Source organism: Dryobates pubescens, chromosome 39, assembly GCF_014839835.1.
Source record: "Dryobates pubescens isolate bDryPub1 chromosome 39, bDryPub1.pri, whole genome shotgun sequence".
NCBI lineage: Eukaryota > Metazoa > Chordata > Aves > Piciformes > Picidae > Dryobates > Dryobates pubescens.
The window spans coordinates 3,443,830-3,585,821 of record NC_071650.1 but is presented as its reverse complement, the minus strand read 5'-3'; the positions used below and the strand labels follow the sequence as shown (position 1 = coordinate 3,585,821).

Genomic DNA, 141,992 nt, shown 5'->3' with positions numbered 1-141,992 from the left:
TCCTGCCTAGATGTAACTCCTGCTGGGTGAAATATCCTGGGACAACCCACGATGTCAGAACTCCTTATTTAGGTTTTTCACAGGATGTTAGGGGTTGGAATGGACCTCTGGAGATCTTCAAATCCAACCTCCCTGCCAGAACAGGACCATAGAATCTAGCACAGGTGTCACAGGAATGTATCCAGGTGGGTCTTGAAAGTCTCCAGAGAAGGAGACTCCACAACCTCTCTGGGGAGCCTGTTCCAGTACTCCATGACCCTCACAGTAAAGAAGTTCCTCCTCATGTTGAGGTGGAACCTCCTGTGCTGTAGTTTATATTCATCACCCCTTGTCCTATCACAGTGTGAAATGGAGCAGAGCCTGTCCCCTCCCTCTTGACACCCAGTCCTCTGATATTTATAGACATTTACTAAATCCCCTCTCAGTCTTCTCTTTCCCAGGGCTCAGCCTCTCCTCACAAGGCAGTGTTCCAGTCCCTTACTCATCCTCATAGCCCTCTGTTGGACCCTTTCAAGTAGATTCCTGTCCTTCTTGATCTGGGGACCCCAAAAACTGGATGCAATATTTCAGGTGAGGGCAGAGGTTAACGGAGTTCACTGCACATGTTAGGTAAGATGAGCACTGGAGTTACTTCTCTTACTTCAGCGGACAGCTAAAGCTGGGTGAGGCAAACGGAAAGCAGTAGTGAAGTGTGTGTGTGTGGGGGGAAAGTCAGCAAATCTTTGTGTAGCACAGAATATAAACCTCTGACGAGGAAAGAAGAGACCACTATAAATGGCAGAAGTGGTTAGGCCTGAGGCTAGCAAAAAAGTCAAGCCGAGAAACTGTCAGGGCTCGTTAAGCGCCCCCTCCCCGCTGCAAGCCCCGAGGACGTCTCCCAGGCCGCCGCACAAACGGTCCTGCCGCTCACAAGCGCCGCGGAAGTCGGCAAGCCCACGGCCCCCCTAACCTCCCGCCGGCCGGTCCCGCGAACCCCAAAACAATCGCACTGGCACCTAGAAATGCCTCACCGCATCCTCGTCGCCACTTACGTTCAAGTGAGCTCATTTCGATGAGGAATTAATTACACGTACCGCAGGTGCCGATAGGTACGGCTTTATTCAAGATAAAAGGCGGACGAGGCGGCGCCGTAGGCATGAACCCCAAAGCAAGGCACAACTCCGTGAGTTACCCACGAAACCCGAAAGCAGAGCCCGATCCCAAGTAAAGTGTGGCATAACCCCACAAGCGACTCAGCAAACCCAAAAGCAGAGCCCGGTCCCCGGTAAAGCGCAACTAACTTACCCCAAGCACCCCACGGCGGTGTATGAAAATCGCGCAGTGGCGGAGCTGACCGTCTCTCATCCAGCCAGGCGTCCCCGCGAAACCAAATCTTGTCTTGTTGGATCAGAAAAGCGGCAGCCCCCGCCAGCAGCGATCATCAAGTATTTCACGGCTCCCGCGTCCTGTGACGCCGGCCCAGGGCATCACAGGAGGCTGAGTTTTGGAGCAAAAGCCCCACCTGTATTTCGCAACTGTGTTATGTAACTCCTCACCCCATTGCTCATGCGCACAGCCCGCTCGGGGGGTCGCACGCCCCCTGCTCACCACTGGCCTTCCTCAGCTTCATCTCCCTCGGGTCCATTAGTGGTCAAGCAAGAGCTTAGAGGTTTCTCGCGGTCATCTTAGGATGCCAACACATTCAATACTTTCCTATTCCCCTTCAGTTTCATAAACAAAGGGGCCTACAGGTATGTGTTATCTGTTACCCTTGTGCATGTGGGAGCTTCTGATCAAACACTAAGCCGTCCCAGACACCCCCAGGCAGCTGGGCACAAACACCAATTATTCCCAGGCAGCCCTTGGCAGCTGGCTATTTCTAATCAAACTCCAATTCTCCCCTGCTACAGAAACAAGGACAATATAGATAAGCTGAGAAGCTTTCAAGAAATCAGGTCTTCTGAGCAAAGCAACTAGCCTTCTACCTTCAAAAGTCACCTGAAGACTGAAGAAGGTGCCTGGAAGAGCAAGATTATACTGCCAGCTCACATACAACCTCATGGTACAACCGAAAGCAACACTAGAGAGAGCGGTTGGCATGATGGTCTGTTGAGTTTGTCAAGGAGCCAGATGTTCCTTGCCACAGGGAAATGATCCTCTGGACCCTGGCATCTGGTTTCCCTAGCTGCCAGCAAAAAAAGGGGATGGGAATGTTGTGTAGAGGGGCAGGTGGCACACTGCAACAGCTTTTTCAAATCATTACCAAGAAGCAGCATGATGACCATTTTTGGCTGAAGTGATGCAGAAAAATGCTGTGAACAAGCTCTGTGAGTGTGGCTTGGGGAATCACTGAAATCAGCCTTTAGCTCTGAGTATTTCAGAGTGCTGGGGTAGGAGGTTTCAGAATGAAGAGTCCTTCAATCAATTAATTATAAACCTATTCCTGGTCTACCCCAGCAAGCAGAGCTTTCAGTGAACAGCCAGGCATGCAGCTTATGTGTCCTGGGCCCAGTTTTGGGGCCATCACCCCAAGAATGACATTGAGATTCTGGAGAAGGTCCAGAAAAGGGCAACAAAACTGGCAAGGGATATGGAGAACAGGTCTGGTGAAGAGCAGGTAAGAGAACTGGGGTTGTTTAGCCCAGAGAAAAGGAGCTGAGGGGAAACCTTCTGGCTCTCTACAACTCCTTGAAAGGAGGTTAAAGTGAGGTGGGTGTCTTCTCCCTAGTAACAACTGATAGGATGAGAGAAAATGGCCTCGAGTTGCACCAGGAGAGGTTTAAGTTGGATATGAGAAGAAACTTCTTGACTGAAAGGGTTCTCAAAGACTGCAACAGGATCCCCAGGGAAGTGGTTGAACCTCCATCCCTGGAAGTGTTTCAAAGCGGCAGAAATGTGGTGCTGAGGGACAAGGTTTAGCCCCAGACTTGGTAGAGTTAGATACTGGTTGGACAAAATGATCTTAAAGATCTTGTCCAACTACAATGATTCTATGAGTTATCACGAGCCTACACACACCAACTTGTACTCAAAGGGGTGAACACCAATCTTATGGTGACCTTCCTGCAGGGCTGGTTATTTTGGAAACTAATCTAAGAGACAGCAAAGGGCTTGAAAAAGAAGACAAAGAAATAGCAATTCTCAAAGAAATCCTGCACAATGTTGTATAAGTTTTTGTGACTCTAGCTTCTCAGTTATCCACCAGCACCAAACTATCACATTCATAAAGCTCTGTGAAGTCCTTCTCTCAAAGATGGTATTTCCAGGTGAGAAAACCACTTATGAGCACAGGAGTAACAGCTCCAGGAGCAAATCACCTGCTCCTGGGAGATCCCATTGCAGATCCCCAGGGGGCAGAAGTTACACCAGCCTCGACACTCCTCACTGTGGCTCCAGCCAGGGCCTCCTACCTTCCTCTGGCTGCCACTCCACCACAATCCCATTTTGGCCCTTGCTGATCTCCATGAGGCTAAAAAAAAGTCATGGAAATGTCTTAACAAGTATGGAAAAATCAGGAATGCTTTCTAAAACCTTGGCTTGTGTAACACCCTGCTCAGAGCACACATCAGCAAGTTTTTAGCTGCCTGTATGCATTCCTGTGTGGACTACCCTAGGTTATCCTGCTTTTGGCAGGGGGGTTGGATTCACAGCATCACAGGATGTTAGGAGTTGGAAGGGACCTCCAGAGATTGTCAAGTCCAACCCCCCTGCCAGAGCAGGACCATAGAATCTAGCACAGGTCGCACAGAACACATACAGATGGGTCTTGAAAGTGTCCAGAGAAGGAGACTCCACAACTTCTCTGGGCAGCCTGTTCCAGTGCTCCGTGACCCTTACAGTGAAGAAGTTCCTCCTCATGTTGAGGTGGAACCTCCTGTGCTGTAGCTTATGTCTATTGCCCCTTGTCCTATCACAGGGTGCAACTGAGATGATCCTGTCCCCTTCCTCTTGACATTCAGCCCTCAGATATTTGTAGCCATTTATTAAATCCCCTCTTAGTCTTCTCTTCTCCAGACTGGGCTTCTCCAGGGCTCTTAGCCTCGATGATCTCTGGAGGTCCCTTCCAACCTCAAACATTCTGTGATTCTGTGTTAAACTTCCCACCTCTCATTTCTGTACAATTTATATCCTTCAGAGTCAATTTGCTGGAATGGAAGGGACTTTTCCTACCTCCTGGATAATTACTGGCCCAAGTTGACCTTTTCCCAGAGCTGCTCATGAATCAGGGAGGGGGAGGCAAGTACCAGGCAACCTCAGGATGCAACTTGGACCAGGCACAGTGGACCTGCTCAGCTCCTGAACCTTGTTGCTGTCATCACTGTGGAGCCTGGCAGACTCCTGAGCCACCAACACTAGCAATTAAGTGTAATTATTTAAGGGTGTGTTATGCCACAGAGGGATGAGGATCTGCAGAATTATCCCAGCAAATCCTACCCATGGGGGGAATTGGTGAGATGTCACCACAAGGGAGCTCTTGACACCATGAGAAATGAGATGGAGAAGGTGAGGTGGGCATCCAAAGGACTGGGCGAAGGTGATCCTGCTCTGGCCCAGGGGTTGGACTGGAAGATCTTTCAAGGTCCCTTCCAACCTGAACATTCTGTGATTCTGTGACGCTGTGAAGGTGGACCCTGCAAAGTAAGAGCTCCCAGTGCTATGCTTTACATAGGGTTTTTTGGATTACCCTGAGTGGAGCTGAGCAGGAAAGGAGACAAAGTATGATAAGGGGGATAAATATGAAAAAAAGAAGCAGAAGAAGAGCTGGTATTTTCAACTCAGCAATCAGGAAACCCAGTCAGGACAGCTATTCAATAATAAACACAATGGATTTTGATACCTCTCCTTGCCTGTGCTGCTGGAGCAGCCTGTGCCTCTGGGGGTCAAAAACAATGCCTGGGGAGCCAGGGTAATGATTGGACAGCCAGCTGTGTCCTGTCTTGATCAGAAAGGGTTTGACAAAACGCTGCAAAACTGGAGGTGCTGTGTTCTAACCCAAATGAATTGCACATATGCTCTGCTTAGTAACCATACAGGTGTCTCCTGCCTTATGTCCTCTAGCAATTCAACCGGTAAAACTCAACTCACAGAATCACAGAATCGGATGGAAAGCACCTTCGAGATCATCAAGCCCAACCATTACCTGACTCTACCAAGTCTGGTGCTCAACCATGTCTCTCAGCACCACATCTCTGCCTCTTTGAAATGCCTCCAGGGATGGAGATTCAGCCACCTCCCTGGGGAGCCTGTTCCAGTCTTTGAGAACCCTTTCAGTCTCGTTACTTCTCATATCCAACATAGGCCTCCCCTGGTGCACGTTGAGGCTGTCGCCTCTGTTCCTATCACTTGTTACTAGGGAGAAGACACTGCCCACACCTCACTCCAACCTCCCTTCAGGGAGCTGTAGAGAGCAATGAAGTCTCCCTGAAGCCTTCTCTTCTTCAGACCAAACACCCCCATTTCCCTCAGCTCTCCTCACCAGACCTGTTCTCCAGACCCTTCTGCCTCTCTTTGAGTATCAGTCTCTGCTTTCACCCAGTGCTGCTCATGAGAGGCTGTGTCTGAAGGAGGAGCATATAAATAAGGCTTAGGGTGATGCTCAGATGCTTTCCTGATCTCCACTCCCACTGATTCTTCTCAAAGGACACTGATGGGGTTTTGTGAAGAGGCTGAAGATGGCATTTATTTTTTTTTGACTGTGGCAAGGGTTGTGGATCATGAAAGCGCCTGGAAAAAAGGCAAAGCCCTGTAAACCATGGGGTCTTGCAAAAAACAGAAGGCATAACACCCTCAAAGGATCAGACATGTCCCCCTACCATGCAGAAAACTGCTTTGCATAATGCTGAATCCACCTTTAGTTCATAGTCAGGCTATCCAAAGCCTGAGAATTCACTGCAAATGAGACTTTTTGACTCCTAACCCACCCCTGAAAATGATGTTTCCCTTCTTCTTGGCATCACAACATTTCCAGCGGTGCTGTGTCAGGGAGCAGAGAAAAGCCATTCATCCCCTTCCTTAACACTCAGTTTTTGCTCAACATGTGCTCATCTACCATTTTCTGGTGAATCACAAGCCAGAAAAAGATCCTGGCTGCTTCAGAGGAGAGATGCACCAAGCCCTCAGTCTCTGTGAGTCACTTCTCTGCCACATGCTAATTTTGCATCAGAAGCATGTTTTACTTGTATTTTGAGAGGACTTTTTTTTCTTTCTTTCTTCTTAATTTTGCCATTTGAGGACATGCCCTGCCCAGGAGCTGGTGAGCACCCAAAAATCCTGTGAAACTTGTGGCTGCCAGAGCTTCTTAAGTGGCCTTTGTGACTAGAGCTTCCTAAGGTGTAGATCTCCTGATATTGCAATCATAGAGTCACATAATTGTTTTGGTTGGAAAAGACCTTAAAGATAATCAAGTTCAACCATTATTTAATTCTACTAGAGAGAAGAGGCCAACACCCACCACACTCCAACCTCTTTTCAGGGAGTTTCAGTGGCTGAAAAGGTCTCCCTTCAACCTCATTTTTTCCAGGCTGAACAACCCCAGTTCCCTCACCAGACCTGTTCTCCAGACCCTTCACCAACTGCACTCCCACTCTCTGGACCTGCTGCAGCACCTCAGTGTCCTTCTAGTAGTGAAAAGCCCAAAACTGAACCCAGGACTCAAGGTGTGGCCTCACCAGTGCTGAGTCCAGGGGGACAACTATTTGTCCCTTCGTCCTTTAGTTCTGTCCTTCTCCCTTTCTATTCCTTAATTTGATCATGCTAAATCCCATGATTATTAGCTGCCACAGTAAGGACAGGTTGATGATCCCAAATTTAGAGGAAAGAAAGCAGTTAATACCATTGCAAGTTTCCCTTCTCCTTGGTATGGTTTGCTGGATCCACATGTGCTGTCATGTTTGAATGATTAAACACTGGCCCTCAGTGGCCAAAGCCTCAGTATTATACAGTGAGGATGAAGCTCACAGAGGACATCCCTCCCCAGTAATGAAGTCAGGGAGATTTAAGTCCCTGTTCCCCAGCAAACATGGTACAGGCTGCTCCACCAGCAACCACATGGGAAGGATGGGCAAGGGCTCTTAAGTCGTTTAGCCTCTCCCCTCAAGTGCTTGCCGTGTGCGCCCAGGCTGATAGAAACCAATGCTGCTGTTGACCTCTGTCAGCAGCGCTGCGAACACTGAGTGTCTGTCTCTTTATCTCATGGTTTCCTTAAAATGTCACACCCTTGGGCTCTGCTGTTAGCTCAGCAGAAAAAGAGAGTTGTGAGGGGAGATGGTGCTTAATCAACCTGGCTGCCTTTTGCTGTGAGGTGACTGGGTGCATGTGAGGGAAGCAGGGGATAATGTTTACCTTGACTTTGGTAAGGCTTTTGGCACTATCTTCCACAACATCCTCATAGACCAGGTGACAAAGTACAGGTTAGATCACTGGATAGTGGGAGCAGACCATTCCAATGTTTGAGAACCTTTCCAGTGAAGAAATGTTTCCTAACATCCAGCCTGACGCAGCTTGAAACCACTTCTGCTAGTCCAATAACAAGGGAAGCCGTTCATGTCCTGCCACTTCCTGAGTTGGCCAAACATCCAGCAGCCTATTTCTAACCTCCTTTCTCTAATGAACACATCAATTCCTAGCAGCATTAGTTGTCATTAAATCAATCAGACACATAACCCATTCTTCTGATGCTTCACACAAACACTTGAGCAGCTTGTTAACAAGATTTGCTACTGCTGAGGTCCCACCATCCAGAAGTTTCACAGAATCACAGAACTATTGAGGCTGGAAAAGACCTCTAAGATCATCAAGTCCAGCTTATGACCTAAGACCATGCCATCAGCTAAACCATGCCACCAAGTGCCACATCCAATCTTTTCTTAAAGACCTCCAGTGATGGTGACTCCACCACCTTGCAGGGTAGTCCATCCCAGTGCCTCATCAGCCTTTCTGTGAGGAAGTGCTTCCTAATAACCAGCCTAAACCTCCGCGGCACAGCTTCATACCATGCCCTCGTGTCCTCTCACTAGTTGCCTGGGAGAAGAGCCCAATCCCCACCTGACTACAACTTGCTTTTAGGTAGTTGTAGAGAGTGATAAGGTCCCCTCTAAGTCTCCTTTTCTCCAGGATGAACACACCCAGCTCCCTCAGCCTTTCCTCATATGACTTTCCTTCCAGCCCCCTCACCAGTCTTGTTGTTAAATGATGTTGCAAGACATGATGGCATTTGGCTTATGGAAGAACTTTCCCAGTTTGCTTTCTTCTAAATATTTTAACCCTGTTTTTCCTCTGCTTTTTCAGCATTTGAAACTTCAGGAGCAACTTGGTTCAGATGGAAGCAGGTTTGAATGAAGGACTGACAGCAAACGTCAGACATCTGCAGGTAGTCAAGCATAGACAGTCAGGACTTGGTTTGCCCAGCAATTTATTTTTCCCCCAGGGAAGCACTAAACTAACTCCTAGTCATCCCTAGAGGTGTTTCTTTCTTTCCCTGGGATCTATTCCTGATAGTTTCTTTAACCACTTGAGAGTAAAACCGTGGCTTTTTATAGTCTTCCAACACTCTTCTGGCCTGCAAAAACTCTGTTCATAGAAATCTGGAGGCCAGCTAACATTGTGAGGACAAGGAGATGACCCCAAGGTTGGCAGCTTTGCCTCCAGAGTATTTCCTGGTGTTAAAGTGCATTTGACATGACTTTCCTCTTGAGCACCAAAGGCTGGCTGTGCTGCCAAGGGAGTGCTTTGATAGTGTGAACCAGCCTTTTTTTACTGGTTTATTTTTTGGTGGCTGGGTAGGACCACCTCCCTGAAAGAGACGATCTTCATGCACATTTGTGCGTGCTTTGACACAGTGCAATCAAGGGCTGCAAAAAGAATGCTCATACTGCTGACCTGCTGGCTTCTAGAGTGTAATTAGTTTGTGCATGAAAAGCACAGCACCAGCAAAATGTTTCATGTGTGCCTGTTCAGAGGCAGGCAGGGATGTAAGGAGGGTAATGATGCTAGAGGAAGAGGAGGAGAGATACAGAAGTGTAAAACAAGCTGACAAAGAGAAGAAAGCCAGAGGTGCTCAAGGACAGAGGCACAAGGAGTCAAGCTGATTACGGAGGAGAAGAGGCTGCGCTTCAAAAGATAAAGGGGAGCAGCACAGAGAGATGTGGGAGTGCAGTAATGGCAGGGAGGTGGAGTGGGCGGGCAAGCTGTGGATTGAAGGCAAAGGCACAAAAGGGCAAGGACAGATACATACGACTTTGCAATTAGGGGCTGTGATTTATGTTTGCTTCTTTGTTTTATCATCCTTCCCTGACAGATGTCCTGTAAGCCATGGTGGTCAGGGGGCTGTTTAGAGAGAGGGGATTTTGACTAGTCAGACTATCTGTGAGGGACTTTCTGGTAGTCTGTACAAGCTACCCAGGCCATTCTCATTAGAAATATATTCTAGATTAAGTAGTAGTTGACCTTTTAAAAATAATTTTAAGAGATCCCTTCTCCCTTTATTTGAACATTTGTGCTTCTCACAGCAGGTTTCTATTCCTTTGGACAGAGCACTCAAAGCTGGTTTGGGTTTCAGTGACAAGCTGGCAAAGAGCTGGGAGGAGAGAGGCAAGAATGAAGGTGGTGCAGAGGGGAAACTTTCTTTGTTGGGACAAATCTGCTGCACAGCTCCCTGATCTTTCCTCCTCATCCTGATCATCCCTTTCCCACATACACACACACACACATGTTTCTATCCCATCTGTTGCACCAAAGCTCAATGCAACACAATTAAGCTGGCAAGACTGTGAAGCTAAGAGAGAAGATCAAAACAGGGAGGGGACTTAAATATTTAACTTTTATTGATTTTCAATGATTTTTTTCCCACCTCTGCTCACATGGCAGGATTAACACTGTGAGTAGGGAGCAAGGGACTAATATTAACCCAGGGCTAGCCCAGAGGGAGCTCCATCACATCTGGTCCCCACTGTGAAGAAGGTGGCACCCACAAGAGGAACTGAGGCTGTATGGAAGAAGAGGCAGGAGGTAAATGGGGTAAATTTGAGAAAGGAGGAGTGCACTCCCTTGGAAGCGAAGGCTGGAGAGGTTTGGCTGTTTGGAGGGGACCAGCTGCAGCCACAGCAAAGACAAGTGCTGGGACAGGAGGGATGTGCGGTGACCACAAGCTCCTCTCCTGGCTGTCCCTTAGGGAGTGAGTCAGGGCTTGTGGGCTCACCCTTTCCTATAATAGTTGGGGCCAAGGGTGTTTACTCTGTCTGCTCAGGCAGCCTGAGCACTAGTACCCTTTGTAGTCCTCTCACCTCCGTGAGAGCTCACCTGCATCTCCAGCCTGATGGCCTTTGTGTGTGGGACACCTCAGGACTCAGTGTCCCTCTCAAGGGAGTCAAGAAATAATGCTCCTGGGATTGGCAGTGCTACTGATGACACCGTAGAGCCATATATAGATGGAACTACATAAATATATGAACTTTGCTTCACTCTTCAATAGCTCCAGGTTAGCTTCTGTGTGCAGTGAGCACACCTCAGCAAATCACTCCCAAACACCACATTTGTTGGCCCAGCAGGGCTCACACCATGACAACTTGGAAGTGAGACTGTACAAGCTCATTTTGTTTCTTCTCCCTTACTCTTCTTTTGGAATTATTTTTGCTGTTTTTCTCTTACCCATAAATCCTCTGGATGAGCCTCTGGTACCCTCTTGCACAGCTCAGCTTCTTTTTCTTGATTTTCCGGCCTCTTCCCAGTTTTCCTTGGAGCCTACAGCAGCTTCTCTGTTCTTAGAGGAGCTCAGAAGAAACCTTGCCTGGAAAATGGGGATGTGCTGCCTCTTAGGCCGAGCGAGAGCACACACTCGTGGTAGCAAAGTGTTAAATCTCCTCTGGCTTTTATGTGTGAGAGACATAAATCCCTGGGTTTCTATCTGATCTGGGATGGGCATTCCTGATCATCTCTAAGGGAATCTGTGCGCAGCAACTGAGAAACACAAGTTAGGTAAAATACAGGGATCCTCACTTCCACTAAAAGCAATTCAAGGAGTCCCTATACCCTAAAACCGCTGGAAACAGCTGCAGGGGACAGCGTCCTCCGATTGCTGCTGGCCAGAACTCATCCCTGTGCTTGGAGGTTACTTCTCCCATTTGTCTCCTGCTTCTCTCTGGACTGAAGAGCCTGCAGCAGGCTTTTGTGAAAGACACCTTGTTAAAGATGGCTGCTGAGCAACTGTGGATTCCACATGAAGAAATAAAAGGAAAAAGGTGAATCCATTTTTATCCTAGAAAGCAAAGGTCATCCACCCAGCCTGGCTCAGGGGGCTGCCTCAGGGTCTCAGGAGGAGAGACACCCCTTTCTTGGTTGGAGGCACTGTCACGAGCTCAGGAGGGAGACGAGCTGAAGGAAATTATGGAAATGAATAGGATCAACCCAAGGAGAGAGAACCTTCTTACATTAATATTCACTTCTCAGCTGCAGAAATAGGAAAAAAATATTTGGATGCTTGTCATTCTTCCAAAACATATGGAAGTGAAAGTACATTCCTTGCCTGGGGGGGTGGGGGGGAGGTGTTACACAGTATTTACCTGCCAAAACTGAAGGGGGAAATAAAGAAAAGAAGACATCAATCGGAGGGAGAGTGGAAAGTGATTTGATAGAAAAATGCCAACAAGCTCTCCCAGAAGCAACAACAAACGGCAGTGATTGTGTTTGTAAACAGGGAGCCTACCAGAAAGCTGGGGAGGGACATTTTACAAAGGCTTGTTGTGATAGGACAAGAGGGTAGATTTAGACTGGAGATTAAGAAGAAATTATTTACAGTGAAGGTGGTGAGATGCCGGAACTGGTTGCCCAGGGAGACTGTGGATGCCCCCTCCCTGGAGGTGCTCAGGGCCAGGCTGGACAGGGCCTTGAGCAACCTGGGCTGGAGGGAGGTGTCCCTGTCCATGGTAGGGTGGTTGTCACTAGATGAGCTTTAAGGTCCCTTCCAACCCAAACCATTCTATGCTCCTATGAAAACAAGCCCTTCCTCCCTATGTAAAGATTAGTTTTATTTTTCTAGTGTCAGATCACTTACCTTTCCCACAAGAAAGCCAAATAAAAGCCCCCACACATCCCAACTGCCCTTGCCAAGCTCTCCAAAACACTTCAGGTAACAGAGAGGGGAAAATAATTTTAAAACATTCTAATCAAAACATAACATAACAGTAAGGTCCAGATCCTTAAGTCCTGAAAATCACTCTGAGGGCTGGGGCTTGTGTTGTTGATGACCTTCCTGTGAAGAAACTCTTCCTGCACATCATGGCTCCTAGCTGAAACCCAGGCATGGAAAGGGATTTTCTAGGTGTTTGGGTTGTTGCAGGTTTAGTGGCTTGCTGATGACTTCTAGGTTTTTTATACTTCCTAATCCTGCATGAGTGTTGTAGGCTAAGAGAGACATAATCCAGGCTCCTTGAATGAATCACACAGAGTTTTGTTCATAGACAGAAAATGAATTAGGTTAAGCAGGGATTAGAGAAGACACACCACATGCCTGCTTGGCCTCATGCAACTGCAATTGTTTATCTATAAGCTGGGGGGGGAGGGGGAATTATTGGAGAAAAAAATTGGTTTAAGAAATTAATTGATTTTAAAAGAAAACAACAAAACCAAACCAACCAACCAAGACCAAAGAAACCCCAATGAAACAAACAAAAAAAACCACAATAATAAAAAGGAACTTGGATATGTTAAGGAGACTTTCTGAAAATGGTAATCCCATGGTTTGAACAGCTCTGGAGGTCCAGCGAAAAATAGCCCTAGGATGTATGGAAGATGGAGGTTCAACAGCTGTGGGTGGGTCTGAGAATACTGAGCAAAGCTTTGCTGAGCAATGAAGGGCTGAAAGGGAGAGGAAGCCTTTAGGCCACAAGAGATTATGAAGATTCAGGAGACGTTTTAAAAGCTGTAGTCACAGCAGGTGGTGATGGCCCACAGGTCATCCTCCTTAGCTCCACCACTTCTTTGGCCACAAAAGGCCAGATCCTTCTCTGCCTACCACCCTGGAGCTGATCTTGTCAAGCACAGAGCAGTGTGCTGGCTTTCTGAATTCTCTATTTTAAGCAGCTTCCGTCAGAGGTGAGGAGTTGAAAGTTGCCATGCCGACAGTGAGATTTCGGGCCCTAAAATAGTCAAAACTTGCTCCTGCATCATGCAAGCATGCTTCCTGCAAGGGAGGCAGGGACCCAGCTAGGAGGGTGCAGGGAGGCTGTGAATATCGAAGGAGACAGTGGGGAAATCACTTCCTCAATAAAACATCTTCAGACACCTTCCCTACAGGTATTGAGGTAAATAAAGCAGCAGCTGGCAACAGACAGCAGCAGCAATGAGAGGACCCTAATGATCACAGCATGAAAAGGCCATGGTTATTCCTGGATTTACTGCTGCTGTCACTGGCAGAGATCAGCCCCTGGCCTCTTAAAAGAAATCTAGCCTTCCATGTGAGATGTGGAGAGCAGAGGAAAAGAAACCAGATGGTTTAGGAGGACATGTGCACTTCTCAAGGAGGTCTTGCTCTATGCTCATGGGCAACAGTGGCCCATCATGACTTCAAAGGTTTGCAGCTATGTGCTGGAGATACCCAAGGGCTCAAGATACCAAATATCAAGCTGTATCCTGCCAGTCATGGACATGAAGACTCCTATCATGTAGGACTAAATGGGCTTGGTTTCCAATTTTCTCCTAGTGCTCAATCCCATTTGACCTAAAAATGTAGATTTTAAAAATATTATTTGAAATTAGGCTACCTGTTGCAGTGGTGCCCAAACCACTCAGGCCAAACCACCCAGACCTGCAGATGGTTAGGGGACAGTTTTGCCTCTTGTGCATACTCAGATATGGTTATTCTCCAGCCTCAGAGAAGCACAAATGCAAATGCTGCTTAGCCATCCCTGAGCAAAGAGAAAATCAATTTTCTTGAAGTGCTTGGAGCCAGCCACACTCTCGACCCTAACTGGTGCTGAAGCATCCCTGCAGCCACCAGAAATGAATCCCGGTAGCACCCAGCAGGCTTCTCACCATGGTGAGACTCCCCGTGCTCCTTGGCAGGGGAGGGATCACAGATCACCTTTCTTTTCCCTCATTTTGCCTCTTTTTTAACCTCTGTCCCTCAGTCCCACTGTTTTTCCCCTGCTCTCCCCTCCAGCCAGTTGCTACTCCACAGTCCAGGCTTGCCAGTGTAATTGCTTCTGATGTATGAATATTTCACGAGTGCTGGCTCCCTGGGGACAGTGCCTGCTGAGGAGGAGGCAGCCTCTGTGGGCATGGCAACGGTAGCAAATGGCAATGGTGAGGAACAATCTCTTCTCCAGGGGCATCTCTGCAGAAGGCTACACCACAGAATCACAGAATCATAGAATAGTTTGGGCTGGAAAAGACCTTTAGGATCATCAAGGCCAACCAGCATCTAACTCAACCATGTCTGGAGCTAAAACTTGTCCCTCAGCACCACATCTCTGCCACTCTGAAACACCTCCAGAGATGGAGATGCAGCCATCTCCCTGGGGAGCCTGTTCCAGTTTTTGAGAACTTTCTTCTAACATCCAGCCTAACCCTCCACTAGTGCAACCTGAGGCCATTTCCTCTTGTCCTATCACTTATCACTAGAGAGAAGTGACCAGATCCCAGCTGGCTCCAACCTCCTTTCAGGGAGTAGTAGAGAGTGAGAAGGTTGGCCTTCAGCCTTCTTTAGTCTATACAATGCCAGTTCCTTCAGCCATTCCTCACCAGACCTGTTCTCCAGACCCTTCACCAGCTTTGTTGACCTTCTCTGCTGCAGCACCTCCATGTTTTTGTTCTAGTGAGGGGCCCGAAACTGAACCCAGTGCTCAAGATGTGGCCTCACCAATGCTGAAGTCCAGGGGGATAATCACTTCTCTGGTCCTGCTGGCCACATTGTTCCTGATACAGGCCAGGATGCTATTGGCCATGTTACCAGAGTACATTTTGCTCTCCAGCTGCTTGAGTTACCTTTGGCCACAGGTGGTGGCTGTACAGAGAAATATAGCTCAGTCTTTTACTTGGCATATGTTATTTCATAGGTTTGGAGATGGTCAGAGAGCTGGAACACCTCACCTTTAAGGACAGGCTAAGCAAGTTGAGGTTGTTCAGCCTGGAGAAGACAAGGATCTTATAGTGGTCTCTACAGGAATGGGAACTACAGGAGCAATGGAGGAAGGACATTTTATCAGGGAGTGTAGTGATAGGATAAGGGGTAATGGTTTCAAATAGAAAGATTAACATATCAAGAAATTCTTTACTGTGAAATACTTTACTCATCCTGACCAGCTGGCCTGTAATAGACACCCACAACAGTATCACCCATGCTGGCCTGCCCCTTAATTCACACCCACAAACTTCTAACTCATCTACCCCTGAACAGAACTCAGTGCATTCTAGGTGCTCTCTCACATAAAGAGCAACTGCACCACCTTACCTTGCTGACTTGTCTGTCCTAAAAAGGACATAGCCATCCATGACCACATTCCAGTCGTGTGAGCTGTCCCACCATGTCTCTGTAATTGCCACCAGATCATAACCCCTTGACGGCACACAGATTTCTGACTCCTCCCATTTACTCCCCATGCTGCTTGCATCGGTGTGCAGGCAGTGCAGAGAGGGAGCTGAGCATGATAAGCCCACTCTAGGTGGGTGGGAGGCCTTCTGGTCTTCATCAACGCCAGAACACTGCCTCACTGGTGCAAACCCAGCTATGACCCCATCCCTCTTTGAATCCATTGCGCAGAGAAGTTGTGGGTGCACCTTCTCTGCAAGCGTTTATGTCCAGGATGGGTGATGCTTTGAGGAACTTAGTCTAGTGGAAGATGTCCCAGCCCATGGCAGGGGGGCTGGAACTGGATGTTCTTTAAGGCCCTTTCCAAGCCAAACCTTTGTGTGATTCTAGGATTGCCGTGCCTGAGCGGCGGCCACGGTGCCGTCTGTCTCTCGGACAGTGGGTGGCGCTGCACAATCAGAAGAGCTTTGCTTCCCCTTTACTCGCTATCGGTGCTTTTAAGCCTGGTGTGGTTTGAGCCGCGGGGTTTAGGAGGGGCCAGGAGCCTGCCTTTCACATCGACAGCATCTTGAAGCCGAGGTTCGTCACAGGGGAACTGCAGGCGACCTGGAGGGTGTTTCCCTAAGAAAACCAGAAATGGCAAAGTTAGTCTGGAGGCTGAGCCTGGTTTGAGTTGTGCTCTTCGTCAATTTTTTGTTTAATTTAAGGAGCAAGAAGAGTCTATTAGGAAACCTCAAATATGGTTGATACCTCATTGCCTCTTTTCTTGTAAAATGCAGACACTACAATTGCTAATCAGTTTCTCAGGATGGTGTTCATCTGTGACCATGTCTCTCCCACATACAGCTTTAAAATACTGGGACTCGGTGCTGTGCCTTGCACTTGATAACAAGATATGTGGAACTTGATTTGCATCTGTGGCAATATTTCTTCTTTGTGTTTTCTGTTAGAGAAGTGCCAGAGCACTGTTCCAGGGTTTGAGAATCCTTTCTGTGGAAAAGTTTCTTCTTTCTTCTGATCTCCAACCTAAACCTCCCCTGGGGCAACTTGAGGCCATTTTCTCCCATCCTATCACTTGTTACTGACCAACACCCACCTCACTCCAACCTCCTTTCAGGTAGTTGTAGAGAGTAGTAAACCAACCACATATCCAGAATTTCCTGACACTTCAAAGGAAACCCAGCTGGAAGGTGGCTCCTGCAGCACAGTAAAATCCACTGTGTTGTGTTGGGCATATCCCTAACCAGACTTTCGCAGGTGATGCCTGGTGAATCATTCCCAAGTTGTCTCCAGGTACCCCTATGTCCACCTCAAAGGATGACAGCTCCTATAATGCCAGTCCATGAGCAGTCCTAAGCACCTTGTGCAAACAGTGAGTGTATATTTCCTTTCAGAGCTGTGTCACAGTCATACCCTGCTCTTCTTTATTTTAAAGCAAATGACTCCATGAACTTCAGACTCTCTCTAGTGTCTGTACATCAGCCTAGCTTCAGAGACTGGTGGGTCTTCCCCAGTTCATACTAGCTAGGGGCTGGCTCAGCATCCTTGCTGATAGCAGTGGCATATGTTTCAGCCTAGCTCCAGCAAGGTTCATGTTACTGGTACCAGATGGGTAAACAAGGGGCTCTTGTGCCAGGGCAGATGTGTGAGTGTGAGCAGGAAGTGTTTCCCTGAGGCACGCTGACTTTGTGCACCTTGGCATCCCAAACAGCAAAGATCTCAATGCAACATTAGCCTCCCTGCTCCTGATTGTAGAGGCCCTGGGGCTCAGAGGTGCCAACCAAAAAGGCCAGACCTCCACCTTCTCCTTCACAGCATCTGCTCCACTTGGCTGGGTGGTGTTCACTAGCAGAGGAGCACCAAGTGACAATGTCCACTGCTGTGTGAGCTGCTGTTACTGTGATGTGATTTCTACATATGCTTGTGGAAAAGCCCAATTCTGCCCTCAAAGTGAAAAGCAGGCAAGGCAGACATGATCCTGTCACCTATTCCAGAGCCTGGGGGGGCAGTTTCTCCTGAGATCATCCCAAGTCTCCTGTCTTTCTTGCTCCAACAGGAACAGAAGCTTACTGCCTGAGGGCTCTCTTTATTATACCATTTATGCCCCAGTTCCTCATCCTTTGAGTGGCAAAATTAAATTCTCCCTGTACAGTGGGAAATGTCAAGCTTTGCCTAGGCTTGTGTCTATGCTCTGCCCATGCAGACTGCAATGTTTAGAAAGCCCCAAGGCTTGAAGCCCTTGGCTCAGACTTGTCCACCTGGCTTTTCTCTCCATCATTCCTCTTCATGCTGAGTGTAGGTGTATGGTTAATGTGGTGGGTTCACAGCCCTGCTCTGAAGGGCTTACCATCAACAGGATAACCTTTATGAACCAATTTCTGCCAGCATTTATTGAGAAAGACTTTGCCATGTGTTATCTCGGTTGGAAGCTTTGCTGGGACTGGCAGGAGATTTGCTCCAGTGGGGCCAGAGTCTCATCAGAGATTCTCAGAAGTGGCTTTGGCTTTTCTCAAACTGGGCTGCTTGTGACTCACAAACTTGTGTCTTGCTCTCAGATGAGAGAGAGAGACAGATGAAAGATGGGTAGACAGGCAGACTGGTGCGGGTTTCATCCTGGGCTCTGCAAATGCTTTAGCTGTATCAGAGATGTTGATAGTGGGCTTTTGTTATGCAATTCCTGCCTGCTTCTCAGTTAACCCTTTCCTTGGAAGAAAAATTGAGGGGATTTAATTTCCTCACCAGGACCAAAGCACAGTGCTAAGAAAGTGAAATGACCCCTCCTGCTTATGTGCCGTGGGTCCTGACAAGCAGCACGATCGTGAGATTGAGTACAGGGCTTCATCGTGGCTTTCCATGTGACTGAAGGACCTTAGGGTTTGTCCAGAAAGCCTTCCTCAAAATCAGTGTAGCATTTCACATCAGCCTTCCCACCTGCCTGAGATCTGGAGGAAGAAACTCTACGTGAGGTGACCAGCCTCAGTGAGGGCTGCAACAAGGAACTGGGGGAAATCGCCCCACGTCCCCTTCCTGCTGGCTACCTGCTGTTTTGGTTGAATATTAGGAACAGATTCTTCACCTCATGTCTTTTCCCTTGTCAAAAGGGTTGTCCAACCCTGGAACAGCCTGCCCAGGGAAGTGGTACAGTCACCATCACTGGATATATTTAAGAGATCTGATGGTGACCATGATTGTGACCTTGCAGTACTGGCCTCAATGATCTTAAGGGTCTTTTCCAACCATAATGACACTAGGATTGACATCCAGGGTCACCTAGAGCAAGTTGTACAGGACTGGAATGACTCCAGAGATGGAGAACCTACCACTTCTCTAGGCAGCCTGTTTCAGAGCTCCACCACCTTCAATGTCAAGAAATTTCTCCTCATCTTTAGACAGAACTTCTATGTTCAAGTTTGTGTCCATTACCTCTTGCCCTGTCACTGGGAACCACTCAAAAAAGCCTGGCCACATTCTCCTGATACTCACCCTTGAAGTTTTTATAAGTATTGATAACTTCCCCCCCCTCCTCCTCCAGGCTAAAAAGCCCTAAGACCCTCAGTCTCTCTTCCCAAAAGAGATGTTCTAGTCCTCTCAGCATTTTCATATCCCAAATTTTACTAAATAAAAGAAATAAAAGTTGTGTTTGCCATTGAGGCTTTTGATACAATGACAAGAGAAACTCCTGAGGTATTTATAGTTTTTTCTGGAATGGGTTTATCTGGTGATAATGAAAGTTTAGGCATATAGCTAGATCTTCCCCCACTGCCAGTCAGAATTGCTTTCCAGCCCAGGTCCCATGGAAGAGCTCAGGCTCCTGAGTACAGTAATTGGCTGTTTGGAATTTGTGTACACAATGTGTGTGCATGTACCCTCACATGAGCCAACCCACCCCTGCCCTTTTATCTGCTTCAGGCTCTTGTGAAATACTTCTACCAGAACCTGTGCATTTTCAGCCCAATTGCTCCAAATGCAATTACCCAATCTTGATAAAACTGTTTAAATGTGGTTAGCCAATGCAATTATCCAGTAACAGAGCTGGTCCAACAGTAGAAAGGAAAAGAGGAGAGGAAAGAAAGCAAACAGAGGCATATGCATCAGGGCTTTTTTAAATTACTTTTCCTGTTTGACAGTATGGAGGGAACAATCCTCTGAAGCCAGAGAAAAGATTGGTTTCAAAATGGAAAAAACCCCAACCCTGCCTTATATCAGAGTTCACCCCTTGAAAACAGTTTTCTGTCTGAAAATTCTCTCTGTCCTCCCTGCAGTCCTCTTCAATCTGGAGGCACTGGAGGAGGGGGGTTGGACTTGATGATCTCCTGAGGTCCCTTCTAGCCCCTAACATCCTGTGATCCTGTGAGGCACAGGAGTGGTGGTGTCACCTGGTTCCACATGGACAGGGTCAACAGTCGTCAGTGGCCCATGAAGAAAAACAAACCCAGAACCTGCTGGAGCTGGCTGACGATGCTCTCCTGTGAGCGATGATCTTGGTGATCTCCTTGTGTTCCTGTGGGAATCATTTGCAGATGGAGTGAGAATGAACCTTGCTCCAGGTCTTTGGGTAAGCATCTCAAAGGCTTGCATGTTTCTTTACCCCAAATAGTCCCTCCAAGAACAACACATAGGCACTGCCTTGGTCTTCACTGGCAGGCTCTGAGGCTGAGAGCTATTGAAAAACTCAGTCCCTTCCTTGGCATTTGATTCTTCACCCTTTTCTGCACTGTGTGTACAGGCACATTAAACCTTCAGACATCAAATCCAGCTCAGTAATGGAGGTCATAAGCCAGATGAACAAGTCTAGGCTTACTGCCATGCATTCCCTTTTAATTCTTCATTAGAGTAACTAGATAAGAAACCTGGGTAGTAAATTAATATAATTAAAACAAATGAAGCAGTGCAGAGTACACTATTTACTGTGCAGATCATAGGTCACTTCACAGCTGTAGGTGTTTGATTAGCCCACTCTGGACAAAGTCCTAGCAGGTTTTGAGCATTTAATTGTCAACTCTTCATTTTACAGTTCACTGCTTGTAAACCCACAGATTGTGCAGACATGGAGAGGCAAAGGGGCGAGTCCTGCCACATCCTGCCCCATTGGGAATTAACTCAATCACTGTGAGAGGTGAGCACATTGCCAGGGTCAGGGCATGGCTGTGCCTGGACACTTGTGCTGCACATTGGATTGAGCAGACGTAGGAGGCAGCAATATCTTACCATAGCAAAGAGGAATCTGAGGGGACACCTAATTGTCCTCCACAACTCCCTGCAACGAGGTTGCATTGAGGTGGAGATTGGTCCCATCTCCCTAGTATCAGGTGATAGAATGAGAGGAAATGGCCTGAAATTGTGCCAGGGGAGGGTTAGGTTGGAAATTATTAAAAATTTCTTTGCTGCAAGAGTGGTCAGGAATTGGGCTGGGCTGCCCAGGGAGGTGGTGGTGTCACCATCCCTGGAGGTGTTGAAAAAACGTATGGACGTGGCACTTTGGGACATGCTTTAATGGCCATGGTAGTCTTGGGTTGAGGGTTGGTCTCGATGATCTGAGAGGTCTTTTCCAACCAGGACAATTCTGTCATTCTAAGACCCACTGCACTGACCTCCTGCTCCCATCAACTTCAACCATTCAGCTCAGGTTGGATCTCACAATTTGCTCTGTATCCTTTCTCTGGCTGTTTTCAGCTGGGAGCAAGGGACAGACTGTCTCTGGTCACAGGTCTCATGGCCATACTTCATCACTGTACAGATTCTTGGGTACCAGAGCTGTTCCTCTTCCTTTCTGCTCAGTAGCAGATCATCTGGGGCTGAGTACCATGCAGCCACCACTTGCATAAATGCTCTGCAGCACTGAAGGCATCTGAGCTCCTGCTGGCAGTACGCATGGTCCTCTGCTGGAGAATCAGTAAGAACCCAGTTTTGGGGAGAGAAACCAGAGAGATCAAAGTGACCTGTCCTCCTGTCTGAGCTGCATTTCTCCTAGGGAGAAAATGTCACAAGACTTTTCCAGATAGATCTCAGACCCTTTTGTTATCCGAGCCCAGCTGACCATCTCCTTTTGTGTTCCCCTGGCAGCTGTGGCCCCAGCACAGGTAAGTCAGTGTTCAGGACAGATGCAGGGAAGGGCAAACTCCAAACACTGGTGTTTTTCTGTGCCCCAAGGGTCTAGGTGAGACAGTGCATCTGCTGGCTTGAAGTGGATATTGTTAGTGGGATTTGGGATGCCTTTCAGATTAAGCATCGGGCAGCTCTCACAAGGCTCCATGTAGCCAACATGTCTGAGCTCTGCCTGAAAATCTGATTTCCCTGTCATTACTTCTTAAGCTGCCTTTGCCTCCCCTTCTTTCTTTTTTGATTCTTTTTATCCTGACTGGTTGTAACACGCACCTCCCTGTTATGTTCTTCAGACATACTGCTCTGTTCTCACTTGAACTGAATAATTCTCTGTGCTCTTTTCTCCCCCTCTTTCCCAGGATTGGCCCTTTCCCCAACTTCCTGGTGCAGGCAGTTTGTTTTCTATGGTTTTGCTTCAGCTGAGCTTGGTGATTGAATGTGCTTTCTTCTTACCAGAGAGACTCCTGGTCCAGTCCCTGCACAGTTGGGTTTTTTTCCAAAGCATTAAGTGTTTCTGTGTCTTTCCTCTAATCCACTCCAAAAAGATTTGGTTTAAACCTTTAAAAGAATAGCAGTAATCTTTTGCATCTCTACTTCTGGCTTGTTTTCTAAGGAGACAAGGTGTGTTTCATGGTGCTGTGTGTGGATATGTGCATGCCTGCCTGCTGATTCCCTCACAGCTCGAACCCACTGGCCAAATTTAATGCAGGTGGACAGAGAGTTAGGGGGCTCAAAGACGTCAATGAATATGTGTGAATGAGTAGACAAGGAAGATATTCTGTGTTTCCTAACCAAAGGGCAGGATAGATACTGTGGGGTTTGGGGAAAAAAGCTCAAAGATCTGACCCAAGGGCTCCATATCCAAAGGCAAACGAAGAACCATAAAGCCACATGATTTTGGAGAGACCAGACTCATGACTTTTAAACCCTTGGGTATGAAAGCAGGAATGTTTGGGTCTCCTTGCAGCCAAGAGTAGCCTGTAGCCCATCACAACCCCATGAGGGTACTGCCTCCTTCGTGTTGGGTCCCTGCCAGGGAGGGAACAGCATGGGGAAAGGCAGATTAAAGAGCTGGACATACTGGGTAACTGTGGGCAAGCAGCTTCTCTTGATGGCAGGACTCTTCCCTGCCATGTCTTTACAGCACCTGCCAATACTGGGTTGTGCCCTGTGGGTAGGGAATGCATTGAATCCTAATAAGACATAGTTATGGACACAGCAATCTCAGTCCAGAGCCACAGGATGAGCATCACTCTGGAGAGCAAAGGGGATTGTCTGGCTTGTAGGAAGCATTTCTTGGGGGCTTTGGTCCTTGGAAGGATATCCTTTGGCTAGGGTCTGTCTCACAGGCAATCCTCACAAACAGCTTTGAGGAGATAAGAATCTGAGGTGGGAAAAGGGAAAGAAATGGAAAAGCAGGTGGGAAAGGAAGATGGAAGCTGGGAGACAGAAAGCAGGAGACATCTCTCTTGTCTGTCAAAACATGAAGCTTCTGACTCAGGACAAAATATTTCCATATGAATATGACAAAGATTCCCTAGCCATAGCCTCCTGTGAGCACAGACGTGGCCAGCATGGAGAAGGTCAACACAGCTCCTTGCTGAGGAGCACAACTTAAACCAGCCACATTTGCTTCCTTTAGGAGTTCAAATCCAATAATTCAGGGATAGCTTCTCCAGGATGTGCATTTGCCTCCCTTCCTAACTGCATTTGGCTGTCTTTATGGGCGTTTTACCTACAGTTCCCACACGAAGAAACCCCCTTAGCTGGCACCCAGCTTCTCCCTCCCTGCAGACAGCTATTTACAGGATTTCAATGGGTAGGTCTGAAATGGCTCCATGTCCAGAATGGCCACTGCCAAAGGAAGGGGACGGGGGTCTTTGCAAAGGGCTTTAATAATCTTCCTGTTGCTCTGGCTGGTGGTTTTCGGCATGCATCCCACATTCTTCAGTAGCCCTTTCCTTAGCAATGAATGGGCTTTCAGCTTGGTCTCATAATGGTTTCTTTTCCTGTGGCACTCAGAAAAAGCTTTCAGCCTGCTCCAGCTGCCTACTCTGCTGCCTCCTTATCCACCAGAAAGATGCAGTGGCTCTGCTCAGTGTATCCTCTGCCACTAACAGAGCCACTACTGCCCCTCTGAGAAGGGCAACAAAGCTAGGGAAGGGTCCAGAGAACAGGGCTTATGGGGAGCAGCTGAGGGAACTGGGGTTGTTCAGTGTGAAGAAGAGGAGGCTGAGGAGAGACCTCGTTGCTCTCTACAACTCCCTGAAAGGAGTTTGGAGTAAGGTAGAGGTGAGTCTTCTCTCCCTTGTATCAGGTGATAGAACAAGAGGAAATGGCCTGAAATTGTGTCAGGGGAGCTTTAGGTTGGATATTAGGAAAACTTGTGGTGGTCAGGCATTAACACAGGCTGCCCAGAGAGGTAGTAAGAGTCGCCATCCCTGGAGTTATTTAAAAGACAGACAAATGTGGTGCTTTGGGACATGGTTTAAAGGCCATGGTAGTATTAGGTTGATAGTTGGACTTGATCTTAGAGGTCTTTTCCAACTGAAACAATTCTGTGATAAGAAGTGGCCTGTGAGAAAGAAGTGGAGGACGGTTTTGCCTGTTTATTTTTCCTAAAGCTCCTTAGCAAGCCTGGGTTTACACGTCTGAGGAAGTTCTTTACAATGAGAGTGGTGAGATACAGGAACAGGTTGCCCAGAGAGGTGGTGGAGGCCCCATTCCTGGAGACATTCAAGGTCAAGCTTGGGGGGGGCTCAGAGCAACCTGCTCTAGTTGATGTCCCTGCTTGCTGCAGCAGGGCTGAACAAGGTGACCTTTGAAAGTCCCTTCCAACCTGAAGTATTCTGTGATTCTCAAAGGCTTTGAGATCAATGAGAAGCATAACTCCCAGAAAAACATTACTTACCTACGTACCTTGCCAAGTCTGGCTAAGAAATGCACCTGAAACTGTGAGAAGAGGGCGAGAGTGGCAATGCAACACAGTGCTGTGACTTCCCAAGGTTCTTTTCATACTAACCTGCAATCTCATTACTGAGTTTCTGTGTTTCCCTTTCTCTTATTATTTATTTAAGTAATTTATTTTGTGGCTCAGGGAAGCACTGAGTACATGTTTACAATTTTCTTTATGTCTAAGTGACTTGCCCACATTTTCACATACTTGCATGTATCTTTGCAGAATTAAAGACAAAATCTACACACCTTGCTGCAATCTCAGGACAGCTACTTCACACAAAGAGTTGGGACAACAGTACACACAAGGTAAGTTTTAGCCTGACTTCTAAAACATTGCACATTGGAATGTGTACTGGGAGATGTGTCTCAGTGTTGGTTAAGGACCAAGATTCCCCTTGCAGCTTCCAGCCACAGAATCACAACCAATTCAGCAACTGCTCAGGCATTTTTCTCTCCCTAATGTAGCTTTTTAGATCATATTCCATACAGCTGATGTAAACCAAGGCATGCTCTGCTTGTGTAGTAATCCTTTAATGCCAGGCAGATCCTTCTGCACCAATGAGGCACTTCATCAACCCACAGCCGCTGGAAGAAATCGGTAGACATTTATACTTGGAATATTTGCAAGGTCTTCAGTCATGTTTCCCATCAATGAAATCCTCTGATCATTTCCCTTGCTTCCTAGGTAGCAAAGCTTCACCATGGGAGGAGATCACACAGCTTGTTTTCAGATCAGCCCAGCTTGTTTTGAAAAGCCTGACCCTGCATGTTTCCCACCAGCTAGAGGCAATGTCCCCTGCTAGGACAGAATGTCACAGGTCCAAGATCTCGAATATCTAGACTCTTCCCTCCCCACCCCCCCCTTTTTTTTTTAAACTTCCCCCCCCTGCTTTACCCTCAAAGGAAAAAAACTTCTCAGGAAGACTCTACAAAGAAGAAAAAGCCATTATTCCTGGGAAGAGAGGCAGGGCCCTTCTTTTCCAGCATGTACCAATTTGTTTTTCTTCATACTCGCATATTACTATAGCTTTGGAAAAGGAGGTAACACACCCAGTTCTAAACTGAATCCTGTCTCAGTTCAGCTTTGCTTCCAGAATCACTCAAAGGAGCTTTAGCATAAACAAGGTGTTTGGAGGGGTATTATTTTATATTTTTCATCTTCTTTCTGGTAAAACTGCATGTGCCTTTGGAGGAGAAAGTTAAATATTTACCCTGGGTCAACCATCCCTGTCTGCACAGTTTATATTTTGTCAGAATTTGGGCAAACTGGAGGTATTTGCAAAATTCCTTGCCTGCCTGTGCTCTTAGAAAATGCACTCAAAAGACCTTTTTTCCTCATCCTCAGAATTTTTTTGATCGGGTGTGAGAATTCACCTGCCCTGGAGACATGATGAGGCTGTGTGTGACACTGTGGCAGGATTATGTTTGGAACTGGATTGTTTTGGTTGATAGCCAGGAACCTAAATGCAGCAGGACCTGAGCAATATTCTTGGGATCTGGCATCGCTGAAGGCCAAGGGGTTTCGTTTCTATGGTTTCAGATATCATGAAACCAGGCTCATTCCAGTAAGTCCCAGTGGTTGCATGTGAGTGGCTGGTCCTGCACCCATCTTGCAATGGGCTGAGCAGGTCAGTGGCACCAGGAAGAGCTGAGGAGCACACTATGAAGTTTATCCTAGATGCAGGCAGGGACCATTTCTGCAATGCAGCTGGAGTCTGTCCAAATTGCTTGGCACCCCAGGCCCAACAAAGTCTTGCCAAGCTAAAGTCTGCATACCAAGAAAGTGCTCTAGGCCTTCCTGCCTCAGCCAGCATGCTGTGGCTCTTCTGAATACTTCACTTTCCATGGTGGAAAACAAGTTCTCTCCCGCATGCTTTTCATGTATTCCCCTCAATTAAAGGCCATCCTGTCACACGGCCCCTTGGGACACTGCAGGCTGCTGAGAACATGGAGATTACGATGTTTGGGAGCATCTTCATTGAAGCTTCTCTTGAGAAACACATATCTAAACCCCAATCCCTTCCTGCCTTCTTCCCTTTCATCTTACTCCTCCTTCTCCCACCATGCTTTTAGGTGCCAGTCTTTACTTAAAATCAAAGCAGTCATGGCAGATGGGCTGAGGGGTGATATCTTTCTAAGCCTACAGAAGTTTCTGTTAGGTCTCTCAAGAGCAGAGGGTCAACAGCAGCCTGTACCAAGGAAGATCCTGAAAGCTGCAGATAACCTTGCCAGTCTTACAAATAGGGAGATAGCAGCAGGAAGACAGAAGGTAGTGGAGATGAGAGCTCCCTGTAGTCCTGCTTCCCACAGCTGTGGTTTTGTAGGAAACGTGGTGGCCTAAGGGCTAATGTCACCTGTGGCAAGGGGGCATGTATGACCTGTGAGCCTGAATGAGCTGCAAACAGCTCTTTGGAAGCCTTCCTCTCCTGCTTTAGCAAAGAAACTCATTCTGATTGATTTCAGACGTTTTGTTGGCCTTCCTGAGATATGGACAGCCTTCTCTACTGTTCCTTCTGGCCTTTCCCATCCTCTGAAAACAACGTCACTGGAGCACTTGTGTGGCAGCAACGTAATACACATTGATGTGACTCTAAGAGCAATGCAATGAACACCCAACAGATGGATGCATTGCCCTTACAAGATGATCAAAAGCTAAGGGTGTAGCAATTACTACTTTATTTCATGGGCTTTGCTCTTTCAGAGGTATTTGTTACATATGGTCTGTTATGCTTGTGCTCTGTACCTGCTAACACCTACATCTCCTCTGAGGAACCTGGGTTTGTAACTGCTTTGATTCGGACTGAATCAGCGAGGCGGGGATGATAGAAGTACAGTTATCTTTATTTTTCCCAGAAACCCCTCCCCAAAGCTATGTTCAAAACTGATTAAATTGATTACAGGTTCTATTCAGTTGCGAATTCTACCATGGGGTAACTTTAGTACAATTTAGAGAATTCAGAAAATGGAAAAGTCTAAGCCACGAAATAGCTTCACCCCAGTTATAAAACCAGAGGCAAAGCCAGGACCTCAGAGAAAGCCAATGAGAACGCCAGGTTGTACTCACTGGGACGGAGCAGGGACTTGGAGATGGTCTCTAAGTCCTTCTTCGGTGGCAGGCTCCAGAACTACAGGTTTTATAATCCGATTCGTGGGTAAGGCGGCACAAGTCAAAAGGAAAAGGGACCCGCCAGAATCCGAGTGTCCGCAGACAGGGCTGCCATGAGGGAAGATTCCTGCAGCAGCACTGTCTGAGCAGAACAAGGGAAGCCGCAGGTTTATGACAGGCGGCATCACTCCAGCGGCAGGCAAGGAGCAGGACGCCAGGGTAGGCAGGTCCGGGAACAAGACAGGTCCGAGCGCTGGTTCATCCAATTTCGCCACAAACCCAGAGCGAGAGAAGAGCGAGCCCAAAATGAGAGCGCCAAAACTGAGCAAGCCCCGACCGCTTCGCGGTCACTTTGTTCAGACCGTCCTAGACGATGTGTCCAGCGCGGGGTACGCAGGGCGCGAAGAGCCCAGCCAATCACAGCTCCACGTCCCAGGGCGGGCTTCCCCCGCGGGTCCCGGTGAGGGACCTCCGCCCTGGCGGGAAGAAGGGGTGCCTTTCACCTGCCCCGGCGGGGCGGCAAGGCAATTTCACACTTTGCAAGGCAATTTTGCGCCTTTGTCTTCCCCCGTTCAAACCTTCGCTGATGGAGGTGGGGGAAGGGGGGCTTGGGGCACCCTGTAACAGTAACGTTGTGGGAGTGTAATATACGCAGGATTCACAGAGGGAGAGAACTAATGATCTTCTGTGGTCATCTCGTACATCTGGATTCGGTGAGACCTGCACTGTAAGTCAGGGATGGGAATGGGGATAGGGATGGGGACGGGTTGTAGTCACACAACAGCAATTACCTGAAACCTCAGGATCCTAAACCACTGGGCTAGGTCTTCTCTGTGCTGAGAGGAGTACTGTAGATACTTTCATGTGGCTATCATCTTCCCTGCCTTAGACACGTCTTTTCGAAGGAGATGACCTTTCCCATGTCTCCACCGACTATGGAAAAAACAAGAATTAGACATTACAGTTTGGAGAACAGGTGGCTTCGTTAGTCTTTGTAAGTATGTGAAGGGCAGTGTCAGAGCCAGGCTCTGCTCAGTGATGTCCAGTGACAGGACAAGGGGCAATGGGTGCAAGCTGGAGCATAGAAGGTTCCACGTGAACATATGGAAAAACTTTTTTACTGTGAGTGTGACAGCATGCTGGAACAGGCTGCACAGAGAGGTTGTGGAGTCTCCTTTGAGACGTTCAAAACCCACCTGGACATCTTCCTGTGTGACCTACTCTAGATGATCCTGCTCTGGCAGGGGGCTTGGACTGGATGATCTTTCGAGATCACTTCCAATCCCTAACATTCTGTGATTTCTAGGAGGTGACAGCCAGATTACATAGCTTTCATCCTATGTATCCACCTCACAAGACTGTGGTAAAGGTTAACAATTGGAGTGGATGAGCAGTAGGAAAAAATATTTGTAAGCCTTTCTTTTCTCAGAGAGGTTTCAATATCAACTTCCCTCAACAACACAGCACATTTTCTGAGGGAAACGCTTCAAAACAAGTCCTGTACACGGCTTGCTTGGTGCTGAAGCACAGAGGAGAAGAACCTGAGTCTCTTACAGCTGTTGAGATTTTTTAATTCCCTTCACTGAGGCTGGAATTTCAAACACCCACCATAAGAAAGTTTTATCAGTCAGAATTTGCCTAGAAATCAGCAGAACCTCTTCCTTCCTGGGCCAGTGGTGAAAACTATGTTGGCTGTCTCCTCATTGAAAATAAAAGGAACTAAAAAAAAAGATTTAAAAGGAACTGGATGGTTTTGGATTCTGGTTTGGGGTTTTTGTATGGGATGGGGGAGAGAGGATGGCTCTCTTTAAGTTATTTTTTTTTATATTACTTGTTGCCTGTTTCTGATCCCTCTGCTGATTTTTGGAGTGCACAGGACAGGAAGCACTCTAGCCCTGTGCAGGTGAAAGCTATGAAAGAGAAAAACACTTTTTTAAGTCACTATAGGGAAATTCAACTCCCCTAATTTAGCAGCACCAGCAAGGCTGGACATTGGAAACATACAGCCTCACTCACTGGAAAGCTCCCAAGATCTGCAAGTGCTGAAATGAAAACATGACAAAATGGATCAGTCAACAATTACCATTGAATAAGTCATTGGGCTTTAGAGTTAATCATTGCAGCCATCCATGAATTTTCTCAGGGTATAGAGAAACAGTTAGCTTTGCCTAGGATGTCTTTGGGACAAGATCCATTTGTATAGTGAGAGGCTTCCATGCTTTGCAATAGCCTTGTCATCTGAAGATACACTAGGAGATGAAGGGAATGTTAGGAAGAAGGATATGTTAGGAGAAGAAGGGTCAGTGTTTAAAGTCAAGATGGAGGAAAAAAAAGGGGTGGAGGGAGGGGAAATTGAGAATCTGAATTCTCGTGGTGTCATTGACCAGGAAGTTTGACAGAAGCATCATTACATCAAGGGCTGACTACCACCTTCTAGTCTTAGGTGAAAAAACACACAGTGGGATCTATAATTTTGGAGGTGTGTTCCTGCAGGTCACCTGGCTGATTCCATGGCACTGCTCTGAGCAAAGTAAACCCTGCAAGGATATGGGGAGATCCTCCAGGGAAGAAGCAGTCTACTACTGGTTCATCTGGTGGAGTTTTCCAATTTAGTAAGTTCTGAATTTCTCCCCTTGCTTTTCAGTTTGCATTTGGAAACAGCCTTTCTGCTCATGGTTTGGGTTTTTGAATCTTTTCTCAACTGAAACAAGAGAACAAAGTCCTCTTGGTTTTTGCATTTGTTTTATAATTTGAAGTTGTTATTAATTTTCCTCTTTTCTTTTTTCCTTTTCATGGCTAGATGGAAATAGAAAAAAGGTGAACCAGGGAAAAAAGAAGCATAACATTTTCACAAGGAATATTAATTAAAAATCCATGTTAGAAGTGCTTCTGATGTGGAAAGAAACAATTATTTTGGAGGGTTAATTGTTTACTATTCACAGACCTATTTGTGAAACGTATTCAAAATCAATTTAAAAGACCCATGTAAGGTCTTTTGAGGGTGGTGGAATTTAACATCTTGGAAAGTGTCTGCAGATACTTGCTTTCCTTATTAATTTATTCTCTGTTTCCTTTCTCTGCTTACCCTAATGTGGCAGAACACTCGTGCCCAGACTTTCACAAACCAAGTGTTCCTCAAAAGGAAAGTTATCAAGAAAAATCAAGATGCCTGGCATCTTGAATCAAATTTTGGTGTAAGAGCAAGCTTCAACTCACTGAGCTTAGAGGTGGTGGGTGGGGTAGATGTGGTTGGTCGTTCACTGGTAGCGTAATTACCTGTTTAGGAAACAGTTCCCTAGGAGCTCCATCCATGATGTAGGGAAGCTTGGGTCTATTCATGAGGCTGGAAAACAGAATAGATTCTTATTAAACAGGGATTATTGCCTTATCATGCCCTGTCAGTCTCTTCAAAACCTGCATGCACAGCTGGTTGTTTTCACAGCACATTTTCTGCTAGGCTGTGCTTTGCTGATGGCAAGGCAGCAAACTGAAATCAAGCCCCTCCTAAAATCCCAACATCAGCTGAAGCTCCTGCAGCTGGCTCTGTGAGCAAACATGACAGCACTGATACTTTTAAGACCCTTGCCGATTTGAAAGCCTCAGGTGGCCTTTACTTGTCCCTAGAGAAGCTGTTTGTGTGATCAGATATAGGTTCAGCCAGGTTCTTCAGGGAAGGATGCGCCAGACTGTGTACCCTGCCTCTGACTAGCCCGCGGGCCTGTTGGACAGCTTTCACTGTGGGGACAAGGGACACAGCCACAACCTGTCCTGGTGCAGAGAATGGCTCCTGCCTCTCTAAGGGAGAGGAGAGGAGCACTGAGGAGGTGTGTGTGAACTATGGGGACACTGAGGACACAAGGAGGGTGTCTGTGAGCCACAGGGACGACTGATGACGACACTGAGAATACCGTGGACATCACTGAGGGAACGTGTGTCACCTCGGGGACACGGTGGGAGAGGTGTGTGAGCCATGGGGACGCTGGGAGGGAGTGAGCGGGACAGTGAGGAGACCACGGGGGGGACATGTGTCAGCTCTGTGACACATCAGGGGACGCTGCGGGGACACGCATTCACCACGAGGGCACGGCGGGGCCGTGCGCGGCCCGTGGATACGGGAGAGGCCTGTGCGTAGGGCGCGGGCGGCCCGGCAGGGGCGCGAATGGGACGTGCGACCCCCGACAGCAGCCATGGAGCTCAACCTACACCGGCACTCGGCGCGCTTGGCGGCGGAGCCGGGGTAGGCTCGGGGCAGGGCCGGGGCAGGGCGGGCCGGGCCGGGGCAGGGCGGGCCGGGCCGGGCCCTTCCCCCGGGGCGGGGCGGGGGCGGCGGCGGCGGGCAGGGCTCGCCAGTCGCGCGGCGGGCGCCAGCGGCACGCAGGCGGCTTCGTAGCGGGAAGCGTGCGGCCGCTAGTCGAGGCGGGCAGCATGGAGGCGGCGGATGGGGAGAAGGCGGGCGGCGGCCGCAACGGCCACGCCGAGGGCCCGGCGGCGGAGCGGGGCGGCGGCGGGCGGCTGCGGGGCTGCCGGGGCTTCCTGCGGCGCAACGCGCTGGTGCTGCTGACGGTTTCGGGGGTGGTGGCCGGCGTGGCGCTGGGCGCCGCCGTGCGCGGCGCGGCTCTGGGCCCGGCGCAGGTGACCTATCTGGCCTTTCCCGGGGAGCTGCTGCTGCGGATGCTGCGGATGGTGATCCTGCCGCTGGTGGTGTGCAGCCTGGTGTCGGGAGCCGCCAGCCTGGACACCCGCTCGCTCGGCCGTCTCGGCGGCATCGCCATCGCTTATTTCCTTGGCACCACGTTGCTGGCCTCCGGCCTCGCCGTCGCCCTCGGCTTCATCGTTCGGCCCGGCGCCGGAGCTTCTGCTCTCAACGCCCCTGGCTTGGGGCTTCCCGGCGCCGTGCCCACCAGCAAGGAGACCGTGGACTCCTTCCTCGACCTCGTCAGGTGAGGCCACTCCGCTCCCCCACCCCGTTCGCCTCCTCCTTAGTCCCGCCCTCCTTGCCGCCGCCTAAGGATGATGACAGACCCGGCGATGTTGCACGCTGCAGCTGGCGCCCGGGGGCCATCCCCCTTCCAACTTCCCCCCCTTCTTTTACACCTTCTTCATCTTCTCATCACCCTCCTCCATCTTCTCATCATCTTCCTTCTCCTTCATCGGTCTCTTCTCCCAAGGAACAAGCCATGGGGCAAGAGGAAGCGGCCTTCAGTTGCCCCAGGGGAGGTTTAGGTTGAACAAGAGGAAATTTCCGCTTGAGTGTTGTCAAGCCCGGGAACAGACTGCCCAGGGCAGTGGTGGAGCCTTCATTCCTGAAGGGGTTTAAAAGTCGTGTACGTGTGGTGTTCAGGACCATGGTTTAGTTGTGACCTGGCAGTGCTGCCTGAAGTGGTTGGACTCGGTTTTAAATCTCTCTTCCAACCAAAATCATTCTGTGGTGGTTCTCCTCCTCCTCCTTTTTCTCTTCCTGGCTGCTCCTGAAGCGCTGCTTTCTGCCTTGGAGCCTGCAGCTGAGTCAGGTGTAGGGCTGCCTAGTGCTCTACCTCTCCTCCCTTTATTTGAAATGTTGGCTGGGTGGCTGTGAGGGTGAGTCGAGGCTTGCTGGGAGCTCTGAGTGCCTGGGCCCGTTTTAGGTCCTGCCTGGAGGCAGAGCTGTTCCTGGGTGCTCGATGTGGCCTTGCCTGGCTCCATCCTCTGAACTGCTGCCTGTCTTTACCTGTCTCCTGCAGGCAGGCAGGGCAGCTCTCCCCATTCCTCACGCACCTTTTGCTTTTATTCCCCCCACCCTTCACTCAGTCTCCTCACATGAACACCAGTCTGCCCCTTACAGGGCCAGTCTGTAGGTGCAGGCATGGAAATGCAACCCTGTATTTCCATGGAGGATATACCCTAACCATAGTCTGGCATGAGGACACCCTGTGTGTTCACAAACTTCCCATGCCACGCCTGCATCTTGCAAAGAGAAGACTTGCATTCTGCAAAACTAACTGGAAGCAAAGTTTCCACTTCTAACCAGATCATAGGCTTCTTGGTTTATTCTTCTTCCTCCTTGTAAGCTTGCAGGCTTCACCTTTTCTTTTTTTGTCTCTCAGCCCATAACTTGTTGAGATCTCTCCAGGCCTAAACAGAAGGGGAACACATCCATAGGCCTAGCAAAAATCCAGCCAGCTTTTTGAGTGTCAGACTTCCAACTGCAGTTGATGAATCTGGGTGCATAACCCCAGATGTGAACACCTGGTATGCTTTGTTATCATTGGTCTGGCCCTGTCATGCTTCCACACCTGAGTTATTTTGGGCAGTCACAGGGAGGTGCATCACAGGTGCCTGGGAAGAGTGGTGGAATAAAGGAAAATGAGGACGTGGCAGCTGGGTCTCTTCCAGTGACCATAGTGGAGGGAGTGATAGGAAGATCACATTGGAAGGTGAACAGTTTGGGAGATAGTAGAGGTTGTTACCAAGATGAAACTGAGGAGGTAACCTAGGTACCAGCAAAGTGGCTGGAGAGTCGTGCTTGCCACTTGTCTTGGTAATTAAAAACCTGGGTGAGGGGGGTGGGGTGGGACACGTGACATGTTTGTGCAGTTGTGAGTTCAGTTTTGCACCTGAGAAGCATTTTCACTGTGTCTCAGCAAATGAAGGTGGCAACAAAGATAAGAATAGTTTCTAGGAGGGAAAAAAAATAGCACCAAAACTGCTTTTATGAGTCCACATTAACGTCCTTTTCACTCCCAGGGAGAAATATGTTCCCCTTGGACATAAAAGTAATTGTTCTGTTGACAACCACATACTTTGTATCCTCAGCCCACCTCCTGAGGACCAACAATTAAGGACTTCTCTCAAGGAGCTGCAGTTCCTCACAGGGCATGTTAAGTTATAACACAGCAGTGGGAGTAGGTGGGCTGTCTGAAGGTGACTGGAGGATCTTTCTATAAGGAGAGACTGAGAGACGTGGAGCTCTTTAGCCTGCAGAAGAGCAGACTGAGTGGGGATCTTCTCAATGCTTGTCAGTATCTTCAGGGTTGAGGTCAAGATGATGGGCTGGGCTTGGCTTTTTTCAGTGGTGCCCAGTGAGTGGTAGGACAAGAGGCAGTGGGCACAAACTAGAGTACAGGTTTCACTTAAACATAAGGAAAAACTTCTTTACTCTGAGGGTGGCAGAGCACTGAACCAGGCTGCCCAGAGAGGTTGTGGAGTCTCTTTCTCTTGAGACTTTCAAAACCCATCTGGACATGTTCCTGTCCAACCTGATCTAAGCAAACCTAGTTTAGCAGGAGGGTTAGACTAGGTGATCTTCAGAGGTCTCTTCCAACCTCTACCATGCTGTAATTCTGTGACATGGAGTTGAATGGAAACCTAGATGGGTGAAGTAAAAAAAAGAGTTAGCAGAACCAGGTTCATCGGGAAGGTGACTCTAGCTGTGGCTGTCCTGGGTGCATCCTGGCTGGTGTTTCATTTCTGTGTTGCCATGCAGCAGGGAGTAGGATGTAGCCGAGAAACAGCAAGGATGCTCCAGTGAACTTCAGGCTGTGGGTGACATCAGTGAAGCTGGGAGCAGAAAACTGCTGCTTGCTCTTGTCTGTATTTGCATGTGGGGAGTTTGTCTTCAAAGAGGTTATAAAGTGGTGGGATCGAGTCCTTAACTCCAAAGCAATGCTGATAGTGATGAGACTTTGGTAAAGCACGCAGGTTGCAGAATGGGTTCCTTGTGGGAAATGATAGGCCAGAGGCTTTTTCCCAGTACATGTACTGGGGCTGTGAATTCAGCTTTTTCTTGGAGGAGCTGTTGCAGCCAATGTTATTGGGCAGTCCCATTGTCACAGCAGTGATAGCAAAATCCAGTCCAGAAAAGATAGATTTGGACATGGCCAGCACTGGAACTCCTAATCTTAGTACAAATCCCTGATAGTCCCCAGGCTGGAGTCCCTCTGGTTTTTTATTTGATACATAAAAATATATGGGGACTGTTATTTGAAAGCGTGAGCATTCTGGTTTGAGCATTGATCTTGGTCCCTGCTGTGGTGGAAGGTACCAGCTAATGAGACCTTGACTCCATAGAAGCTGAAACAGTTGGCCTTTTGTGCAGGCAGGTCTCACAACATCCTACTCTTTGCTTTTCCTTTTCTCTCTTTTGGCCATGAAACTTTCTGTTGGACACAAGATTTGGTTTTCCAGTGTGTCTTGATACTGGCTGTGTCAGATAAAAGGCAAAAACAAGGCACAAATGGGTAAAGTCATCCTACAGCACTAAAGCAGATGTAAAACATGGCCCAAGGAAGAAGCAGTGAGGAGGAAAATCACAGCTTGTGAGTCAGTATTACCATGGCATCTGCAGGGATGACATGGGGTGTCCATTCCCAGGATGCAGACCTCTTCTGCTTTTGGGAAGTGCATTGGTTAATGACCAAAGATGTCTCTTTCCATTGTCACAGCAGTGTCTGAGGCAAGCTTGATTCTTGGTTGGGGTTTTCTGTTTCCAGGTCTGAAGCTCCCACACAAACATGCAGACACAGCCTCTGGAAAAAAAAAACCACCACATTTATTTTGGGCTTTGGTAGCAAATGAACGATGACTTGCTGGTAAACCAGAATGCTGTCTCATTTTTCTGTTTTGTCCATTGGCCATTAACCTCCAGGTCTGTTTTTCTGCCTTCTTCTGACTGGAGGTGCTGGAGCAACCTCCTGGTTTCCCTTCTGGAAAGTGCAGGAGGCAAACTGCCTGGCCAGGGTTTAAGCACAATGTCCTCTGCTTCAGGAGATGTTGTAAGAATAGCAAAGCTGTCCTGAGGGTGTCTTTGGGCCCCACAGCAGTGATGCTGATGGCTTATCTCAGCTCAATCATGTAGGCAGTTCTTTGAAGCTCCCCAAAAGATGGGCACGGCTAAGCATAGGGAGAGGCTGCAACTCGGCGTTAGGGCCCAGAAAGAGGTCTTTAGGTGCTTCTGCAAGGCTGATGACTTACAAAGCAATGGCTGTAAGTGGGGTGTGTTCTGAACTCAAAAGTGGGGACCTCAGATTTCCTTAACTCTCTCCTGTATCCAATGAAGAAAGACAGGCTCCTCCAGAGCACCCAGTTCAGGCTCTTGAGCACTCTCTTCACACGGTCTTAGCTGAAGCTGGACCTTGTGAATACCTCCAGCTCTCGTATATCAAATTGGTGACCACTGAGTGCCAGCAGATGATGTGAGAGAGGGAAAAAAACTGCAGAATTTGGGGGTTTGTTCCTTACAGGTTTGTTTGGTGGAGAAGGCCAAGCAAGAGGATGAAGAGCTCTTGCCATCTTGGCTGTGAAGTGGTAGTGAGTGGAGGAAGAGGCTAGATGTGATACATGGTGGGCTGCAGGGCTCAGTGCCGACCTGGGTCGGTGACATTGTGGAGAGCCAGCTTGGCTCACTGTAAGGGGGATCTAAGAAGGGAGAAAGTGGTGAGGAGAGTGATGGCGACAAGGAGATTCCAGCCAGCAGCTAACACAGCCCACCTGTGGGAAAGCAGTTGAAACAGCAGGATCAGGAGTTTTGCAAGAATCTATTGATTTGTTAACACTTTTGATGGGCAATTGTCAGGAGAGTGTGTGTTTTGATAAGGTCAGAGTTTTGGTTTAGCTCTGATTTATATTTGCTGATTCAACCAAAATTAAACAGTTCCACAGGAACCTATTGATCCTGTCAGAATTTCCAGTAGTGGGTGATCCTGGCATTGCATTTCAGTGAGGTCAGTGTTTTGCTGTGATTTTATACAGAAGACTTCAGTAGAGAGGAACATTTCAACAAAGTACTTTACAATGTTTTTTGTGGGGTTTTGTTTTGGTTTGGGTTTTGTTTTTTGTTAGTCTGGAACAGGTTTTCTTTGCCCAGTTATGGGATGAAAACATGTTTTGAAACTGCAGAATTGACTTTGGGAAGGGAATTCTGTCCTTAATCCAGCTCTAGCTGTAACAGTCTGGGAAGGGAAGAAGGTAGTAGCATCATCTGTTTGTTATAGGAAGAGTATGCAGAAGTCTGGGTGCTTGCCCTGAGCAGTAGGGTCAGGGTTTCTCAAGCTGCCAGGCAAGTCTGCAAAAGTAGTTTAAATTGTATTGTTCCACATTGCTCCTGTCTGTGCCAGAGGTTACCAGATGTGTGGCCAAAGGGAGTATCCATAGTGCCATTGGCAAGCCTGCACATTGGCTCTGAGCACCTTTGGAGCCAGAGGGCATGCAGGCATGAGCTTTGGTGTCAGTCCTGTTTTTCTGACTAGGCTGCAGAGCAGATAACCAAGGTGGACTATGGAGTTGGGAGCACTCATGCAGTGATCCTCACTTGGGCACCATTTGTTTTGCTTGCACTTGTTTCTTAAAGCCTTGGTCTTCCCAGTGAGTCACCTAAAAGCAGTGGCCATGAAGGCTTGTCTCTGAAATCCCAAAGTGAAAAGAGAGCAAAACTCAAGTTAGGAGAGGAGGGGGAGGTGCCATCTTTGTGATGATATAAATAGAGTAAGAATTGGCTGTGGGAACAGCTGCAGTCACACCAACAGCACGTCCTCAGGCTAACCAGTGGGTGTCATAGCTGCATGGCTAGCTCTTAAGTCTAGGATAGCCTCAGAAAAGGGAAGTAGTGAATCACAGAATGGTAGGGGTTGGAAGGGACCTCTGGAGGCCATTGAGTCCAAGCCCCTGTGCCAAGGTGGGTCCACCTAAAGAAGGTTACACAGGAACACATCCAGGCAGCTTTTGAATGTCTCCAGAGATGGCGACTCCACCACCTCTCTGGGCAGCCTGCTCCAGTGCTCCATCAGCCTTACACTGAAGATGTTCCTTCTCAAGAAGTTCCATCTAACATATTTTCAAGTTTGTGCTCATTACTCCTTGTCCTGTCACTGGGCACCACTGAAAACAGCCTGGCCCCATCCTCCTGACACCCACCCTGTAAGTATTTATAAGCATTGATGAGATTCCCCCTCAGTCTTCTGTTTTCCAGACGGAAAAGACCCAATCCTGGCATTGTTTTTTGAACCTAGATCCTCTTTTGGTGTATAGGGTCTGCTAACTGTTTTTTGTAGGAACAATTTAGCATCTTGTGAACTCTGGGATACATCTCATTGACTCCCACAGATTTATGTATATTGAGGTTCCTCAATAGAAGACAACTGTATTCAGAAGGCAGATGACAAAAATTGATATTGGGTGCAAATCTTGGGACAGAAGGATAATTGGAGGTACTGGGGCAATCCAAACTGGGCTTTGGCAGGTTGGCACAGATGGCAGTGAGGTTGCTGTTGGTGGACTCCTGCCACTGAAAATGCTTCATTGAAAAAAAAACAGGAGATAACACAGAATACTTCCTCACGAGAATATGTTTTCCAGCAGCAAGTTTTTTGGCCTCAGAAGTGGAACTTTTTGTAAGAAGAAATGCAAGAAGAATGTGTAGTATTGTAGGGCTTTGTTCTACTTGCCTTTTTCCTTTGCATGGTTTTGCTGCCAGAGCAAAGTTGTTTGCAGAGCTCTGGCCGAAGCGCAGAATATATCTGGTTGGAAGAGACCTTTGAGATCATCCAGCCCAAATAGTTTATTAATAACCATCCCTTACATGTGCAGTGAAGGAGTTCCTGTGCCATTCTTACCCTGCTGGTGGAAGGATATGGGGTGGGGAAGAGATGAATTTTCCTGTAATAGCAAAACTAAGAAACATGGGAACTGCATCCTCTTTCAGATCCAGGTTTCTTTAGTCGCCTAGGATTCCTGGTAGTGGATGCTGCTGCTAAACTAAGATTTCTATCACAGCAAAAAAAAGTAGTGAGGCCTTCCTGCAAAATTCAGTTATCTAATAGTATCTCTTTACTTGATGTGAGCAGCTTTTCACTGGAGGAGTGGAAGAAAGCTGCATACATGGGGCTGTGCTTGGGGGGGACAGTATTCAAACAGCAAATATTCAGACACAGAAACTCCTGCCCCTGGTTCTGCTGCTTTTGGGTTCCTATTTTAAGAGGATCTGATGGGGTGCTTTTCTCACACTGTGTGGTGTAGATACGTGGAGGTTTCCTGACTTGGCCCACCTGCTGCTCCAGACTCAGGATCTTTAACAGCTTGTCAGATGGATTTCTCTTGTTTTTTGGAGGAGGTTTGTCTGTGTGACTTGCAGCAGACAGAGAGGCACTTTCCTGCCTGATGCTTGGCAAAGTGAGTAAAAATCTTGGTACCACCTACTGGTGAGGCCACAGCTTGAATGCTGGATTGGGTTCTGGCTGCCAGAGTATAGGAAAGACATTGAGGTCCTGGAGGATATCCAGAGAAGGGCAATGAGGTTGGTGAGGGGTTTGAAGGACATATTGTACGAGAGTGGCTGAGGGAGCTGGGGTTATTTAGCTGGGAGAAGGCTTAGGGGAGATCTTACTGCTCTCTACAGCTACCTGAAAGGAGGTTGTAGTGCGGCTGGTGTTGGTTTCTTCTCCCAAGTAATCAGTGATAGGATGAGAGGATATGGGCTTAAGTTGTGTCAGGGGAGGTTTACATTGAATATTAGGAAAAATTTGTTTACTGAGTGGTCAGACATTGGAACAGGCTGCCCAGGGAGGTGCTGGAGTCGCCACCCCTGGAGGTGTTGAAGCATCTAGATGTGGTGCTCCAGGATATAATTTAGTGGCCATGGTAGTTGGGTTATGGTTTGACTTTGTGATCTTAAAGGTGTTTTCCAACCTTAATGATTCTGTAATTCTGCTTTGACTTGACACCACAAAGATGGTTGGGTCCATGCATGGGTAATCCATCCCTTTCCATGGAGCGAGGTCTTGGCATCAGTGGGGCACTTGAGGGTACATTCAGCACCTGGCAGTGCCATGGCTGGCTCAGCTTGTTCTTGCCATGTACAGCAAGTTCCATCTCTGTATTACCTAGGCTGCCTGGTCCCACACCCTTGTGTTGGGCTCCTTATCACCCAGACTCAGGGTTTTCTCAGTGGTGTGCTTTTGAGATAGCCCTCATCTGCTTGAGAGAGGTGACCGTGTTCTCTGGCACAGGGCTGGCAGCAGCAGGGCTGTAGCCATAAGAACCAGCAGCAACAGTCATGATTATAACCATGGTGGTTTGGAACAGGCTGCCCAGAGAGGTTGTAGAGTCTCCCCTGGAGGCATTCAAAACCATAATGTATAACCATGGTGGTTTAGAATAGGCTGCCCAGAGAGGCTGTGGAGCCTCCGTCTCTGGAGGCATTCAAAACCTGCCTGGACGTGTTCCTGCGTGAGCTTGCTCTAACAGGGGATTGGACTGGATGGTCTTCAGAGGTCCCTTTCAACCCTTACCATTCTGTCACTCTGTGATTATTTGTTTTTCAAACTCTATGTTCACATCTGGTAAGGGCTTTTCGAAGCAGGAAGACATTTGGTCCCTACAGCAAAACCAGCAGGGAGGCCCCCACATTCAATTTGCATACCCAGCTCTTCAGGGTTCCTGTTTGTTAGCTTACCCAAAGAGGAGAGATGTTCATACTTCCTTGTGCAACTCCTCTCCTTGGGCTTGGGGACGTGCAGCAGGGACAGAGCTGGGTCTGGATTTCTCTGGTGGGTGAACTTTGCCTCACCATGCATGATGTGCCAAACCTGCAGGCTCATGCACATAAATCCAAGCAGGTCACCAAACAGCTTTTGGCTCTCCTGGAGCATGTAGCATCCTGACTTGTATTTTTTAGGCACCATTGTGGTGTTCTTGCACAAATCCCTCTTCAGGTGAAAACCTGTGGCCAGACCCACCTGTAATTAAAGCTTAATCTAATTCACATGCTGACTGATGTTAGGTGAGCAGTGAGGGTATTCTGTGCAGAGCTGGTGCCTCTGAGATGAGCCATTTATTTCCTGGTTGCTTTTTATGACCTGATGCTTTTTGTTCTTAAATTCCAGGATTTGAAACAGAGGAACAAAAATATGATTTTACACACTGTTGTACTTGGATGTACATAGAAGTTGGATTGAACAAAACAAAACAGCTCCTTCTGAGCTGAGATCCAAATTTTTCACTTGGTGGATTGTCAGAAACGCTCTTTGCTGTCTTGAGAGTTGACTCCTCCAACCACTGCTCCAGTGATAAAAAGGAGTGACTGCTATATTCCCCCTGTATGCAGCACTGGTGAGGCCACACCTTGAACACAGGGTCCAGCTTTGGGGCTCTTGCTACAAGAAAGATACTGAGATGCTGTAGTGTGTCCAGAGAAGGGCAATGAAGCTGGTGAGGAGCTGGCATCACCCAACCACATGCTTGGAGTTAAGTTAGTGTTTAATTACTGAGGCCCATGTCTGGCATACTGTGTAAATTATGGAGGGCTTGGTTTCTTGGCTGCATTTAAACATTGGAGAACCTTATTATTTAGGCTTTAAGATTGCTTCTTTGGGCTTTACTTCATCAAGATGGTTGATTTTCAGTCTTTATTCATCTCTTCTTCAAAATCCAGTCTCTTTACAATCATCCTGCTATTACAACTTGAAAAGAAATGTCCTTGTTTTCCCACCAGCATGTTTTCTCTTTTTTAATTGAAACTGTACTGATCTGGCCCCTTTGTATATGTGATGTTTTGCTCCTGATAAAGTAGGTTTGCTTTTTTCTTTACATGAGGTTTTTATCCACCAGAGAGTTCCAGCTGTGCAGGAACTGGAGAACAGTAGCTGTTCCATTGATCTTATTTGCCCAGTTCTTAAGCATCTTTGCAGAGTTAGAGCTCACTGTTCCCCTTTCAGACAGCTCTTTTGTTGGATTTTGAGGAGGAAAAGGTTGTGGCTTGGAAGAGTAAGGTAATGGTTAGACTTGCTGATCTTAAAGGTCTTTTGCAACTGAAACAATTCTATGGTTCTGTGACTAAAAATCAGTGGAACATAGGCTCCAGAAGCCAGATTAGTCTTACAGTGACTTGGCTTTTGCAGCTGCCTCCTAGTACTCATAATGCAACAGAGAAAGAGGCTGAGGTAGTTCACACAGCACCACTTGTTTGATAAGGTCCATGAACTTTATTTACACTGCTGTCAAGGCTGTGGGAAAAGTCTGTGTGGCAGGATAACGGAGCTGTGCTCTGGAAAAGACCAAAGTCCTTTACTGTGCTGCATTGTAACCTCCCTCTTGCTTTCAAAGGTTTGACTTTGCTGCTCTGTTTTCTGCTTTCCATGCTATTCATGGAATGATCCCAGCTGAAAAAGCCTGGTTTAAAGTTGTGCTGGCCAGGGTAACTATGGCAAAATCTGGGGGGTGAGGGGAGGGTTGCAGGGCAGTGTGGAGTTGGCTGCAGCTTCCTGGGAGTGGTGCAAGGAGCAGAGGGTGGGGAGCAGCTACCCACATGGTTTCTGACACAGTTGACTGGCTCTGAGTAGGGTATTTTCTTTCTTTACCATAGGAGTTGCCATGCCTCCTTGATGCATTTGGCTGGCAGTGCATTCAGTTTGTACCCCTAGCCTTCCTGCCTTCGCCAGCTAGGGCCCTGTCATGACCCCAGAGATTGCCTTGTATTCCTGTTTTGCCTTCTGACAGTGCAAAAAATAAGCTGCCATTTAGTATGGGAAGCACATTGCTGCTTGCCTGTCATAAGGGGAGAACAGAAGTGTAGCATTAAAAATAGCTATAAAATACATCTTTTTCCTTACATGGTCCAGTTCACCCTCACTTTTCCTATCCTTGTTGTTCCATAGATTCACATATATGCTTTGCATGATATCCTGTCTGCACAAACCTGATGCTGGATTTACATCTCTATCTGAAGACACCACCAAAGTCAGATGCTGCAGCTTTCCCCATGGGATGCCCCTACTTCCATCTGTGCTGTTAAACCACTTGTGGACAGCTCTGGCTCTTGACATTGTTCTGCTTCACCTTGGTATTGAGGGAAGCTGGCCTTGTTGTGTTGAAGGGTTAAGCTCTCCTCTTAAGTGGATTTGCTGATTGGATTTTCCTTCATGTTGATGCTGTGAGCAAAGCATAGACACATGAGTAATGTAAAAATTTTGCCTGACCCTGAAGGCCAAAATCTGTTGCTGCAGCTGGTGTGGCTAAACCAGCTTCTGTAGCCACTGGCTGATGGGTGTGGATAACTGGCATCATATCTGATTGCCTCTGGTGTCCCAAATGGTTAGATGTGGTAGACAAGCAGGGACAAGCCAGCATTCAGCCCTCTGCAGACATAACAAGACGTCTGTTGTGTGGTGCCAGGCTGTCTTCTGTAGCATGTACCTCACAGGTGGCTACATGCATGCCTTTGCAAAAGCAATTCTGGTGCTGAGAGTCACAGAATTATTGAGGCTGGAAAAGACCTCTGGGATCATCAGATCCAGCCTATGACCTAAGACCATGCCATCAGCTAAACCGTGCCACCAAGTGCCACATCCAGTCTTTTCTTAAAGACTTCCAGTGATGGCAACTCCACCACCTTGCAGGGTAGTCCATCCCAGTGCCTCATCAGCCTTTCTGTGAGGAAGTGCTTCCTAATATCCAACCTAAACCTCGCCTGGCACAGCCTCATACCATGCCCTCATGTCCTGTCACTAGTTGCCTGGGAGAAGAGCTCAACCTCCACCTGACTGCAACTTGCTTTTAGGTAATTGTAGAGTGATAAGGTCCCCCCTAAGTCTCCTCCAGGCTGAACACCCCCAGCTGTCTCAGCCTTTCCTCATATGACTTTCCCTCCGACCTCCTCACCAGTCCCATTGCTCTCCTCTGGGCCCTCTCCAGCACCTCAATATCCTTCCTGAATTGTGGGCCCCAGAACTGCACACAGTGCTCAAGGTGAGGCCTCACCAGTGCTGAGTACAGGGGCAGAATTCCATCTCTAGTCCTGCTGGCCACACTGTTCCTGATACAGGCCAAGATGTCATTGGCATCTTGCTGCATTCCTTGTAGAAGCTGTGCAGTAAATCTTTCTTGTCTGTATTTTACAGGAACCTGTTTCCTTCCAACCTCGTGGCTGCAGCTTTCCGAACGGTAAGAGATGCGTGAGCTCTTCTCTGTGCTAGTCTGCTTGTCCCTATCAGGAGCTAGCTGGGAAGCCCTGGGCTACATAGCTTGAACCTGGCATAAGAACAGATGAGGCTAAAGACTTTTACAATAGACTCACAGAATTGTTTTGGTTGGACCTGACCTTTAAGATATCGAGTCCAACCTCAAACCTAAAAACCCCATGGTCATTGACCTGTGTCCCAAAGTGTCATGTCCACATGTTTCTTGAACACTTGCAGGAATGGTGACTTAACCCTTCCATGTTGCAAGCATTGCTTGATGGTTTTATTCAGTGTTTCGCATTGTGTTCCTTGCTGGATTAATTGCTCAGCCTGGCTTCTGTTGCAGCAGAGGACTCTAAGTGTGGTAGGGTACCAGAATATACTGTGGTTTCAACTCATGGAAAGGAGCTGTGGGGCTCCAAGAAGATTTAGATTTAGTGATTATTGCTAATTTTGGGTAGATACTGTTAAGACAGGTGATAAACACCTCTCTATGGCTCCCTGAAAGGAGGTTGGAGTGAGGTGGGTGTTGGTCTCTTCTCCTTAGTAACAAGTGATAGGAGGAGAGGTAATGGCATCAGGATGCACCAGTGGAGGTTTAGGTTGGAGATTAAAAGAACCTTCTTGACTGAGAGAGTTCTCAACCACTGGAATAGTCTCCAACCAAAATGATTCTGAGAATATTGCCACAGGGCATAGTGATTCTTTATGTCACAGGAGCAGAATAATAGTTTTTGCCTTCGTGGTCTTCTGTGGGTTTGCTTTTGTATCAAAACCAAGGTCAAACTCTTCAAATCAAAAGCCATTTTCAGTGTGTATATAATATAGTACAAGTCAATATGCCATTAACAAAAATAGAAGCAGTCCAAAAATACTATAAATTGTCAGGGCTCTGTACATTCAGATGAGATGGAGAAGTTCTCCTTTGCCTCTGCACTGCTGTTGTCAAAGGTAATTGGCAAATACACAAACTTCCCTTTTGTCTGTTTTTGTATCTATAAAAACCAAGCCCAGAGAAGTGCCCTGCTTTTCTGAGGTGTCTAGCTTATTTACCAAAGCGAGCTGTTGCCCTAGATTGGCAATTTTAATGCCAGCCTCAACTTGTGCTGATGCTTTGATCAGCAAACATTGTGACTTTGTCTGTTCTGCTTGTTTTCTCACCTGCAGTACGCAACAGAATATAAGATACTGCTCAGAAACACTACCTCTGGAAATGTCACATTGGAAAAGGTAAGGCCACTTCTTCAGTTTTTACACAGACCTTTGTCAACTGTCATATTTGACTACTTGATATCTTTAATCCTTTCCAGAAGTAAGTGGAAAGAAGCAAGTAATTTTCTTTGCCTGCAGCTGAGGCACATGCTACCCACGTGAGTTACCTACAGCCGCACAAGAAAGCCATGATGGACAGGAGACCTCTGACTGAAACCTTACTCTTCATTAGCAGTTTGGAGAGAATGAGCTTTTCTCCACTGCTCAAGCTTCTTTCTTTAAAAAGCAAAGAGGTTATTTGGGATTTTTTTTTTCATCTTGTTACCATCTTGCAAGCAGTAAGAAGTGATCTGAAGGAGTAAAAATTAGAGACAGAACATTACAAATAAGCTTCTATTGCAATGATGTCAGAAAGAAAATTAGTTTGGAGTTGTAGCTAAGGTTCTGTTTGTAGTTTGGAGGACTTCTAGAGGTGCTCTATGTATCCTGTTGAGTGGCAATTCTGCAGGGGCTGTCAAACATTTGTGTAATTGGAGAGAGCCAGCAGGCTGCAGGTCCAGCAGTGAATACAAGTGTCTTACAGGCAGTGTGCTATGTAACAAAGCCAGCATGTGATGTGTCTCCTCACTCCAGATGAAGCCCCTTGTGCTTTTTTGGGGTTCTGAGATTGGAAATTAATGCTTAGAAATATCTAAAGGACAAGTGCCCAGAGAGGTTGTGTAGCCTGCTTCTCTAGAGACTTTAAGACCCATCTGGATGTGTTCCTGTGTGACCTGCCCTATACAATGCTGCTTTGGTAGGGATGTTGGACTTAATCTCCTTGGGTCCTTTCCAACCCCTACTGTTCTACGAGTCTGTGATGGAGCTAGTCTCTTCTTGGTGTCCAGTGGCAGGACAAGGGGCAATGGACCCAAATTGGAACGCAGGAGGTTCCATGGAAACATAAGGAAAACATTCTTCCCTTTAAGGGTGGCAGAGCACTGGGACAGGCTGCCCAGAGAGGTTGTGGAGTCTCTTCTCTCTGGTGGCATTCCAAAGCCGCCTGGGCATGTTCCTGTGTGATTTACTCTGGGTGATCCTGTTCTAGCAGGACGGTTGGACTAGAGGGTCTTCACAGGTCCCTTCCAGCCCTACCTTGCTGTCATTCTGTGAAATGACTTTTCTATTTCTCAAACTTGTTCTGACTATCTGAGATCAGTATTGGGTGTTGGGCTTTTAATGATTTAAATGCCTGCAGGGCAAGAGACTTTTAATGTTTGTTTGTTGTGGAAGGGCTCAGGTGGGGCTTGCTCACCAGTTTGCAAAACTATTGAGGAAAAAGCAGTTTGTGCTCCCCCAGAGGGACTCTGAAGCATGTCCCTGAGCACAGGAAGTGCTGGCCTCATTGCTTTCTCCTTGCCACACATGATGCACAAGCAGATGATGCAGAACAGTGTTTCTGAACTCAGCTTTGGGCTGAACTTTCACCAGCCCTGCAGGCAGGGTGACAGGTGACTTCGGCACAAGAACTGAGCAGGGGAGAAGTCATCCCTTGCCTTAGAAGCCTGCTGTCCCAGGGTGAGTGGTTTCACTGGGGAAGAGGGCAGCCCTATCTGCCTGGGCTCTGCCTGTGCCTGAAAAATTGCATTAGCCCACCTCTGCAATCACCCCACCTGCTGTGGCTGCGTGGTGATGGCTGCATCCCAACAAAGCACTTTGTCTCCTCACACCAGTGTGTCCTCAGGCAGTACAAGCCCGTGCAACCTCATGCTGGGGAAAGCCAGCTTCAGTATGAAAGGCTGTGGCAATGTGCATTGGACACGTGTGTTTGCTTACAGATTACAGTTACTCTTCATTTAACCAAGGGTGAATGAAAAGTGAATGAGGCTCTTGTTCATCTTCAATGTCAAGTTTGATCAGGGCTTCGTGGTAACCATCAGGGCCAACCCTATCCCCTAGACATAGGCCTGGCTGCAAAGCACTTTTTTAATGTTTGTCCAAAGCCATCACTCTTACTGGAGAGACAAGAATGCAGCTTTTGGCTATTTAAAGTTCTGTTTTCACTTTTTTCTTTTCTTTTCCCACTTACCAGGCTCCTGTTTGATGCAATATCAGGAAAAAAATAATACTCTGAATTTGTCACTGGTGCCTGTTTTTGCCAGTGGTGATGATGTAAAGGTTATTTCTGCTATTACTTTCCAAAGCTTTCAGCTGTTGGAGCAAAATGGAAGCTGAGCATCTTTAATGCCAGAAGACGCCCTGCAGTCTCTAGGGAGAGAGAGGGCCAAATGAAAGAAAACATCATCTCAGTTTTGTGAGCTCAGTTTCAGTACCGGTCTGTCCATATTATTTATGGGTAGATAAGGATTAAGTCTGGAAAGCAAAGCTATGATTTTTGGATACTACTTAGTATAAATATCCTAGTGACAGAAGCTGGGTTCCAGGGAAACAAGATGTTGTTCCTCTCTGTTTTCTGTCGTCAGCAGAATATTTGATTCCACTTCCCAAACCAGTGGTGTAGAGCAGAGCTTTCCATTGATTGTATTTGTTTTCCTCACCACTGGGTAGTTTGTGCTTGGTCTGAATAATGGGGCACGTAGATGTCTGCTCAGTGCTGTCCTGTGTTGTTTCACACACTTCCCTCATGTTTACCTAGCTTTTATGGCTACATCCTCTCTGTTTGTTTGGCAAGGGCAGAGGCTATCTTAGTTCCCCATCTGCAGCACAGGGAGCCTGGTGGGGGACGCTCTGGGTTCCTATTGTGGCAACAGTAAAAGGACACAAACCGGGGACTGCTCTTCTTCCTCACGTCACATGACTACCTTTTCTTTTCAGCCACCTACTACTGGGGGACAGCTCAATGCCAGCAGTTGTTTCCTTGATAAGCATTCTGTTTCAAGAGCTAAAACACAATGGCATCTTCAGAGCGATTCAAGCACCAGCAGAACTCCATGAATCTTCCTACCAGAACACACAATTTCAAGCAAACAATAACGTGTCCCGTCGTTCATCCAGGAACAGAGCTCTCATTAAAGCTGTTTTTGTTTTGTGTCCACAATGCTGCTTGGCTTGGCAGCTCATTTGGGGTGATGCACTCTTCTGTTAGAGTACAAAAAGGCTGTTCAGCATCTGCCAGTTTTAGAGGCTGGGATTGAGAGGATCTTCCGCTGAGAATTTACTGCTGGACCCGTTCTTTATTGTGCTGCAAGGAGGTGAAATTCTCTGAATGCCACAGATTGTGCCTTCAGTTTGTAGTTACTTACTACTCTGTGCAAATGATGCACTTTCTGGTACGTCTGCCCTGATGTGAGATGATGGTAAATGTTGTGTTGAACAAAAAAATTGGTTCAAGAGGGAGGAAGGGAGAGCAAGACCTGAAAGGGTAGGCAGGGTGACAGTGAATAGAGGGAAAGAGCTGAAAGTTTTTGGTGGCTGCACAGAGCTCTTTCTCTGGTCACCAAAAATTTGGGTGTCCCCAGATCACAAGAGCTAGGCTTGAAGGACTAGTAAGTTTGAGTACTTCAAAAATAGCAGCAGCAGTGATTATAGTGCCAGGAGCAAGCCAGCATGCTGGTTTGGTCAGGTTTAGCAGATCAGCATCCCAAGTTCTTCAGTCAATATTCATTCCAAGCTTTTAGCTCAGAGTATATTTTTCTTTCCTAATGTTGAGCTTGTATCTACTCAAACTAGCCAGAAGGCCAAAACTTGTACACAAACCTAAGCTGTTTTAGAAGCCCTTCCAATTAAAACAACAATTTAACATGTTAGGCTTGTACTGCCAAGCCTGGAGGGTTTAAAAAAACCCCAGGTTATCAAAACAATTATATTTTTATGTAGCCACAAGAACACTCATTGAGATTGTTTCATATTGCATTGCCAAACAAGCTCCATCTCTCTGAGAAATAAATGGTGGAGCACCAGCAGAGCAGACTTGTGAGTAGACTGGCTTCTGTCAATGGCTGGATCCTGCTTCTGGCCTCTTACTTTTACCATGCAGCCACCTGATTTCTAAGAAGGGAAATGTGTATTTCTTCTGTTCTTGTTGTATCTCCTGTGGCTGATATGAACAGATAAATGGGCAGGTTTCCACAGTTTGCCTCCTTTGTATGTCCCTTTCCCCACTTCTGCTTCATAACGTTGTTCTCTGATTTTCACCTTGGTAAATACTGCATTAGAACAGAGCTGGCAGCTTGAGAGCAGATTCCAGTTGGAAGCGTCAGTGTTTGGAAGAGGCAGAGATGTAGTGCTGGGGGCCATGGTTTAGCACCAGACTTGGTAGAGTTGGATTGTAGTTGGATTCAATCTTTTAAAGGTCTTTTCCAACCCAAATGTTCAATGGCTCTATGAATTAAGAGCATGCTTGGGGCCAAAATGCTGCAGGACTCCTGCAGGTATGATTAATTTAGGTGGTAGAATTATCATAGTGTCAACAGTGAATGATGCTTGCTGGAATAAGCAGAGCTAGGAAGTTGGTGCCAGTAATAGCCATCATTTACACCTGTGGTCTCTCCCACATCCATCTTTCCCCACAGGGAACCAGGGAGGAATATTTCAGTCTTTCAAGCACATGTGATTGGTACTTGTGCTGTTCGTGTCTGCAGTGAAGCTTGTTCTGAGTAAACTGGGGAGGCTTCCTGTGCAGGTCGCAGGTATGGTACTGGAAGGCAAGAGGGGAGGTAGTGTCAGGCCCCTTCCTTCTCCAGTGGATTCACACCAACTCATAACTAGGGAAGCTTGTGTCTGGACTCTGTTGAGATCCTGTTTGATCCCCTTCCACAAAATCGATTCTGCTCTTTGCTTTCAGATTGATCGGGCAGCAATAAAAGGAGGTGACCCTTTTGTTGGGTTTTGTGCCAGTCTGGTGTCTCACAAGCCTTTTTTTGCCTCTACAGGTCCCTGTGGGTACTGAGATTGAAGGGATGAATATCCTGGGACTGGTGCTGTTTGCTCTGGTTTTAGGAGTGGCTCTGAAAAAGCTTGGCCAGGAAGGGGAAGATCTGATCCGCTTCTTTAACTCATTCAATGAGGCAACTATGGTCTTGGTTTCCTGGATTATGTGGTAAGTGTGTGACTGCAGATGCACAGTATTGATGCTTAGTTCATGAATCTCACCATTTAGCCATCTTTCCATCTTTTTCCTGCCAGATCCCCTCATCAAGGAAAAGTGGATGTCTTAGTGTCACGTGGTGGGGTCTTTTCTTCTTGTTGCTGCCCTGTAATTAGGCAGTCATGCATAGCTTAAGATAGGAGTCTGGAGCACTTCAGAGGGTCACTTCAAAATCCTCTCCAGGACTTGTTTTTGATTAATTAGTGGAAAGGCTTTCTGTGTCAAAGCAGCATAAGCCCATGGCTAGCTGCCATCATGTGACCAAGTGAGGAGTCCGGTCATGGGAAGGTCAGGGATGCTTGTGCTAGGACTGCATTTAGATGTCCTGTGTAACTAAGATTATGCTTGTAGATGAATGCCTTGATTTACTAACCACTTGGCCAAAGGGTTACTTAAAATCATATCAGTTGGAAAAAACCTGTAAGATTTTCAAATTCAACCATTATCTAACTCTATTAAGTCTGGTGCTATGCCCCTCAGCACCACATCTCTACCTCTTTGAAACATCTCCAGAGATGAGGATTCCATCACCTCTTTGGGGAGCCCATTCTAGTCTTTGAGAACCCTTTCAGTCAAGAAGCTGCTTCTAATATTCAACCTCAGCCTCTCAGGCACAACTTGAAGCCCTTTTCTGTCACTGGTTACTAGGGAGAAGAGACCAAACCCTACCTGGCTCCAGCCTCCTTTCAGAGAATTGTAGAGAGCAAGAAGTTTGAGAGAGAGCAGAGCCTGTTGAGTGCATGCATGCAGTGCCCCATCTGTCCACTTGCATCACTGATGGAGAACCTATGTCCCTTTGTGCAGGAGGGAGGAACTGTGCCCAGGGCTCTGCTGTCCATCCTACTGAAAGAGTATTGTTGAGTGTTTTGTCATTGTTATCAGCAGAGCCTGAATTATGCAGTGGGGTTTTAAATCTCTGTTCCTCTTCTAGGTGTCTGTTTCTTAGGTGAAGCAGGAACTAAGGAGCAGGGCCATCAGCTGTTTCTTGTTTGTGCTTGCTGCTTCAGAGATGCTGCTTTCTTCCATTTCACATCTCTCAGAGTATTTCCTAAGGCTGATTGTCTCCTGCCTATTAATGGGCAAATGTATTTTTTCACTTCCTTCCTTGGAGTCCAGACATGTTTATGGGACGAATGTTGCTCTGATTGATCTCATAAAGCTATTGGCACCCAAGCAAATTTGCTAGGAACTGGAGCCCACTGAACTTTCTCACTAGGTGGGAAATGAGTGTTGGCACCTCTAGGGAGCTGTTGAGGCCACCCGAGTTGGGGCCTGACCAGCCTTCTGACTGGGTTTTCTGTCAGGTAGGATGAACCTGGACCTCAGAGCAGTGTTGTGGTGGCTGTTCTTGTGCAGCTGGATGGGTCTAGGCTGCTCCTGCAAAACCGATGGTGCTAATAGCTCACAGGTGAGAAAGCATTCCCAAGGACAGCCAGCTAACAAATTCACAATGGGACATTGCTCATGCCCTTCTCAAAGCTGCTGGAAAAGCTGTCAGCTCACCTTAGCAGAGGTCATTTTTCTCCATGCTGCGTTTTTCATTCCTACTCTTTCCCTCTGTCTAAGAAGTAGAAAGGTTTTAGCCAAACACCTGGTTTTACACAGGCAACAGTCACTGTTGTCAAGGAGTGAACATTCAAAGCCTGAAAGCAGCTTAAGTCTTTTACTCCTGAGTGTAATTCCTTGCATGCTGAACACTGGTAAGAGGCAGCTCTTGTGCTTAGCTGATTGCAGTGCGAACGGGCTGGTAATATAATCCTGTGCTTTGTGGATTATTGGGGCTGCAGCTGACTCTTAACACTGCAGCCATAGCCTGTATTTGTTCTCTTTCCTTCCTTGAGGTTTTTGGCCTTGTCATGGTAGTTATTCAAAGTCTCTCAAGCTGCACGTCCTTCCCAAAGGTAAAATAGGTAAAATACTACCAAGAGAAAAGGCAGCTTGAGCTCATGGCCTCTCTCATGTTTAGTAGCACTTTGGTCTTGGCTTTCTGTTCCTTCCTCTCCAGTTTCCCTTTTCAAGGGAAGGAGTCCAGCCTCAGCTCTGAATTTGGTGTTCATGTTTGCAGAGCTCAGTCAGGAGTGGGTCTCAGCTAGATCTGGCTGACTGGGATGCTCAGAAACATAGTTGAAAGGCAGTGTGTGGCAGAATTGGCAGTGACTAAGCAGGGAAGGTTCAACAGGCCTGTGGTGGTTTAAGCCTTAACTGGAGTTTAATCTACCAAAAAATAATCTGGAGTTGGTTTGGAAGTAGAAGTACATTTTTTTTAACAAAAGGTATCTATATATCGATCAGTAACAGGGGGATTTACAGGGGTAAGGAGTAAGGCTAAAGAGGAAAATAGACAAAACCAAATTTGGGTGGCCTTGTATCTCCCTCCATGTATGTGGATTCCAGTCCTTTAGAGAAGTGTGGATGTGGCAGGGAGAAGATCAGACCCAACCATGTGGCAGAGCCAGGAGTCCAGCAGCAGCTGTGGGTCCTTTCGAACAGGCAAGGCAGGAGCAAAGAAAAAGATGGCAACCCCCTCCCCGTCCCCCCCAGCACCTGGATCAGGTTTCTTTTGTCCCCTGGGGCAAGCAGGGCTCTCGAAACCCAACCCTGCCCAGGATGGGTGTAACCCAGCACGAGGCCCCTCTAGAGATTTGGCCAAGGGAGGACAGAAGGAGAATGCTCACATTGATAAGGGGCATGAGGAGCTGCCCTCTGCAGAAAAACAGAATCACAGAATCATTAAGGTTGGAAAACACCTCCAAGATCAGCAAAGGTCAGCTCAACACCACTATGCCCTGAAGTGCCATATCTACACAACAGAGGAGCTGCAGAGCCCCTGAGGGAAAGGCAGGCTAGGAAGAAGTGAGTGATCTGGGCAGCCTTAAGGCTTTTCCACCTTTCTGAACCTTTGCATGCTTAACCAAACCTTCTGAAGTTTGTCCTGACTCTACAAATCAGCTTCTCTGGAAATGGGCATTGGATTGGAGGGGAGGGTGGGAGAGAAAACATTCTTCCTTTCTGGGAGGTATAGGCAGAGCTTTTGTAGTCATGTGTGAGCCTGGCAGGATTTTTGAGAGCTGGGTGGTCTTTTAAGATTAAGAAATCTTAGAAGCAGAAGTGGTTGAAGCAATGGCAGCATCAGCAGAGGTACTGAGACACACATCCTAAATAGAACTTCAGAAGAGCTGACCCAGGGCCTGAAGTGGTTCCTGCAGCTCGTTTAGTAGCTCTTGTCCTGTAGGTGCAAGGGCAACTTTGTCTCATCAGGGTTGTTGCCAGCTGCTCGACTGGGACTGGAGGTGTGGCTGAGACCTGCAGGTGGCCCTTCCCCTGGAACAGCTCCAGGTGTTCCTAACAAAGGAAACCTCAAACAAATGCTGTTGTGCTAAGACGTGGCATGTTTCTAGGTGGGAGCCATGGTAATGTGTACGTGGCTGTTGGCTGAGGGAAGCTCTAAAAAGCTGATCATATAGTTTAGTCCTTTGTAGGCAAGTAAGCAGAGCTAATTGCTGTCTTTGGCACGTGCCTTAGCAGCTTTCAGCTGAGCTGTCTGGCATGAGCGTAGGTTTTTCCTACACTGAATATGTTGGCACCCAGTCTCTACCATTTTCATGACCTTACTTAATACTTCTACTGGTTGTCACCATGTATCTAAGATCCTGCTGTTCTACCCCTTTCTCTGCTCCAGTGACATGATACTGCTTTTTCTTTCCTACCACCTGCTGTCCCTTCAACAGTGACTTCAGCTTTAGGTCTTTCCCCATCCCTGATGGACTAAAACTGTGCTGTTGTGTCCTAGTAGCTTCTGTCAGCGTTTCTGCTTCCCACTTGACTTCTCTCCTAGCTGTGTGGTTGAGGGCCTAGGTGAACAGAGCTTTTCAGTTTGGCTGTTTGCCTTCCACCAAGCAAGATTGTTTAGAGGCCTTCCAAGTTTGCTTAGCCTGAATGAGTGGTGAACAAGGTGCTCCCCTTCCCTAGGAGCAGAATATTCTTTAGAGGAATGTTCTCTCCAGGATGGAGAGGGGCATGTTTTGCAGGGCTTTGTGTGTGTTCTTAATGGAAGGCAATGTTTTCTTTGCACAGGTATGTGCCTATTGGCATCATGTTCCTTGTTGGGAGCAAGATTGTGGAAATGGAAGATATTGTGCTTCTGGTGACCAGCCTGGGAAAATACATCTTTGCCTCTATCCTGGGCCACTTCATCCATGGAGGAATCATTCTGCCCCTGATTTATTTTGCAGCTACGCGTCAAAATCCCTATCGCTTTCTCTTAGGACTGATCACACCATTTGCCACTGCTTTTGCCACTTGCTCCAGGTGGGTTTCTGTGCTGCTTTTGGGGTTAGAGCCTGTGGTTGCATTCATTACCATAAACTGGTTATATCCCTATACCACACTGGGTGGAGTTTCAGCTGTAAATATTGTTCCTGAGGTTGCAGAAGGAGACTTCTGAGTGTGGAGACTTTCACTGTTGTCAGCAGGCTGCCACACAGCACATCCTGAAAGTTAGCTATAGAAAACAGCTCCTTTAAAGCATTGCACTTGTGGCATGGTTCTGAGTTGGAAATTTTTGTGTGGAAGAGTTGAAAGTGCTTGCCTTAGGAAGACCTTGCCAGCTGTCCAATTTTCAGTGAAATGGGGGCCAGTAGTGAGGGACTCTGTCCTGAGAAGTTTAGTTCTCCAAGTTCCGATGGATCTGGAACAGGTTTAGACTAACTTTGCAGGAGCAAAGCACACTTACTAGCTAGTGTACAGGGACTTAACATTATTGATTTCGAAGATCTGGCTTGATCAGCTTTTATTTGTCTTAACCAAACTATCAAGCCTGTCATTTACACCTTTGTCAAGGGGCAAACACCTGATCAAATATCGTAACTGTATGAAAACCCTTTGGGGCCATCTCCAGAAGCAGATGCATGTCTGTCACAGGACGTGGAGCACACAGTGTAGAAGAGGGTTTGTGAATAAAACTCATTTACCATGTAAGAAATCAATTCAACAATGACTTTTATTTGATTTTACAGTTACTATTTGTTCTTATGTATATGTCAATGTTGTACCAGTACCTTCTCAAATGAAGAGAGATTACCATTGCCTCCTGTGTTTGTATTGGCACTTACTGCAGCGTGTTTCTGGGTTTGAGATTTCATCATTTCACAGTTAGGCTGCATACTGTGTGAAGTACCTGGAGCACTGTGTCCAGTTCTGGAGCCCCTACCACAAGAAAGATCTGGACATGCTGGATTGTGTCCAGAGAAGGGCTCCAAGGATGATCAGAGGGCTGCAGTACCTCTGCTATGAGGACAGGCTGAGGGAGTTGGGGTTGTGCAGTTTGGAGAAGGCTCCCAGGAGACCTAATTGTGGCCTTCCAGTATCTGAAGGGGGCCTACAAGAAAGCTGGGGAGGGACTTTTTAGGATGTTGGGTGGTGATAGGATTGGGGGGGATGGATCCAAGCTAGCGGAGGGGAGAATTAGATTAGATGTTAGAAAGAAGTTCTTCACCGTAAGGGTGGTGAGACACTGGCACAGGTTGCCCAAAGACATGGTGGAACCCCCATCTCTGGATGTTTTAAGGCCAGGCTGGATGTGGCTCTGAGTAACCTGATGTAGTGTGAGGTGTCCCTGCCCATGGCAGGGGGGTTGGAACTAGATGGTCCTTGAAGTCCCTTCCAGTCCTGACAGTTTTGTGATTGTGTGAAGTCATGAGTTCTTGCTTGTGGGAGATTACAGACCTTATCAGCTACTTCTGCATGGAAGATTATCAAGCACCTCCACTCAAGACCAGCAGGTAGGTCCTCATTGCTCTCACCACAGAGAGGGATTATAAAATGGCAGTGTTGTCCTACAGTCCTATCTGCAACATGTTAGCCATGAGACAGTGCCTTACCTTTCAGTGCACACCCTGGTGCTCTGTTTGACTGGTGCCTGTTGTGCTTGCAGCTCAGCCACTCTGCCCTCAATGATCAAGTGCATCGAGGAGAACAATGGAGTGGACAAGAGGATCAGCAGGTTCATCCTTCCCATCGGGGCCACGGTGAACATGGACGGAGCTGCAATTTTCCAGTGCATGGCAGCTGTGTTCATTGCTCAGCTCAACAATGTTGACCTCAACCCTGGGCAAATCTTCACAATTCTGTAAGTTGCTTGCTCTTGCAACCAAATACTGCTGGCCCCCAGACATGATCAGGCCTGTGGTCTCTGTTAATAGCTGGTTTGCATTCCACATCTCTCACCTAAATCTTGTGAGCTGCTATGAAGCATAATTGCAGGGTGATTAAAGCCTTTCAAGCTTTATAAAATTTGCCAGAATCTCAGGTTAATAAAAGGTGGAACCTGGGAAGAGTAATTGAATTGTGAAACAGACTTGGGGCTGTTTAAAGCTGTTTCTCACATGAATTTCCTCTCCTCCTTTAAGCATCTCGCTCCCCCACCCTCCACTCACCATGAAGCTGGGTAATGGAGTCATGCTGCTCTACCCCAAAAGCTACCCCTGACTCTCCCTCTGGATATTTTAGATCCTTCTGCCAGCTCCCCGGTTCCTTGTGTGTCAATTTCACACTAAGAACTCTGCTTGTGCTTACCTTTGCCCTTGTTACCATCACAAGCCAGATCCATCAGTATTCCCCTCCTTGCTGCTTTGCTCTATTATCCCCTCTACCACCTCAGTCCTGCCTCCTTCTCTAGCCTCTCTTCCCTCCATGCCTGGAATATCCTCCTCCTGCTGTAGCCTATGAAGGGTCATTCTTTTAATTTCCTTCCTCAGAATGCCTTATGTCAGGATCCTGCAAGGGGTTGTGCAATGTGCCAAAAGGCAATGGCTCTGCCCACCGGATGCCTCCTAGTGACAGTTCCTGGCATCTCTTTCACTCTCCCCAGCCATTTTCTTCCTTACTGTTTGTTTAAGCTGGGCTAGGGCATTACTTCATTTGTAGATAGCAAATTAGTGTTTTAGGTACTGCTAATGAATTGAGTGTTAACACAAGCCTAGGTGTTAAGTGATAGCTCAAGGAAAGCCCTTGTGCAGACATCTGCACATGAATTGTAGACTGTCTATAGCACATGCACCACAGGTTTCCACTTTCTGATTTAGGGTGTGTATTTGCAACAAGATGCAGAGAGGAGACAGCACCCTGCATGCAAAGTTTACCTTTGTGCTTTGGGGCCAGCAGGTATAAAGCACTCAGTGTATTTGAGCTGAGACATGGCTTGGAAGTGGATACCTGAGTAAGCAAGACAGAGCTTTGTGGGTTGTCTGTCAAACACAGGACCATTGCCCTGGTAGCTGTTGTGGATGCCTGCTGAGCAGCAGTGCTCTGTGTCCATTACTTTGCATCAGCAGGTGGGAAGGGGATTGCCAGGGAAGCAAAGGATCCATGTGTCCCAGGCTGTAGCTTGTTTATAGTTCCCATGGCGGGGGAATGTGTGACGTAAGCACAGGGGAGGAGTGCTGCAGGGCTCCTGGTAACCAGCTGCACAAATTGATTTGCAGGGTGACAGCTACTGCATCCAGCGTGGGGGCAGCTGGGGTCCCAGCTGGAGGAGTCCTCACGATTGCTATCATCTTGGAGGCCATTGGACTTCCCACCAACGACCTCTCCTTGATACTAGCAGTGGACTGGATTGTGTAAGTACTTTAAGCCACATGTATCTGCACATTGTCCCCATGCACCCAGTGCCTGGGAGTACTGGGCTTAGTTTTGGGGCCCTCACTACAAGGAGATTGAGATGCTGGAGAGGGTCCAGAGAAGGACAACAAAGCTGATGAAGGGTCTGGAGAACAGGTCTGAGGGAACTGGGATTGTTTAGTGTGGAACAAAGGAACCTGAGGGGAGACCATGTTGCTCTCTACAACTCCCTGGAAGGAGGCTGGAGATAGGTGAGTGTTGGTCTCTTCTCCCTAGTAACAAGTGATAAAGTGAAAGGAAATGGGCTAAAGTTGCACCAGGGGAGGTTTAGGTTGGAGATTAAAAGAATCTTTTCCACTGAAAGGGTTCTCAAAGACTGGAACCAGGCTCCCCAGGGAGGTGGTTGAATCCACACCCTGGGAGGCATTTAAAGGGGTCAAAGATGTGGTGCTGAGGGACAGGGTTTAGCTCCACTCTTGGCAGAGTCAGAAAAGTTTGTTCATGGAGGTATGAATAGTGGTGCAAAGTTTTCTTGGTCATACGTGAAGCAGGTCTCCATCAGAACCATAGCTGCTGCCATCTCTTCTTGGAGCTGTTTTTGTAGTTCAAGGCTGGTCAAAGCACCAACACAAGTGTCACAGAGAGGTGCTCTCCATGGGCAGGGTCACAGAGAGATTGTGACATCACAGCTGCTGCATGCAAGCACCATTCTTCTCCTTCAATGATGAGAGATTATCTCCTTGCCCAGCTCTGGAAGAGCCTGTCTCACCACTTAGCATAGTTATGTCTTGTTAAGGCCCATAATATACTTTGTATACTATCTAAATTAGATTAAGGAAGGCCCAGAGAATTTGGTTTGCACTAAATATTGAGGACCCAGCAACTCCACCTGCAAGTCATTAGTTATAGTTTAGGTGAGTCCTGTAGAGCAGGGTGTCTCTGCTTCCCCTTCACGAGGAGCATTTAATGATTTACAGCAAGCTTAAGAGCTTAATTGATAGCAAAGCAAGCATGGTCTGGTAATGTAAGAGCATCATCTGCTTTCAGGCCATCTGGTTGAAACTGGGTAGTGGGCTGAAATCACTTGTCAGTATGGTACAAACTATCTGAATCCCACAGGGGTGTTTTTCCAGCTGACAGGTTTCTGTGCAGGTCCTGGTTTAGCCTGTACATAATCCCTCTGTGCCACCTTTCAGAAACCCCAGCCTCTCTCTATAGGTGGTACCTCCACAGCACCTGTGCAAATTAGCCTCTGGAGTTCAAGACTGTCCTTGGACATGCTAAGGAAGAAGGCAACCTCCTTCCTGTCCAAAGCCACATGTCTGGAGCATAATCATATTCTTATGGCTTCACTGGGGCCATCAAACTCTTTATTGCCATCATCTCTTAGGCATCAGCCACCTCCAAAGGACTGGAGAGGCAGGCAAGCAATAGCTAGCCCTTTGTATCCTATCTTCCTAAAGGATCTGCAGTAGTAGCTGTGCCTTACACAAGTTGTAAGTGTGAGTGCTTGGAGGCAGGAGTGGAAAGCTTGCCCTCGTTTCACTGCAGGTGTCCTCAGCCTGTGTTCTTAAGACCATAGGATGTTAGGGGGTGGAAGGGACCTTCAAGATCATCAAGTCCAACCCCCATGCCAGAGCAGGACTGTAAAATCTGGTACAGGAATGCATCCAGATGGGTCTTGAAAGTCTCCAGAGAAGGAGACTCCACAATGTCCCTGGGGAACCTGTTCCAGTGCTCTGTGACCCTCACAGTGATGTTCCTCCTCCTGTTGAGGTGGAACCTCCTGTGCTGTAGTTTATATTCATTGCCCCTTGTCCTGTCACAGGCTGCAAAGGAGCAGAGCCTGTCCCCTCCCTCTTGACACTCAGCCCTCAGATATTTATAAACATTTATTAAATCCCCTCTCAGTCTTCTCCAGACTGAAAAGCCCCAGGGCTCTCAGCCTCTCTGTGGTGTGCTGGCATCCCGCTGTGGTCAGCACTCTTGTTCTAGTCAAGGACCTCAGTCTTGCAGTAACAAAACGAGGAAGGTGGAAGGCAAGAGTCCTGTGTCTTGTTTTCATGTCAGAGAGGACCCCAGTCACAAGTTGAGCACGTGCTGAAGTGAGGCTGTAGAATGACTGACACAAGTCTCAAAAGGCTTGTGAAGCAATTTTCTTGATTGACTCTCAAACCTACTCTGTTAGACTCTGGTAGGTGGTAGTTTTGGGTTGAAGGATCAAGGATTAGGACAGGTACCACTGTGGAGAAATGCAGAGAACACAGTCACTCTGCCAGCACTTGGAAGGACCTCTACTTAAGTAGGTGTTTGGGTTAAAACTGCAAGTCTCTCTAGTGACAAAGAGCTGGGTGCTTGGAGTCACCTTTTGGATCAGCCTGAGTAAGCTGCAGCTCTTAACTCACACTTGAAGAACGCTGGCCTGAGAAAGGGAAGGAGGAAGGAGGTGGGCTGGGAAGAGAAGGATGCCTGAGAGGACCCAGTTGAGAATAATGGTTGGGCTGATGTTCAACTAGCTCCAGTGCACAATTGTAGTTCTGAAGGGGTGATGATACTTGGGTGGAAAATACCTGTTGGTAACATCTCCTGTGTCTAGCTCCACTGATGTTAATGGATCAGCAGGGGGAATGAGCTCCCCTTACTGTCTTCTAACTCTCCTAAGCTAAAAGCCTGCTGCTTTGTTTTGTTTTTTGTTTCTACACTTACCCAGGGACCGAACCACCACGGTTGTGAATGTGGAAGGGGATGCCCTTGGAGCAGGCATCCTTAACTACCTGAATGAAAAAGCAAACAAAGAGAAAGAGCAGGAGCTAAAAGAAGTCAACACAGAAGCAGTTGCTAACAGCAAGGCTGAAGGGGAAACGTCGCCTTTGGTAACCCACAAAAACCCAGTGTCCAACACAAGCAGTACAGCAGATCCTGAGTCCAAGGAATCAGTGTTGTGAACTAGAGGACATGCCCTAGAGGTGGACTGGTTCATGCACCTATGAGTTTGCAGTGCTCAAAAGGGCTGGGTGGCTCCTGAGAGGTTTCAGCTCCAGTCTGAAATACATTGGCCTGGGGAAGGGGAGGGAGGTGGGGTGGGCAGAGCAAGGGTGTTGAGAAGGAACACTCACTGTGTAATAGTATTTGGGGGAATTCCTGTGTGTTCCACATGCACACACAGAGCTGTGTGTGGAAACAATGCCACTGAGACTTTGGGGTTAACAAGACTTGTGTTAGTAAAGGCTCACATGGGTTGGAGATGGGGAAGCAAACCAACCCGGTATGTGCTTATTGTAGGGAACAATTAGTAACCTTCTTATACTGCTGTTCAAATGGAGATCCAGTCTAGAAACTCCAGGGCAGGGGAGGGAAATGTTGCTTTAGTTCCTGGCCTGGGAACACTTCCATTGCAGACATTTCACAGAAGGATATGAAGCAGCATTTTTCTCGCACTCCCTTTCCTCTCCTGTTCTCAGACACCTTCAAAATGCCAGCTGAGCCTGAAAAATGGCTCCTCCTTTCTTGCTTTCCTTCCTTTAATCCTTTATTTCCATATCTGTATGAATAGCTTAGAGGGGTCCTTGTTCCATTCCCCCACTGCACTGCAGCTCAGAGCAGCTTTCCTGCCTTTTGGTGAGTAACTCCCAAGCTTGGGGACCAAACACAGGAGATCTTTGTACAGATCAAGAACTGATTTTCTCTTTTCCTTAAGCAAGCTGTTAAGGAAAAAAAAATCTAGAGGAACTATAAATTTTGTTAAAGTAATCCCTCTGGGGCTGAAAAAAAATGTGGAGTCTGTTCCAGCATAAATATGTCCAAAAGAGGCTTGCCTGTGACACCACCAAGAAATGAAGCCCGTTCCCTTCAGGCAAACAGGCATGCATGCGTGCTCCTGTGCCAGCACACCCTGTCCCGCTCATGTTTGTTTAATGGCTCCGTCCAAACAACTGCAGTCCTGTGTGGCTGAGGGAGCTGGGGATGTTTAGTCTGAAGCAAAGGAGCCTGAGGGGAGACCTTACTGCTCTCTACAACTACCTAGAAGGAGGTTGTAGCGAGGCTGATGGTGGTCTCTTCTCCCAAGTAAGCAGCAACAGGACAAGAGGAAATGGGCTTAAGCTAAGCCAGGGGAGGTTTAAATTGGACATTAGGAATACTTTCTTTACTGAGAGCGTGGTCAGGCATTGGAACAGGCTGCTCAGGGAGGTGGTGGAGTCACCAGTCCTGGAGGTGTTGAAGCGTGCAGATGTAGCACTTCAGGATATAATTCAGTGCTTGTGGTAGTTGGGTTATGGTTGGACTCAATGATCTTAAAGGTCTTCTCCAACTTTAATGATTCTGGGATATCCCTCTTCCAGCAAAACTGAACAAGAGAGTTAAATCCCAACACGTCCTGTGGGAACTGATGACAGGCAAGTCTGAGTGTTGACTTTAAAGGGGAAGAGCAGAGGTGAGTTTATAACCCTGTGCAGTTCAGGTGATCTTTTAGGAGTTTTGGTCTTGCTCTAGATGTCCTTCTGGCAGCAGCAGTTTAGTAATTGTAGGTGGTGCTGCACCAGGGTAATGCTTAGTGGCAGACTGCAACCTTTGCTTCAGACGGAACCAAATGCTTCTGGAGTGTGACTCCACCTTTTTTCCTTTACAACATACTTCCTGAATTTGAACCCCAAACCTGTATGAAGTCCAGCAAAGATCTGTTGATTTCTCTTGGCATTTTGGATAGCAGCTGTGGCTGTGCATATGTCAGGATCTGCTTTCCCTTGGCTACTTCTCAGCAAAACAATTGCCCCTGTCTGTTAATTCAGCACTCTATAGTCACACTTAGCTTTGACAATAAAGTAACACAAAGCCTTCCTTTTTTCTATCTCCTCTCTTGCTTCTGAGGAAGCTATCTTGGAAAGATAAACAGTTGCTGATATTTATGCTTGTGGCACTAGGAAGAGGCAGCTCCAATTTTGCAGCGGCAGACTTGCTTTGCAGAGCATCCTTCCTGGTAAAGGGGCACAAGCAGAGGCTGAGAGGGAGATGTGGCTACCTCTGAGGCAAGAGGCCGCGACTGCGTCCCTGCTGGCTGTGGAACTGCGTGCAGCAGGGCTGTGCAAACAATCCGGCTAGGAAAGGATGAGTCAGCCCAGCTCACACTGCAGGTGGAGTTTCTTTCTAGCCACTTTGTTTATAACCGTGTCCAGAAGATTTGGTCATTCTTTGGCTCAGCTTCCAAATGGAAGGAGACAAACAATCCTTCAGGGATATCCTTGGCCCAGTATTTATTATTATTTAATTTTTAGCAGATCAAGACCCACAGAAACTTTGTCTTTCGCCTCAGTAGAACCACGCTGACTCCTTTCAACTCAGGAAACCAAAAGTGCACTTTGTAGTTGACAAGGAAAGCCAACAAATAAAGAGGGGTTTTAAAGACTGTTGAGAACCATCTTTGCAAGCCTCCATCAAAGCCTTTTTTCCTTTTGTTTGTTGGGGGTTTTATCAATTCTTACTTAAATAATTCTTTGTATGCACCAGACTCCCACATACTTTGATTTTTAAAGTAGCATATGGATGTCTCAAGGAAGCTGAAAATCATGACTGCTCGCTGTGGGCTGGGTTCTGTTGTTGCATTTTATCCACCATTGGAGACAGGCAGCAGAGCCTCAGGCCGTGAGCAGGCAGCACTCAAGTGGAAGTATCACAGGAGCCATTCTGGACTAGGACAGTTCTGTTTGCTGTTGTTTTTTCCCACCCCAAAGCTCGTTTCCCATGTTACACACATGGGCAAGTCCGAAGGCTTGGGCTGCCTCCCAGGCAGCACCTTGCTATTGCCGTCTTGATCTTTCTTCCCTGTGGCTGTGTGGCTTGGTTATGTCTCACCCTTGTGGCAGCGTGCCGCAGGCTGTTGCTGAGGGTGGAGCCCAGGAAACGGCAAATTAAAGCAACTGCCTCAGAGTCAAGAGCAAAAGCTCAAAGTCTTTGCTGAAGAGTGCCTCTCCTGGTCTCCACCAGCAGACAGCCACCTTTTGCATCGATGTGAATGTCTTTTCCCATGTAAAATCTGGCTTGAACAGTCAGATTTCAGGAGGTCAAACCATCCTCACAGCAGGAAGTGCATCAAGGGAATTGAACACTCCTCTTGCAGGCAGGTGCCATAGCGTTTGTGAGAACCATTTGGTTCTTAAACTGCCAGAAATCTGCCACCTTGCAGACTGACAGCAGTGCCACTTCTCTTGCTGCTGGCGCACAGCATGAGGGATCCCTGAGTGTTCCATGCAAGCAGGAATGCTTGGGAACTTCTGCTTGTCAGAACACCTCTCTGGACCTTCAGTGTATTGTCTGTATCAGATGACATTTCTTGTTCTCATGTGATGTTCCCATTCCTCACAATGGCCATGTTATGTTCTCTGGGGCTCAGCTTTTCTTGTCCTAAGGTACAAATGTAGAAGATCCAGTATCACACACTCTGACTGTAAAACCTTTGGCACATTCCAGCAACTGCCCTTGTAACAACTTGAAGCCTGATGAGACAGAAGATGAGCTTCATTCAAGTGCTCATGATCTTCAGCTGAGGCCACTGGAAGAGAACTGAAAGGGCTGTTGAAGGGTGTGTGGTTTAGATGCGATCCTTGACATGCAGTGTAAGGTTTTACACTGCACACTGGGAGCTTCCAGGTTCAGGTCCCCATGCAGCCTTGCTCCCAGAGGCTATGAGCTGAGGCGGTGCTCAGCAGCAGTGCAGGTGCTCAGCTGTCACTCAGGCACTCCATAACTATGGTGCCAGTGTGGCCCTTAACTCCAGTGTCTCTTCAACTAGTGTTGAGGTACTTCAGCACAACTGTAAATGGGAAACTTTCAGTCTGTTCCTTTTAACTTTCAAGAAGAAATAAATCCCATCTGGAAAACTCTGCTTTTGGGTTTAGTCTTTGAGCTTACTTGGTTTCTTGGGGGTGGGTTTTCCGGTTGGGTTTTTGTGTGTGTTCCCCCTGAAAGTTACAGAGGGAGAGGCAGGCAGCTCCTGCCCTTCCCTCTAGTACCAGGATTGCTTTGTGGGAGGAGGAGCTGGAATATGGAAGAGGAGTCTGTAAGCCTTTGGCAGGTGCAGGCCCATTTTTATCTCTGATGCTGTTTGGATTTCCAATCTTCTCTTTTTTTGAGTAAAATGTCTTTGCTTTGCTGTCCTGGGTGTGTGTCTGATCTTTGGAGGGGCTCAGCTGAAGGAGGAGTTAGGAGTGTTTTATGGGTTCCAAGGGTGCTTCCAGGAGCATTTGGGTTTGGGGGGAGGCGGTTGGCCAGGTTTTAGGGGTGTTTTGGGGGAGCCTTCAAGGTTTTAGAGGGTTTTGTGGGGAGGTGGAGGGGGTGACTCCGGGAGTTAAGGGTATTTTGGGAGGAATTTGAGGCGTTTGGGGCACATCTGGTTTTTTATAGATTTAGGGGTGGGGTGTACTGCAATTTTAGGTATGTTCTGGGCTTTTAAATGAGCTCTGGGCTGCTGTGGCGTTTTGGAGGCATTTTAGGGGGTTCTAGAGTGATGCAGGGTTGTTTTGGGGGTTCTAGAAGGGTTTTAGGGGTGGGGTTCTTTGTTTCTATAATGGATGGTAAGGGAGTTTGTTTTTTCCCCCTGGATTTTAAGGGTGATTTGAGAGGGGGTGGGTTGTTTTAGAGTAGTTTTGGTCATGTCTGGGGGCTTTGGGGTGCTTTAGGGTGTTTTTAGGGGGGCATAGCTGGGGGAGTTTAAGGGAGGAAAGCTTTTTGGATCAGTAGGATCTGAGTGGTTTAGGAGGGCTGGGGGAGGTTGGGTTTTTTCTCAGGGTTTGGGGAGGCTTCAGAAGTGTTTGTGGGGGGGGTTGAAGGTGGACTTCAGGGGAATTTAAGGGGGATTAGAATTTTTCTGTGGGTTTTCTTTTTTGGGTGGGGGTGTCAGGATGTTTTAAGAAAGGTTTTAGGGGAGTTTTTCATTGTTGTTTTTCCAGGTTTCTAAGGGTTTTGACCCATGGTTTTATGCCTGAGAAAGCACCAGCCTGGATTCTTTCTGTGTGAAATAGCTTTAGCAAGCAGAGCCCCCCCTGGCCAACAGAAGCTGAGGTTTTCCCCATTCTGAACACTGTGAGTATTTACAACTGCTAACAGATTGTGGGAGAAGCTTCCACCACACAAGTGGCAGATGATGACCCTTCGTCCAAAGGCAGCCCCAGGCAGCTGGAGCAGTAGCCCTTTTAAGCAAAAAAGCATTTTGCCACCCTGCAGAAAATCTTTGGCCGTAGCTGGGTGTCTGCTTTCAACTAGGATAGTGCAGACACTCACAGGGCAGCCAGAGCCACAGAGGATTTGTTTCCCCCAACGGACTTCAGGCTTGTGTCCCAAATTCACACAGCTCCAGGCCTCTGTCCTGAAACACCACAGCTTTTCAGCTTAATTTCTTGGAAGTTCAGGGAATTGTGAACAAGCTGAAGGGAAAGTCTTCAGAAATCAAAGACAGTGACACACTTTCCCCACAGTATGTCACACGTTTAATTGTGCAAAAAGGCAGTGAGCAGGACCTCAGCTTTGATGTGCAGGGAACACAACTGCAGTACTGTGCAGGCCTGGGAAGAGGCACTGCTGCAATTACAGCCAGAATTGTTGCTGAGGCACGCAGGTGGTTCAATACACAGAGATACTGCTCTCAAGTGACTTAGACAACCTGTATTTAACCGCTGTACAGCAAGAGAATCAAAGAAATGACACCTGAAAGGAAAGCTGCTGGCTGAGCAATGAAGTTCAAAACTCCATCAGCTCAAAAGATTAAAATAAAGGTTTAGAGAGATTCCTCAGTGACGGCCAAGAACTGGCTCTCACTGCAGCAGGTGTACAGGGTAACTCAACACAGGACAAAAGGCTTTCCTGGTGCCAGCATTTCCCTCAAGCACAGCAAAAAGCAGCAGTAACAATTTTAAAGTTTGTGTTTCAGTGGTGTTCCAAAAAGGAATAAGATGAGAAAAAAGCCCAACGGAACTCTGGGGACTCAGTCCTCCACTTCCATCCCTTACAACCCAAAATCCCCCCAGCCACCCATGGAAGTGTAACACAGGTGGAAAAGGAAGGCAGAGCTGAAACCCCTTTACCACCACTAAGATCTTCCTGCAGCATCTACGTCACTGAGGAGAAGAGTTTCCAAGGCAGTTCCTCCCCTTGTGCATCCCTGTTTCACCACAGTCACGCTGGGCATTCAAAAGGCTGTTCCAGGCAGCTACTTTCTGGTCTTGGTGAATCTTCGTGCTTCCTGCAAAAGTGTTTCCACATCTTCATTATCTTTGTCTTCTGAACTTGGTTCCCAGTCAGAGTCTTCATCAGTAGGCTCACACTCCTCTTCCTCATCATCTATAAAGCTGTCATTAAGGTCATCTTCATTTGGTTCATCATCACTGGCAATGTCTTTCTCCACAGCCCTTTTTCCTGTGGGGACAGAAGTGTCACATATCCATGAACCATAAATACAGAACTAAAGAGACTTTCCAGAGATCACAGAGTTGGCCTCACAGCCAACTCACACCTCAAAAGGAGAAAGGATTAACTAAAGCACTCTACCAATTGCTGACAGCTCTCATGAAGAGCTGTGCCACCTCTCTCTGACCCCTCCTGTGGCACTTACCAGTTGGATCGCTTCGCACCTGGAAAGCAGCATCGTGCCTCTTCTGATACCAGACCAGAACTATTATCAGACTGAGCCTTCTAACAACTCTCCTTTCTTTAATGAGTGGCACACACAACTTTCCTACTTGCTGGGCCATGTTCCTGGCCCTATCCTCTAGACCTTCACCCTTCAGATATTTCTGAGCATAAGGTGCTCCCTCTGTCTTCTCTAGGCTTGACACCTTTCCTTGTAAGAGAGCTACTCCAGTTCCCTATTATTGGAAGTCTCCTATTATCATCATCCAGCTCCCTTCTATTTGGAAATGAGGAGGGCCACGAAAATGATGAGGGGGTTGGAGCACTTCTGCTACAAAGACAGGCTGAAGGAGCTGGGGTTGTTCAGCCTGGAGAAGAGGAGGCTCTGGGGAGGCCTAATAGCAGCCTTCCAGTACCTGAAGGGGGCTAACAAGAAGGCTGGAGAGAGGCCTGCAGTGACAGGACAAAGGGCAATGGCCTCCCACTGGAGAAGAGCAGATTTAGATTGGCTATTAAGAACAGGTTGTATAATAGGAGGGTGGCAGAACACTGGAACAGGTTGCCCAGGGAGGCAGTTGGGGCCCTGTGCCTGGAGATATTCAAAGTGGAGCTCGACAGGGCTCTGGGCAGCCTGACCTAGTTGAGGATGCCCCTGCTGACTGCAGGGGGGGTTGGATGAGATGGCCTTTGGAGGTCCCTTGCAACCCAGACCATTCTATGATTAGTTTGCTAGAAAACCTATAAAGTAGTATATAAGAGAATCCTGCATAGTCCATAGCTGCATCACATCACTCAGCTAAGTAGCAGACCTTAAGGTCTTCTCCAACCAGGTCATTCCATGATACTACTCAGAGTGCAGCTTGCCTGTGCTACCACACAATCCTCACTGATGACTAGAAGCTGAAGAGGGATACACAAGCAACTGCCAGTGAAAGCTGACCCCAACTCAAAGGCATTAACCTTCTCCACTGTAGTCCTACCAAGCCAGTATCTTAGCCAAAACATCAATACCTTGTGGTAAGTATAACAAAAGCTCATCAGCAAATGCACAGACAGCACTTGAGAGTCATTTAAAGGTCAATCTGATGCAGGAGGAACATTCAATGCTTCAACTGTAACTAGTTGTGGATGACGTACTGGATTCCACCCATCCTGTTAGGACTCTATGGCAGGAAGAGTCGAGGGAGCCACCTGTCTCTCCTTAAAAGTATTTGTCTGGTTTTTTGCCTGCTTCCAGGGGAGTACAGGCATGCTCAGCCAGGAGAACCTGAAACCACTATTACTTATAAAAATGCAAGCAGTTTTACTGAACTCATGACTTTCTCCTCAGGTTAAGTATTATCAAACATCTCCAGCACCATGAAATGCCAGAACCCCAAAGCAGATGGGATGCAGCCCATGCTAATGTGCCCACCCATAACGTAAGAACTTACCGTTCTTCGAAGGTCGTTGTCTGGTTCTTCTTTCAGTTACTAAAGAAAGAGAAGTTAGCAGTGAGGCAGGAGGACAGCATAGTATGAGGGTTATACAGAGATGTGGCTGGGGTGCATTAAGAAGAGTGTGGCCAGCAGGTCAAGGGAGGGTCTCCTCCCTCCTTACTCTGCCCTGCTGAGACCACATCTGTAGTCCTGTGTCCTGTTTTGGGCTCCCCAGTTCAAGAGGGGCAGGGATATACTAGAGAGTGGCCAATAGAGACTACATGGATGATTAAAGCACCAGAACATCTGCCTGATGAAGAAAGGCTGAGAGACCTGGGGCTGCTCAGTCTGGAAAAGACGACTGAGAAGCTATGCTGTTAACATTTACAAATACCTCAAGGGTGGGTGTCATGCAGGAGACAGTAGACTGCTTTCAGTGCTGTCCTGTGATAGGACAAGGGGCATAAACTGGAGCACAGGAAGTTCCACCTCAACATGAGGGAAAACTTCTTCACTGTAAGGCTCACAAAATCCTAGACCAGGCTGCCCAGAGAGGTTGTGGAGTCTCCTTCTCTAGAGACTTTCAAGACCCATCTGGATGCATTCCTGTGTGACCTGCCCTGAGTGACCCTGCTTTGGCAGGGGGAGGTTAGACTCAATCTCTGGAGGTGCCTTCCAACCCCTACCCTTCTGTTGATGAAAGACTGACAGCGATGGCTGTGCTGCAGTTACAAGCATCACTACTCTCCTGCTCCGAAAAAAGCTTTTTTGCTTGTGGTGGTGTATAGTTTCTGAGACATCACCCAGATAAACTGTTGTGACTGAAATGCAGGACCTGGCCCTTGGCCTTATTAAACCTCATGCAACTGACCTCAGCCCATCAGTCCAGCCTATCCAGACCTCTCTGTAGAGCCTTCCTATCCTCCTCAAGCAGACCAACCCCTACATGTTGTCTGCAGACATACTGAGGGTGCACTCAATCCCTCATCTAAATCAGTCCAGCCCCAGCCACACAGGTAAGGGCAAGAGTTCATGCTTGAGAAGAGCAAGGGTGCAAGGCAGTAGAGAGTAAGCTGCAGTGTTATTCACTTACAGCAGCTGAAAGCATTTTAGTCCAACACTTTGGTATCCATTATTGGGTTTTGAGAATGTGCCCCCAGCTATACTGACCAACTTGACTTACCAGGAGGTGCACTGTGCTTGTATTCTAGCTTGTGCTGTGGATTCTTCCTGCAGAGAAGAAAACAGAAAAAGCTTGACTGCCACCTTGTTCCACACTTGGTAAGCCCAGAACTTCTTCATACTTCATGGAGCATTTAAATTCTTGTTCTAAAATAAAATTCTGTGAGCACTGCCTCACTGCCCTGTCTCACCTTATAAAATGTAGGGTGTAAAATAACAATGAGACAACAATGAGGTTAAATCAGAGTTCCTCTGCAAACCACAGAACTCTTTCAGTTTTTCCTACCATTCTTTCTCTGCTTGCCCTGCAAATAATTCACAGTATCAGTCAGGGTTGGAAGGGACCACAAGGATCAGCCAGTTCCAACCCCCCCTGCCATGGGCAGGGACACCCCACACTAGATCAGGCTGGCCAGAGCCTCATCCAGCCTGGGCTTAAACACCTCCAGGGACAGGGCCTCAACCACCTCCTGGGACAACCCATTCCAGGGCTTCACCACTCCCACGGTGAAGAACTTCTTCCTCAGGTCCAACCTGAATCTCCCACCTCCAGCTCCATTCCACTCCCCCTAGTCCTATCACTACCTGATAGCCTAAGAACTCCCTCCCCAGCCTTCTTGTAGGCCCCCTTCAGATACTGGAAGGCCACAAGGAGGTCATCTCAGAGCCTTCTTTTCTGCAGACTGAACAGCCCCCACTCCCTCAGTCTGTCCTCATAGGAGAGGTGCTCCAGCCCTCTGATCATCCGTGTGGCCCTTCTCTGGACAACTTCAGTCACCTTAACCCTTGGCTCTCATTCAGGCTGTGTTTTGTGTGTTTCACAAGATACCCTTACTGCCAAGGCAGACTTGTAAAATCAGTTGCTGACTTATGTTTCCTTAGCCACAGAATGCCAGGTTGGAAGGGACCCCAAGGATCATCTGGTCCAACCTTTCTAGGTAACATGGAGTTGAAATTATATGGTCCAGCACCTTGTCAAGCTGAGTCTGAAAACTGTCCAATGTAGGGGGGAATCCACCACCTCCCCTGGGAGATGATTCCAATGCCTAACTGTTCTCATGGGGAAAATGTTCTTCTGGAGTCCAATTGGAAACTCCCCAGGAATGACTTGTGGCCATTGCCCCTTGTCTTTTCCATGTGACTCCTTGTAAAGATTGAGTCTCCATCCTCCTGGTAGCCACCCTTTATGTACTGGAACATGGTAGTAAGGTCTCTAATCCTTCTCTTCTCAAGGCTGAACAAACCCAGCGCTCTCAGTCTCTCTTCAGAGGGCAGGGCTTCCTCTGATCATTCTCCTGGACCTTCTCTAGACACGTTCCAGCCTGTCCACATCTTTTTTTGTGCATCAGGGACCCCAACTGAATGCAGGGCTCCAGGTGAGGCTGGACAAGCACTGAGCAGAGTCTTTATTTCTGTAGGTGATGTCCTTGTTGGTGCAGTCCAGCATCCTGTTGGCTTTCTTTGCTGCTGCAGCACACTGTTTACTCATGTTGAGCTTGTTGTCTACCAAGATCCCCAGATCCCTTTCCACAGGGCTGTTCCCCAGCCAGGTGAATCCCAGTCTCAGCTGCACTCCTGAGTTATGTATTCCCAGGTGCAAGACCCCACATAAGGTTCTTGCTACAGCCCACTCCTTCATCCTGCCCAGGTCTTCCTGGAGGGTGGCTCTCCCTTCTGGAGTGCCAACCTTCCCACTCATTTTGGTGTCATCTGTGAAACTCATCAGGGTGCTCTTGATCCCAACATAAAAGGGGCACAGTTTACTCTGTGTTGACAGCTGACAAAAAAGCAACTGAAGAGGTTCTCACATCTGCCAGCTGAGATCACTAACAAATCTTTTGCCCAGGCTTTGGTGCTGTAATATAGCAGTCTGTTCATAGGAAGTGTAGGAAAACCACAGCCAAGCTTTAACATCAAGAATTGCTCATTATTAATACTGCTGTGACTTGGCAGCCCCAGGGGAGAACACTGTTAACGTGCACAACAAGAGCAGACATTTGGTAGCATTTCTTACCTGTAACAAGCTGTTCCATACGGACACTCGGGCCGGTTATCGTTGCTATCCTGAGTTATGGCCTCTGCTTCATGATAGTCATCATCATTAGGGTGACTGAACTGCTGGAAGTGGAGGGGATTCTTCCTGCAAAAGACAAACATATGGAGAACTGACCATTCTGTTTAGATACAAGAAGGGGAGACAAGAGAGGTGTTACTGGATCAGTGACAGCTCATTTTCTGTGGTTACATACAGAGGAATGGTGAATGTTTCACTGTGTGCAGAGCAAGACCTACTTGCAGGAGAACAGAAGAAAAGTTTTGCCTCAGCACAGATACAGAAGAGGTTAAAGCAGGAATTTTCTTATTTGCCATTCAGACCTCCAGTGCAGACACAATCTACTGATGTAAGCACACAGCATGAATCTTGCTCAGTGGCCAGCTTGCTCAGTTATGACTCCCTCTGGAGTGCTGTAGAAACCACTACCCAAGTCTTAGCTCAGGATGGGAGAGCCCATGCATGGCAGCTAAACGACTGCAGTACTGAACACTCCCCACAGCCTTGGGTAACCACCTATTAGCTTCAGGCACTACATCTCACTTGCCATTTCTGTTCTGTATGCAAGTGAGCATTCACTTGAATACTTCAAATGCCAGCACGTTAATCCAGGTGGAGCAGCCCACTGGCCATTACCCTGATTATGCTCTCAAGTTTGCTTTGGCTACTACAATATTTTATTTGAAGTATCAGACTGCAACAACGTCAGGAATCTGCACCACAAAACAGAACTCTGCCAATGTTAGTGATGAGAGGATGTCACCAGCATCCATGGCTTCTTTTGCTCTGCACTTGCTCAGCTGACTCCAAGGTGAGCAAGTAGTGAATCAAATATCTGCACCGTCAAAAGAACATTAGGCAACAGGTTTGCATGCACACTTGCAAGACACCACAGCCACAAACAACATCACTTAGGAAAAAAGAGTTGGTTTTATAAAACTTCTGTCAGTGATGTTATGAAGAACACAGAAAAACCCCAACATGTTACATCAGGAGAAATTGATGTGACAGATCAAAACATACTACAACACACCATGCCAAACTTAACATGCTGCTGCCAACCCCAAACTTACTTTCCCCTGTGATTTCTTTCAGAGGCACCTTTTTGCCTCCCCCAAACATAATATTTAAAAGCAAGGAATGGGAGACATTTTAATAAGTGCTTTTCCAAAGGGCATCCACAAAACACCTCAGTGATTTACCACACTCATTCCCAGGGTACATCATCTTCAGTGTGTTTGTGCAAGTTCTAAAAGCACGCTCTCGCCCTCAAGCAAGAGGAATGACAACTTCAGAGTACTTGCTGCTTTATTTTGCACTCACTGTAGCTGCATTTAGAAAGACAAAACCAGTAACATGTGTGTAGCCAGATACTTAGTATTAAGACTTTAACTGTCTATTTAATTCTCCAGACAGTGTGAGCTTGCAGCCCAGAAGGCAAATCACATCCTGGGCTGCATCAAAAGATGTGTGGCCAGCAGATCCAGAGAGGTGATTCTGCTACTTTGCTCTGGTGGGACCTCACCTGGAATCCTGCATCCAGCTCTGGAGCCTTCAATACAGGAAAGACATGGACCTGATGGAGTAGGCCAAGAGAAGTGCCATGAAAATGATCATGGGCTGGAACACCTCTGCTATGAGGACAGGCTGAGGGCACTGGGGCTCAAAATCAAATTGGAAAACAAAAAAATATAGCACAGAGCGGCCAAGTTCTAGCAGAAGTAATTCTTGATCACTTTGGGGTGACAAATAAGAAGCATTTTAACTACTCCAATCACAAAGCGTGCAATAACTTCCAAACAACCCTCTTTCAGAGAAGTTTCAACTGGTAACAAGTCTGCAGGGTTTATGTTGGGTATTTCAACCATTTCCATCTCTTCTCCCTGCTGGTATCTGCACTGTACACACAGGGTCTTTGGTTCTTATTTCCTGCAACACTTCACCTTTTAATGTGCTCAAGTACTACAGCCTTTTATACTTCTAACAGTCTCATCATGCCATTTGTTTGCCATCAGACCCCTCACTTCCCAGAAGATTCTTTTCAAACCAAAGCTTGTAGCAACTGTTCCACTTTCTCTTCCATAGCTAATGCATTACTTCTCAAGAACAAGCTAGCTTAGGCTAGTTTTAGCTTTGCTTTACCTGTAACAGCCTGCTCCATACATGCAAGGTGTCCTCTTATGCTTGATTTGTTTGGAGCTTTCTGAAGCATCTGCACTTGTGGTTGAATCAGAAATCTCAGTCTTGTAATCCAGATCTGCATCAGGCTCAAGAATCCCTTCCTGGGCACCCAAATATTGGGAAGTCCTGCCCCAGTGAGCTTGTTGGCTTGTAGAACCAGTTATCTGCTCTTTGTTTTCTGTTTCCTCAATTCTACTTTCTTTACTGGAGCTCTGAACTACTCTTTTAGACCTTCTACTATGCAGCTGCCTATCATTGTTCTCCAGAGAACTTCCAGGGCTTTTTGTTCCAGTCTTGCCATATCCTTCCATGTTTCTCCTGGTACTCTCAAGAGGAAGTCCAGATGTATTCTGTGGAATAAGGTTACATTTTGAAGGATCTGAAAATTTACACTCTTCAGAATTAAAAGCTTTAAAAGGTCAAACACTGCCTCATTCCTGCTTTCAAAATCAGAGAATCACAGAACAGCCCAAGTTGGAAAAGATCTCAAAAGATCATCTGGCCCAGCCTTTAAAATCTTCTGCTCCAAACTCAGTTCAATGGTGAATGAAAGACTCATGTTAAAAACACACACACATACACTTTAAGATAAAACTTATCCTAAAGCTCCCATCCTCAGCTTCTGTTCCCTCAACACACAGTCAAGGCTCCTCTCCCACCAGCTCAGTTTGTGAACCATATGAGGAATTTAGTCTGAATTAATTTTCAGTTAAAGGCACAGCTGCTGAAAAACGAATGGAGATTACACACATGAAGATAGAGTAGACTCTAGAAGACAAGACACTCCTGTCTAAGACTCAATTTTAATCTCTTAAGTACCAAGACATCTGAAATACATATTTATCTCCCTGTGGGAGATACATGGGAATCCACAATAAACACTTGACCTACCCCAACACACCTTAAACGCTTCAGCCTGTAACCCTAAATCTTAAACACAGTTTGCCAGTGAGCAGGCAAAGACTTCTGCTCTGACAAACACTGCATTTCACATCTGGAACGTGAGCACGTGTACTTCAGAAGACAAACAAGAGATGGGTAACCAAGAGAGGAACACTGTCCCAACAGCTGAGACCTGCCCCAGAAACAACCCTATACTGAAGGCCAAATGGCTTGGATACATTACAGAAGATTATTATCCAAGTCCCCTCTCCAGTACATTTATACTTAGTTTACACAGATGTGTTTGGCAAAGCTTGAAAAATCAGCTGGTGGTTTCCTGTTTGATTTTGTTCTTTCCAATGGAAGCCTCAACATACACACAGCAGCACACTTAGCAAGTGTGTAAGAATGAGTAAGTAAAAGACAAAGATGACTCCTTCGAGAGCCCTAAAATAAAGCTCAGCAAACAACTGCAGATTAGGAAATAAGCTTTCATTTGCCAGAGGCAGGCTAAATGACTCTGTTTTGCCTTTCCCACTGGTGACTTCTCTACAGCACACTTCAGTCAATTGCCTGTATTGTATATAATGAGAGTAAATACTTTCACATTTATGAGGATGACTAGTTCAAAAACTGGTTGCAACCAAGGGAATGCAAAGACAGGAGTACCACTGGCACCAGTTACAGTGTGTGCACGACCTCTCTGCCATCTGGTGGCTGCTGATGCTCCGAAGGATAAAGTTTGTACTCACTTCCTACCCTACAGTGACAGTCAGAAGGTGGGTTTGGTTTTGTTCATCCAAATTCCAGTCTTTTAGAGCTCTCTGTGATTATTACTCTTGCCTGCACTAACCCATTACTTTCTTTCTGCAGAGTTCTGAAGGCAGTTTCTTACACTGTGCTTGAAGTTATTAGAAGGCTTCATATTTATCAACTGCAAAATAAAATAATTTGTTATGTGGTTCCTCATGCTGTTATTTGACAAAGAAACTAGCACTGCAGCTGGTATTAATGGGCCTAAGCAAGAACAAAGCTCACCACTCATAAGGTTTCTTCGGACTAAAAGCTACCCTTCAGCTTGGTTTTTATGTAACACAGTGATATGCACCCTGCAAGCACAGCACTTCAATTAACCTGAAGATTTACTTTAGAAACCAAAACCTCAACAGCTTTCAGTGTCAAAGCCAATTAAACACACCAAATAATAGCATTTTAGTACTTAATAGTATTTTACCAGGTGCTAGAACAGATCCAGGCAATTGTGATGACAGAGATTAGAAACAACTCCCCAGGCTGTCCACTTGAAGGAAAAGCCAGCAAAGGCCTCAGCTTGCTCTCACCAGAATGTGCTGCTTGCCTTTGATCATGACCCTTCTCTTTTCATTGCCAGCAGGGTGCTGTCAGCATTTAACTGCCTGTAGCTGAAGCTGTACTTTGAGGACACACAGACATGGCCCAGCTGGACTGAAGTATCTCTTCACTCACTGCCACAGGTAGTTCTGGATTTCAGATTACTTTTTGTTCCTGTGCTGACTCAGGTGCTGGCATAAGCACACTTCATGACACCTCGTTTCAAAATACAGCAGCTGCTGGGGCACACAGCAGAATTTTCTCACTGCAGGTTTTCACTGAGTAGAATTGTCTGAGCAAAGTCCAGTGTCTCATTACATCAGTGTCATCCCATCACCTATCCCTACAGGCTTCTCAGAAATACAAAACTACCCACCAAAGCCACTCCCAGGACCAGTACTTTGGCCTGTGTCTTCCAGCCCCTTGGTGTAAAGCTGAAAGCCTGGTATTTCTTTGGAGCATGCCGGACCTAAGTCCCAGCTCCCAAGGACAAAGTGCAGAAAATCAGACCTCTGGAGGCTTCCACAATCCTTGCTGTAGAGCTGTCCAATGGATTGGCATTTCAAAACTGGTAAACAACCAATCACCAACAGCAGGCAGTTAAGTTGAAGACCCATGACATTGCCACGGACATTCTCATTTTCTGAACTGTGTTTCTGCCCTGAGCCAAAAGGTTACCTGAGATGAAGGGGCAGGGATGGAAAGGCAACTCCTTTTCCTTTGATCTCGCTCTTCACTTCCAAAATCCTCTCCAGTTTCTTCAGAAGCTAATCTTTTTTTCTGCTGAACATCTCCTTCTGATTTTAAGGACTCCATATTACTTTCTCCATTTCCTTGGACTTTCTTCATTCTATTACCTTAAAAGAAAAACAAAAGGGGTATTTTTAGAATACAACTGTGAAATCCTGACCATATGAGAAACCTAAAGCTACAGGGAAGCAGAATACATGGTAAAAAGCATAAGAAATAGCAGCAGTTGTGTAGGTGCTGTTTCAACAACACATTCTTCACTTCCTGCATATAGGAGTAAAAAGTCTGCTTTAGAATGAAACAGATGCTTGAGGGGAAATTTGGAGGATGGCAATAAATGGGTGACAAAGGACATTCTGGACTGTCAGTGTTCCTGACCACTTCATTTACACAACAGGAGCTGATCAAGTGAGCCACATGTCCAAGGATGATTTCTACCACAGAGCTTTTGTGCAAGCATCACTTCAGACTACCAGGTTATATACACAAGCAGTACATGGCAAAATTGGGATATGCCCACTTGCCTAGTCAATCACAACACAGCTGAGTGTGTCATCAGCCAATAACTAACAGAGAGTGAACACTGAACTTCTCTGTGGAAAGCTTCAATACCTCAGAAAACTGTCAGATCTCTGTACTGATGAGAGTTTTCCAGATATATGGCTGGGAGACAGCTGGGGCCATTGTCCTGGTTTTGCTATGGAATAATAGAATGGTTTGGGTTGAAAGGGACCTTAAAGGTCATCTATCCCAAATCCCCTGCTGTAAGCAAGGACATCTGCAACTAGAGCAGGTTGCTCAGAGCCCCACACAACCTGACCTTAAGTGCTTTCAGGGATAGGGCAGCTACTAGCCATCCAGGCAAACAGTGCCAGTGTCTCACCCCCCTCATTGTAAAAAAATTTGTTCCTTCTGTCCAGTCTAAATCTCCCCCTTGCAGGGTAAAGCCATCATCCCTTGTCCTGTCACAAGTGCTGCTAAAAAGCCTGCCCTCATCTTTCTTATAGCCCCCTTTAGGCACTGAAGGTCTCCCTGGAGGCTTCTCTTCTCCAGGCTGAACAACCCCAACTCTCTCAGCCTGTTGTCAGAGGAGAGGTGCTCCAGCCCCCTGATCATTTTTGTGGCCTCCTCTGGACCCACTCCAACAGGTTCATGCCATTCTGGTGCTGAGGACTCCAAAGCTAGATGAAGTACTCCAGGTGGGGTCTCAGCAGCGCAGAGAGAGGGGCAAAATCACCTCCCTTGACCAGCTGCCCACACTTCTTACAGCTCCATCTCCTGCAAAAGGCATCCAGAAGGAAGATACCTGATGCCATTTTGGAAGGCTTCAAAAACTCTATCTTCAGAAAGTACTGATGTGCTGGAGACACGTGCACAAAGCAAAGGATTTGTCCAAATTTCAATACAACTTCAGAACCACCAATTGATGCAATTGGCACCTAAACCACCTCATCAAAGAAGAGCAAGCAGGGTGGGACACCCTGCCTTTAGCAGAGAGAAAGGCAGAAACACTAGGGGAGCACTGTGCATGTACAAAGTAATTTTCTCTCGCTTTAGTCCTCCCATTTCCAGCAATAAAAGGCAACAAAGAAATAAATGCTTTGTGGTTAAGTTTGTCAGACACTGCCTACTGGCAGGTTTAGAAGCCTTTACCAGCTCCCAGGACCAAAGCAGAACATGACAGAAAATCTTCTTGGGATCGTGCCAATGAAACACCCTTGTGTCTCCTGCTGATAGTGACTAAGCACGGAATTCTGCTGCTGTCACCACTGATACACAGCAGAAGTTTATCATAGATTCAGCAATTTCCTTTTGAGAGAAGGACAAGGGAGAATGCAATATTCTAGCCTCATATTGCTAAGAAACTGCTATGCTGTGATGAACTCTGTCTAGGAAGTAACTTTGGACTAAGTGATCAAATCTGACTTAGTAACAGTTAAAAAACTAACCACCCAAACCCCCTGACCTTTAAAACCTGCGAAATTAGAAGAGTCTATAGACAGGCAATACATCAGCAACCTAAATGTGCAGAAGGCTTGGGATTAAAGTACAGAAACCATCTAGAATTTATAGCCAGTAAAACAGGTGAGTTTGCAGGCAAAGGCTCCAGGACATCAGAAATTCAGCTGTCCAAAGACAGTATATTACCTGGCATTAAAGAAAGGAAAATCAGCTGACCAGTTGGGCTGACGACAAAGGAGACAACAAAAGTCAGTCTCTATCAGGTGCCAGGCATGGAGCATAGCAAGAGAAGTAACAAATGAATACTTTCTGCCCCTGTTGTTACAGTTTAAGAAAATGCTATCAAAGCATATAAATGTATGTTGTATGTAATCAGACTACACTGCAAACCTACCTCCTTTCATTGCAGGCTCAGAAACCCTCTGAACCAGGAGATCTTTCTCCAGCATCCAAGATGGAAGCACTCTCTTTCTTTGCATAGATTTTGACTGTTGACTTTCATTATCATCAAAAAGAGAAACCTGAAACAATATTTACTGTTTAAAGCCTTCTTCCAGTTACAAAACAAGTGGGAAAAACAGAACAAAAGTGTACAGTTCTGTCCTTCAAACAGTCTGGATTGTATATGACCCACCTTCTGGATGGTGCCCATTGCCTGAAATGCATTTTTCCTTACAGTTCCTAAGACAGTGAGATAAACAACATCTATAGAAACCTTCATTCAGCTCAAAAACCACTCCCTAGACCTTTGGAATCAGTATCTAAAAGGCGACAGTCTGAAAGTTTCATAGGAGAGCTTCATCAGTGTCTTGCTGTAGAGTTTCCACATACAGAAATAAGAGGAGTTTAACAATCAAATGTCAGTTTGGAAAGAAAGAAACCAAAACAGAACAGTCTTGCTAGCATTCTTTCAGTTCCTTTCCACAGAAAGGAACCACACTCTAAACAAATTAAATACACCAGACTCATGTCTAGTGCATACTTATCTGCTGGACATAATATTACCAGTTTGAATCTCTACTTACTAGAAGGTAAGAATCCATCCCAGGAAGCTCAGCTACATTAAAGGCTGACATTTCATTGGTTGTATGAAGTTATCTACACCATGACACCACGTGTCCCTTCCAGCACTATCATGGAATCATAGAACTGTTCAGGTTGGAAAAGACCTTTGAGGTCATTAAGTCCAACAACTCCCCTAGAGCTTGCGACCCCACCGCTACCATTAAACCATGACCCTCAGCACCACATCCACAAGTCTCTTAAATAGCTCCAGGGATGGCAGCCTGTTCCAATGCCTGATAACCCTTTCTGCGAAGGAAATTTTCCTAATACCCAACCTGAACCTCCCCTGACACAACCTGAGGCCATTTCCTCTCATCCTGTCACTTGTTGCATGTGAGAAGGACCGACCTCCACCTGGCTCCAACCTCCTTTGAGGCAACTGTAAGAGGGCAATGAGGTCTCCCCTCAGACTCCTCTTCTGAAGACTAAACAACCCCAGTTCTCACAGCTGTTCCTCATACATTGCTGGACACAGAAGACCTAAGAAAAACCTCACTGGATCCACACTATTTATCAGGCTGCCTGAAAGCCATTTCACTCATCATATCTGAAAAAAGCAAAGGACACTTGCTTTGAAATCTGTTGTGCTGGAAAGATGCTGGCTGCCAGGGGAACACTGGAGGGTTATTTGATCTGTGTATTTGTATGGATCTTGATAACCTAACTCCGTGACAGCTGGGCGAGTCCAATGAAACAGGCTGCTAGCACCTTACAAACAGTATTACTGAAAGCCATCACGAGACATCTACAGAGTCTCCAGATAAAAGCTTCAGAGGCTTTCAGGCTGGCTGAAGAAGAATCATTCCTGCTGCTAAAATGCATTGTGTAACAGGTGTATGCTACTGTCACTGTTCTGATTCTTTCATGCAATATTCATTGGTTACAGGATGTCAGGGGTTGGAAGGGACCTCTGAAGATCTTCAGGTCCAACCCCCTGCCAGAGCAGGGCCACAGAATCTAGTGCAGGACACACAGGAACGCATCCAGATGGGTCTTGAAAGTCTCCAGAGGAAGAGACTCCACAACCTCTCTGGGGAACCTGTTCCAGTGCTCTGTGACCCTCACAGTAAAGTTCTTCCTCATGTTGAGGTGGAACTTGCATACTCAGTTTTTTTATCCAAACAGAACAGGTTGCTGATTGATTCTGGTGGATTTGGAGTTCTTGTTTATGAGGTGTCCTCCACGCACCAGAACATTTGCTACCTCATGGCAAATACAGCTAGACTGATGCCTCTTACTCTTCTAGGGTGGCTTGCATTGTCATGTCTCCGGTAGTTCTTGAATTCTGCTGGATTTTGTCTGCTTCACCAGACATGTTCCTCAGTGCTTGGCATTCTTAGTTTACAGTCTAACCCTCTATGTGTATTTTATGTACTCTTCTGTTAAATTCCACTGGTATTTAAAATAATGAGGCTGCACTTCCTACTTGGATGGGGGGTTGGACTTGATCTCCAGAGGTCCCTTCCAATCCCTACCACTGGTAGATCCAGTAGATCCCTACCTTCACTGGTACTTACAGGGCACTTATGGTCCAGAGACCAGAACTGGAAGCTGCTCTGTAGCACTGTACTGAACTCAGCTCCTGCACTGTTAGTTCAAAATGTTTTAGTAGCAGTAGTGGCTTCTATACATTCCAGAGAACAAATTACTGCAGCATAATGATCACAAACACAAATACACACCAGGAATACATTTTTGTATGTACAATCCCAATCAATACAGCAACAGACATTTTAAGTACACAACTCTGTTGCAATTTACTTCTTGGGGGAGAGAGGAAGGTTCACAAAACAGAAGGACTTTTCAGTTTCTGAATGTAAAAATGAATGACCCACCGAATGTCTGGAAGCTGCGGCATTTCTTCTCATTTTTGCAGTTCCCTGTATCTCAGGGCTGGAACATGCAGGTTCTATTAATGAGAGGCTACAAGACATCTCAGCAGCATGAGCATTTGGTGCTTCTTCTGCATCAGCCTCCTGATTATTTTCTGAAAAAGCAAAAATAACTTTTAGCTAGTCGACCTCACTAACCAACATGCACTGAAATTTCAGGCAAACACAGATGTTCCTCTGAACCTTGCCATCAGTAATGCCCTAAACTGAATGCAGCATCAACATTAAACAACATCTGTTTGCGAGGACATGCACACACTTTCCTCTCCACCTTCCACTGAAATTGACATGCTTTCATAGAATCAACCAGGTTGGAAAAGACCTCAGAGACCATCAAGTCCAACCTCATGCCTAACACCTCTTGACAACTAAACCATGGCTCCAAGTGCCATGTCCAATCTTTTTTTGAACACCTCCAGGGATGGCGACTCCACCACCTCCCTGGGCAGCACATTCCAGTGGCAAATTACTCTTTCTGTGAAGAACTTTCTCCTCACCTCGAGCCTAAACTTCTCCTGGTGCAGCCTGAGACTATGTCGTCTTGTTCCAGTGCTGGTTGCCTGGGAGAAGAGACCAACCCCCTCCTGGTAACAACCTCCTTTCAGGTAGTTGTAGGGACCACTAAGGTCTCCCCTGAGCCTCCTCTTCTCCAGGCTAAATTGAAACTGTTACTACAGACTTCTACTCCACTGCATCTTGGTTTATAAGTACATAATTTATAGTGGTCACTGCCACAACACAACTTTAAAAAACTGAAATTACAGCTTAGAATTTGCTTGGCCATAAATCTGTGCAACATCCCACAAACTGGTTCTATACTGGAAGTCAGAGAACAACGATAAGATACAGTTTTCAGAATCAGACACCCAACAAATCCAGCACTTGGCAAGTTTTCGCTGAAGGCTGCAAGTCTGCAGCTCTGAGAGGACACCGCAGGCTCACGGAGCTGGTTTTAAAGGCCGCACTTCAGAGCCACCGCACCTGGGATGCTTTTCCGCACGGAAGCTGCACCTGTTTTCCCTTCCGGCTCCACTCTCCCACTAGTCAGTTCAGAAGCACAAAGGGTAGGGGATAAGAAGCCGAATTACCACTGGTTCCACGCCACAGCCCCGCTCGGGAGCACTGCCGGCCCCGCACACCTCTTCGCGTAACCGGGAGCACAGGCCGCCTGGCCCAACCGCTCACCGCCTCCTGGAGAGCAGCACGGGTCGCCAAGCTCTGCCTCCTTCCCCTCCGAAACAGCTCTCCAGAGGTTCCGCTTCTGAGCGGACTCCCGACCCGCGAATCCGGCCTGTGCCCCTCCGAACACAGCTGTTCAACCCCAGACCACGGCTGCTTAGCCAGGGAGCGGGGCGGCTGCAGCAGCCCGGCACAGCCCACGGAAGCTGCGTCCTTTCCCTAACGAGAGGCCGCAGCCAGCCCCTGCGAAAGGCAAGGGCAGGAGACGTCCGCCCGGCGCCCAGCGCCCGGCGCCCAGCACCCTGCTTCTTGGCGGCGGGACCGGCCTGGCCGCGGGTGGCAAGGCTCCAGCAGCGGCAGCCGCCGAGGTTCGACCGGGCGCCGTGGGCTCCCGGCGCCGCCCGATGACGCTTGTGTTACATCACACGGCCGCGCCGGCTCCGCCGGCTCGGTGAGCGGCGAGGTTTGCCCCGACCATCCCCGCCGCGGCGTGGCGCAGCGAGAGAGCGGCGGGTGGGGAGCCGCTGCTGGGCGCTGCTGGCCGCGGCCGGCCCGACAGGCGGCGACGGTGACCGAGGCCGCAGGGATGGCCGGCGAGCGAGCTGCCGGCCGGGAGAGAGGGCGAGGAGGAGCGGGAGGCGCGGCCGACTTCGTGGCTGTGCTTCCCCCGGAGGTCAGCTCCCGGATTTTCAGCGACCTGGGCGTTGAGAGCCTGTGTCACGCGTCCATGACGTGCAAGGGCTGGCACCACATCATCGAGAGCAACGAGGGCTTGTGGCGGCGCCACTGCCTCAGCGTCAGGGCCCTCTGCCAGCGGGAGATCGACGGCGACCGCGGGAGCGGCTACTCCTGGAAGGTAAACGGATCGGCAGAGGGCCAGGCTTCTGAGGTTGCCAAGAGGAATATGTAAAGAAATGACAGCATATCGCGGCTGGCCCAGGCTTGTGAGGGAACCGCTGGGATCACAGCGTGGCTCGGGAGCGCAACAGCCGTCCCTCTGCCTAAAAACATTGGACCTGGCCAGGCTGGATCGATGGGTCAGGGCCCGTTGGATGAGGTTTAACGAAGCCAAGTGCTGGGTCCTGCCCTTGGACACTCCAGGTTCAGTGTAGAATGGCTGGAAACTTAGCAGCAAAGAAAGACTTGCCGGTGTTGGTTGACAGCTGGCTGAAGATGAGGCAGCAGTGTGCTCAGGTGGCTAAGAAGGCCAACAGCATCCTGGCCTGGATCAGGAATAGTGTGGCCAGCAGGACTAGAGAGGTGATTGCCCACCTGTACTCAGCACTAGTGACACCACAATTTGAGTCCTGGGTTCAGTTTTGGGGCCCTTACTCCAAGAAGGACTTCAACATCAGAGTTTAAAGTAAAAGAGGATAGATTCAGACTAGCCAAAAGGAGTAAATTTTTTTTCCCCAACTGGTGTGGTGAGACACTAGCCCAGTTTACCCATAGGGGTAGTAGATGGCTCATCCCTGGAAACATGCAAGGTCAGGTTGGACAGGGCTCTGAGTAACCTGATGTAGTTGCAGATGTCCCTGCTGACATCCTCCTTATATTGAATACAACTGAGCACTGTTAATTGCCCAGATCTGAGCTGTCTGTTTCTCTATCAGATCACATTACTGAGAAACTACTGGAAAAGCAAAGTGAAGCAAGAATGGCTGAGTGGGAAATACAGCAACATTCCCTCACAAAAAAGCTTGCCAGAGAAAAGCATGTATCCAATGGATGTCGAAACATGGGGCGAAATCCTGCAAGCTGAACTGGAGAGATGAGGAACCAGTGCTGACCCTTGCAACTCAAGAACTTTCTAACAATAACTCTCAGAGTACCAAGCTGCAAATACTTTGCCATTCAAAATCCCTTGTGTTTGCAAATATGCTGAAAGCTTCTCAAAGAAAAAAAGTTACTTTTTAAAAACAATTATTTATTATTTGCACTTTAATTATCTGTAAAATTCCAAATAAGACTAAAGATTCAGTTGTAACGCTGTATTTGCAGCTTCAGTGTTCTGCTGTATTGACAAAAGATGTTGATTGTACTTAAAATTTGCACTTTTTGTTTTGGAAGAGATGACTTTTTTAATTAAAGAGTGTTTGACTTGAAGTGTGTTGTAGCAGCAAGGGGCTACAAGAGAGATGGGGAAGGACTTCTTACAAGGGCTTGTAAAAGGATGAGGGGCAATGGCTTTGAGCTGCAAGAAGGAAGATTTAGACTGGAGATTAGGAAGAAACTCTTTACAGACACTGGAAGAGGTTGCCCAGCAAGGTTGTGGATGCCCCCTACCTGAAGGTGTTCAAGGCCAGGTTGGACAGGGCCTTGAGCAAGCTGGTCTAGTGGAAAATGTTCCTGCCCATGGCAGGGAGATTGGAGCTAGATGATCTTCAAGGTTCCTTCCAACACAAACCATTCTATGATTCTATAATCAGGGGAGCCCACAAAAGAAGGCTAGGAAAGGGACAAATCCAAACACTGAAAATGAAAGCAGAGGACAAGGCAGCCACCTCAAGATCAGCTCATCATCCAGTGCCCATCACAAGGGACAGAGCCCTTATGCTTCTCTTAGTCTGCCCCATGGAGGCACTGGTGCTGCATCTCCACTGCCCAGATGTGGGATTTCTGTATTGGGACTCACAGGCACCAGGCAGGACTGAAGCAGCCTCTCTGCCATTAGCTGTGCACTTTAGTCATTTGTGCAATGAGCAGAGCAAAGTTTACTGCTTTAAATAAGGTAACTCAGACAACCACACAAGATAACATAGCTGCACATATTTCTGCAGTTAGGCTAAGAAGAATTTTGCCCCCATGATCTCCCATGACACAGCCCCTGCTTTACCAGCACCGATTCTTGATGCTAGCTTTAAAAACAGTTGCTAGTAGAAGAGGACATGGCTGTCACATCACTCACATAAAAAACTGAATTGTGACAATAGATGCATATAGATTAAGAAGAAAATAATACCCTGCTTGTTGCCTCAAGAGTGACCAGTGTATTTATCATAGGCGTGGGAACTGCACATTCATGGCTCTAGTCACTCACTTTTCTCACCCACCTCCTCCTGTTTCCTCCAAGCCTCTGTAACTCCCAGGCACTTATCCCCTCTTTCTGCTCCCTCCCTGCCCCTCAGGTGTCAGTTCTCTCAGGATACAGTTTTAAAATAACTTAGCTGGTATAAATCCTGACACAGAAGTGTTTCACTCTACACTTAACTGCAGCTTTCCCCTGCTCTCATGTGAGTGCAAGAATCACCAGTATTTGTCATGCTTCTGTCTCAGTCCACATCAGGTGGCTGTGCTCATTAAAGAAATAAGCACTTGCTGTGCAGTTAGACAAGGCCTGCATCTTTACACCTGGAGTAGCAGTAGTATAGCAACAGCAAAAAAAAGTATTACTGAAAGAAAAAACCCAAGTATTTATAAGTTCTCAGGCAACCAAAGCTTGCTTCCTCACTCTGAACCCCTCCTTTAAGGGTTTTAATTCCCCCTGGAGATTTCATCGCATCAGTTTCAGTCTTCTGTACTACCCCTCTCTGCCCCTGAACCACCTCCACAGCCTCTCAGCTCTGCTACAGGGTGGATCAGCAACCTGATCTGGCTGCAGATGTCCCTGCTGATTGCAGCAGAGGTTGGACTAGTTGATCTTCCAAACCAAACCATTCTATGAGTCTATGAGGCAAAACCATGAGTCTATGTGCTTTCTTCCCTTTAAAGGCACCCCAGCAGCAGCTATTGCTCTCACGAGTGTCATTTCCTACACAAGCTGGTTTGGGCTCATCTCTTTCCTCTCCTACATGTGAGCATAAACCATTGAAATGCCAGCAACCAGTGCCTAGCTGAGTGCTAATGCATGTAGGTATCCCTCCTCAGCAGCCGAGGGCACCCATGTAAAGCCCTCTGCCGCCCCAGGACACGCACCAGCAACCCTCACACCTAGGTGGCTGGTGAAACCCTTTTTCCACTCCAGTGCCCAGCTCTCTTACCCATAAGTTTCTGAGGAAGCAGGAAGTTCTACTTTAGAAAACCCCACTGACCCTGCCACTGCATTCACACGCCACTTCTACCTTCCTCCTCAGGTGTCAGCTGCAGAAAGTGCCTGAGGGTCCTGTTGCCCAGGCATCCCCTTAGCCACAGGACCATCCTGCTGTTCACCTTCCTAAGACACCGAAGTCTTCTGAGAGAGCACATGAAGCTTGTGCAGTGCACTGCAAATAGGATGTCCTGCAACCCACTCACCTTATCTGTGCAAGGGAGGATCAAACCAGACAGATTTATGGAATGGAAAAAAAATTTACCTGCAGCACAAAACATCCTGAGCTACTGCACAGAATCACAGAAATGTTAGAGGCTGGAAGGGACCTCAAAAGATCATCCAGTCCAGCCCCCGTGCTGGAGCAGGATCACCTATACCAAATCACACAGGAACACATCCAGGTGGGTTTTGAATATCTCCAGAGAGGGAGACTCTACAACCCCCCTGGGCAGCCTGTTCCAGTGTTCTGTCACCCTCACAGTGAAAAAAGTTTTCTTCAGGTTCAGGTGGAACTTCCTATGCCTCAACTTCCACCCAATGCCCCTTGTCCCGTCATTGGACATCACTGAGAAGGGCTTGATTCCATCGTTTGGCACTCACCCTTTACACATTTATAAACATTAATAAGGTCACCCCTTAGTCTCCTCCTCTCCCAGCTCCCTCAGTCTCTCCTCATAAGGAAGATGTTCCACTCCCTTAATAATTTTTGTAGCTCTGTGCTGGACTTTTTCAAGCCGTTCCCTGAGGTGCTTTCTTGAGCTGAGAGGCTCAGAACTGGACACAACATACCAGATACGGGCTCACCAGGGCAGCTGTACAGAAAAAGGCTAGCACTGAAGCTTCATCTGTGGTATTTCTTCATTGCCAGAACCACCTGTGGTGCTAGAACCTTCCCTGCGACGACTCAGGATTGCAGTGCCCTGTGTTTGGAGAGAGAAGCTGACAGCGTGGCTTTATTTCATCAGCGTGCAGGAAGTGGCTTTGGGCCATTGTCATTAACAGTCAAACTAAATGAGAAAGAAAGCACGAGATGTTTAATCACCACAGACTTTCCTTCATTGGATCACACAAATCTCAAAGCTGATTTTTGTCAAGAGAGCCTATCAAGTTGATAGGCTGGCACTCATGTTCCATGACTCCATCCTGGTCATCTCTGGAAGGTACCAGGTGACAGATATCCCAAGTGAAGGCAGAAGGGTTGGGGTCAGGATTCTGGGATCAGCTGCTTCAGCCCACTAGAACCAACAGAAAGGTAATACAGCCACACAAATGGGAGGATCTGGGAGGGTGGTGGTGTCACTTTGTTATTTTCTCTCCAAACATAGTTGCCCAGAGGCATATCAGATTCCAGAGAGAATTCTGACATGAATTTTGGACTTTTTCAGCATATTGCTTATTCAGAAAAGTCCCTCCCCAAAACCACGGCAGCGACCTTGCATTTAACACTGCTTCAGCAGTAGCTTCTGATCAGCACAGTAATGCTAAGAACAAGGGCTTGGTGGTGGGATTGGCTTTTCAGGCCTCAGTGCTAAGGGTTAGGCCCATCCCCACTATTCTGGTAAATGTGGCAAGTCAAACACAAACCTAAGAGGATCTTTATAACAGATTATATGATACAAGTCTTCCAGTAAGTGACTACTATAAATATAGTCCCTCTGCACAACTGTTTATTTTGTTGTCCTTTAGCCTACAGAAAAAGACTAATTCATGGTCTAAGTGAAAAAATGGAACTGATGTTTATGTAGTAATTGTTGAATGTTTAGAAGTGTGATTTTAAATAGCTTCGGGCTGAAAACAGATGGAGGAAGCAAGACACATGAAAGTCTGCTCTTCTATTTTTCCTCTTCCAGTGAGTAGTTCCCTGAACTAGCCCTGCTCTTTCTTCTCTTGTGCATTCAGGATATATATGCCTCTTCTCTTGCATGCCTTCTGAGTAACTAGACTGGCCCCTACAAGCTCAAGATAGACTTGTGTTTGCTTTATAATAATGAATTTTCTTGGACAAGACCTATTTAGTACCTCTAGAAATTTTAACGATTCCCCCCCCTTTATAAGATGTCTTTGAAAACTAACCCCTAACCCTGGTCCTGTTTACCCCTTGTGAAGTGCTTATCAGAGAGAAATACATGAAATGTATTGGTTGGTTTGTCAATCAAAATGGACCAGAGAACATTCGCCTTGGAATTCAGAGCTAATTATTAATGTCAAGAAACGTGTGAAAACCTCACCTGGGAGAAAGGAAGAACAGTTTGGAGTCATCCCCAGTACCAATCTCAGGCACATGCCTGCATTTACAGCAGGAAATGTAGGTAGGATGCTCTCAGACATATTTCCAATCTTCCCACTTCTGCCAAGAAGCAAAGACACCTACACATCCTTGTGAACTACCTGTGAGGTTAGACACCATATTGAGACACAATTACACTTCCTAGCATCATCTGCAGAGGAAATACCTTTTATAGAGGGGCAGCTGTACAAGTTAAAAGGACAAGGTCAAAGACTAGTGAAAATTCTTAGTTTCATGAAAACTGGCAGTGGGATCCCTCCTTTGCTAAGCTGAGCAAGTTTCTGTTGTTTGACTGTGTGGGGTGCTGGGTTTTTCTGTTTTCCTGTGCCATAGGTATTTTTGGGTCAGTGAGCTCCGAAACCAAAAATAAGCAGCAACCACAAAGCAATTATCAAGAAAGCAGGCTGAGCAGTCAGTCTATCTTTCTGTCATGAACCTCCCTTCCTCAGAATGACAGGCCAGGCTGCAGGGATCCTGTCAGCTCGTGTAAGAGACAGGAAATGCCTGCCAGAAGCTGATTTCCTCTGGATGTCTTAAATGTACATGAGGATGCTGTCTCTGCCAGCCTGCTGCCCCTGCAGGGCTGTGTCTTCTTTGTGATAAGCAAAGGACTGAAGCAAAGGACCTTAAGTCTCATTATCTCATATACAGACATAATTAAACAGAACTGAGAAGAAGCTTTAACTCCAGATTTTTAGGCTGAGAAGATCTGAATAAGTATTCTTAAGGATAAGGCACCTCATTAGATCTGCCAACAGAACTGTAAGATAAGTTTACTTGCACTCAGAAATATCAGTCTGCAACAGGACAGTCTACACAGAAAATGTGAACTATCTCTCAAGACCTGGTTCAAGTTTAAGACATAAAGTCTGATACATACAATCAGACACAAATATAAGCACTGATCAGGGAAACTGACCCTGTTGAACAATAATAATGCTTATTTCAGTTATGGCAAGCATAAGGTTTTATTTTCTCTTACTAAGGCAAAGAACCAAGGACTGAGTATGTTGCTGGAGGCTAAGAAAGAAGTTCAAGTAACCATAGCATGAAACCTTTTCCTTTGTCATACAAGATTCTTAATTCAGATGCAGGTGAAATACAGCAGTGACATACCCTAGCAACTGCTCTGGAGATCTATATGGAGGGAAACTGTGTCCAGTTCTGGGCCCCTCAGTTTAGGAAGGAGGCTGACTTGCTGGAACAGGTCCAGAGAAGGGCAACAAAGTTTGTGAGGGGTTTGGAGCACAAGCCCTATGAGGAGAGGCTGAGGGAGCTGGGGTTTCCTGAAAGAGTGGTCAGGTATTGGAACAGGCTGCCCAGGAATGTGGTGGAGACATTGTCCCTGGAGGTGTTCAAAAAACCTGTGGACATGGCACTTTGGGACATGCTTTAATGGCTATGGTGTTCTTAGGTTGATGGTTGGACTTGATCTTAGAGGTCTTTTCCAACCAAAACAATTCCATGATTCTATGACCACTGTCACTAAGTTGTATTTGCTTTCTGCACAGTGTTTCCAGAGTTATCAGAGTTCATCCCTTCCTGAACACTGAAGATCATACAGGAGTGGATTAGGGTTCCAAGTGAGCTGGTTTCTTTCCTTACTTCTGTGGCGTTCCTTGTGTAGGTGAACAAGGCAGTAGAAAGATCACTAGCTGGTGAAGGAGGAAGTGTAAAATTTGTCTTGGGAAAACTGCAATATCTGAAGATACTGAACCACAACACTGAATGGTAGGTGACAAGTTGAGGTCCACACTTCCAGTCAGTGACATGACTCTGCCCTCTGTTAATGGTGAATTCTTATTATCAGCTGTAGCGGCGGGGAGGGTATAAGGTACAAACTTCCCAAGGTAGGCTGATTACTCCAAGAAGCACACACTACTATGGCATGTTCTATGCTATAGTTTAGTAATGTTTAGTAAATTATTACCATAACACAAGTGAAAAAGATGTTAGTTTGTTAGTGCCTGCTGCAGAATTGAAGCTTTCTACCCACCCTCACCCCTACCCACAAGCCTTAGAGGATGCCTTTCTGGATGATTTTGCTTCTTCCCAGTGAAATATTAAGTATCTTGTTTTGCTCAGAGTAACTAATTTCAGTTCTCTGTATTCTCACTGGCAGATCATCCTCACTTTCCAGTCCTAGAAACAGCCTGAATTGCTTTGATCCATTCTGTTCGCTCCGCAGGCGAGGCTGCTTGCAAGTAATAGTGGGTATCGTTTGCTGTGATGATTTCAAAGAGGATGTTCTCAGCATTACACTTCTTGGCTAGAGGGAAGAAATAACAAAGTCAGCAATGAAAGAATGGAGTCTTGAATTTACAATGTTCCTTCCCTTACATGCTGTAAGGAGATTCCTTTCCTCTCCACAGCTGCCTGACCAGACCTTGCAGTCAGACTGCAAGATTTGGTCCATGAGATAGGTCTCTCTCTTGGAGAAACAACCCAATAATTCTGCATGTTTCACCTTCACAAGTCTCTGGTTGGTTGATCTCCAATACTAGAAGGGTCTGCAATCCTGCAGACAGGTCATATTCCCCAAACCCTCCCTGTGCCTTGCCAGCTACAAATCCAAGTTTAAGTTCATGTCACACCCATAATCTCTGGTTGTTTCCCTGTCTGCTAGCACAGCCTACACATGTGCAGAGAGGCCAACAGACTTTTCTACTGGGTATGACAGTCTGATTCCCTTGTGGAGAAGAGAATGCATGGAATGAGTGTTTCTTGTTCCTTGCTCAGCTGTTCACTCCACTTGTAGTTTTGGGAAGGAACAGCTGTTAACAGTAACAGTTTGTTGGCATAATCATTTCTGATGTGAAGCTTCTGTTGCACATCCATGAACTAAAATGGGTAAATTCAGCTTGCTTTGTCTCAGGCCAGTTATCCTAACACAGGGATGGTGCCACCCTTTTGGCAAGTCTTCTCTGAACATCTGACAAAACACAAGATTGCCTGTTGCTAGCTTGACCACAGTAACCTTCTCCAGCAAGAGAGAGTAGTTACTGGAAGAATTATTACTGAATTATTGCACACAGGTAACTTTTAAGTAAAAAACACTTCTGGTTTCAGGCAGATTGAAAGAATGCATCAAAAACTTGTTGCACAGCTCATTCAGTATGGCTCCTTACAGTCTGGCATATCTTCCACGGCTGTCACCACACAGCCTCTCAAGTGAATGGCTCCTAGTGGCTCTTCTCCCTAGTGGGGACATGAAATCAGAATGAAATGCCACATTTCTGAAACTGTTCATGTGTTAGTATCTGTCTCCAACTCCAGAATGGAAATAAAAACATTTGCTAACTTAGTATGTCACCAGGGAAACCAGGTGATCCTCATCTAGTGTGTGGCCTGGAGGTGGGGGGGTTGTGGTAAGGGAAAGACCTGCAAATAAACAGGAAACCTCTTCTGAGATTTGTAATTCAGGATTTGCAGAGCATTTAGGACGTCCTGAACAAAGATATAGGAAGAATATAAGCCTTGTGCCAACTATAACTTTTAAAATGATGTAATCACTAGAAATAATAATTTTCTAAATGGATTAGTTAAAAAAACAATTGATCTTAGAAGTATTTTTCCAAGCCACTATACCCTTATTTACAGTTTGGCCTCTTGTGCTCTTCAGGACTGTGATGGTCAAAGAACAGGTGAAGATGCATTTTTGTTGGCCTAAGTTTCAAAGAAGCAACCCCTGTGAGCTGACACACCTCAGCCAGGAGAGAGAAGGACAAGCTGGGGACCGGGAGGTCAGAAACTCCTCAGTGTTGATTCTCACAGTGTGCCATGGCTGCCTCTGCCAAGTGCGACAGGCACAGCATAAAGCCCCTGTAACCACAGTAGCACTGCTGCTGCTGTAGTGCAGGGTGAAACAAAACCCTAACGTGCTCTGTGGGACAGGTTTTGCCAATCAGCCTGACACAGAAAATACCTGTTATAAACTGCAGGAGGACTGCACTGTGTTCATTTGTGCTTCCTCTGAGGAGACCTTACTGTGGCGTTTGAGCAGCTGAAGGGGACCTACAAGAGGGACTTTTTAGGGTGTCAGGGAGTGACAAGACTAGGGGGAATGGAGCAAAAATAGAAATGGATAGATTCAGATTAGATGTTGGGAAGACATTCTTCACCATGAGGGTGATCAGACACTGGCACAGGTTGCCCAGGGAGGTGGTAGAAGCCTCATCCCTGGAGATTTTTAAGGCCAGGCTGGATATGGCTCTAGACAACCTGATCTAGTGTGAGGGGTCCCTGCCCCATGGCTGGGGGGTTGGAACTAGATGATCCTTGAGGTCCCTTCCAACTCTGACAATTCTATGATTCTGTGACTCATTTTATCTAAGGGAGAGCACAGATGAACTCTAGATGAGGAAGAGAGCATAGTTCAGCATTACCTGTTCCCAGGTCTGAGTGGCATTCACCACCCTGACTTGGCAGCCCTAGAAAAATCCATCCTTCCCTGTGCTTTTCCAAAGGTTGGCTAGGCCATGTGAGAACACACAGCCCCACTGTCTTGCTTGGTCTTCCCTATCACACATTCCCATGCAAATAATCCATTCAGGTATTTTAACAGTGTTGGCTTTACAACAAATCAGGGAAATAAAGCAAATGTCTCTTACCCCAGCAGGATCATAGTAGTGAAGATATGCAGGGTCCTCTCTTAAAACAAACTTCCTCACTTTCCAGTTCTTCCTCCGATGTCCCTAAGAAAATGTGCAAATAGGAATGTTGTGACCTGCTTTGCCTGTGAGCACTTGCAGTCAGCCAACCCTTGCAGAAAGGTACCTTGAACTATTGGCAAGAATGAGTTGAAGACCCTTCTCTCCCTGCAAAGACAAGCACCACAACCACCAAAAAATAAAGGCTTATCTGGCTTAAGCACCTTGAAGAGGATTCATGGATGAGAAGATCAAACATGACACCGCCTTCCAATATGGAGGCAGATGCCTCATTGCCTGTTTTCAAAGCTGAAATGATGGGTGGGGAAAATCTAGATCTGCTGAAAGCATGCTCAGCAGAAGCAGTGACACATCCAAGCAATGATCCCCAACTCAGTGAGAGTGACCAAATCCAGATTAACACTGGTGGAAGGCTGCCATGAATCACTTCCTCTCAGCATTTCAAAATATTGGTTTCCCAATTAACGGCATTGTTTGCAAGGAAGCTCTTACTAGCGAGGCAGCCATGAATGTGACGGAGTAAAAGTTAGCAGAAAGACATGGACCTAATATTTTCCTTTGCTTTTGAGTAATCTGACTGAGCAAGAGAAATAGAAGTGAGCACCACCAAAAAGCTTAGACTTCCAAGGAATATTTTAATAGTGGAGGTTCAGACTTGATGTTAGAAAACATTTCTTTACAGACAGGGTGGTCAAACATGGGAACAGGCTTCCTAGAGAGGTAGTTGATGCCCCATGTCTGTCAGTGTTTGAGAGGCATTTGGACAATGCACTTAGTAACATGCTTCAGCCTTTAGTCAGCCCTGGAGTGTTCAGGCAGTTGGACTAGATGTGTTGCAGGTCTCTTCCAACTGAACTATTCTTTTCATTGAAGAATTCTGGTCTTGCTTTCACTTCACTAATATCTTCTTGCAATGGCCTCAGAAAGTAAGGATCTTACCTTGATGTTCTCTGTGCTGCTTAAAGTTTTGCTGGGAAGGAGGGTGTACAGTTGTGTCCTGTCTCACAGGTGGGACAGGATCAAACATTAGTGACTGAAGAGGATCCTTTGCTCAGGTATGATGACCTATGAAAACTGGAAACTGAACACAGTTTTTTGTCCAGAGGGACTCTAGATTGGAAGCCATTTTACCTGAGTTCAGTCCTGCATTTTACCATCACATCTCCTGCTTTAGCATTCTTTCCTAATTAAAACTATAAACTGTCTTGTTTTGTAGTAAGAACAATAAACCTTGTAATATTGGGCTGTGCTACAGCTCTTTGTACAAAGGCAAGAGGGACAGAGACAAAACCTGGCAAGTGTAGGGGTGGCATAGGCTGGTTGCTCTCTTCTGAAAAGCTTTTAGGTGTAAAAGAGTAATCTCGCAACGTCATCCCAGTGACAGGATGGAACACCTGCAATACTGACCTGTTTCAGCAAGCACCCTTGTTTGACTATTATGCCTCTGAATTCTTCTTTCAGGACCACATCATCATCGCTAGAATTTCCCTCGCAGAAAAAACCACTGTCTGGCTGCACGAACACAAGAGAAATTTCAGATGTTACACAGCTGCTGCATGTTTATGTACATGTACAAACCTCACTTCTCTTGGGCTTCCCTTCACCTTGCTTTTTGCCACCCAGAAGGTCACCCCTTTTACCAGAAAAATCTCCCAGTGAAGTCGAGGTACCAATATGAAACAATGAATTAAAAAGATTGGGTAGGACATTATTGTTATTGAGGGATATTAGAAACCTTGGTTTCTCAGCTCACTGACTAGCTGTGTGTGCACACACCAGCTGAGTCAGATTTGATGGCTCTACACAAAAATGAGTTTGTGCCACTCTGAGAAGCCTCATGATAATGCATTACTTGCTTCCCTTACACTGAATCACCAAGGGAACTGACAGTTAAATTTGCTAAATTCTGGTCACTGGTGAAATTACCAGGAACAAAGTTCAAGTTAAAAAGAATCCTGCTCAACCTCAGCATGCAGTTCACACTTGGAAGGGTGACAGACAAATATTAAGCAAGCCAGTTCATTCTGACGAACATGTAAGGAAAAACAATTAACATCTCAATCTCCCCCAGGACTTAAGAAACCCAACAAGAAGCCTGAGAAATGTAGAGCATCAGCAAGTCTGGGACAATAAAAGAAAGAGGATGGAATACTCACAAAGTAGTAGTAGGCATCGTAGAGATCTAAGAAGGGAATGTCTGACAGTCCCTCAGCAGCAGCCTTGGAAGTATCCCCTGCAGGCTGTAGGTAACCTTCACTCAAGAGGGAAGAAGCAAGCATGAGACCTTCTTTACGATTTCGGATGGAGTTGCTAGACACCAGCCAGTCAATCACAGAAGTACCTGATTACAGAGGAACAAATAATATCAGAGAACAAACAAGACAGACACGAAGAAGCCTAAAATCGCACAGGCAACAAGCCTACGCTGTCTATTCATCAATGTCCTGAAAGATGTTCTTAGTGCCAATGCAGAGAGCTAATCCAGAAAGGTGCCTAGGTCATCCAATGAGGTACAGCAAATCCCACTGATAGCAGGGGCCAGTACCACACTTGAAGACTGTTTCTGAGGGGAAAGAGAGCTGGGAGGGGATGCAGGGCTGAGCTGGGAAGCCAGACGGACTGGGGAAGTATGAAGGAAAATCAAGCCTGACACAGTGCTGTCACAACAGGGTGACTGTACTTCAGCACCAAGAGATTGGACTCAAAGCAGCACAGGAATTACAATGTGACACAGTTTGTTGATGAAAAATTCAGAAAGAAAGAATTTTTCTGGAGCTAAGTGTTTCATGCAACTTTCTACAACAATCTACTTCAATCTTTCTGGCACTGATTAAATTTCTCCCTCCTTTCTTGCTTTCCATGGCCCTAACTTGTTCAAGCTTCATCCTTTGAGCACCTTCTGTATTGGTCAAGAAACTATCTGCCAGGTTTTCTTCTCAAACTTCTCTGTCCTTTACAGAGCTTAGAGCTGTTTTATCTATCTTTAGTCTCTCAACTCTGTGCTCCTTTTTTTATTGTATGCAAAGGAGGAACAAGAGCTTTTACCTGTAAAGCAGTGATTGAACACTTTTTTATCCTTTTCCAGCTTCAACTCCTTTATTCCCTTTTCAGGATCTTTCATTGAGAGGTACAAAGCACTGCGCATAAAAAACCCAAGACACAGAAACTGTTAGCAAATAAAAAGCTTTCACCACTTCATGCAATAATCACAGAATCATAGAATGGTTTGGGTTAGAAGGGACCTTACAGAATATCTAGTTCCCATGGGCAGGGACACCTTCAACTAGACCAGGTTGCTCAAGGCCCTGTCCATCCTGGCTTTGAACATCTCCAGGGAAGGGGAATCCACAACCTCCCTGGGCAACCTGGTAGTGCCTCACCACCCACACTGTAAAGAATCTCTAACATCCAGTCTACCATCCTCAAACTTCAAACCATTCCCTCCCACCCTATCACTACAACCCCTTGTAAAAAGTCCTTCCCTAGCTTTCCTGCAGGCCCCCTTCACAGGTTTCGCTGGCATATTGCTCTCTGTAGAGGTATAGCATGGCTAAGTTTAATCTCCTGAAGGCCCCGTTACATCATTGCAAAAGCTTCAGGAGTGCAACAAGGAGTGCACAAACAGCTCACCACACCACCGTGTTTCTGAGAACAGAACAACTTGTGGTGACTGGTGTGAACAGAGGAACACCCTCTGAAGCAGCTTCACATGGCCACACAGCCCTGGTGCCAAGAGAGGAGCTTGCTGCTTCACACTATGCTCCCCCAAAGGTCCCTGGCTGAGCAGAAAACCTGTCACTGTGACACCCCCAAAGCCTGCACACTCTGAGAGACCCTAAGTAATGTTGGCAAACCACAGTGTAACTTCCTTCCTCCCACACACTTTTCACTTGCTCAGAATTCCAATTCCTTTAAGCTATATAATGACAAGAAGGGCAAGTATTAAATGTCACAGGCCATGCCTTTTGGCTTTTTAGTCAGGGTGATCCTCTGCTGAAGCCTGTGAAGTCAGATTTAGTTGGATCTTGGCCCTGTATAGTTTTATTGCCTTGTAAAGAGGATCACTTGTATTTTGGTAATTACTGCTAAGAGGCAAAAATAAGTCATCCTTAATTTTTTTTTCAGTACTGACAAACAGCTGGCTTCCTGTACCCTTTATCTCTTCTCCCTTTGCTAGTTCCAAGTTCTCTGGCAGGCTCTACTCTCCCCTCACCATCCAAAAAAAAGGCTAATAGCAGCATTTCTCTGGGAAGCAAACAATATGTTTCAAATCTTCTTTGCAATAAATTACATCTTGTATAAAAAATGCTTCTCCTGGTGTAATCACACTTTGCCTGGAGTCTCCTTTTGCACTGCAGTGTGCTCAGAAATCTCCTTATCAGCAAAATACTTTGGTAAATAAGCATGCTTTGGTAAAAGATGATGTACTAAAAATGACCTTCCTGGTTCTGGTTGCTAGCTCTTTTCTGCCATGTTGTGTGCTCTCAAACTGTTAGTCATGAAGAAAAGACTCAGAGGGAGACCAGAGTGGCAGGAAGGACACATGTGCTCATAGCTCTTCCAGAGCAAGGTTACATGTCTCTCATGCTGCCTGCAGATGGAAGTAAATGGGAGAGGCAGAGCTAGGAGAACAAACCTCAGATTGATTGTCTCAGGTAGTCTGATAGACTTTCTTGTGGATTTTCTGGCAAACCTTTGGCCTCCATCTATGCAGTGAATTGCTTTCTTGATGTCCCGTACCCAGGCATCTCTCTCCTCCAGGTAGGCAGCTTGAAAGAAGTGGTCCTGCTGCTTGGCTGCAGTGAGCTTGAAGACAAACTGCAATGATATAAGGGATGGGTTTTTAAAAGTTACTTTGGTGTAGTCAATTGAGTGTGACTGACTTTGTACGACCACAGAGTACAGCCTACCAGCCTAAGGGACTGTGGAAGGTGCCTTCCAGCCACAGTTAAACTAAAAACACTCTGAGCACAAACATGAACAGGTAGTGCAGGTAACTGACTCCTTTATTACTTCCATGTGAGCAAGCCTGACATTGTCAGTAGAGACCAGAGGAGTTCTCAGATTAAAAGAACTGTGACCAGCAGGATGAGGGAGGAGATTCTCCCCCTCTGCTCTGCTCTCATGAGACCCCCACTTGGAGTACTGCATCCAGTCCTAGAGTCCCCAATACAAGAAGGACACTGAACTGTTGGAGAGGTTCCAGGAGAGAGCCACGGAGATGATCAGAGAGCAGGAGCACCTTCCCTATGGGGACAGGCTGTGAGAGTTGGGGCTGTTCAGCCTGGAGATGAGAAGGCTCTGGGGAGACTTTATAGTGGCCTTACAGTACCTAAAGAGAGGCCTACAAAATACCTGGGGAAGGACTTTTTACAAGGGCTTGTAGTGAAAGTATGAGGGTAGATTTAGACTGGAGATTAGGAAGAGATTCTTTAGAGTGAGGGTGGGGTGACACTGGAGCAAGTTGCCCAGGGAGGTTATGGATGCCCTCTCCCTGGAGTTATTCAAGGCCAGGCTGGAGAGGGCCTTCAGCAACCTGGTCTAGTGAAAGGTGTCCCTGCCCATCACAGGGATTTGGAAGTAGATGATCTTCAAGGTTCTTTCCAATTCAAACCAGTCTGTGATTCTATGACAGAGCTGCTGGCTTTAACTTTTGCTGGCAAATTCCACACAGCTGAAAGTCTGAAGTGCCCAGCCTCTGCAGGCTTACACTGGGTGCAAATCTGTGGTCAGTCTGAAGGGGAAAAAACCCAACCCACATCATGCTGCTCAGCTGCTGATTCACAAGGGAATAAAAGGTCACAGTCACATTGGAGAGTAGTGGAACACATCTGCAGCCAGGAAAACCTTTAAGGACTGGGTAGGGAGATGATAAATTCATCCTTTGGCTACAGCTTATGATCACTAGCTACCTAAACACACTAGTAACAGTGGAATGACTGTATTCCCCCAAAAGGAGAAAAGACCTTTTAATGACAGTTACAAGCACACAAGAAATAACACCAACCTGGGAAAAAAAAAGCCACAACGTTCACACTGATCTCATTTTCATCTAGTGATCTTTCGGGTGGAAAATCTGGATCTAGTTACTCAGGCAAGAGGGTTTCCACTTCCTCTGAAACACAGTCCCCCACCATAAAGGCAGCTGTAATTTGTTCCACAGTTGTATTAGAATAAATACACCGAGTACTGGCTCAGCAGGCATCTAAAAATGACATGCTGATCAGCGAGCAAACAGCACTCACTGGGAACTGGAACCTCAGTCTGTGCACTTATCATAGAATCACAGAATTGTTTCAGTCGTAAAAAAGACCTCCATGATCATCAAGTTCAACCTTCAGATTAACCTCAACACAGCCATGAAACCATGTCCCAAAGTGCCATATCCACACATTTCTTCAACACCTCCACGGGCAGTGACTCTGCCACCTCCCTGGCAACCTATTCCAGTGCCTGACCACTCCTTCAGGAAAGACGTTTTTCGTAATATCCAATCCAAGCCTTCCCTGGCACAATCTCAGGCCATTTCCTCTTGTCCTATCTCCTGATACTAGGGAGAAGAGACCGACCCCCATCTCACTTCAACCTCCTTTCAGGAAGTTGTAGAGAGCAATGAGATCTCCCCTCAGCCTCCTCTTTTCCATAATGAACAACTCTAGTTCCCTCAGCTTCTTCTCATAAGACCTGTTCTCCAGACCCTGAAACTGTCACAACCCTTCACCAGCTTTGTTGCTCCAGCACCGCAATGTCTTCCTTGTAGTGAGGGGCCCAAAACAGAACACAGTATTCAAGGTGCAGCCAAGTACAGAGGGACAATCACTTTCCTACTGCTGCTGGCCACACTATTCCTGATCCAATGCTGTTGGCCACCTTGGCCACACGCACTGATCATGCTGCTGACTCATGTTTGGCCAGATGTCAACCAGCACCTCCAGGTCTTTTTCTGCTGGGCAACTTTCCAGACACTCTGCCCCAAGCCTGTAGCATTGCACAGAGTTGTGTGACCCAAGGGCAGGACCTGGCACTTGGCTTTGTTAAACTGCGTACACCTGACCCTGGCCCACTGATCCAGCCTGTCCAGATCCCTTTACAAGTCTTCCTATCCTCAAGCAGATCCAACACCCCCACCCAATTTATTGTCATCTGCAAACTTACAGAGGGTACCCTCAATCCCCTTGTCCAGATCATTGATAAGGACATTAAAGAGAACTGGCCCCAGGACTGAGCCCTGAAGAACACCACTGGTGACTTGCTACAGAGATCCCAAATGCGTAGGAGACATTTGAACTACTTTCTCTAAAGGACTTTCAGTTTTTGCTCTCTTTTCCCTGAGTTAAGAACTGACTCTTATTCACTTGCAAAAGCCTTACAAGTAACAATGTTGTGTGCAATGAATGCAGATTACATGAATGTGTGGGGTTGGGTAGTTACCAAATGGCAATAAAGAGGTTTGGAATTACAGCTTTCATTGTGTCACAGCATTTATCTCCTTCCAATCTCAGCAAGCCAGTTGTTCTTTGACAATAAAGAAATGCTTCCACTGCTCATGAAAGTTTCCCACACCTTTATTCCATGGCAGATAGAGTTATGTTCAGCACAGCAGTTACACCATTCAGCTGCTAAGTGTCCTCACAAAAAAACTTCGTTCTGCTCTCTGACAGACTCAGATTTAAAAGAGTAAAATAAAACATAATCCCTTTTTGAAATGCTCCTCTTGAAGTCCTCTGCATTTTTCCTGAGCAGTCACACCTTAAAGCACTACACAAGTCCAAGCCTGCACGTGACCTTCTAAGACAAGTGAGAGTCTCCACTAGGTGTAAAGAAACCATCAGCCTTTTGGCCCTCCAGGAGTCTAAGCATACTGTCAATGATTGTTATATAAAAAAAGGAAAGTACTCACCATTCTTTTGCCAAAGTCTTGGCAGGGGCTGTTAATAGAGCTTCCTTTGAGTGGGACCATCCCTTTAGGGCTGTTGTCGGCCTTCCGCTTGTAGAATTCAATTCCATCTTCTAAGAGCACAACCCACATTGGCTTCCAGGTATTGAACATGCTGCCCTGCATCAATACATCACTCTGTAGATTACGTTCAATAAATCACTCTTCACATGATAGCCACTGAAGATATGACCTTCCAGAGAGTGACTGACACTGCAATAACTGTAGTCAGTGCCTCAGCTGGAATATACTACAAGCACACCCATCTTAACTATGCAGTCCAAAACCACTGTTGTTATTCTTCTGACCACCATTCATTTCCTCTTACAGTCATCCCAGCCATGAGTTTTCCAAAATCACACTGCCTGTCCCTGTAGATGTTTATTTTCAGTATCAGTCAACAAGATGACATACTGGCAATATGAATAATCCTCAGTCTTTCTGGGTGTGAGCTAGCACAGTTGTATTGTCTCATTAACTTGGGCATCCTGTGCTGTATTCAGGACTTGATGCCCCAAGACAGTCAGTCGCTGAGCTCGGCTGTCTGATAAAAAAGCACACACCTCAGAGGATTTCTAGACATCTAAGAACAAACTGTAAGATTAAGGGCTGGATGATGTAAATCTCCAACTGCTGTGGTGAGGAAGTGAGATGCCTCATTTCATCTTTTAAAAGCTCTTACTTCCTATTCTCGAAGCTATTAGGTGCAAGAAATACAAAAATAAAGACAGAGCCAAATCCTGCATACAGTGGAACACAAAGCAAAACTCTTAGGGACTCAGAGGGGAACCACTTAGTCCTCTGTGTCAAGTATGATTAACCTCTAGAATTACTAAGACTGTTGCATTCTGAACTGGATGACCTCTCCAATCCTGCCTGCAAACAGATTAAGAAATGGTCACAGTTGCAGATATCCAAGTGACTTACTGCTCATCAAAGAAACATTTAGATATGCTGAATACCAACAGCTCTTCTCAAGAGTTACCAAAGCACAGCCAGCATTTGTAGGCTCTAAATCAGAGGCCATGCTTCAGATATATTATTTCTCTAGCTGTTCCTGTTACAAAGAGAGATTTAATTTATCATCCCTCACCTCTGCAGGCCTCATTGGAAAGAACACTACCTACCCCCACTGCCTGGGGGTTTTCTGGAAACCCAGTTAAACAAGGAACTACAGAAGGTCTCATCTGGGTACCACACGTGGGCTGACTGCAATTTTCTTTTGAAATTTGTGTTGTAATAACCTTTGGTTTCATTTTATAGGCATAAAGGAAAGAAGGAGAGTACATAATTAGCAAGTGAAGTTAATTAATGTCCTTGCTGGAATCTCTGGTTGTGGAAATGCCAGCAGCCTGACTGATGTATCAAATACCTAGTACTCACCTGATGAATAACTTCTGCTTCTTTTGCCCTCTGGCCCTTACTCTATCATACTGCTTTTCCCCAGCACTAGCATGAGGTCACATCTGTGAAAAGCAGAGCCACGTTCGAGACTGTTCTAGGAAACTGGCACAGTTGCAACTTCTCTGCTGCTGTTGCAGCAATACCCAGCAGCAGCTTCAGCACACAGACTGTTTGGCAACCCAGCATCCACAGGAAGGTGAGAGACTCACACCGGCACATCTGTATGCATCTCCTCCCTGGCATATCCAGCCAGGCACAGGCTGGGATGGTCTCAGTATCTAAACTCCCAGCCATTGCCCCATCAGAGGAACACAAATCATCATTCCCTGTACTCTATACATCAGCCCAGAGTTCTGCAGTCTGCACAGTAGGAATTTGTCTCTCCCCTCCTTCATGACAGTATCACTGCAGTGATTAATTTATCATAGAATTGTTTTGGTTGGAAAAGACCTCTAAGCTGCTTGGGACTGACCATCAAGCTAACACCACAATGGCCATGAAACCACATCCCAAAATGCTGTGACCACAGGTTGCTTGAACATCCCTAGGGACAGTGACTCCACACACCCCCCCCCCCCCCCCCCCCCCTTGGAAGCCTGTTCTGGTGCCTTACCAGAATTCAGTAGATGCTTTATCTTATTCAGTACATGAATTTTTCCTAATATCCAACCTAAACCTCCCCTGGCAGAGTTTCAGGTCATTTCCTCTCATTCTGTCACCTGATACAAGGAAAAAGAGACCAACCCCCACCTCATTCCAACCTTCTTTCAGGGAGGTGTAGAGAGCAATGGTATCTCCCCTCAACCTCCTCTTCTCCAGACCAAAAAACTCCACTTCCCTCAGCTGCTCCTCACAAAACCTCTTCCCCAGACCCTTCACCAGCTTTGCTGCCCTTCTCTGGACATGGTCCAGCACCTCAATGTCTTCCTTGTAGCAAGGGACCCAAACCAGAACACAGTATTCAAGGTGCAGCCTCACCAGGGCCAAGTACAGGGACATAATCAGCCAAGTACAGAGGGACAATCACTTTCCTACTCCTGATGGCCACATTATCCCTTATACAGGCCAGGATGCTGCAGACACACACTGGCTCACGTTCAGATGGCTGACAACCAGCACCTTTGCCAAGGTTCCACTAAGGGTTTGTTAGTTTGCTTAATAAAAAGTTTTGATCCCAAGACACATCTGAGATAGGTGCAAAATGCCTCATGTAGCACTCTGGCAAGATACAACTGCTAGTAAGTGCCTCTATAATCATTAACACCACGCTGGTTTACTGCTAAAGGAATTCTGCTCTTTTGTCTTTTCTTTTTGAAAAAATAAAGAAATATCCTTTTTTAATAGTTAAAAGCAGAGCATGTTTCCCTACACCTCCCCAGCCTGCTTGGAGTTAGTTACCTCCTCCACTTGAGGCCCTGACTGCCCACTTACCTTCTTAACCAGGTAGCCTTCCCTTATGCGCCTCGGCTCTCGCTCCATGCCTCAGGCAATCCTGCTCTCAGGTCTACCAGCACTGGCAGCAAACTTCCTCTGGCAGCAAGGTCTGGCTGCGGGTGTTTCTACAGTACAGCTGTGTCACTCACACAAGTTCCTCTGACTGCTAATCACATGAAAACAAGCCTATTTCCTCTTACACAGTGATAGGGAAATGCAGAAGCATGCATGTATTTATAGTTTGCCTCTGAGAGAACAAGTAGCAGCCTGAAAAAATGCTCTGCCGTGTCAAACACAGACAGCTCTGATGACACGGTCCTGTGAAATTAAATAAGTATTCCAGGGCTCAATCCCTGGGAATCTGTGACCAGCAGGATGAGTGATGTGATTCTCCCCCTCTACCTTGCTCTGGTGAGACACCACTTGGAGTACTGCACTCAGTTCTGGGGTCCCCAGCACAAGAAGGACATCAAACTGTTGGAGTGGGTCTGCAGGAGGGCCACAAAGATGATCAGAGGACTGGAGCATGTCCCATATGGGGACAGGCTGAGGGAGTTGGAATTGTTCAGCCTGGAGGAGAAAAGGCTCTGGAGAGACCTTATAGAAGCCTTCTAGTACCTGAAGGGGGACTACAAGAAAGCTGAGGGTGGTACTTCTTACAAGGGTTTGCAGTGATAGGATGAGGGTGAATGTATTGAAGCTGGAGGAGAGTAGATTTAGACTGGAGATTAGGAAGAAATTCTTTACAGTGAGGGTGGTGAGACACTTGAACAGGTTGCCTATGGAGGCTGTGGATGCCCCCTCCCTGGAGGCGTTTAAGGCCAGGCTGGACGAGGCCTTGAGCAACCTGGGCTAGTGGAAGGTGTCCCTGACCATGACAGGGAGGTGGAACTAGATTATCTTTCAGGTTTGTCCAACCCAAACTATTCTACGGCTCTATGATCTGCAAACATATGAACTCTGGCACAGCAACAAACAGGGTGGTGGAACATGTTGCTGCTTGATGCCTGCCAAAAGGATCTCAAGCCAGGCATCCAACTCACTGCTTCTGTCACCTATCTTTGACGTCTCACTGGCAGTGGGTGAGGTGAGCACTTGAGGTCTGGCATTGCGCTGGTTAATGACCATGCGCCCTCTGCTGACACAAGAAATCTGTTTACCAGACTTGGTCAGGTTTGGGAGATGGGCTGCGGGCTCCCAAAGCGTTTTGCTGTCCAACAGGCATAAATGGCTTAGGGCAGTACATTACACAAAGCACTGCAGAATGCCAGTTTCTGTGAGCACCCTTCCCTTGCTGCAGAGCTCATTTGGCTGTATTTGCTGAAAGATAAGGCAAAACCAGGATTTTTTTCCAAAGTTGGTATATACCACAGTAGCAATGCTTCTTCTCCATAGAGAAGGAAGGGTGGTGGTGTATCAGAGGCAATATGGAGGCTGCTGCATTGCCAAGAGCAAAGTGTTCCCCTGTGCACAAGGCCATTGCTACCGCTGAGCCCATGCAGGCAAGGGCAGAGTCCAGGCTACATCAGAAGTGTGGTCAGCAGATTGAGAGAGGTGATTCTGCTGCTCTGCTCTTGTGAGACCTCACCTGGAGCACTGTGTTCAGCTCTGGGGCCCCCAGAAAAAGAGGTTCACAGGAGTGCCACAAAGATGATCAGAGGGCAGAAGCACCTCCACTGTGGGGACAGGCTGCAAGAGTTCAAGCTGCTCAGCCTGGAGAAGAGAATGCTTGGGGAAGCCCTATAGCAGCCTTCCAGTACCTGAAGGGAGTCTACAAGAAAGCTGGGGAAAGGAATTTTTACAAGGACTTGTAGTGATAGGATGAGACAAAATAGATTAACTTGAAAGAGGGTAGACTTAGGTTGGACATTAGAAGTTCCTCACAATGAGGATGGTGAACTACTGGAACATCTTGCCCAGAGACATGGTTGAGGCCCCATCCCTGGAGACATTCACATTCAAGGCCAAACTTTATGTGGTCCTGAGCAACGTGATCTAGTTGGAGGTGTCCCAGCTCACTGCAGGGTGGTTGAAAAAGATGACCTTTGTGGGTACACTATTAGTCTGTTTGGGTTTTGCTGATACAACCTACAATGTCTCAGTACATTGCTTCTTTGCTCACGTAAACCATGACTGTGAACCTGCCCTGGGAGGTGGGTTGGATTCAGTCACTTCCAGCTCCTACCATACTGTGATGCTATTATGAGAGTCTGATTGCTATGAAAGGCCCTAGCTGCTGACCAAGCCAATCATCCATTTAGGTAGTTTGCATATCAAAGATTCAACAGAAGCTTTCCAATTCTCTGGCTGTTAAGTGTACTTGACATCAGCCAAAAGATTCTACAATTACTAGAGAGACAGAAACTTCCACACAGCTAACAAAAGCTTTATGCTTATTGGAAATTGAGCTAAAAGTAAAAACTTACCACTAAAAAAGGATCAAAAGGCTGTGTTATATTTACAGTAATGAATCTGCTTACCACTTCCAGGGCCTGGAGTGAACTGAGGATGCATTCCAGAGCTAAGGTGATCTAACTGAATTTCTGAGTTATATGTCTGTGAAGGCTCCCTTCACTTCCTTTTGAATGATGCTTGGTGGACTCACAAGCTTGCAAGATCCCCTCTGTATAAAACCTTTCTTTTTTGTTTGTAATTGCTTTTGCTTTAAGAAGGTGAATAATTCCTTTCTCTACCCTTTCATTCCAATGGTTCCATCTTTCCTATAAGGGAAAAGTACACTTCCCCCCCCGCCTTGGTTTGATAACCCAAAAATACAGGCCATAGACAATGTCAGCTCAAATTAAATAGCTTTCACTGCATGGATGGAAGTCAAACTATTCCTTTGTTAGTTGCCTTGGAGCCATAATGCTCCAGAGCACAAAGTGAGCATTACAGACCAAGACCTGGCTCACAGTTATCTCTTCCTTCTATCTCATCTGCTGCCCCTCAGACCTGAGAAAAAAGAACCCCCTTCCCCAGCTGGATGGGCTTGTGGAGAACAAAGACAAAAGAATCTGCCAGTATTTTCCTCCCTGCAGGCAGCCTTTTCCACAGGTTTTCCTGCTCACCTGCTCCTGCTGATTCAGTGTTTGTGCTGAGTCAGGATGACAGGGCTCTACACAATAAATTTATGATATGTAATGTCCAGGGAGAGATCCTCTCCAATAGAACATCTGTATGACCTTACACTAAAAAGTGGTTTACTGTGAACAGAAAAGCATGCTGACTCCATGATTTCACAAAAGCTCAGTTTCTCATTTACCCTTGAGGGTGGGAAATGCAATTCTAGACACAGTGGCACCAAGCCAATGACTCCAGAAATTACCATTAGCTATTTAAGCAACTTGGTGTCAAAGTATCAAATCACCTCTATCCAATATTAGGTGGAAGCAACTAATTCTATAGCACTTCTTTGCTCTATATTATTTCTATTTCATCTTCAAAGCCCAGCTGCTCCTTTTGCCCTTACACCCCACATGTCTGGAACAATCCTTTTAACACTGAGGTTTGGTTTCATTTGTCACACCTCACCAGAGAGAAATCAGCACTTCATCTACCCCAGGCAGAAATGTACTGTTCAGCTAAAGCATTCATAGGAAGCAAAATGGTGCTTAACCATACAGTGGCCATGGCAGGTGTGAAGGACAGGCTGGATTGCTGATTCATGTCTTCCTTGTGCAGCCATTCCTAAAAAGCAGTAGCAGGCATAAGAGAGAGGAAGAGGTAGAGGAAACAGCCTCAAGCTGTGCCAGGGGAGGTTTAGATTGGACATCAGGGACAATTTCTTCCCCGGAAGGGTTGTAAAGCCCTGGACCAGGCTGCCCAGGGGAGTGGTGGAGTCCCTATCCCTGGAGAGGTTTAAAAGCTGTGTAAATGTGGTGCTGAGGGATATGGTTTAGGAGTGGACTTGGCAGTGCTGGGTTAGTGGTTGGACTTGATAATCTTAAAGGTCTTTTCCAACCTAAACGATGATGTGGTCATTGCCCTCCACACAGGGGAGGACAGAACTTTGTCTGGCAGGAGAAAGTAACTGCATTGCAGAAACCTCCTGGAACTTACCCTGTTCTGCCCATTTCTCTCTGAAGCAGGTAAAGCTGCATGATGCTGGATTGGCAACATTTACCACCACTGCACCATCTGCCACAGAGATGAACATCTTAAGCCAGTTTACCGGTGAGTGATCTGATCATGTGCAGGAGATCTTGCTACTGCTTCTCTCCAGAAAATTTGGAGGTTTTCCTTCTACTTCAGGGCCCACTCCTGCAGGCATTAAAAACCATATACATGATTATGAACCACATTTATCTGAGCAAGAGAACTACCTGAGAGATGGATGTACAAATTGGAAGCACATCTTTGCAAATAAAGGTGTCAGCTGCAAGGAAGATATGTGGTTTTCAGCTTGTTACATCAGCTTCACTGCTCGCTCTACTAGCCCTCACATAGCTGTTCCTCAAACACGTTTGCTACATTGCAAAGGCCATAAGCCCACTCCATCTGTGGCAGAGCATGGGAGCTCTCCATAGATATGCATCTTCCTGGCAAATCAAGCTGCATTTCCAAGGGAATCTAAATCAAAATGATTGTCTGCTTGGGAAGAAGCATATACCCAAGTGGTTTATAAGGGTGATGAAGTCCAACTTTAAATGCAGTAAAAGCTTTTCTCACTTCTGAACACAGAGGTCTGGAAGGAATTATTAAATCCAGTATTAAATCCAGAGCTGGCAGGTGCAAGTCTCAGCACAATTCACTTCACATGGAATCACACATAGAGCTATTTTTAGTGTAGGAGATACTGTGGCTTTGCATCCACTTCTCAAAAAGAAACCCCAAAGTGGAACATTTCCCAGTTTAGCACAGTGTTAAGAAAGGAATCAAAAAGGGCCAAGCATGAAAAGACTACTACAGGTATTGTCTATGTCACCTTGGTGGGTTGGCCATCATAAATGACCCATCTTGTTCTGACCTGAAGGAATGTTTTACATATTTATTGTGGAGCTATGCAGTGGGATTAGTACATGAGCATAACTCAGGAAGGGACTGGTGGCCCAGGGCTGAGATGAAACAGGTCTGAGGGGCAGAAGTGTGGGTACAGGCCCCAGGTGCAGCTGGTCAGGATCATTAATGTGGGCAGCATCAAAACTAATGCCAGAAAGACTTAGCACAGGCAACCTCTCTCCTTGATCTCCACTTGATAAAGAGCATCTGGTAGGATTCTATAAACAAATGTTCTAAAGCATAGAAAGCCATCAGATGGATAAAAACAAAGGCAATGCCTACTTTTAAAATCCCTTCTTCATAAAGCTTTTTCTCTTACTGTATTTCACTTCCACATGGCAAAACAGTCAGCCTGTGCATGCATAATCCATAATATGATGCTTTCAGTTCTCCCTCACATTCCCAATGTTTATCATTGTGGTCTGGAATAAAGTCACAGCCTGAGCTGTGTCCAGAGAAAGACGATCATTCAGGCAGAAGTAATAAAGGAAAAAAACCTCATTATAGATCTGACCTCTGGTGTGCTTGGGAAGTTAATTGCAATCAATGTCTTCAGCCACACACAATTTACTACAACATGATATGTCTGGTCCATGAGGCGAGTAAAACTGACCCCTGGCAATGGCCATTATTCTCCACACACCACTCTGAGTGATGCTGTCGGATTCCCCACGTGTCAAGCCTTGGTGATTTCCCACAGAGCTGCATTTCAAATTGGAGAAGTGGGAACTGCTGCAAGCAAAACTTTCATCAAGCCACAAAGAGCAGCAGTTTCAGCAGAGTACAACAAAAAGATGAGAATTCTACAACAAGCAAAAAAGATAGGGAGAAAGGCACATGTGACCTTCTCTTGTGGATCCATACCTACATCCATATCGCAGCTGCTGCCTCATTTTAAAACCTGTACACAACACTTCATTCTCTCATTACTTCCAAGATGTTCTCAAGAGCATTCATTGCTGACCTCGACAATGCTCAGTGGGATTCATTTCACCTAGATTTTGGTAGACTGCTTCTGAGGATTTTTAAAGTCAGCAAAGATCTTTGCAACAAATCAGTGAAGTTCAGAGTGTGATTAATGATCAGGTGTTGGCTTCCACTGTAGGATGAATTGCTCCTGCAACATGCTACTTGATTAGATGCACACAGCAGGAGCCAGCTGGCCGCAGTGAGGGGCCCGCAGGGAGCACGGGGAGCCGGCTGGCCGCAGTGAGGGGCTCGCAGGGAGCACGGGGAGCCGGCTGGCCGCAGTGAGGGGCTCGCAGGGAGCACGGGGAGCCGGCTGGCCGCAGTGAGGGGCTCGCAGGGAGCACGGGGAGCCGGCTGGCCGCAGTGAGGGGCTCGCAGGCAGCGCCGGAGGGGGAGTGCCCCTCGAGGCGCTGTCCGCCGCCGGAGGAGCCCTGCGGGGCGCGGAGGAACCCGCGCCTCTGTCCGCGGTGCTGACCGCCGGCGGCACCGAATGGCGGGATTAAGGCTGCAGTAATCGGAGCCGGATTAATTGCCCGGAACCCGGCTGCAATCTGAGCAGCTGCACAAATGTCCCCCAGCCCGAGAGACTGAGTGTGAGGGGGAGGGTGGTGGGTGGGCATCTGCCGCCCAGATACTGCACCGCGATTACTGGGAGGGAAAAACCCCAAATCTGTCATCCGCTGCTTTTGGGCAGGGCTGGACTGGCTAGGATCCCGCAGCCCCTCCTCTTCCTCCTCCCTCCTCCTCTTCCTCTCCCTCGCAGTCTCGCTCTCCTTTCCCGGCTCAGCCGCCTATCCGCGGAGGGGGCGAGACGAGCATAGAGCCCGCAGCCCCTCCCCGGCAACAAGCGATGGGCGACATCCCCGGCCTCGTGAAAATCAGCGTCTCCCTCAAGATCCAGCCCAACGACGGGGCGGTCTATTTCAAGGTGGACGGGCAGCGCTTCGGCCAGAACCGCACCATCAAGCTGCTGACCGGGGCCAAGTACAAGATCGAGGTGTCCCTCCGGCCCGGCACCGTCCAGGCCACGTAAGTGCAGCCTCCCCGCTCGGCGCGGCTTCCCCGGCCCTCCCTTCCCCGCTGCTTTATTTTTAGAGGTTTAATATTTTTTCCTGGCAGGCTGACAGCACGGCCTTTCCGTGATTTCTCGCTCTCCCCGCCCTTTTGCTTTGGTGGCCCCGTTTCTGGGTCCCTGGCCAGCTGTTCCCAGTGCTTTGCTCAGCTGGCTCGGGAGAGAGACCGCGTTTGGGAGTCACTTCCTTCCCTCTCCCTCCCCCTCTTCTCCCGGAGCCCTTTATACCCAGCCCTTTTTCTCCTTCCTTCCTTCCCTGCGGTTCGTGCTGGAGGCAGAGGGAAGAGGCCGTGTTCAGAAGGCACCAGGGCCAAGCCTCGTCGCAGCATGGCAAAGCAGAGTGGCATCAGGGAGGAAGCAGATGGAGAATCTGCTCTGGGTGGAAGGGTAGCCTAGGAGAAGAGATTCCACTAACCTCTCCCTAGCTATTTGAGATCACAGGGCTCCTGCCTTTCCTTTCTACCCTGGGTGACTGCAGAGCCCTGACATTTTTCAGGAGCCTCAGTGAGTCAGCAGCACCCACAGGACTCCTAAAATCGTGGAAGCATCTCCCAGCACAGAGGTGGCCAGCCCACATGCTGGCTCTAAGCTTCCAGGGAAGGGGACCTGCTGCTGAAAGGCTGCATCCCATCTCTTTGCAGGACAATGGGCATCGGGGGTGTCACTGTTCCACTGGAAGAGAAATCAAGAGATGCACAGGTGGTCTCTTACACAGGCATCTACGACACAGAAGGGGTGCCCCATACCAAGAGTGGGGAGAGACAGCCCATCCAGGTGAACATGCAGGTATGTGGTCCTCTTACCCTGGCATAAGAAGACAAGGGAAGGCAGAAGGGTGTTGACTCCCAGAGGGAATTGTGGAGGTAAAATATTTCAGGTCAAAGTCTGATCACAGCTGCTGCCCTCCTCTTTGTTTTGTGTCAGTAAGACTGCTGGCCAGAGCATAGCTGGAAAACACAAGCCCTAGTTGCCAAGCAGGAGCATTCCGCAAGCACAGAGGGTGACTACTCTTCCCTTCGACTTGTCATCTGCAGGATACCTCAGGGCCTGCCAGAGGCTGAAAGCATACAGGAGAACACACATCCTTCCCTTCAAGACTGTCTTGTCCCTTTCTTTCCCCATTGGCTTCCTTTAGCACATTGTCCCTGCATTCACAAACTTAAGGTCTTATTCAGGTGGCTCCTGACCCCAACCCTTCAGAGGAGGTCCAAGGACCAGAACTGGTATATACCATGCCCCTGAGAGACATGACAAAAGCTCCAGCCTGTAAGGCAGCAGGGCTGACAGAACACAGGAAGAGCAGCAGCCAGATTTCCATAGTGCTCTTTGGGTGGGGTGCAGAAGGAGGTTTGTTTTGTTCTGACTTTGGTTTGGTTGTTTGGAGTTTCCCTCCCCCTTCCTGATTCCAGTTGTGAGTGGTTCCTGCTGTTTATTCTATAACTTCTGTACAAACAAATGGGACAGTAAGCCATCTTCATCTCTTTTAGGGGTCTGATCCAATTTATACAAGTTTAGCACCTTGACAGGACCACCAGATTTCAGCTTTTTCTCACTGCATTTGTTAAATGCTTACAAGATTTCACCTTCATCTTTATCTTCACTCTTTTTTTGAGTCATCTTTAAGCATGATAATCATCTCCTAAGTAAGAACTGCAACATCTGCATTTGGAGTTTTTAATAGTTACAGCACATGTAACTTAATTTTGGAGACCCACATCCCAGGTACCACTTTCTACTCTTAAGATAGTAATACTGCCTGAAGTATTTGTGCACATTTATGACTTTCATACACAGTCATCTCCCTTCAGTGCCCAAGCAAACCAAACACCCAGTGTAACTTTCCAATGAGCAGAATAGGGCTGCTGGATGCCACTGCTGAGTATTGCAGTTACATTTAATGATGCTTTCGTACCAGGAAGTGCAGCACTCAAAAACCCCCATCTTTGACTAATACACTCCTCTTTTGATTGCCACTTTTGCCCATAAGTGCAGCACTGCTGTGAACTCTGAAAAACTGCAAGTTTAACTTTTCTGATGGAGAAAACCAATGCAAAGCACAAATGAAGCAATTCCATGAAAAGTAAGGAGGGTTTGATTTTCAGATACAAGCTCTGGGAAGGTTTGTTGCAGCATCAGAATTGAGTAGCCACAATATTTGTTGCTTTTACAAATGAAATCCTGGGATATCAGTCATGAAGCTAATAGGATTTTCTAGCATTAAGCAGGTCCTTAGCCCTTTTTAGGATCTGATCTTGATAGATAGGTTCTTCAGTACAGACTTAGGTGTCCACAGTTGATACTTTCAGGTATTAAACATAGGCAACTCAGCAGGGATTTACGTTTAACTCATCATTTAGCTGCTTAGCTAAACAGAGCCATAACAGATTTAGGGAACCAGCCTCAGATATCCTCATCTGAAAACTGCTTCTAATACCTACTTCCTGAATTCTCAAAGCTGGATTTAATGCATACAGCTTTAAATTTTCCTATTTCCTTCAACTATGAGGACTTTCTGCCCCCATTTCCTTTTCTAGAACAGGCAGGATCCTGATGCATCCTACAGCATCCTTATCTCTATTGAAGGCATAAAATCTGAACTCACATTAGAAACAGACCCATTCAAAACTGGTCTGATACTGCCCGTCAGTGCCTGCAAGATAGAAGGTCCATAAAGCTCCATAGGAACTGATTTCACATCTGCTTTTAAATTTCAACAAATAATTCTTTGAGCTCCTACTTTAAGTGGTTAGTAAACATCTGGCCTGTGACAGACACAGTTTATACATCTCCAACAACAACCCTGTTTTTGAATTGCAGAACCTGAGGATGCATTTGCATTACCTGAATGCTCAATTATGTGCATTATCCAGAAACCGCTAAACTCGCCAGCAAATGGTGTAAACTGAATTAGAAACCTCTTCTGGGGTCTCATTTCAGTCTTCTGTCAGACTAAACTAAGATTGAACAAAGATGTGAGATCTCTGTTCCCAGTAATAAATAGCCAGCAAGTCATCCTAGCATGCAAATTCAAGAGTGATCATAGAATGGTAAGGGTTGGAAGGGACCTCTAGCGATCATTGAGTCTGACCCCCCTGCCAAAGCAGGATGACCCAGGGCAGGTCACACACTGGATGACAATAACAGCCTTCTGTGCCTGACCTACAAAGAACAGGACTATCGTTCCTCCCTGTGGAAGGCACCATACAGGCCCCGTGGATGAGCAAAGATTCAGCTGTAGGAGCTGTGGGAATTCAGGGGAGCTCTGAGAATTCTGTATGCTCATTATGCCACAGAGCTGCTACATCTGCTAAGTACAGGGCTGAGAGGGGAAAGCACATGGTAGTGGAAAAGCTCTGTAATTAATTCTTTCCTTCTCCTGGAAATACACAGCAGTCAAACTACTCAGGGTAGCTCAGCAAACTAGGTCATTGGAGGAACTTGTTTTCTTCCTCTATCTTCTTGAAATTCAGAGCTTTCCTGAAACGAAACGCTGATCCTGTACCATACAGCCGCCTACAAAAGCTATTAGAAATACCTTTTCTTCCTCAGTTTCCACACTGCAGATGGCTGATGCTCCTCTCTGACTATTTTTCACTGTGGATTGGGCACAGTCATATCCAATCTGCTCAACCTTTACTATCTTGCATGATGAGTATATCTGGATTACTACCAAAGATGATTAATAAAACCCAAAATCCTTAATTAAGGTTTTTGTTGCTGGGAGAGATGAAATAGCCTGTACAGCTGAGTCTATCTTTGTTAAAGGAAGTAGCAGAAATAGTCCAGCTGCACCTTGAAGGTAACACTTGGAACTGGAGCCAAATAAAAACCTTCCACTCCGGCTGTTGTCAAGGCTCAATTTAAGCTACCACAGCAAGTTGGGGGAAGGTTTGAAGCAATGGCCATTAGGCAGCAGCAGCTTAAATGCCACATCTTGAATCAAAAAAAAAACAAAACAAAAAAACCAAACCCAAAAAAACCCAACAACAAATTCAGGTCCTTCTGAGAAAACTGAGTACAGAAGGCTCTGCTTGCAGCTGAGGAAGAGCCACTGTGGTAAAAAGGATTTCACACTGCCTTTGCAAGTGTGATTGTAATAAGCAGATGAGCAAAGGTCAGCTCCCAGGCACATGATGGGAATGGAAAACAGTCAAGTGAAGAAGCTGTCATTGAAGTGAGTGATGGAAATATTTAAAAGGAAAAAAAAAAAATCAAAACCAGTGCTGATCAGTAGTGCTGAATCCATGATCTAGTATCTTCTAATAACATAACACAAGCAACAAGCCACAATACTGGGGCCAACAGAAATACATACAGGCTTCACATCCACACTTCAGAGTCTCTACAAGGTCTTAAAGCACAGGAACTTGAATTTTACATCATCACTACAACTGAAATCATAACCTACCCTTGAAAGCTTTACTCACAAGGTTTTTCTGATGTTTTAAGGGTGTCCAGCAGTGGCTTATAAGAAGGAGACTTTTATGGAATCATAAAATGGTTTGGGTTGGAAGGGAACTTAAAGATAATCTAGTTCCAACCTCCCTGCCATGGGCAGGGATAGCTCCCACTAGACCAGGTTTCTCCCTGTCCAACCTGGCTTTGAACACCTCAAGGGAGGGGGCATCCACAACCTCCCTGGGCAACCTCTTCCAGGGTTCCCTCACTGTAAAGAATTTCTAAATCTCTAAATATCTCCTCTTCCAGCTCCAATCCATTGCCCCTCACCCTATCACTAAAAGCCCTCCCCAGAGCCCTCCCTTTCAGGTATTGGAAGGATACTATAAGGTCTCCCCAGAGTCTTCTCTTCTCCAGGCTGAACAGCCCAAACTCTTGCAGCTTGTCCCCACAGGGAAATGCTCCAGCCCTCTGATCATCTTCTTGGCCCTCCTCTGGACCCCTTCCAACACACAGATGTACTTCTTCTGTTGGGGGTACCAGATCTGGACACAGTACAGCAGTCTACAGAACTTACTACAGCCACAGCCTTGTTCACTTCAAAGTTAAAAGCACAACCAGACAGCTCAGCCAACGTCTCTCTACTCCTTCATTGTATTAAACACTTGTATTAGACACACCTAGCTTCCGTTACAGCCGAGTCTGAAAAGCTGCACTATCACAGTACAACCAGTGACTACAGAAATGCACAAAGGACACCTTTTGTTTAAGCTTCACCTAAGACACAGAACAGGTTCCCCAGGAAGGAGTATGTGGTCTAGTAGTAGCACATCTCAGTCAAGACATTGCAAACAAGGCTATGAAATAGAGGAATGTTAGAGATTTCAGATTCCACAGAAGAAGGAATTTTCCCAATCTTAACTGCAGCCTCTAGGTGTAGGTATAAAGGTGAAGTGATGGCCAGTATCTCTGCAGGTCACTGGCTACATGATCTCCAGTATGTGTAAGACATTTTGAGATCACTGGGTCAACTACTGCTGTGTCATCTTAAGAATGATTATAGCCTGATTCTCGCTTTTGGTAACATTATCCATATGGGAACTTCAACATTTTTATTCCCTTGTCTTTCTCAGTGCAAGAGGACAGAAGATGGAGTACCCAATCCTTCACATTTCATGTATATCTGAGCACTAAATGCTGCCAGAGCAGGCTTTACAGCTACTTTGACCCTTGTATCAGCTGTTTCACGTTTTGCAGTTTCTCTTTAAGACAGAGAAACAAACAAAAGAATCCATTCACTAACACTCATATCCCTCTTCCTTACAGTTCAATGACATTGGTGTTTTTGAAACGGTCTGGCAAGTCAAATTCTACAACTACCACAAACGAGATCACTGCCAGTGGGGAAACAGTTTTGGCAGCATCGAGTATGAATGCAAACCAAATGAAACACGCAGTCTTATGTGGATCAACAAAGAGACCTTCCACTGAACAGAGGTAAAACCAATACTGCTGGACTTTCCCTGAGGAAAATGCTACCTTTTCAAACCAGCAAGAAGCCTTAACAAAGGCATCCTGTAACACTGCTTTGTTCCATAAGGTTTCAACAACTTTGTTGTATATACAGGTGGTGCCACTAACATCTTTGCCTCTTATCGTATTTTACGTTTACCCTGGCATCTGCAGCTTTCTTTCTCTGTCACCCTGAAAGTACTGAAAAGTTTATGGTAAAGAGTATTGATAGATGGGTAGAAAGTCAGATCATCATAATACTGTCGTAAGTATTTGGATTATCCCCACTCAATGGTTTCACCTGACAACTTTTGTGAAGTGCTTTGCTTTATCGCTTAGAATTTGGATGCAACATGGGGTCAGTGATTTCTGTATCTACCTTTGTGTTTGCTCCTAAACCAGTGTGCTCCCTCGAGCATTTTGTTGTACATGTCACCCCAGTGGACAGCAAAAAGTGCAAATTATGGGTATTAGTAGGTTTAGATAAGTGGCAGCTACTGCACTGTTGATATTGTGCTTTCATACCAAGGAATTTGGAAACTCATTGTCCCTTTTGTTAAGTGCTGTAAGATATTCTGTGAAATTTGCTAATTTACCAAACCCCTCAAACCAGGATTCTTTGTTGTTCATTTTCTCTGAAATAGCTTTAGGAAATGGTATAAAGTGTGCTAACCTGAATGAAGGAAAAACAATAAATCAGATGTGGTATCAGAGTCATCCAACAACATCGTTAATCTCTATCTTAAGATCATAGAGTGTTCTAGAAAGATACACCAGCCATGCTTCATTTCTTTCTTCCAGTGCTGATACTGATCTCCCCATTTCTGTTTTGATGACACAGTGCTCAAACCAGTGAAATCCTAGAAAACCACTTTTTCAAGGGTGGCCACTGTGTCACACCAAGAGCAACAGTATTTCTGACCAACAAACACTCTGCAGTGTGAAGAGTGCAGATCCCAGTGCCATGATACTACCTGCACTGCACCCTTGCAAATGAAGGTCAGCATGTAAGCCTTTGCATGGTTATGACTAAAGGTGCTACATAAACACTCTATCAGTGTTTAACGTCCAGACAACAAACTCCATATCTTTCCTTCCAGTAAATGAAGCAGGGAAACAACTGCACTGACCCACCCCCAATTTATGCTGAAGGAAGCTGTCAGTTCCTGCATATCTGTTACTCCCTTTGTGAATAATTTGTAAATGGTGTATGTAAATGGTAACCATGACTTTTGATCTTTGTAATAAAGGACTCAAACAATCTCTTCTCTACTATGACCATCTAAATGAGTTGAAAATACCATATTAAAAAGGCAGTGGTTTTAGAAAGTTAGGCAGCAATAGCATTCAATAGAGCTGAGTGATAAAATTCAAACTGCATTTTGTTGCACTAATATAGTGTGGAAAGTAAAGAATCACAGAATTGTTTCATTTGGACAAGACCTTCAACAGCAAGTCCAGCCATCGACTTAAGACAACCATGGCCATTAAAACATGCCCCAAAGGCCCAGATCCACGTTTCTTCAACACTTCCAGGGACAGTGACTCCACCACCTTGCTGGGCAGCCTGTTCCAATTTCCTTCCATAAAGAGATTTTACCTAATATCCAACCTAAACCTCCCTCTCATTCTGTCAGCTGATACTGGGGAGAAGAAACTGACTCCCAACCTCATTCCAGCTTCCTTTTAGGTTATTGTAAAGAGCAATGAGGTCTCCCCTCAGCCTCCTCTTCTCCAGACTAAACAACCCCAGTACCCTCAGCTGCTCCTCCTCAACAGACCCATTCTCCAGCTTTGTTGCCCTTCTCTGGACACGCTCCAGCACCTCAATGTCTTTCTTGTAGCAAAGGGCCCAAAACTGAACCCAATATTTGAGGTACAGCCTCACCAGTTCTGAATACAGGCCAAGCCAGGATGCTGGTGGCTTTCTTGGCCACCGGAGCACACTGCTGGCTCACATTCAGCCAGCTGTCATCTAGCACCCCCAGGTTCTTTCCTGCTGGGCAGCTTTCCAGACACTCTGCCCCAAGCCTGTAGCATTGCATAGGGTTGTTGTGACCTAAGTGCAGGACCTGGTACTTAGCTTTGTTAAACCTGAGGGACAGAAGTGGAGTACCAAAGAAGTATTTTCTTCCATGAAGTTATTAATCAAAAACCATGACTGCAGATTTCTACAGACAACAGAGCCTGACAGTAGCACTGATGTAATGCACCACTGGAACACCAAGCTAGCCAGATGCATCTCTACCCAGGCAGTATGACAGAGGCAAATTTCACTGTGAGGAAATTGTAGAAATAATCTGTGTTAATTTCTTTTCTGGCCTAGACCATAGGAAAAAAAATTCAAAACAGAAACACTGAAGTAAGCAACTTCAAATGAAATCTGTATTTTAGACAGAAGTGTTCTTGCCAGCACTTGGGCAGAAATTTCCACCTAAGAGGCTTCAATGAAAGTTCCAGATGTCAATCAAGTCCATCCCTGCACTGATAGAACATGATTTTCTTCCATAACAACTGGCATGCTTTTGTTTGTAGATACACACTGGAATCACATCAGCAAGAAATATATGGGATTCATAAATGAACAGAAAAAAATCTGTCTAAATAACACTAAAATGTGTAAGATGGGCCTCCACTTTGAGTTACAGAATCACAGAACACATCATGTTGGAAGGGAACCTTGAAGGTCATCTTGTCCAACCACCCTGCAGTGAGAAGGAACATCTCCAACTGGATCAGGTTGCTCAGGGCCCCATCAAGTCTGAAGTTGAATGTCTCCAGGGCTGAGATCTCAACCACATCTCAGGGCAACCTCTTCCCCTATTTCACCATTCTCACTGAAAAGAGCTTCCTTCTTCTGTCCAACCTAAATCTACCCTGCTGTAGTTTCAAACTATTGCCCCTCATCCTATTGCTACAAACACTCCTAAACAGTGTTCCCCAGCCTTCCTCTACTCTTCAGATACTGAAATATAAGGTCTCCCCAGAGCCTTCTCTTAACCAGGCTGAACAGCCCCAAACTCTCACAGCCTGTTCTCACAGGAGAGGTGCTCCAGCTCTCTGATCATTGTCATGGTCCTGCTCTGGACCTGTTTCAGCAGGTCCATGTCCTTCTTGTGCTGGGAGTTGAACACAGTACTCCAGGTTCACCTTCTACAATACCCTTGGCCCACAGTGTCCTAGCACTCCAGCATTTAAGCATGTTACAACAAATAAGCCCAGCCTATGCGGGTGCAGGAGGGGCTGCTATTCTCAGCTATGTGGAAGCACACCTTTCCCAAGGTAAAATACTCAGGTTCACATTAATGTCAAATGGGGCAGCAATTTTTCTCATGTCCTAGCCAGCCCTGTAGCAATTCAGCTGAAATTCAGTTCAGAGGGCTGTCAAGAAAGAGCCTACAGATGCAGCAAGCTTATTTCAAAGGAAGAAGAGATCAGTCAGACCAGCTGTGTCTTGCAGGCTCTATCTCCTGACACTGAACCTTGTTGCCCACACCACAGCACTCCTTTCACAGACAGCAGCAGCAATTAAAAGGATAAGAGTCATTTAACAGCTTGGGAAGGTGTAAATGGCATTTATCAGCCGCTGTTATATCCTTCTTCCCTAGATGAGGTTTAAGCATACAGAAGTGTGACTATATGGCCTTACATTATTCCTGCATAGAAGATGACTCGATGTTTGTTAAGTATCACCATGGACAACAGCACTGATAGCCTGCACATGTAAAGCAAAACAGCCCCATCCATTTTCCTTTGTGATTTGCTTTGTGGCTATCTTAAGGGCAAGCAGCTAAAACTGGGACACACAGCAGACATTTGCTCCTGGTAAAGGAGACCCAAGACTTTAGCAGTCCTCTGAACGTAATGTTTTGAGTTTCTTTCATCCAGGACAACGCTGGTACAAATATTGGTAAGGCTCAGGTCACCAGCAAACTTGTTGGGACAGTGGGATGCATTATTCAGCCAGCAGCATGTAATCTCCAGACAAGTTTGCTCTTTACACCCCTTTTTTCTAAGTAGTATTTCCATGTTTGTTCAGAATAGGACACAACACTCCAAGCTTAAAGATACCTTTATTGTTATCTGCTACAATGCCAGAAAATGCTGACAGGGTGTCAATCCAGCTGCAACCACAAAACACTCACATCCAAAGGTTTTTATACATGACAGACTTCAAGACTTTTTCTCATGAAGTGTCCAGCTTTCATTTTCACATGGAAGACTGAAACCAATATACCAAATATTTCAGAGTCACTTTTTCATCTATATTTAGGTAGCAGTTGCCACTTTCAGACTGCTGAGTAAAATGATCTGAGAGCAACTTATTACTCATGGTTATTAGAGCTATGATCCTGCACAGGGCTTGCAGTAAGAGTTTGCACAAGGCTTTGTGTTACTACAGGCTTTGGTATCTCCTACTGTCTTACTGTGAAAATGAAATAATACTGCCAAAACCTCCATGCCCTACCAAGACAAGGCTGAGAGACCTGGGGCTGTTTAGTTGGGAAAACACAAGAATGAGAGGAGATTTTATTAATATTTATAAATATCTGAAGGATGGGGGTCAAGAAGGTGCCAGTCTCTTTTCAATGGTGTCCTCTGATAGGGCAAGGGGCAAAGGATACCAACTGAAACACAGTTCTACCTCAACATAAGGAAAATTTCTTTACCATAGGGTGCTGGAGCACTGGACCAGGCTGCCCAGAGAGGTTGTAGAGTCCCCTTCTCTAGAGACTTTCAAGACCTGTCTGGATGTATTCCTGTGTGATTTGGCCAGGTGATCCTGCTTTGGCAGGGAGGTTGGACTTGATGACCTCCAGAAGTCTCTTCCAACCCCCACCATTCTATGACTGATTCACTTATTTTATCTGAGACTCTGTTGAATGTTTTGCAGATGCAGAATGATCTTTAGTGATTCCAGAATAGCACAGTATCAGAAAACCCAATTTATTACATTCTTCCTATAAAAGATGTAAATGGAACTTCTGTACAAGGAAGCTGTAAGTTGTGTAGTACAAGGCTTTTACATGCCAGCTGGTTAAGAGCACTTGCCTCACTCACAATGTAAATTTTTGATGCATGAGCTGTATTGCATAGTTCTGTTCTTCTGGAGTCTCCACATAAAGCTTTGATTATGTAAGGATGTGGCAGGCTGTAAATGCTAGCCTCTTTCTGAGATCTGAAACAAGTGCTGTGACTTTCAGAATTCAAAGCATTGACAACTGCCTTCATGACTGTGTCAGCTCTGAAGCACCAAGTGGCAGTGTGATGAGTCTTACAACATTCAAGTTTTCCCTTAGCTCTACAAAGCTCACAAGTAATGGTTGGAAAGTCCCCTTAGTGCAACTAATCCAGATCTTTGGCTAGGAGAGCGAGGCACTCCTGCCCATGGGCCTTCCCTACTGCATACTTGGCAGCTTTCACCAGCATTTCTTGGACTGCTTCCTTTTCCACTCTCCATGAGACCAGCATTTAAGGCTTCAAATCCCTGTGAGCCTTGGCTTTCAGCCTTGGAAAGAAAAAGCTGCATCAACATAGCAAGAGCCAAACCAGTCCTCCTTGCATCATTTTCTGTTCTTACCTCAAATTGGTTTATTATTTCTCTTACTAGTCAACACAGCATAGTTCTGTGCAGTAAAGATAATTCCATGACAGACCTTATACACAGAATCACAGACTTGTTTTGCTTAGAAAAGACCTCTAAGATCATCAAGTCCAACCACCAACCTAAGACCACCATGCTCATTAAACCACATCCCAAAAGGCCACGTCCACACATTTCTTCAACACCTCCAGGGACGGCGTCTCCACCACCTCCCTGGGCAGCCTGTTCCATTGCCTGACCACTATTTCAGTAAAGAAATCTTTCCTAATATCCATCCTGTGAAACCTCCCCTGGCACAATTTTGGGACATTTCCTCTCATTCTATCACCTGATACTAAGGAGAAGATACCAAGCCCCACTTCACTCCAATCTCCTTTCAGGGAGTTATGGAGAACAATGAGGTCTCCCCCTCAGCCTCCTCTTCTCACTTCTTTCAGCCACTCCCCATCACTCATGTTCTTTGGACCCTCCACCAGTGCTGTTGCTCATTACACATAACTTTCTCAGCCTCTTCCTGCAAATGAAATTCATAGGGATTCCAACTGCATCACAAGTGTAAATAAGAAAATGTCCAGCTACCAAAAAAATTAAGGTAAGATTATAGTAAGCACTGCTGATGGTCAGTGGTGGTCTTGCAGTGTCTGCCATTGCAGTGTTGGAGAGCTCAGACAAATACAGCTTGTTTACACAGTGCTCTAGCCCTCACTGAACTGCTCTGGATAATAAGACATACACAAGTCAAGAATCACAAGATTTTGTGACTTCACACTCTGCAGTCATTTGAGTTTGTAATCTTTTGCCCTGCAGTGAGTCACAGAGCTCAGATAGGAGTACACAGATACAAAGAGATCTTCACTGGAGACAGGGGTTAAAAGCAATGGCAGCTTTTCCATCCATGTTGATGCCAAAAATCTTACATTAAAAGAAAAAAATCATTCCTAACAGTACACCTGCACTGAAAAAGTCTAAGGCTTTGATAATCTCTTTTTCCTAATGTAGATAAACTTGAGTCTCAGTGGTGCTTTGTCTGCCATCAGTAATGGTTTCATTTACCTCCCCAGGGAAACAGACACTCCTCCTTCCTTTATCCTACAGAATCATAGGGGATCCCACAGAATCTGGAGATATTCAAGTCCAACACTCTTACCAAAGCAGGTTCACCTAATAGGGGTCACACCAGAACCCATCCAGGTAGGCTTTGAGTGTCTTCAGAGACAGAGACCCCATCACCTCTCGAGGCAGCCTGTTCCTGTGCCCCAGCACCCTTAAAGAAGTTCCTCCTTCTGTTTAGCTGGAACTTATGTTCAAGCTTGTGCCCCTTATCCCTTGTCCTGTCACTGGGTGCCACTGAAGAAAGACTGGCCTTATCATCCTGACACCCACCCTTTAAGTATTTATAAGCATTCATGAGATCCCCTCTCAGTCTTCTCTTTTCCAGACTAAAAAGACCAAATTTTCTCAGTCTTTCCTTGTAAGGGAGATGTTCCAGTCCTCTAATCACCTTTGTAGGTTTCAATTGTATCCTCTCCAGCAAGGCCCTGTCCTTCTTGAACTGGGGAGTCCAGAACTGGACACAGTATTCCAGATGTGGCCTCACCAGGGCAGAATACAGGGGGGAGGATAATCTCCCTTGACCTGCTTGCCACACTCTACTTGATGCACCCCAGGATGCCATTGGCCTTTTGGCCACAAAGGCACATTGCTGGCTCATGGTTGTCCAACAGCACCCTCACATCTTTTTCCCCTGCAACAGTTCAGCCCTCAACCTGTACTGATACATGGAGTTGCTCTTCCCTAGATGCAGTCCCAAATATCAAGGAACAGCCTTGTATCCCATTTGGCAACTTCTGCAGCCTTTGAACAATCTTGAGAGCAGGAATAATAGGAGTTGTTGATGAAGAAGATAAGCCCCAAATGACTGTGTTAGAGGTAAGATAGTCTTCTGCCCATTCTCAGCACTGTAACTGCAAGGTTAGGTGCCATCCTGCCATTAGGGGAGTGACTGCAATACCTACACTAAGCTGGAGTGCTACAGGGACTAAGTATACGCTATAGGGACTAAGTGTTCTCAGAAGCTTGAGCTGAATCATTATGAGTTTAATGTGAACCCCTGTGGTGGGGTCACAACCCCAGAGGGCCTTGCTTTCAGAGGAGTGGCAGTAGTATGCAATAATACCAAAACAAAACCTATCTTTTGACTATGATGGCACTCTGATGCTCAAGGTCACTATGCCAACAGATTCACCTAAAGCAGAATCACAGAATTTTCAGCTGAAAGAGCCCTCTAAGATCACCAAGTCCAATCATCAACCTAACACCACCAGGGCCATTAAACCATGCCCCAGAGTGCCATGTCTACATGTTTCTTGAACACCTCCAGGGACAATGACTCCGCATTTAACATTGTGGGTAGAAGGCTGCAGAGGAGGAAGAAGAGCATGGCAAAAATGTGGTCAACACAAGCTTCACTTCAGAAACCAGACTAGAATTGCCAAAGGGAAAAAAAAAAGCCCATGATCAAAAATCCTCCAAGCAATCGCTAGATGGTGCTACTACGAAAACTCTACCATGGAGGAACTTCATAAAACCCAGGAGCCATCCATAAGCTGTATGCCACATGAAAAGGACTCCCCATCCCACTCCATTTGTAACTGTGGAGGCCACTTCTCCCAGGCAAGCACACAACAATCTTGCAGAATCTAATGCAAGCACTTCTATGTAAAAGAGTCCCCTTCACTATTGCCAAGTTTATTTTAATTCACACTGGCATCTAAAGAGGAGCAGCCAGTGGGTGTCTGTAGTCCAGAAGGAGACCAGCGATGGACAAAGGTGCAGGGACCCCACACGGTACTGAACCTCACTAATAGGGCATTTCTGCCCAGCTTGAAGTTCTTCCCACTGTAAGAGGATACCATTTCTTTAATAGAGGAACAGTTCCCCACTTCAAAGATAACCCCAAACTGCATCAAAATGAGCAAGGATATGATACATTTCTAAAGAAAGAAACAGATCTCACTTCACCCATATGTATCACAAAGACTGTCCCAAATCACATGCTTTTGTAACCAAAGTTACATGCTGCTGGGTGCTGCATTTGGGTCATACCAACCCCATGCAACACTACAGGCTTGGGGCAGAGTAGATGGAAAGTTCCCTGGCAGAATAGGACCTGGGGGTGCTGGATGACAGCTGGCTGAAGATAAGGCAGCAGTGTGCTCAGGTGGCCAAGAAAGCAAACAGCATCCTGGCCTGTGGAACAGTATGGCCAGCGGGAGCAGGGAAGTGATCATGCTTCTGTACTCAGCACTGGTGAGGCCACACCTCGAATACTGGGTTCTGGTTTGGGCCCCTCACTGCAAGAAGGAAATTGAGCTTCTGAAGCATGTCCAGAGAAGGACAACAAAGCTGGTGAAAGGCCTGGAGAACAGATCTTGTGAGAAGCAGCTGAGGGAACTGGGGTTGCTCAGTCTGGAGAAGACAAGGCTGAAGGGAGACATCATTGCTCTCTGCAACTCCCTGAAAGGAGGTTGGAGTGAGGTGGGGGTCTGTCTCTTCTCCCTAGTATCAGGTCACAGAACAAGAGAAAATGGCCTGAAATTGTGCCAGGGGAGGTTTAGGTTGGATACTAGGAAAAATATCTTCACTGGAAACGTGGTCAGGCATTGGAATAGGCTGCCCAGGGAGGTGGTCCTGGCACTTTGGGGCATATTTTAATAACCATGGTGGTCTTAGGTCAACAGCTGGACTTGATGATCTTAGAGGTCCCTTCCAGCTGGGACAAATCCATGATTCTGTGCTGCTGTGTGCTACAAGCCAAAACCCAGCAAGCTCTGAAGAAGACCATAAGTTAGCATTTTTCCAGTTAACAGGATCCCAATACTCAATCTCAACACAGCATTTGTCTGCAAGTGGGTCAGCACACTGTGCTCTCTCACTGCTCTACATGGCAATGAATCTGAGATGGTGAATTTAAATCTCCACTGCAATGCTAAAAGATCCATCTCTCCTCACCCCCTCCAAAGTGCTCCACTCTCAGGGGAATAACATTAGCATTTATGAAAGCAAATGCCTCAGGTTTTTGCTAATGTGCTAATGAGCTAGAGCCTTCCACCTTCAGATCATAAGCATGAATCCTATTCAGCTTGAAGGCAAAAATCCTATTTCTAGCAGAAATTTCATATCAAGGTGTGTTCTAGTTCCAGCTCCTCCATCACAAACTCAACCTTATGCTTTCTGTGCATTTGTATTTTCCAAGTCAGACAGGGCTTTGAGCTCAGCAGAGCCTTCAACTAAGGACCCCCATTGGGATTGGAGAAGAGGAGGCTGAGGGAAAACCACCTTGCTCTCTACAACTCCCTGAAAGGAGGTTGGAGTGAGGTGGGGGTTGGTCTCTTCTCCCTAGTATCAGGTGATGAGGAGGAGGAAAAGGCCTGAAAGTGTGCCAGGGAAGGTTTAGGTTGGAGATTAGGAAAGATTTCTTTTCTGAAAGAGAGGTCAGACATTGCAACAAGCTGCCCAGGGAGGCAGTGGAGTCACCATTGCTGGAGCTGTTGAAGAAACATGTGGACATGGCACTTTGGGTCATGGTTTAATGGCCATGGTGGTCTTGGGTTGACAGTTGGTCTTGATGGTCTTGGAGGTCTTTCCCAACCAAAGCCAGATCTATGATTCAATGAATTGTGGTGAGATCCAAAATCATTGTGATAGAGATCTGTGAGATATGCAGATCAGATTGCTGCACTTAGAAAATGGGAAAATAATTCTTTTTGTTAAAAGAAAAAAAAAAACCAAATTGCTATGTTAAGTTCTATGAACTGGAACTCACAGAAGAGCCCAAAATACTGATGGTTTTTACAAAAGAGCTACAGAAAGCAGAATGTGTATAAATATCAGCTGCTTTAGACCCCTTTAACAGTAAATATTCCACTGCAGCCACACTATGTTATTGAAACCATCCAGTTTTGCTTACCCACAGCAAAGGGCTAAATCTGATGTACAATTTTAGAAAGAAGTCATACAAAAAAATTGAGAACTTGCTTTAGGAGAAAGTAACAGATGCTGAATTCCAGCATCTGAAAACCCTTCCAAGGCTTGTGCCCCTTTCTCCTGCCAATTTAAAATCCCAGTATCGTGCCCTAACCTTGCTCCTAGTCACCACAGAGGTTCTGCTGTTCCACAGGAGGGAGATTGTCTCCTGCAGAGATGATTGAATCTCTTCTGCAGCTCCCATTTTGGAAACGTGTAGGAGCTCCAAGTTCCCCATGCCTGACAGCTTCCACAGGATCAGCAAAGAAGATTCAGAAAATGAAGGAAAAAAATCCAAAACCACAAAACAAAAACAACCCAGAAAACCAAGATGGAGCATTTATAAGCCAAAGCACTTCTGGTCCCTTGTGTTTTGTCACACTGTTACTCCTCTCAACCCACTGCCAGCTCTAATGCAATGTCACACATAGCAGAAAAACCTGCTAATGTCAAGTCCAATACTAGCTATGCCCAGGCATATCTGCCACACACTAGTGAGGCCTCATTTGGAGTACTGTGTCCTGTTCTGGGCTCCCCAGTTCAAAAAGGACTGGTAACTGCTTGAGAGGATATGGCAAAAGGCTACAAAGATGAAGGAGGGACCAGAACATCTTTCTTATGAAACAAGGCTGAGGGACTTAGGGCTTTTTAGCTGAGAAAAGACTGAGGGGGGAATCTCATGAGTGCTTACAAATACTTAAAGGGTGGGTGCCAGCAGAATGGGGGCAGTCTATTTTTCAGTGGCACGCAGCAACAGGACAAGGGGTAACAGGCACAAACTTCCATATATAAGAAGTTACATGTAAACATAAGGAGGAACTTCTTTAAGGGTGCTGGAGTACTGGAACAGGCTGCCCAGAGAGGTGGTGGAGTCTCCTTCTCTGGAGTCACTTAAAGCCTGCCTAGATGCTGTCTGTACAGCCTGCTCTAGGTAATCCTGTTCTGGCAGGGGGGTCAGACTTGACGACCTCCAGAGGTCCCTTCCGAGCCCTACCATTCTGTGATGCTATGGTCCCCTTACACGACTGAAGGTATCAGACAGTACTAGAACAGAAACAATAAATCAGAGTAATATAAACAACAAAGAAGTCTGGCCCAACAGCTGAAAGAAAGAACTGAATACAAATTTGAAAATATATTTGAAAGGACATAAATGAAAGCAATCCTTTCTCTGGACAATCATTTATTGATCCAGTAAGTGACAGTTGGCTTTTATACTATGGCTAACCTGGATGGGGCCTTCTCCCAGAAAAATGGCTCACTTCCATCATTCCAAATTCTGTGCCACACTTGAGCTGCAGTTTCTTTCAGGGTAGCACTGTGCTATCATGTTTCACAGTTGCTACTTCCACTACTGTTTCCTTAGCAAAAAAGATAATCACAAAATGCAGAGGTGACAAGCCAAATGGGAGCAATGCTTAAGCTGTACTGTTCTCAACAGCTAATAGCTAGAGAATTTCTTATTCCCTGCTGTCTAAGTTCTAGTCCAGTGGGTATAATCTCCTCCTGATGTGTACAGCTAATTCCCATTATCAACAGTGGGAATAACAAACACACACAAAGAGGACAGTGAGCTCTTGAGGCCTGTAGTAGTCATTTCAAATTATCAGGGTAAACATATTTTGCAAGTGATAGGTAGTAAGGCTGGGTACTGGTTTCTGTGTTCAAGAATTCATGATGGGTTTGTACACTCAGAGCACTGGAGATACTCTGCTCATCTAGTTTCCAGCTTTATACAAGCTTTCTGTCACTAATAACTAACTGCTATATATACAGATCTATACACACAGACCTAGTCACAGATCAAAGCTCTGGGGAAAAAATGGGGTAGACAGAATCAGGGATTTGTTTCACTTGGAAAAGATGTCTGTGATCACTGAGTCCAACCATCAACCAAAACCCATCTTCTGCTCCAAATATCCTACAGTCTTGATTTATTAGTAGTCCCATAAAAAATACCACATGCTGCTTCAGGAGTCTTCTTTAAATCTGTAACTTAAATATTACAAGTCTTCCTTGTCTTCAATACTTGCTCTTACTTCAAAGCCAACTATAGTATAAGCATGTGGGCTGTGTTTTGGCTTACACAAAAGCTACTCTAGTAAAGAAAGATTCAGCTGCAGGCCATTGTCAGCTAATCATAGAATAATAAAATCATTAAGGTTGGAAAAGACCTCTAAGATCACCAAGTCCAACCATCAGCCTAAGACCACCATGGCCATTAAACCATGTCCCAAAGTGACATGTCCATACATTCCTTGCACATTTCAAGAGGTGGTGACTCCACCACCTCCCTGGACAGCCTGTTCAAATGCCTGACCACTCCTTCAGTAAAGAAATTCTTCCTCATATCCAATCTAAACCTCCCGTGGTGCAGCCTGAGGCCATTACCTCTTATCCTGTTGTTAGTTACTTGGGAAAAGAGGCCAGCACCAGCCTCAATACAACCTCCTTTCAGGTAGCTGTAGAGAGCAAGGAGGTCTCCTCTCGGCCTCTTCTTCAGGCTAAACCAAAGGTTAAATGTTAAGTCCGAAAACAGAGCTCTGGTGTGATAACATAGTAGTGTTAAATTATCCTCAGTCAAAGCCCTACCTAAGATTTTAGGGGGGGGGAAAAAACCCTACATCCAAACAATCTGCAGACCATATCAGACCACACTCTGTGTTCAGGGCAATTTTTCAGAACAAAACTTTCACTGGTCACAGGTAATTAACTTGCAAAATGATCATGCTACATGGTAAATTGCTAAGAAAATATTAATAATGAAACAAAACAGACCAGACAGCAAGTCCCAGCACAAGCAACGGCAACCAGAGAGTCTTGTTTGTATAACACTTAATAAGTCCCACAGGGAAAAGGGACAGCTGTGTAAAGCTGCCTTGGTTGTCCCCTTTGTATTTTTTTCCTCATCATAATTACAACTGTTACTGGTGTTTCATGAAATGAAATGCCCAGAGAATCTCCTGAAAGTTCAGTGTGAATGCTGATAAAGGGCAGAAGGCAGATGAAAGGGCATTTTCAGTGATATATTTTGGAAAGTAGCCTGGATCATTTTGGAAAGTTAAATCTCCTTAGATCAAGTAAAAGTCTTTACTAAGCAACATCGCACTTCTAGCACTCATTTGACTTTGGGACATGGTTTAATGTCCATGGTAGTCTTGGGCTGATGGTTGGACTCGATCTTAGAGCCGTCTTCCAACTGAAACAATGCTATGATTCTATGAATTATTCCAAAATTGCTTTTAATCACATCTATAATGGGAAATAATACCAAACCAAAAATAGATATGCAGAAGTGACTGACAGTAGAAAAAAGGGCTGATTTCAGCTTGATAAAAGGTTTCAGACCTCCTCAGGTTCACTGGGATTTGAGTACACAAATCATACTGAGTCATACCATAATTCTATTGCATCTCCTGTTCCAAAACAGTGAACTTTTGAACCTGTATTTGCAATACACCAGAAGTCACAATCAGGCCCTATATAGCAGTTGTATCAACTTTTCAGGAGCTGAACGCTGGGAAGGTAAATTTCTCCACAGCACCAGAAACAAAGAAGTTCACATTTCTGTGCATTAATGTTCCCTGTTTGGTTGACTGGTCTTCAAGAAGTTGAGACCTCCCCTTGAAGACTTTGATACAAGTGGGATTTCTTTTTTTTTAACAAACATAGTCTCTCTCATAAGGATAATACAGCCAAAAGAAGTAAACAAACAAACAAACAGTTCTCTGCTCTGTAGCCTGCTTTCACACAGGGAAATTAGTATTTTGGAGAATTTTGCTTGTCACATGCAGCTGATCATCACAACATACACCTTGATCCTTAAGGTTGGCTGAAAAAGGCTTCTCCAAGTGTCAGTGGGAGTAACACTCCTTCCCTTGGCCATGGTTTTTGGGGTGCTGGTTATTTGGGTTTTTTAAAGCTCAAATAGTTACTGACATTCACACCAGCAAAAAAAGCATCTATCCACAAGATTTCAAAATGAAAAGGGGTGTGTGGGTGTGGATGTCTAATCCACAACAGCTACAGCCATAGTGGAAGCTCTCTGGTGGCTCACTGCTAGCATTTCTCAACCCTCATCTAGGAGGACCACTTTCAGCCTCCTAGAATGTACCTATTCCCTGGAAGAGTAACAGGAACTCCAATGTTCCAGCACTCTCTTCTTCTGCAGTGCCAGAATTTTAATGTGCACAGCTCTTTTAGGAGGCTAGCAGATCACTCAAGCTGGCTAATAGAAGAAACCTCACACAGTACTAACACCACATATGGAGAGCTGCAGACTGCAGTTTTCTTACAGCTATATTCTTTTTTAAACAGCACTCAGAACAGGGACAAGATGTTTTTATTAGAGCTGCAGTCAAGGACACGTTGGCTATAATGAAACAGTAAAATTTAACTGCTGCCAGCAACATTCTGCTTTGGTCTACAGTCAGTTTGAGCTTCTGTCCAACATCCACTTGCTAACAGCTTCCTATAGAGCGACACTAAGCTGCTTCATGAAGAGTCTTAAAGTTTATTTTGCTTTTACTGCAGCTCCTCACTATGCAGCTGCACAGTAGTAAACATGACCTTAACACTGAGTGGAAGTTTGGCAACAACTCGATTGCAAACGTACTCTACAAGGGCCACAGAAGTGAACCCAGCCAAAAGCAGAGTTACAGCTCTCAAACACTCAGACTATAAATGGCTATACAAAACTGCATCTTGTGCTGCAGTTTGCTGGCGTGATTAACTGTAGTGCTGTGTCACACCTGCGCATTATTTATCTTTTTGGAAACACTGCAGAACTAATGCAGATGCCACAGTACCTCACTGTCTGCAAACCACAAGAAGAGTAATAAATCAGAGGTACCACTTGAAATGAGCATTGTTAAACAAGCGTGCAAGGCTCCGTGGGACCTTGGATGGGGAAGTGATGATCTAAAGTGCGCTGGAAAGTAAAATGGCATCGTAATTTTAAAGGCTCAAAATGAAGGCCTGGTTAATGTAGCAGATTAAAAGCAAAAGCCTTCGTTGAGATTTGAAGATAAATGTTTTAGAAGCCGAGTCTGAAAAGTTTAGTGGTTATAAAACACATTCTATTCCAACGGTTTATAAGGCAGAGGGAGCAGCCAAAAAAGGACTACCTCTGAGATTTATTTACAAATAGGCTACAGAAATAGCTAGCTGTTGCCTTCGCTGCTGCTAAAAAGAAAGCTGAAATTAAAAGATGAGGCTTCACTGACAGCAGTTATCCAGCTACAGATAAAAGTAGATACATCTGAAACTACAGAGATGCAGTGAGTTGACGGTAACAGAGCTGCTGAAGTGAAGATTCTGATAAAACGCTGTGGCCACGTTTCAAAGGTCAGCATATGAGAGGAGACATCAAATTTCCATCATTTAACATTTTCCTTTCTCAGCATAGCCAGTGGATATACTTGGCTCAAGAATATACTAAGAAAAACCACAAAAACATTTCAAAATTAATACTGGTTAGATCCTGTCCTCACTGAAACCAGCTGAACTCCCAAGGCAATATCTGTTTTTCAATTACTTCAACTACAGCACAGTCAAGCCCTTGATTCCACCACGATATACAGCCACAGGAATATACCTCGTGGCACACAGTAGAGAGGTCACAAAGGTGTAGCAGGGACTAGCTGTGCCTCCACCAAACACAAAACTGTACTTCCATACAGATATTCAGGCCTTGGCTCACTCCAGTATTTGCAACCCTGCTCAGCAAAGCACACAGACTTGAGGCCTCAGTTACTATGGTGATGAGCATGGAATAAATGTTTATATATAATTAGATATATTCTCCCTTTTAGAAAGCAGTTGTCCTTCTCACAGGCAGCTATTCTTTCCTTTTTTTTTTTTTTTTCTTAAACAGATATTAAAAATACAATTTTAAAGCTTAGGAATCATTATTATTCATTAGTAACTTAATGATAATTTAAACCTATGGCAAGAACAAAAGCGCAGGGAAAAAAAAAATCAGTGAGTGAGAAGCCCATCTCTCTTGAAAACTGAACTGCTAAACTCCCTAGAGATGAAGCTAATGCCTAGGTTTATACATTTTAAGAGTTTTGCTTAGGAAACACAGAAGTGATTAATAACATTCAATCTCTTTCTTTTTTTTGGTTAAACAAAGCTTAAGAAAAACTTATTTGAATACAAAATTAACCTAGGAATCCCTTCCCTCTATGCAATTACTAAACTAGATCACCTCAGTATTTCCTAACTCTGAACTTACTGTAAAAGCAGTAAGTTGATACAAACGAGTTGAAATGCTTAGCTCATCGGTACTTTCCATCCCTTTTTTCCAGTAATTACAGCAGAACCATCTGCCACAGCGAGGGGTTTGGGGCGCCCCTGGCCACATTGTTGATGCATCACTTGGACTTTCATTTGTTTCAAAAAAGAAAATCCACTCCTACATTGTGATCACCAGTCATGTTTCTTAGCATCCAAAACTCCTTTCAGTTTAAGGGATGCTACATCCAGAGCAGACAAGACGATTTCCTAGGACCAGGGACTATAAAACTAATGACAAAGCTTAACCAAACACTGAATTCTTCCTTGAAGAAACACAAACTGACAAAATGTGCCAGAAACAGCGCCAGCTGGTGAGCTGCCTCATTCTTTCCACTATGATGCCATCTGTTGCCAGCTTTTCCCTGTTCACATGCACTACACTCCATCCAACTCTCAGCCTGGTCCTGCTCTCAAGTCTGATAATGAACTCCAGCTTCACCCGCCCGATGGGCATCGATAACTACACGTGTGGTTGGAGGTGGTGCTTTGTGACAGCAAGCAAATGAAAAGGCTTCTGCTCCCACAGACCTGCTGCAGCTCTTTACTTTCATGGAAAATTGTCTCCCAGCTGCCCAGTCTGCCAAGATAACTACAGATGCAGTTATTTCCCAGGGACACAACAGAGTCAATATCCCTGGAGGTGTTCAAGAAACATGTGGACGTGACACTTAGGGACATGGTTTAACAGCCATGGTGGTGTTAGGTTGGTGATTGAACTCAATGATCCTGGAGGTCTTTGCCAACTGAAATAATTATATGATTCTGGGTATCCACTCCCCAACCCAACTGTCATGGCAATTAACTTTAGAAGAACCTTAGCTACACAAAATTGCTCAAGCTGAGATGGATAATATTTTAAGAAGGTTCATGCAAGTAGATCATATAGAGGAAGCCTGCAGTGAGAAAAGCAAAACTAACAGTCTATACTTTCCTTTACCTGCACTATGGCTGAAGCCAATGTACAGTGTGTCCAGCAGTGTGCTCAGGTGGCCAACAATGCCAACATCATCCTGGCTTGGAAAAAGAACAGTGTAGCCAGCAGGAATAGGGAAGTGATCATGCCACTGTACTCAGCACTGGTGGGGCCACATCTCAAATACTGGGTTCAATTAGGGCCCTCCACTACAAGAAATACACTGAGGTGCTGGAGCACTTTCAGAGAAGGACAACAAAGCTGTTTAAGGGTCTGGAGGACAAGTCTTGTGAGGAGCAGCTGAGGGAACTGGGATTGTTCAGTCTGGAGAAAAGGGGGCTAAGGGGCAACTTCATTGCTCTCTATAACTCCCTGAAAGGAGGTTGGAGTGAGGTGGGGGTAAATCTCCCTAGTATCAGGTGAAAGGATGAGAGGAAACGGCCTGAAACTGTGCCAGGGGAGGTGGTAGAGTTGCCATCCCTGGAGGTGTGGAAGAAACATGTGGACATGGCACTTCAGGACATGGTTTAACGGGCATGGTGGTGTTTGGTTGAAGATTGGACTAGACAACAAGAGCTGCCCACAGGAACAGCCTTTTACTGGTCTGCTCAGGGATTCAGCACACTTCCAGCCCAACTGCATAGCTCAGTGGAATCAGACAATACCTGGGAAACTATTTTCATCTTTCAGTTGGAAGCTACCTGCAGAATTACCCCAAACCCAGTTATCTCAAAATGGATCAGACACTGGGTCAGTGTCTCACCACTCTCATTATAAAAAATTCTTTCCTTATGTTCACAGTTCTTCAATCTCCACATCACTCACACACTCTTTCCTTTCTTTTCACCTAATGTCTTTCTTTTCCATGTCAGAAAATTCACTGCCAACTTAATCAGTGACTTTACAAGGATCCACAAATGTATGCATTCAATTGGAACAAACACCCCCCTATTCAAAAGATAAAAGTCCATGTTCACTAACAAATCCACCACTTGAGCAGTAAAATGTGCACTGAAATGCCAATAAACCCAAGGAGTTACTACAGGGGAGCTCTCCTTTAACGGTGTTCTGCCTTATACAAACCAGCTGCACAACTGCACACTCTACAAACGAGACAGATGTCCAAACCCGGAGTTACAGTGCCGTGCATTCTGGGGGGGTGTTCTTCCCCTCCCCTTTTTTATCTTATTTTTAAAAATTCATACATTTCACTCCACATTAACATGAATTACAGGATGACTATCTCTGGTTAAATTGTATTTTAGGTCAAAGAACTGTCAAGAATCTAGTGCTTTATCTATAGATCCCAAGTGCCTTAGAAGATTGCACCTCTGACTGATTCAGTGATGGATTTTTCCTTTCAGTACCACGAGCTTTACTATCTTTAGACATTCTCTGCTCTTTTTTTGCATGTTCAGAGGCCTTGATCAGGTAACAGCATTTCCTCTTTAAAAAGTCCATTTGCAGGGTCACTCAGACTTTGCAGGAACTGGGAGGGTCTGAAAGCAACAAAGCTCAGATCTGAGGAAGTTTTGGGTTTTATTTTTAAAATGCTGGTTTCTCCATGCAACTCTTTCAAAGGCTCTGACCTCCCAAGGTTTGCAACAAGCAGTTTTAGGCTATATCCAAGTCTTCTAAGTCTTGGCAACCAGGTTTTGCTGAAAGTTATTTCCTGGGAGAATTAATCTAAAATATTCTCTGTTTTTTTCACTCAGAACAGTAGTGCTTATAAAAAAACCCAAAAACCACCAACAAAAAACTAGCAGCCCACACAAGTAGGGCTGCAGGTTGTTCTGCATGATAGGCAGATCTCTGCTTATGTGTGCCAGAAAAAGAGGAAGCCTCCATACACCCTGGAAAAATTCTCCCACTGTATCAGATGTGCTGTTGATCAAGACTGTCCTGGCCAGCAAGGGTGAAAAAGGGACTTGCTCTCAAGAGGATTACCTACATGCTCCTCCTTCTCTCTAACAGCAGTCCTTCTCTCTGGCCCAAGCTAAATCCACAGAATGGTAGGGGTTGGAATAGACCTTTGGAGAGTGAGTCTAGCCCCCCCTCCCAAGGCAGGTTCACCTAAAGAAGGTCACACAGGAACACATCCAGGTAGGTTTTGAATGTTTCCAGAGATGGGCAACCTGCTCCAGTGCTCCAGCACCCTTAAATTAAAGAAGTCCCTCCTCATGTTTAGGTGGAATTCTCTATGTTCAAGTTTGTGCCTGTTACCCCTTGCCCTGTCACTGGACATCACTGACAAAAAGACTGGTCCCATCCTCCTGACACCCACCCTCTAAGTATTAACTGCATGTGACCATTAGAAGACTGCATATGTATACCCTGGTACTGAGGGAAATTAGTCCCTTCTATCCCAAAGTATGACTACAGGATGCAGGAGCCATAGAGAAGGAAAGCTTTTGGCTGCTTTCTACTGAGGTCTTGCTCAAAGCAGTGCTATAGAACTAGAGAGTTCATATCCAGCAAGGTAAGATAGTATTGATGACCTGCATTTATTCCTTGCTATGTATACCTAAATCAGTGAAGAGCATGCTCCTCACGAGGCCACGAGGGGTGTTTCTCAGAATGGTTTCTATTTGCAAAGGGGGCAGAATGTAAACATTTCCCAGACACATCTTACACTTTTAGCTCTGCTGGTTAGCAACAGGAAGGTAACAAAATACTCCTGACTGACTCAAAGAAAACTGCAAATTACATTGACAAAACCACCACTACCCTGTTGTTTTATTCTAGTCCCAAATTGGTGTGAGCTATAACAGGAACAAGACGCTGAGTGCCCCTACACTAGGAAGTTGTGTCACAATGGCAGGACTGTCTCATCCACAGTGGCAGAATCTACCTCTCCCAGCATCAGGGTGAAATAATACAACCAAACACTTGGGTTTCAACACCTGAACCTACTTTATAGGAACAAACCACAGAAACCATATCCAGAAGCATGAGAGTAATTTCACTCCTACTGAAAGCAGCTGAGCAGGACTGAATCTTCACCCACCACCAAAGAGCTGATGTGATGCTGCAGATCCAGAATATCTGAAGACTGTCATGGTAGGAAAAAGGCAATATCCAACAATGATCCAAACACTGACAGTCAATAGACTTGGTGCTTTGCACCTGGAATAAAAGGCATCACCCAAACCAGTTTCACCATGTCTAAAGCAGTAAAACCTATTGTGACTATAAAAAGAGTGGCAGCATTCTGTCTGAGCAGCAAGTTAGTTCCCTGGGAGTTCAGACATGCACTTCTGAATTGCTCTGGCAAACAAAAAAAAAAAATTAAAAAAACCCCAAACCAAAAAAACAACAACAAAAACCAACCACCACATCCTGACCTAGCTGGCACAGGGAGTTATACTTCCTCCTATTTCTCAAATTGAAACTACAAACCACATAGCCCTCACCATACACTCCCAAAAAGGTCTCTTCATGGACCAGAGGCACTGAGCAGAGAATCACACATGCATGATGCTTACCTCAGCATGGTGTCATCATCTCAACCGAGGGAATCTTGAACATTTACATGAATACACAGTCATAGACTCATAGACATAGATTGGGTTAGAAAGGACCTTAAAAGATCATCCAATTCCAACCTCCCTGCCACGAGGAGGGACACCACCCACTAGCCCAGGTTGTTCAAGGCCATGTCTACCCTGGCCTTGAATGCCTCCAGGGAGGGGGCATCCACAACCTTCCTGGTCAACTTGTCCCAGTGTCTCATCACCCTCCCTGTAAAGAATCTCTTTCTAATATCCAGTCTAAATCTACCCTCTTCCATCTTGGAGCCATTGCCCCTTGTCCCATTACTAGAAGCCCTTTTAAAAAGTCCCTCCCCTGCTTTCATGTACCCCGCACCCCTCAGGTACTGGAAGACTACTATAAGGTCTCTCCAGAGCCTTACCCAGGCTGAACAGTCCCAACTCTCTCAGCCTGTCCCCATAAGGAAGGCGCTCCAGCCCTCCGATCATCTTTGTGGCCCTCACCTGGACCCACTCCAACAGTTCAATATCCTTCTTGTATTGGGGGCACCAGAATTGGATGCGGTACTCCAGGTGAGGTCTCCTGAGAGAGTAGAGAGGGAGAATCATTTCCCTCATCCTGCTGGTAACACTTCTCTTGATGCAGCCCAGGACAGGGTTGCCTTCTGGGCTACAAGCACACTTTGCCAGCTTATGGTGAGTTTTTCCATCAGCTGACACCCTGAAGAGTTCCCAAGTCCTTCTCCCCAAGACTGCTCTCAAGCCACTCTTTGCCCAGCCTATATTTGTTCTTGGGATTGCCCCAAACTGGGTGCAAGACTTTGCACTTCCTGCATCTTTTTTGCCCTGAAAACCCTAACAGGCTCCTTAATTCCTCACAGAAGCAGAAAACTGATTACATGAGCACTGAGATCATTGCAATCAAAGCTAAGGAAAAATGCACAGCTATCATGGCTGGACTTTACCATATCACATCATAGGCAGCATTTGCTAATGCAATTATTTTTCTCTTCTGTCACAACAAAAAGAACAAATAGACACAGAACCTCAGGTTGGCATCATTAAACTCCCCACAACACATACTGCTATGCTAAAAGATACTCCAAATGACAACAACATCTATTTTGATTAGTTTTTAAAGAGTCAGTTTACTTACTAGTGTTCAAAATTTGTCCCCAACAAAAGGGGATCAACAATCAAGCAATTCTCCAATTTTCTGTTTGCCACAAGAAAAAGAAAGAAAGAATTAAGACCTTTTTGGCATTGTTTCCATTCAGACCCTGTTGTTTCACTATTAAATTATTTGTCTAGTTTGTTGCCCCTGTCCTTTCTGAAATACCTTTAGAATTTGTACTGGCCTGAAGCAGTCAGCCAACACCTGACCACTGATAGAATAAGTACCACCTTAAAATAATTCAAGTAATTGTTTCCACAAGATGGACATTATATATATTATTAGCTGACTAATATCCTTTACAGGTCAATCTCTACTACCTAATCAGTTACTGCAGGAAGATAAGAACTTCAGAAGTCAGACCAATAACATCTTGACCTCCAGGAGAGTTAAACAAGAGCAAGAAGCCTTTACAACAGTGCTAGGCAAGTACATCAGTGAAAAAAAAAAGATAAAATCAAACACTGTACTCCTGCTTGCAGCACTTTTCTCCAGTTGCTGCAAGGTCTTTGAGCAGTCAGCCCACAGCTCTTAAGAGTTCCCCAGAACAAATGTCTTCAGAAAAAAGCAACCAATTATACCAACCCTAGCTACAGCTGGATGCCTTCAAAAAATCTTATCAGCTGCTAGGCAAATAAGATCACTACATGAAATGATTATGCAAACCGCAGAGTTTCAAGAAAAATGTAACCTTTCAGTCTCCATCTTTCTTGCAATGTGTTCCCATGGATTAGCTCTGC

At 46.3% G+C, this 141,992-nt stretch overlaps 5 protein-coding genes across 5 annotated transcripts; 3 read left to right on the top strand and 2 right to left on the bottom strand.

The window, feature by feature from the left end:
* Window positions 1–32,034: 32,034 nt before the first annotated feature.
* On the top strand, window positions 32,035–61,457 carry SLC1A4 (solute carrier family 1 member 4). Its single transcript, XM_009901287.2, has 8 exons — window positions 32,035–32,605; window positions 44,531–44,573; window positions 45,758–45,820; window positions 50,674–50,840; window positions 54,963–55,196; window positions 56,821–57,015; window positions 58,370–58,504; window positions 61,216–61,457. The coding sequence occupies exons 1-8, from the start codon at window positions 32,091–32,093 to the stop codon at window positions 61,448–61,450; spliced, it is 1,587 nt and encodes a 528-aa protein (XP_009899589.2). The 5' UTR covers window positions 32,035–32,090; the 3' UTR covers window positions 61,451–61,457.
* A 5,872-nt stretch (window positions 61,458–67,329) lies between these two features.
* On the bottom strand, window positions 67,330–83,145 carry APLF (aprataxin and PNKP like factor). The gene is made up of 9 exons (XM_009901290.2): window positions 83,115–83,145; window positions 82,799–82,950; window positions 80,293–80,419; window positions 77,865–78,043; window positions 74,916–75,304; window positions 72,735–72,860; window positions 70,722–70,768; window positions 69,554–69,592; window positions 67,330–67,907 (listed from the first exon to the last, which is right to left on the bottom strand). Exons 1-9 carry the CDS (start codon window positions 83,143–83,145, stop codon window positions 67,702–67,704), a joined length of 1,296 nt encoding a protein of 431 aa, XP_009899592.2. The 3' UTR covers window positions 67,330–67,701.
* Window positions 83,146–84,599: 1,454 nt separating this feature from the next.
* Window positions 84,600–86,014, top strand: FBXO48 (F-box protein 48). The gene is made up of 2 exons (XM_054177247.1): window positions 84,600–84,890; window positions 85,648–86,014. Exons 1-2 carry the CDS (start codon window positions 84,621–84,623, stop codon window positions 85,807–85,809), a joined length of 432 nt encoding a protein of 143 aa, XP_054033222.1. The 5' UTR covers window positions 84,600–84,620; the 3' UTR covers window positions 85,810–86,014.
* Window positions 86,015–91,625: 5,611 nt separating this feature from the next.
* PLEK (pleckstrin) lies at window positions 91,626–109,978 on the bottom strand. Its single transcript, XM_054177292.1, has 9 exons — window positions 109,855–109,978; window positions 102,922–103,077; window positions 99,658–99,839; window positions 98,067–98,158; window positions 97,178–97,362; window positions 96,429–96,533; window positions 94,962–95,045; window positions 93,480–93,549; window positions 91,626–92,620 (listed from the first exon to the last, which is right to left on the bottom strand). Exons 1-9 carry the CDS (start codon window positions 109,912–109,914, stop codon window positions 92,481–92,483), a joined length of 1,074 nt encoding a protein of 357 aa, XP_054033267.1. The 5' UTR covers window positions 109,915–109,978; the 3' UTR covers window positions 91,626–92,480.
* Window positions 109,979–112,383: 2,405 nt separating this feature from the next.
* CNRIP1 (cannabinoid receptor interacting protein 1) lies at window positions 112,384–120,017 on the top strand. The gene is made up of 3 exons (XM_009901293.2): window positions 112,384–112,791; window positions 113,476–113,620; window positions 118,559–120,017. Exons 1-3 carry the CDS (start codon window positions 112,613–112,615, stop codon window positions 118,721–118,723), a joined length of 489 nt encoding a protein of 162 aa, XP_009899595.1. The 5' UTR covers window positions 112,384–112,612; the 3' UTR covers window positions 118,724–120,017.
* The last annotated feature ends 21,975 nt before the right edge of the window (window positions 120,018–141,992 follow it).

Coding starts and splice junctions, on each gene's coding strand:
- SLC1A4 (XM_009901287.2), top strand. CDS start 32,091: ATGGAGGCGGCGGATGGGGAGAAGGCGGGCGGCGGCCGCAACGGCCAC. Junction 44,574..45,757: donor TGGCTGCAGCTTTCCGAACG/GTAAGAGATGCG, acceptor TCTCACCTGCAG/TACGCAACAGAATATAAGAT. Junction 50,841..54,962: donor TTGGTTTCCTGGATTATGTG/GTAAGTGTGTGA, acceptor TTCTTTGCACAG/GTATGTGCCTATTGGCATCA.
- APLF (XM_009901290.2), bottom strand. CDS start 83,145: ATGTCAATTTCAGTGGAAGGTGGAGAGGAAA. Junction 80,420..82,798: donor CCGCAGCTTCCAGACATTCG/GTGGGTCATTCA, acceptor ATATTGTTTCAG/GTTTCTCTTTTTGATGATAA. Junction 78,044..80,292: donor TGAGCCTGCAATGAAAGGAG/GTAGGTTTGCAG, acceptor TTTTCTTTTAAG/GTAATAGAATGAAGAAAGTC.
- FBXO48 (XM_054177247.1), top strand. CDS start 84,621: ATGGCCGGCGAGCGAGCTGCCGGCCGGGAGAGAGGGCGAGGAGGAGCG. Junction 84,891..85,647: donor GGAGCGGCTACTCCTGGAAG/GTAAACGGATCG, acceptor TTTCTCTATCAG/ATCACATTACTGAGAAACTA.
- PLEK (XM_054177292.1), bottom strand. CDS start 109,914: ATGTTGCCAATCCAGCATCATGCAGCTTTACCTGCTTCAGAGAGAAAT. Junction 96,534..97,177: donor ACGATGCCTACTACTACTTT/GTGAGTATTCCA, acceptor GTGTTCGTGCAG/CCAGACAGTGGTTTTTTCTG. Junction 92,621..93,479: donor CGTGGAAGATATGCCAGACT/GTAAGGAGCCAT, acceptor TCTTCCCTCTAG/CCAAGAAGTGTAATGCTGAG.
- CNRIP1 (XM_009901293.2), top strand. CDS start 112,613: ATGGGCGACATCCCCGGCCTCGTGAAAATCAGCGTCTCCCTCAAGATC. Junction 112,792..113,475: donor CCCGGCACCGTCCAGGCCAC/GTAAGTGCAGCC, acceptor ATCTCTTTGCAG/GACAATGGGCATCGGGGGTG. Junction 113,621..118,558: donor CCATCCAGGTGAACATGCAG/GTATGTGGTCCT, acceptor TCTTCCTTACAG/TTCAATGACATTGGTGTTTT.